At 37.8% G+C, this 144,179-nt stretch overlaps 2 protein-coding genes across 12 annotated transcripts; both read right to left on the minus strand.

Moving 5' to 3' along the window:
• Positions 1-15,751: 15,751 nt before the first annotated feature.
• Positions 15,752-90,781, minus strand: Znf280b (zinc finger protein 280B). 11 transcript variants are annotated; one of them, XR_011708395.1, is made up of 6 exons: positions 90,651-90,781; positions 89,817-89,874; positions 65,679-65,739; positions 40,530-40,576; positions 17,093-17,162; positions 15,752-16,177 (listed from the first exon to the last, which is right to left on the minus strand). XR_011708395.1 is itself a non-coding variant. In XM_071615693.1 (5 exons), the coding sequence occupies exon 5, from the start codon at positions 72,357-72,359 to the stop codon at positions 70,725-70,727; it is 1,635 nt and encodes a 544-aa protein (XP_071471794.1). In that variant the 5' UTR covers positions 72,360-72,423; positions 78,940-79,132; positions 83,987-84,044; positions 89,817-89,874; positions 90,651-90,781; the 3' UTR covers positions 67,599-70,724. The 11 variants fall into 11 exon arrangements, 6 of the variants coding, with proteins under 6 accessions (XP_071471794.1, XP_071471798.1, XP_071471802.1 ...); XR_011708396.1 differs by lacking the exon at positions 65,679-65,739; XR_011708397.1 differs by lacking the exons at positions 89,817-89,874; positions 90,651-90,781 and adding an exon at positions 71,864-71,944.
• A 5,104-nt stretch (positions 90,782-95,885) lies between these two features.
• On the minus strand, positions 95,886-97,397 carry Znf280a (zinc finger protein 280A). Its single transcript, XM_027923900.2, has one exon. The coding sequence runs from the start codon at positions 97,395-97,397 to the stop codon at positions 95,886-95,888; it is 1,512 nt and encodes a 503-aa protein (XP_027779701.2).
• Between the last annotated feature and the right edge of the window lie 46,782 nt (positions 97,398-144,179).

Below are 144,179 nucleotides of genomic sequence, written 5' to 3' on the forward strand. Positions count from 1 at the left end.
GGAAGAAATCTATGCTATCTCTTTTAAATAAACCCTACTTTATATGCTTGCCTGGACGTGCTTCTCTAGTGTTCAAACTTCAACATGTGAGAAAGCAGATCTTGTCACCGGCATATCACCTGGAGCCTAGAATTTGCAGCACATGCACACAACAGTACATTTCCCAAAGTCAACTTATATCGTTTGTTTCTAGTGGTACAGTACTAATAGTAAACACATCTTATATGAATGGTGCTGAGAACAGTGCCACAGATAATGAAACCAAAGATACTGGTGCAGAATCTTCAGACACAAAAGAAAAACTAAAGTCCATACTTCACAACACTGTAGTAAATTTTCTCAAGTGTGATTTTTCAACTATAATGCATAAATCAACAACTAATGTGCTTTTTTTTTCAGACCAGAAAAATGTTTGCCAAACTGTCATGAAGAAATGATATGTATCAGTTTGTATTATTCAATTTTAACATATAGTCACAATTATTTCATTTATTCTAATTTGCACCAAAGACAGGTTAGTAATGAGTGATTTTTAAGTAATATTGACACAATGTTTTTCGTTCATTTGTTTGTTTTGGAACTGGAGATTGAACTCAGGGGCACTCAACCACTGAGCCACATTTCCAGCCTTATTTTGTATCTTATTTGAAGACAGGGTCTCACTGAGTTGCTTAGGGCCTCACTAAATTGCTGAGACTAGCTTTGAACTCATGAAGCTTCTGGGATTGCAGGCATGTACTACTGTGCTGGCCAACACATTTTTTTTTCCTTTAAATAAAAGCTTCACATAATGATTGTACCCCCACTTTTTTGCAAAACAGCATAAAATCTGGGGCTGGGAATATAGCTCAATTGGTAGAGTTTTTGCCTCGAAGTTCCAAGGCCCTGGGTTCAATCCCCAGCACCACAAAAACAAATAAACAAACAACAACAACAACAAAAAACCAATATAAAATCTGCAATAAGTTATGCATTGAAACACAGACTTTTAGATTTTTATAATAATTTTGTGTATGTATTTTATGGTAGGAAGTTATAAAATAGACCATTTCTACATATATTTTGTGCATTCATGACAATATAACATTTTCTTAATTAAAAAAAAAAAAAAATATGTGGTGCTGTGGATCAAACCCAGTTCCTCACACATGCTAGGTAAGTGCCCTGTTGCTGAGCTGCAGCCCCAGACCACATTTTCTTACTTTTTAAAAAAAATATTTTAGTTCATACAGTTCGTGTGTGAAATTTTGTTAAAATTGTCACAAATCTTTAAAAACAATACTACACATAAAAGAGCCAACATAGTTCAAATCTGTATTGTTCAAGTGTCAATTATATGATCTCAGACCACTGTGAAACTAAATTAGAAATGGACATCGTATGATAAGCAGAAAAATTCAGAATATTTACACACTCAGCAAAACACATTTAAATAACACATGGGACAAAGAATAAGCCTTAATTGAAATGCAAAAAGATCTTAAACAGCCAGGCAAGGCAGCAATGCTTGTAATTCTAGAGACAGCCTACAAAATGGGAGAAGAACTTTGCCACCTGCTCATCAGATAGAGCATTAATCTCCAGGATCAAAGATTAAAGAACTCAAAAAACTTAACACCATAAAAACAAATAACTCAACTAATAATTTCACAATAAATGGGCTAAAGAACTGTACAGGCACTTTACAGAAGAAGAAATATGAATAATCTGTTTTCGATTTAACATTTGGTTCACATGTAATAGCAAACAACTTTTGAAGCTAATGTTTATAGACATTTGGCTGACTGAAATAGAATTCTTCCTGAAACTGAAGGGTTATAAAAAATAAGATCCCAACAAGACAGCTGGGGGTGGGGAGCAGTGTGGCTCCTGAGGAGGAAGAGGAAATTAGTCAAACATTAAACCTCCCAGTAACAGTGCGCCCTGAGGGAAAAGCAAACTTTCATCCCTTCCTAGGTTCATCCCCAGCATCTCCACCAGAAGCAAGCATCTTGCCCCTTCCCAACCACAATGGGTCCTGAAGGGAGGAGGCAAATACTGAAATCCTGGGCCCTGGACTTTTACCCTTCCCCATTGCAGATGAGTCCTAAAAGGAGAAAAGCAAATAGTAAAGATCTAGGTAACTATGGGACACAGAGGAAGGAAGATAAGCAGTGAAAAATGAGTTCTAAACTTTTCCCAGTGAGTTACAAACTTTTTACAACTGCCTTCCTGAATTCCTGAGTTAAAATTTTAACCTGCACAACTAGGTCCCTGACTGTCCAAACAGCACGTCCCAGTTTCCAATGTTTAATTCACCCTCACTGTAAACTACAAAACTCAGACGCCTTCTGTAACCCACAGACCATTTCTATACCCAGAAAATGAGCCTTCCCATTCCCGATTGATTGATTTCACTGGAGAATAAAAGGAAAGCTTGGGCTAGGGAAGTGGCTCAAGTGCTAGCGCGCTCGCCTGGCATGCGTGCGGCCCGGGTTCGATCCTCAGCACCACATACAAACAAAGATGTTGTGTCCACCGAAAACTGAAAAATAAATCTTTAAAAAAAAAAAAAAAAAAGAGATGAGAGTCAACCAAGAGTGGCTCTTAATAAAAAAAAAAAAAAAAAAAAAAAAAAAAAAAAAAAGGAAAGCTTGCTGACCTGAGGTTTGCTTCCCTTCTTCTACCTCTATCTTTGTAGGATTTGTGCTGTAAGGGTCCCGCGAAACGTCGGAGAAAGAGACCACCAAGTGACCACTCATGCAATTGGCAGAAGGGGGGATTTATTGAACCAGCATGCTGGGGCTCTGTGCCCACTCAAGAAGGGAAAGCAGCCCAGAGCCCCAAGCAGGGGCTGAGCACTGCTTAAGTACACTTTTTGGGGAGGGCGGAGGGCTTTGTATACATCAGAACAAATCATCATTAGGCGCGGGAAAATTGAACAACAACTCCTAAACCTGATTAGTTCATTCATTGGCGGGAACAGGTCAGGCTGGAGTGATAGGTCATTCCTAAGGAGGGGGTTACATTTAAACTGATTGGTCCAGGCCCTGCAATGCCTGCGTGCAACCACACAGACCCCTTCAGTTATTAAACAACCAGACAATCAGGGGAAATGTTTACTGGGCGGTTCTAAGCATTGTCTTAACAGCTAACTCAGACCTTGCAGCTTAGAAACTTTTACAACACCTGGTCTTTTACCCTTTAACTTTTACGCTTTAACTTCCATTTCTTTTACCCTTACAGTGCTTATAGAAACTACACTATCAGATTTTAAAAATATAATAGGATCTGTTTACAAGAGCTTTAGGCTAACAGAGAAATTGAGGAGATAGGTTTTTGTAGTTTCCGCCATTTCACAATTGATCCCTTTCTTCCAAGCTATCAAATTTGTGAGCAGGGAGTTGTCCAAAGTTTTCCTTTATTATCTTTCTAATGTCTATGGTCTCTGTAATGTTAATTTATTTTTCATTTATATTGGTCGTCCATTATGCCTCTTTTTTTTTTTTTTTTTTAATTTTTTAACTGGTGCTGGGGGTTGAACCCAGGGCCTTGTGCATGCTAGGCAAGCACTCTACCAACTGAGCTGTCTCCAGCCCTGTCTTCTCTCTTTTTTTGTGGTTAGCCTGGCTAGAAGTTTATTAATTTTGACACTTCAAAAACTCAATTTTCGGGGCTGGGGCTGTAGCTCAGTGGTAAAGCATCTGCCTAGCATGTGTGAGGCACTGGTTTGATCCTCAGCACTAAATAAAAATAAATAAATAAAACAAAGGTCCATCTACAACTAAAAATATATTTAAAAAAAAAAAAAAACACTCAATTTGTTGATTTTCTGAAATGATTTTCCTATTTTTATTATATGGATTTCTTCAATAATTGGTATTTTTGTTTCCTTCTATCTGCTTAACATTATCATGTACTTTTTCTCCAGTTTCTTTAGGAAGAAGCTTCGATTCTTGATTTTAGGTCTTCTTATTTTCTCTAATATTGCATGCAATGCTATCGACTTCTTTCTGAACATTGTTTTCACTGAATTTTGTGTGTGAGTGAGTGTGTGTGGTACTGGGGATCAAACCCAGGGTCTGTTCATGGGAGGCAAGCACTCTATCAACTGAGCTATATCCCCTGCCCATGCTTTTGAATTATGTACACTCCACAATAAATATTTTAATTTCATTTTGCTCAAAATATTTATAAATGCCCATAGAGTCTTCTTCTTTGACCCAGGTGTATATTATTAAATTTCCAAATATTTGGGGCTTCTTCAATTCTCTATTGTTGAATTCTAATTTAATTCCTTAGTGGGTCTGGTAGCACATTTTATATTATTTCTTTTCTCTTCAGTATATCAATGTATTTTGTAGCCAATACCGTGGTCTGCTTTGAGGAATGTTTCATGGGATCTTGAGAAGAAAGTGTATTGTCTCATTGTTAAATGAAGGATTACACAAATGTCAATTAGACTTGATTGATTGATATGCTTTTAATGAGTTCCAGGGCTCCCATGACAAAGTACCAGATTGGTTGACTTGAAATAACAGAACAAAATCAAAGTGTAAGCAGAACCATGCTCCCTCTGAAATCAGTAGGGAGAATTTTTTCTTGCCTTGTATTTTACATTACTTTGCTGTCAATCCCCGGCTTTCGTGATTTGGGACTTTAACACTTCATTCTGCCTCCTTCAGCATTTTGCATTCTCCCATTGTGGAACTGTTTTCTGTCATTAGAAAAATAGTCATATTGATCATACTGGAGTTGGGGTTCACCCAACTCCAGTATGACCCCCACCTTAATTTATTACCACAAGAATGACTTTATTTCCAGATAAGGTCCCATTTTGAAGTACTGAGCTGAGTATTATATTTTATCATACATTCCAAGGACACAATTGACCCATAACAGAACTGGTCTGCTCAATATATCCTTATTTATGTTATTCCTGCTGAATCTGTCAAATGGGTGTTGAAATCTTTCTAATGAAAGATCATATTGGTGAAAAATCATATTGGGATAAATTATTTATTTCTCGTTGCATTCCAATGTTTTATGTCAAGGATTTTTTTTTTTCCAGATTTTAAAAATGTTGCCTTATAGTTGTACATAACGGTGGAATTTGTTACCTATTCATACATGCATATGATATAACATAATTTAGCCAAATCATTCCCCAGTAGTTTCTGTTTACCTCCCTTCCTCCCTATCCCTCACCCCTGATCCTCCCTTCCTTTATTCTACTGATCTCCCTTCGACTATCATGAGGCCCACCCCACCTTTCTTTTTCTTTTTTTTTTTTCTCTAGCTTCCACCTACCAGAGCAAAACATTATAAGCCTTATCTCAATAATTTGATGTTCCATTATTAGATGTATACAAAGGGATTCTTATGGCTTCTTGGAGAACCGATCACAGGTCATTTCATAACACCTCTCTTTATCCCTAATAATCTCCTTGTCTGCTTAGTCTGAGATTAATTTAGTTACTCAGGCTTATTTTAAATATATATATTGTCATGCTGCATTTGTCTTCATATCTTTAATTTATTCTATTTAAATTGCATTTCTCAGGACATGTAACACATGGATATTAATATATTCACTCTTCTAGTCTCCATATTTTAATTAGTGTGTGTGTGTGTGTGTGTGTGTGTGTGTGTGTGTGTATTCTCATTCAGAGTGATTATCAATGGTTTTAGTGAGATCACAGATTCTCAGAGTTGAGACATACCATTTGGCACAACCAATCAAATTCCACTAGTGCTGGATCACTTGTCAGCCCCAGTCCCAAAGCTGATAAGAAATCCGGTGATGCTTTAGGGATACTAGATACCATTGCAACTATGAACCCTCAAAGTGCTGAAGATCTATGAGCTTCATACCTGTGGAGAGTGACAGGTTAGCCTGGAGTATCACATTTTTGCAACTCTCATGTAGAACTGGGTTAAATATCTTCAATGCTCCATGGGGCCAGATTCCCATTATATCTTTTTTTTATTGTTAGTTAACTAGTGTGAAAACAGCTTCCTCACAAAAGGCATACAAACACATGGCAAATACAAAAAAGACTGGAAGGTAATATATATGATTCTGGGTGGTTACTTAAAAAAATTGGTAACATCAACATTTTCCACTCTTCAATAATTTATTCCTTTTATAACAAAGGATTACTGAATAAATATAACTATATCTTGTGTATGATCTAAAATCCATTTCCCTAATAAAACAATTACATTATCAAAGAAAAATGCTATATAATCTATGATAAATGCAGATCAGAATATGTGGATCTTAAGAAATTAAAATTGGCTTGATAGATATCAAGAGAGTACTGGTGAAACTCTTGGCCTTCCAAATAGTTTGAAGAAGAGATAGGATTCTGTCATTTAATCATTAAATATTTTTTTAAAAATGTTTAACCAGTTGGGGATGGATTATTTCATATCACTTTAGATTGCCAGTACCTGAAAGCCAAATGCTCCTTTCCTCATTTCCTGCTTGGTGCTCTCTTTGCCTTCATTTTTCCAGGATGAAAACCTTCTAGAGCCCAGTCAGGCTTCTGTAACTCTCCAATGGGTACTAAAATGTCAGCTACAAAAATTTGTTCCTTGGGGATTTTTTCACAAAGTCACCTTTTCTGTCATAGGTAGTCCCAGTGTTCCCAACAAGAACTTAATCCCATGACACTTCCTCACTCTTCCCCCGTGGGTCCTGGATTCTGGTCATGCCATCACAGTCAACCTATTTGTTCATGGCTATGAGGATTCAGGAAAGTTGTACTTGGTGTAACTGATTTATTATGCTGGATGAGAGGGTGTGAATACATGTGTATTCCTTCCTAAAGTCAAACCAAAATTGTATTCAAAAAGGTCAAAAAGTGCTCACAACCAAAAACATCAGAAACAGAATAAAGAGTGACAGAGCTTTAAAGCCAGATCTCAGATTGACAATTTTTAGCAGACTTGGATCTTAGAAAATCCAATGCCCAGTGTGCACTAAGAATCATTCTGAAATTCCTGAGTGATTCTCAGTGGACTATAAATAGCAATGATGGGCCTGAGGTAAGCTGAAATCAGAATGAATAGAGTAAGTAGAGAAGCAATGGTCTCCATTTTTTCCCTGTCCATGGCATGACCCACCAGCTGCCCCCACTCCTATTTATTCTCTGCAGCAGGTATAACACAGCTGTGGAAGGGGATCCAGGCAGAGTCAGACCTCATAGTATCATAAGGAGACCTCTGTGTACCTCACAAATGCTGTCTCCTGTAACGACTTCTCTCTAGTGACCATACCCAATCAATCCCTTCTCTTAAGGCATTTGAGGCATTACTTGACAAATACACTGGTAAAAGGAACACCTTATAATTCTGAAGATGTAACACCACGGAGGCCCAGATTATTGTCTGTATTTTCCTATCTCTGCTACTCTTATCTTGATAATGAGTAAGAGGTTTTCTGTATTCTCTTTATGCCCAAAGACTCAATATCCCAAATTATCTTCAACCCTCTTCCTATCAGGAGAAGTGTTCTCTCATACCAACTGCTGGAGACACTACTTAACTGAGGAACAAAAAATATGGGGAATATTTATCCACTGACATGGATTCTGGTAGAAAGTCTTTATCTGGCACACAACACAGTGATGACAGATGACCACATGAGGAATGCTCTTGTATTATACATGCCCACTTAAAATGAGTAAATGTGGAAGTATAAAGATATGTTTGCCAATTTTTACTTTTCGTTGAAGTTTATGCATTTATTTTCATGAAATCCTCTTTAAGTGTGATATAATACACAATAACAAGTTTTAAAAATGAAAGTGAGCTGGGCGTGGTGGCACATGCCTGTAATCCCAGCAACTTGAGAGGCTGAGACAGAAGGATCACGAGTTCAAAGCCAGCCTCAGCAAAAGTAAGGTGCTAAGCAACTCAGTGAGACCCTGTCTCTAAATAAAATACAAAATAGGGCTGGGGATGTGGCTCAGTGATAAAGTACCCCTGAGTTCAATCCCTGGTACCAAGAAAAAAAAAAAAAAAGAAAGTGAAATGAACCTGAACTTAACTTCTCTTAACTACCAAGACTAGAGACTCAGAGTAAAATGGAATTAGGGATGATTTCCATTAGGGAAAAATGTTATGAAAGAATTTACCTGTGCTTTTGTTTCTGTTGTTGTTTTTTAAACAGTAGGAACAAAGTCATCCAGAGTGCATTAATAAAGCAATCAGGAAAGACAAAGATGGAGTCAAAGGAGAACAATGTCACTCTCACACTGCTCTGATGAGACTGAGGTCAAAGCTTGTACTCTTCTTCTTACCCCTCCAAGAATATCCAGTGTAGGTCCAGGCAGCAGGTGGAAAAGAAGGAAAGACACATCTGAAGATGGACTCCTTAGGAGGGTCAAAGAATAAGACAAGAATGTAGCCTTGGCTCTTTTTGAGGAATCCCTACAGGGAAAGTCAATTGCCCTGAGTGCCAAATTCCTGATGGCATTGAAGAGGCAGATATTTTGAAATATGAAGACCTCAAGCATTTCAATAGTTGAACAAAACCATGTTCTCATTTTTAAAAAATTAATAAAACTAACCGTTTCATTATTTGAGAAAGCACTTGAGGTAGTTCATGCATTTTGAATCTCCACGTACAAAAGACACAAAGTGGGATGGTAGTGCCAGAGTGAGCATGCGAGATTTAAGGCATGGTTATTTAATTCCTATCACTGGGAAAGTTTCTGGTGAGCTTGTAAGTGTTGATCACTGCTCTAAGTCTTCTAGAACCTAAACAAAGCTCTATAAACCATTACTAAAGATAAATAAGCACACTCAGACATATATGCTTGTGGATGGGTTCAAGTGAATTGGAGCTGGAGAAGACAAAGCATCATATCCCCTTGTCAGTTTCCTTATGCCATAACCTGTTCCCTGAGAGAGGAGGATATGGAGCAGCAGAGCCCATGCCATAGTGGAGTTACTCAAGAACATTGCCTCATGAGACCCAGCACTGGCCTGGCTCCCCCAGACCACTCATATCCTCATACTCTGCCTCTCAGAAAGGAGGGGCATGCATGCAAATCTGCTACCTTCACCCTTTCTTTGCTTCTCCTCACCATGCTCTGAACTGCACTAAACTCTAGATCCTTCTGTATCACTGGATAGCAGGGCTCAGCTCATTTCATAAAACTTCTCTGAGTATATTTTTTGAGTAAGGGCACAATGAGCCTGTTACCATTCCTAGGAAATGACACCAGCCCAGAGTTGTCTACATCCTTCCACTTCTGGTACACAGGGTAGTTCAAGACTGACATCCCAGGATTTCCCCTTTCTTTGTTGTGGGATGAGGGTGAGAACAGATTCCCAGAATGTCAAGAAGAGATCAATCACTCTTCCCATACACAAGTCTGAGTTTGGATTTATTCTCCTTCAAACTGTTCAAAGTAACTGAGTTAGGATGGGTCTTCTTGCCCAGCTCTGAAACGAGGCCTGCATAGCAGCACCAGTCAGGGGATTGATACTGGGGGCTATGGTCATTTATTTGCTTTTCTACAAAAAATATTGCTAGGGCTGAGGTTGTAGCTCAGTGGTAGAGCCCTTGCTTAGCATGTGTGAAGCACTGCGTTCAATTCTCAGCACCACATAAAAATAAATACATAAAACAAAGTACTATGTCCATCTGCCACAGTCTGGCTGGGCACAAATGCCGCTGTCTAGCTGGGCACACAATCACGAGCCACCACACAGCTTGTAGATTCAAACAGAAACTCTTTATTCCCGAACTCACACCAGCCGTCTACAATCATGTTCTGGGGAAATCCACGTTCTCTGCCCAAATCCACATCCACTGGGCTTCTGTCTCCCAAAAAATACTGTCTGAATCCCGTGAGAACTCAAGGGGAACTCAGGCAGCAGGATACGCCCTATTCCCAGCACGAATAATCTTAAACCTGGAACGCCCTAAACCCGATTATCCTAAACCGGGAACACCCTAATCCACCCTGGTCCTTGAGCAAGGTCACCTACATTCAATGTCACTGCAACATGGGGTACGCTGGCAAGGAAATTGTCATACCTACTTGGCTAATGGCTCCCAGCATCCATCTACAACTAAAAATATATTTAAACAAATATATTGCTAGCACAGACTTGGAACACATGGCCACCTCTTCTCTCCTTTAGATGGAATTAAGAGAAAGGAACATGAGGTTTTAAATCAGGAAAGGCAAACCAGAACAAATACCTTTCCAAGTACATCATTTGCTGACCCCAGGTAGCCTTACAAGTAAGATCCTGAGCCCCAAGAAGGCCAGCTTAGCAGGAACTGAGATTATGCATGGATTTCTGTATCTGTTAACTTGCACCCTTGTTTGCAAGTTTTGTGCCTATGACCAATTCTTTCCTTGCAGTTAGGCATGCATAAACAGGACCACTGGAGAAGGGGCTTCAATGTCACCAGGGATACCCAGTCCTCATTTAGGACCCTCATTTAGGTCCACAGAGGCTTTTCTTTCTTTGTACCCAGGACTGGGATTCTACAGAGAACTTCACATCCAGATCTCCAAAGACAGAGCCTAACAGAATTCCCAGACTTCATATGTGATCTCCTGCCACAAAGAAACACCATCATGAGCTCTTATAACTTGAGGCTTTCCACTGCTGCAGAGAAAGAGTCCAGCTTCATGCCATTCCAGACTACCCCCCAAGTCCTCCAAGAAAGTAGGCAAGGAGGGCCTCTGGTCTCCCTCCTTGGCTTCAGAGGTTTCCCAGAAGAACTGCCAGTATGTAAAAGCAGTAGACACAATAACACGGCAGATAGGAGTGATGAAGAATTATACACCCAACCCCAACATTCTAAGTTGCAAAAATGCAAGACTTATCTGGTGCCACATAATCAAGGTACTGTCTGATTCTGCCACTGGCTCCAGAGCTGGGTTTCCATGTGACTATTCAAGACGTAGACCTGGAGAGGGAAGTGGTGCTCCACTGCGTCAATAGTATTTTGGGGGGGGGGGGGGTTACTTTGAAGTCATCTGGTACTGCACTGCCATGCAACTTTTCTGCTAGCTCCTGTTGTCTGGTGCAAAGACTACGCCTGCATCTGATTTAAAGGACCACACCATGGGTGATCTTGATATGTGTTCCATGTGACAATGAGAAAAAAAAATTATTTTCTCATTGTTGAAGTATTCATTGTACAAGTGCCAATTAGGTCTGGTTGAATGACAGTGCTTTTTTAAAAAGTTTTTCTGGGCTTCCATGACAAAATACCAGATTGTTTGGCTTGAATAACAGAAATTTATTTTTTCACAGTTCTGGAGGCTGAAAGTCCAAAATCAAAGCAGGCTATCCCACCTCTGATATGTATTGGAAGGATTTTTCCTTGCCTTTTCCTGTGTTATGCTGCTGTGTTGGCAATCATGGCTTATAACTTCAGCATTTCACTCTCTGCCTCTCTTAGTACATGGCATTATCCCATTTTAGATCTGTCTCCTCTGTAAAAGCACCAGTCAGATTGGATAAGGGGTCCACCCTACTTCAATATGAATTCACCCTCACTCATGACATCTACCATGACTCCAATTTCAAATAAGTTTTCAAATTTGCATTCTGATATACTGGAGTTAGATCTCTGTGTTAACATATATTGGGGATTGGGGAACATAATTTGACCAACACCACAACTCTACAATTCCTTACTTATATTATTCCAGCTAGATTGGTCAAATATACATAAAGGGGTGTTGAACACTTCCATTGTAATAGTCTTTTAATTTAGTTCTCATTGAGGTTCATCCATTTTTGTCTCAAAAAAATTGATGCTTTGCTGTTAGGCATGTACACACAAAGGGTCCTGATGGGTTCTTTGAGAATCTGTCCCTGTATCATTATAAAATGCTTCACTTTTTCCCTAATCATCACCTTGTCTTCAGGACTGCTTAGACTAGAATCAATTTAGTTACCTCTACTCTTTGTGTAATCTGCATCAGCACGCTGGATCTCCTTCCATATTTTAATTTCAATCTATTATAATATGAGTGAGATTTTTAGAGACAACACCTCATTGAGTATTATTTTTATGCATTCTTCCAGCCCTGTCTTTTAATTAGTGTAGATAGATCGTTCCCATTTAAGGTAATTTTCAATATAGTTGAATGAATATCTACATGCTTATAATTGGTATTTATATACAATATATCCTTTACAGCTTTCTTTAAAAATTCCATTCCTCTTTTATTGCCTTCTCTGATTTATTTGAGCATACTACTTCAGTTTCTTATTTTAAAATAACAATTACAATTCTTTCTGTTTTTTGTTTATTTGTTTGTTTTTTTGTTTTGCTTTGGTAAACTGACCACCTTTGAGTCTTTCATTGACACACATGGTTCAAGGACTAATGGGGAACTAAAATTTCCTCCTTCCTATCTTTTGCAACAATGCTGTCATTCATTTCATCTTCCCATGCTCTATAATTGCCCAATTTATTGTTGTTATTTGTTTGAACACACTGATATCTTTACATCAAGTATTCTTACTTGATGAAAAGTAAAGACAGTGTATTTTTAAAAGCTTTTATTCCTTCTCTGATGATATTCCTTTTCCAATGTAGTTCTTAACTGAATATGACATTTTCCTTCTCTCCAAAGACTTTCTTATAAAGCAGGTCTACCAGTGGCAGATTTCTTTAATTTTGGCCTAAGAAGATCTTCACTTTTCCATCCCTTCTGAAACACAATTTCATGGGACACCGAATTCTAGGTGTGTAGAGGTATTCTTCTTTTAATATTGTAAAAACTTTAATCCATACTCTCTTCTTGCTTGCATCATTTATGATAAGTCTGATATAACTCTTATTGCTTCTTCTATACATGAAAGCATATTTTCTTTTTTTAATATTTATTTTTAAGTTTTAGGTGGACACAATATCTTTATTTTATATTTATGTGGTGCTGAGGATCGAACCCAGTGTCTCTTGCATGTTAGGCAAGCACTTTACCGCTGCCACAACTTCAGCCCCATGAAAGCATATTTTCTTATTTCAAATTTTCTCTTTTCTGGTTTTCAGCAGTTGAATATGACATACCTATGTGAAGATTTTTTGGACTGATTTTAGCATTTATCCTACTTAACTCCCCAAACTTCCTGTAACTGTTTTTTGTTGTTGTCTGTCCCTGATGTAGGACAATCCTTAACTGTGATTACCTGAAATATTTCTTATTTGCCTTTTTCCTCCTGCCCCTTCTACTATTTTTTTTTCTCTTATTCCCAATATACATACATTTTGTGTACTGTGTATATATTTTGTGATTGCCCCACTATTCTTGGATATTCTGTACTTTATTTTCCTTTGTCATTTGAAACTTTTCCATTGACATATTTTAAGCTCACTTATCATATTTTAAGCTCATCTATGTTTAGGGTACAGATGAGTCCCTTTGAGTCATTCCTCATTTACATAACAGTGTATTTGATTTCTACCTCCTCCTTTTGATTTTTTTTTTAGAACTTCCCTCTCACAGCTTACATTGGTAATCTTCTAGAGAGAACTTAACATCATTATTTTCAATTTTCTGTTTGAAAATTCCCAAACCGGTGTTATTTGTGACTCTGGTTCTGACACTTGCTTACTCTCAACCTACTTTTTTTTTTTTTCCTTGTCTTTACCATGCCTTAAAATTTGGGGTTGAAATCCATATATGAAGAAACAGGTTATAGAACGGAGTTGATTCAGCTTTAAGTGTGAGATTTTAAATAAATCTGTCCAGAAGCCTGGAAGTTTGTTTTGCTGTTACTGTAGGTGACTAAGGATTCATTTTCTCTAGTTGCTTTGTTTCTTTACTTTACTTCTCCCAAAGTTTTAGGTTTTCCTCAAGCACTCTTTTCTAAGCAGAGTTTGTATATTTCTGTCTCTCAGTTATGATTCACATTGTTATATTGAATCCCTGTTAATGTGGTGGTAAGAGGAAGGAGGAGTGAAGGGTTCCACATAATCTTATGATAAAATCTTGTATTTTTTAGTGCACCTCTTTTGCTAGTGTATGGGCTTGGGAAGTGTATTTAGCCCTGTTTTTACCCCTTACTGGAGTTGTACATGGGTAATTTTTCACTTTCTTTTCTGTTACTAATGACCAAAATGTTTTTAATTTTAATGAAATCCAATTTATCCCATTCTTTTTATTTTTCTGCTCAAGCATTTAGTGTCATATCAAACAATTCAAGGTCTCAATGTCTTACCCCTATTAATCCTTTTTTCAGAATCTTCTGTTTTAGTTTCGCTACTCAGGCTTTTGATCCACTTGCAGTTAAGTTTCATACACAGTATAAAGTAAAGACCTAACTTTATTTTTTTGCATGTGGGAATCCAGTTGTTATATTATTTGTTGAAGAGAGTGTTCTTTCCCTATTTCAATGGCTTGTTAAAAATTAGTTGTCTGGGGGCTAGGATTGTGGCTCAGTGGTAGAGCGCTCGTCTGGCACGTGCGAGGCCCTGGGTTCAATCCTCAGCACCACATAAAAATAAAATATTTAAAATATTTTGACAATTACAACTAAAAAATAAATATTAAAAAAAGTAGCTATCTGCAGATGTGGCCATTTAGTACTCAACTCTCAAATTTATCTCATTGCTTTCTGTGTCTATCCTTATGTTAGTACCAACTATTTGAATTAATGTAGCTCTACAGTAAATGTTGAAATTAGAAATTTTGTGTCCTCCAAATTTTTTTTCAAGATTACTATGGCTATTAATAGTCCCTTTGGATTCCATGTTAATTTCTCTCTCTCTCTCTTTCTTTCTTTCTTTCTTTTTTCTTTTTTTGGTACTCAGGATTGAACTGAGGAGCACTCAACCACTGAGCAACATCCCCAGCTCTTTTTTGTGTTTTATTTAGAGACAGGGTCTCACTGAGTTGCTTAGTGCCTCACTTTCTGCTGAGGCTGGCTTTGAACTCGAAATCCTCCTGCCTCAGCCTCCTGAGTTTCTGGTATTACAAGCACATGCCACCATGCCCAGCCTGGATTCCATGTTAATTTCTAGACTTCTCTTTACATAAAGAGTATGTTGAAATATTAAGAAACATTTTCTATCTCTGTAGAATAATTTTCTGTGATACTGACATTGTAATTGTATTACATATTTCCATTTACGAACACACATTCACTAACATTTACTAACGTTGTCTTTTCTTTCAGTAATAATTTCAGGAAATATACATAGTTTTCTTTTCCTAATTAAATTTATTCCTACATCTGTTATTATTTTAGATGTTATCATAAATAAAGTTCCTATCTTAAAGTCATTTTTTGCTGATATATATTGACAAAGTGATTTTGCCTTGATCTTCTACACTGCAACTTTGTCAAATTTAGTCACTTGTTCTGAGATGTCTAATGGAGTCTCTGGGAATTTTGATGCATGGTATCATGTCCTTTGTGAATAGAAATAATGCATGGTATCATGTCCTTTGTGAATAGAAATAATCTCATTGTCTCCCATCAGAATTGAATGCTTTTTAAAATGGTTCTTTTCTAATTGCTCCAACTAGAATTTTCATTCCAGTGATTAATAGCAATAAGGAAAGTAGATATCTTTGTTTTACTGCTGATTATGTAGAAAGTTTTCAGGACTCAATGCCACTAAAAATATATTCATACTTTCAAGTGATTAAAATACACTGGGTTTGATTCTCAGCATCACATATAAATAAATAAATAAATAGATAAATAAATAAAGTTTCATTGACAAATTTTTTAAAAAAAGATTAAATTGTGTATATTTAACCAGAAAAAAACTTTTAAGTCATATCAAATATAAGATCAATGCAGTCCAGCAGATGTAGATGCACAGAGGCCAAATATTTTCACAAAATTTAGAGATAAGTAAGGAATTACTTGGCTTTCAGAATAGACAGGAAGAATGACAAGACATCAACATTTAATTATATAGTGCATTTCAGCATGAACCTATTTGTAAGTGAACTATTTTGGATTGATTAGTCATAGTACACTACAAAGCCAAGGCTCTATTCATTCCCATTCCACTCTATTTTCTCCCTTCACCCAGTAAGGATCACATTCCAGCAGAAACTCAGTCTCTGTTGTTAATCAACCATCACTCCATACCAAGAAAGTTCCTTGAGAGTCATCCTTAACACACTCCAATGTACTCAGTCCATTCTGTGTTCTTCTAGCTCCTGTGGAGGTCCTGGTGGAGGATCTAGTAAGTTCCAAGGTAAAGGTAAGGTAAGGTTTCCTTATAGACATTTTTTTTTTTTTTTCAGTCAACTTCAGACACAAAAATCTGATTAAATACAATACAGATGACCTAAACAATTTTCTTTGCTAAGGAATGTCAATGACCAGTATATTAGCAACTATTACCTGACTCCAGATGGCATTTATGTAAGATGGCATCAGTTATAGACTGTATGGTAGTGAGAATTTCCCTCAGTAAATGCTTTTCTGGTTGATAAGAAATTTTGTACATGCCAACCAGAAGAAACTTGAGAATCCTTCCATGCAAAGATCATGTCTTTTGTGCAAGTGCCATCTGGGCTTTATTTTGTGTCCATTTCCTAGATCACTGTTTCATATTCAGCTTTCTCACATCACCATGGTGAATAAAAGCTCTGTGTAAATAGGAAGTGGCATGACATGATCCTTAAAAGTGTTTACATTCCTAAATGCAGATGGACTCAGGAGCAAATAAAAACTACATATTCTCAACTTATTGCATTACTAAACAAATATCTAAGTGCTGAGAAAGGCAAGACTTTCTTGCCTGTTTTCTCAAGCCATCCTGATGCTAGAATATGCTGGAAAGAGGATTAGGGGTTTTGTGAAGGAAACTCAACCCAGAGAAGAATTATGATAATCATCTACAGACTGCACAAAGAGCTATATCATTTTGGTGGTGTGGGTTTGTGTGCAGGAGGATTGGGAGATATCTATGAGTAAATCCTTGCGTAGTGATTCTCAATTTGTGTATATGTGTGTGTGTGTGTGTATTTCCCCAGACAATATGTTCCTACATGCATAGAAAAAAATTAACAAAAAAACCCCACAAAACAAACAAACAAAAACCATACCACTGCACACATTACATGAATCGATATACTCATTCAGTACTCACCATAGCAGAATCTGAGGTTTAGGTTTACATCCTTAAATAGAGATGATGCAGTGATGAATGACCCAGGTTCCTGACATTGTAAGAGAAAGAGGAAAATTTAAAGCCAGTCACTGGAGCCAGTGCTAATACTCTGGGCTACCGAACTTTTATCCATCACTCAGCCATAGAGGCCAGGGAGCCCTAGCACATGTGTATACCCCTGGGGGGAGTTACAGCTTTCAGATATTCCAAACACAGTCTATCATCATAAAGTGGCTTCAGTATTCACAAAACACTGGGTGGAGATGGGTACATTTAACAGCAGACATTGCTATAGCGCTAAGTGTGAAGCACACATAGCCCACATGGTTCTGAGCCCCACATACCTCCCAGATACTGAGAGTTGAGAGGGAACTAGTGGGACAGTTAAGGGCAACATCTGCCAGGGCTGGAGTCCCTCCTCAGTCTCTTACTTGTAACAGAAAAGAATCAGGGATATATCTATTATATTTAATAATATGCTCACCACACAACACACATACAAGGGACACTGACAAATAAGAACTCAAAGTATATCTTAGCTGTTAGCCCGGTGTCTATGACTCTTGCATTGTGTCCATGACTCTTGCTCAGCTGGGTTAAAGTGCTAGCACTCACCACATACTATGAACTGTTCCACTGTCAGGTGGCTAGTGTGAGTATGGTCAGCTACTAACACAATGGATATACATGTATTGTACAGAAAAAGACAATAGGAGGAAAAATATAATTAGTAGTATTTATAAATAGTGGGATTTCAATAATTTCAAATCTTTCTTCATAAATTATAAAAATGATCAGTTAACAATATATTCTACATCAAGTAAATGCTTTTGAACAGTTCAAAAGCAGCAGCATTGGGGCTCAGTGGTAGCACACTTACCTAGCATGTGTGAGGCACTGGGTTCAATTCTCAGCACCACATATGAATAAATAAAATAAAGGTCCATCAACAAATAAAAAAATATTTAAAAAAAAGAAGCACCATCAATATACTAACAGTTACTCTGTGTCCTCCTAGTTTCTTCTGAGGACTTATTGTAGTCACTTGCAAGTAACAGCAATGACAGGGAGAACCCACTGAATGTCCTGGTAAGGTCATTTGACTTCATCTGAGATAGAAGTGCTGCCTTCTTGTTTTTTTTTCTACATCAACTAAATTAATATATGAAAAAAAAATCTTATTTGTTCATGTTTTAATAACATGGCAATAAGAGGGTTTGTGTCTACAGGATTTCAATGTCCTTTATTTGTAACTATCTTTTATTCTTTGATAAAGGAAACCAGTCTCAGAAGATTGTTTTTCCTGCCTTTGCCAAAGTACATATCAAAGGTCTGGGATTTGATTGATCATACCCTCAATAAGAAATAGGAATTTATTTTTCACAGATCATCAGGCTGGAGTATCTAAGATCAAGGCACCAACATTTGGTATGGTGAGGGCATCAGGCCGAGTTTGCACAAAGCAGAAGGGATATAAGATGGGATAATACTTTTTTCTCCCTAATATTTTAGTTGTAGATGGACACAATATCTTTATTTATTTTTATGTGGTGCTGAGGATCGAACCCTGTGCCTCACATGTGTGAGGCAAGCACAAGGAGCTACAGCCCCAGCCCAAGATAGTACTCTATCATAGGAACAACTTTGAACCTGTGTCTGGTTGTGGGTGTTGACAGGTTGACACACACCCTCTTTACTTTTAGGACTTTTTTTTTGTTGTCCTTATTCTCAAATTCCTGGATTATAGTGCATTGGCAAGCTGGGATGGGGTGGTTCAAGAATACTGCCTCTGGGATTAATGTGTGCTCAAGCATCCTACAGAAGGGAGGCAGAAGTTTAATCTGAACTCATGTCAGCTTCCACATCTCACCCAAGGCTGATTATTTCAATGTGCTATTTGTGAGGCCTGTATCCAGCTGCCCCATGAGCCCTTCCATGTCCAGAAAGGAATGCTAGATGATATGTGGGAAGGGGCTATTCCAACCAAACAGTGCTGATCTATTTCTGCACTCCAGTGCCTGTGTACTGTTCCCTTTATTCAGACCTACCAGCAGGCCTCTCTGGTCAGTACTCTGGCCAGTCCATCCAATTGTCTGTGAAAACTCCAGTAGATGCCATTTACTTATGTGACTTTCACTCCTTGTCTCACTCGTTGCATCTCTTATAGACTAATGGGATTTAGACAGGTCATGGTACTTCTAAATTTGTGTTTGCCATCTCTAATGTTTTAGGAAATATATGGGGTTAGCACAAAGAATATTTCCCAAATACCTAAGGCTATCACAGGTATAAAACAGTCATGTATATGTGGAGTTGGTTGTCCTTATCTACCACAGAATCCAAGACAGTCTCAAACCCATGGAACTCACTCCCAATGTAGGAAAGGATTCATTGATTTCTTGGGAGTGGATGGAGTCCATCTTTATATTTGTGCTTATGTTTTTACACTGGAGAACACTATGATGGGTAGAGATTGAGAAAGCAAAAGTAAATGACATGACAGAAGAGAATAAGAGCAGGCAACAAAGGAAGGGAAGAGGGAAAGGAGTCAGTGTTGTATTCAGAACATCATGGGAATACTGATTGCCTCTAGGAAGAAGAGGATGACAGAGGCACCTGGCTGCAGTTACAGAATCTGAGGGCTGGGAAATGTAGAAGATCAGGAACCCACTTCCTCACTGCAGAGTTACAATCCAGGCCTTGGAGAGGAGTAGAGAGATGAGAGTCCTGAGATTGGGTGACAGAGTACTCAGCAGTAGCCAGTCCCTACTTCAGCTTTAACTCTCTCCTTTCCTTTCCCATGGCCACCTTATCACTACCACCATTCCTATGCACTCAGAAGATTCTCTTCAGTTTTCCAGAAGATTTAGAGAACACAGATACAAAGTGCATGTAATTCACTTTCTCTCACAACTCTTCTCTGTCCTCTGCCATTTTATTCATGAGCTCCTGTTTTTAGATCTTCTTTTTTCCCACTTTTGGTAGTTAATGAACAAGCTGATTTCACCTAGGCAGTTCATTCAGTCACTTTCCTATGGATAGGTTCTGAGAAATCTGTCCTTGTGTGATCACTTCACCCTGTGAGGGTTCACTGTTGCCTATGCAGTGCTTCATTGACCCACACAACATCTGGGGGCACATGACTACAGTCAACCCCTTAATGTCTATAAAATTTCACTGCTTTCCCTCTCCTTTATTACCATCGTCCTAGTTCCCCACCCACAGGCTACAATAATGAATTATACTGAGCAACCCTGTATAGCGAACCAGCAGCTGGGCTGGAGACAGAAGAGCTGGAACCCATGCTCCTGGAATGAAATGGGAAGAAGTCTGGTCTTCTCTGTGTAACACAAACATGTTCTTATTCTGGGTAGCTCCAGACACCAGTTTTGTCTTCCTTCCAAATGTCACAAACATCTCTTTTTCTGGAGTAACTGAAAGCAGCCAGGACTTTGGGGTTTTGAAGAGGAAAAGAAACAATGAGAGTATGGAGGGAGTATATGGAGGGTGAATCAGATAAGTACACATCTTCTCTGCTCCTTGCCTACATTTTCTGTTTGGTACATCGAGAAAACCAAGGAGAACACTGCACTGGTAGCTGATGTGTGTGTAAGCATGCAAGTGGAGAAGGAGAGTGGTAAAAATCCCTGTGTGCAAGTGAAGGAGGTACCAGGATATGCTCCAAGGGAATGGACACCATTGTATGACCTGCTTCTATTCCTGCCAGGCTGAGGCTCATATTGCTGCTTCAACTAGGAGAGGCTATAGCAGGTGGTAGGTCCAACATGCCCATGAATACAGAGGGTGCTACTCCATTTGTCCTTTGTGAAGATGCTACAAGTATTGTTCAAACTCTCATTCTTCAGGAAATACCTACTCTTGCTCAAATCAACAGGGATAATGGCTAGTGAATAACTAGTTGTGGGGAGACATTGCAAGGTGACCATGACTTCCATCCTTTTCAGGCATCCTGGGAAGAACATGAGGTGGAGAGAGGGAGCCAGGATGCCTCTTGTACAAGAAGATAGTCTTACTAAGTGTCAGCAGGAAAGCAAATTGGGGCGTGGTGGGCTAACACTAGAATCTTCAAGATCAGCTGGGATTTGGTCAAGTCCTGGGAACCCTCAAACCATGTAGATCCCTGTTGGGGACTGGGGTCACCTAATGCCAATATTTCTCTTTTAAATGGAGATTCTCGGGAAGAGTTTTTTTTCTGTGATTTTTTTTTTGAATACACATTTCAAATTCAAACAAAACCAACACTACTAGGGAATGCACATACATGGGATAAAGGAGCTAGATTGCAAGTTTCTTACATTTGTTTTTTGATTTTGGATAACATATACATACCTGATTTCATAACACTTTAAAAAATACAATCTATTCTAAAATGATGAAATCCATATGGACTCACAGTCAATGGATTATTTCAATTAAAATGAACAGAGACAAATTTAATGGGAATGTACACCAGGAAAATCAAAAGAGCAACCAACAAATTGTCTATATTTAATATGTTGGTTTACATGATGGATTCTAGGGAGTTCAGGGATACAGGGGCAGGGCCGTTTCATTCTCAGAACCATTCCCCGATGTCACCAGAACTTCTGTGCCTCAGGGGTCCCAAGTGTGTGGGACTGGATCTTACAAAGTCAGAGTCAGAAACTCCCCTTTCTTTCCTTTGCATCAGGTTCACTGTTTAGATGACTGGCTCCTGAAGGTGCCCAAGTGAATATCTAGGTGAATTAGTTCCTAGAGCATATTCACAGACAACTTGTACCTACAGATAACACCCACAGCAGAAGGTAGAAGAAAAGCTATGTACACTTTGGATGTGGGTACATAGGACCTGGGTGGTTATGGTCCAAAGTCACCATTCAGGGCCTAAGGAACCCTGTGCTCTGAACACACTTCACAGCCTGTGCCTACTCCCTTGTATCTCCTCAGTGAGCCACACCTGTTTGTGTTGCAGCTTTCTATTCCGACTCATTAGAGGAGAGTGACCTGCAATCTTGGGGATCAGAGGAGCTGGGGCTTTCCTAGAATGAGAAGCTCCAATCAGAGAAGAGGCACAAGGACAGAAGCTACATCCTACTCTTCCTCTCCATAGTTTCAATTAGATAGTTTATGTTTTTGTATGCATAATGGTTAATTTTTGTAAATAAGTTTGTTTTCAATGTTGGATATTTTAGTATTAAATGATAGTCACTTTCTGTCTAAAAAAATCATAGGAAAACAAAGGTAAAATTTGATGTATTTATTATAAAGCTGTCACCTTATTTACTACCATTACTCTCACTCTTTCACTCCTATATACCTCATTTTGTCTTAATTAAAAACAGTGGTATCAACATTTTTCATGTTAACTTTCAATTCATCACTTTTCACATCTCCTTATTTCAACTTTTCTCTAGGAATTTTGTTGACAGAAGTTTGTTCCTGTAAGAGGGACCTTGGAAACAAATTTAGCCAAGATCTTCCATGATCACTGGGATATTGAGGACTTTATACCTAAGTCTCATTAAGACTGAGAACTTTCATAGTGACCTTACTCATGTAAACCCTCTTCTCCTAAGATACCTGTGCATAGAATTGGCATCAATATTTTTCTGTCACCCAACTTTATATGAAATTTGTTTCTATGAATTTTTAAGAGCAACAGGATTCAGTAAAACTTTTCTTTGTTAACAGAGCTTTTTTCTATCGGGTCTGTGCAATCAATGCTCAAAAGAAAGACATCTCGCTTCCTGCCAATTCCTGGCTTTGTACTTCCCCCAATCTTCAGTGACTCTTCTGTTTCACCACCTCCTTTGTAGCTGTCCTTCTTTATTGTGATCCTGCACCTGTTTATTGCTCCTCCATAGCAGGCTTGTCTTAGAAAGGTACAACTGCTTCCATGTTCCCGAAATCCATAGTTATTTCCTTCAAACGGCTTCCATTTTCAGAACCCTGTAGTGGTTTCTTTCCTACTATGTACAGTTATTTTCTTCTTGAATTATTTATATTACTACTTCTTTTTTTTTTTTTTTTTAATATCAAACCCAGTGCCTTGCACATGCCAGGCAAATGCACTACCACTGAGCCACAGCCCCAGACCTATATTTCTTCTTTATATTGATCTGTTCCATTGTAAAATAATCAACTAGTAGTTTCTACTGGCTTATTTCTCTCACCAAATATTTTTGTCCTTTGATCCTTATCTTTTGAGTTATCTGATTTTGAGTTATTAATTTTTACTTTATTTCTGGGACTATTTTTGAAGTGATTTTTTTTAAGCTGTGAGAGCTAATATTTAGTTAGTGTGTGTGTTTGTGTCTCTTAAATCCTTATATCCACAAATATGCATGTGCATGTTCATGTGAAACCAGGCCTACAACTCTGTTGGCAAATGGGTTTTGCTCTTTTCAGGCATGATGTATGATGCCTTGTGTATGTCACAGGATCCCCAAAGCTTGTTCTTAAATTGTTACTCATGTTAATTTTACATATTTTGGAAATAAATTCTGAAAAAGTAATCTTCAGTTTTCATAACAGATTTTTATATATTGGGCCCACATATAAAAAGATGTCAGCCAGGGCTGGGGTTGTGGCTCAGTGGTATAGCATTTGCCTAGCATGTGTGAGGCACTGGTTTTGATCCTCAGTACTGCATTAAAAAAAATAAACAAATAAAATAAAGTTACTATGTCCACCTACAACTAAAAACATTAAAAAGAAAGATTTATGTCATCTGATGCTGAGAATAACATGCATCATAAAAAGAATACAATGCTATCATTTACAACAAGGTTTATGAACATATAGGACAGTATGCCAAAGGAAATAAGGGGACATAGAAAGAAATGCTACATGATCTAATTTTCATCAGAAATCTAAACCAGCTGAACTCCCAGGGGCAGATAGTGGTTACCATGGGTGTGGGCCTTGGAAAAATGGGGAGCTGCCGGCAAAAGGGTACAAAGTTTCAGTGATGCAAGATGAGGAAGTTCTGGAAATGGAATCTGCATTCTAGGAAATACCCTACATAGTTCCACTTATGCTTGAAACGCAAAAACATTGTCCTCAGAGTAATAAATTATTAACATTATGTCACATCATACATGTGCCCACAGTGACAGAAACTGTTTTCAAGTATATTAGTTGAATATCTACTTGCTAAAACTACATGCTATCATGATACAACCAGTAAATTTATGCAAAAGTTAGCTAGAAACACCATAGGATTTATCAAGCTATTGATGAAGTGTTGTACTATAAATGGATGACACCAAAAAAAATTATTTGTAAGGTGAAATCTGTGTTGTTCCTCGTGCATCTTTATCAATTACATTGTGCTGTATAAATAATAAAAAAAAGATCATGATTCATTATATGTAACTGTCCTTTTTCTGTGATTTTTTTCATAGGGCTGTTCAAATTTTCATTTTGCCTTTCAGTCTGTTCTGTGTTTCTGTAACAAAATAGCAAAAACTGGATTACCCATAAAGAAAAGGCATTTATTTTTCTTTTCTAGAGTCTGGGGAGGTGCTGGCAATTGATTAGACTTTTTGCTGTATTATCCCATGGCAAAAAGTGAGAGGGCAAGAGAAACCAACAAAGGGCTGAATTTGCCTTTATTAAAAAAAAAAAAAAAAAAATTCTCAAAATTAAAAACCCACTCCCACAAAAAAGAAGACAGACCTCATGACTGAATTACCTCTCAAAGATACCACTTATTAACTCTCTTACAATGAGGATTACAATTCCAACACAGGAAACTTGGAGGGCACATTCAAACCATTGCAGCCACTCAAAGTGTCAAGTCCTGCAGTGAGGTCACAATTTCTCAGCCTTACTGTCTTAACAACTCTAGTGAGCACACCTGCAAGTGCACTCAGCAGAGGGGTCTCATGTATAATACTACATAATGCCACAGGTTGGTTCTACCTGTTAATGGGCCCTAAATCGTTAGAACCTGTCTTACCTGAGGGATAAAATGTAGGATATTTCCTCCAAGGACAGCATGAACCCATGAACAAGGGCCATCCAGGGAAGGCTCCATTCAGCAGTGTGGAAAACTTCCTGTCCAAGTGAATGATCTATCTCCATGGTAGCCCCAGAGGTATAGATGGAAAGCAGGGGGAAGAGATGGTAAACTGCACAATGTAACTTTCATACCAGAGAGGTCAGAGAAATCCCAGTGTTTGACTGGATTATTTTTCTTTAGAAATGGAAACTTGAAGTAGAAATTATTGGGATTCATTGGAAAAAGACATTAGTGTTTTTATATATTTGGTTTGTGGCACTGGCAGAGCACACTACTGTGCACGCTGGGGTCTTATGGAATACAGTGCTCAGTCTGGGCTGAGGGAAGGGATAAGGTCTTTATCGTAAAACAATATTTTTTTTTTTTATACCTTCATTTGGTTTATTTATTTTTATGTGGTGCTGAGGATCAAACCTAATACCTCCATATGCTATGCAGGTGCCCTTAACACTGAGGCACAGCCCCAGCCCCTAAACAATATTTTTAACAACAAAGGGTTAACAGTCTAGAAGTTAAGAAAAATTAAAAACTTGAAGCTCCCAATTAAGTAAATGAAAATTAAAACAAATTAAATCTATGAAACAAATCAAAATAACTGGAAATAATAAACATCTGTCCATAATAACTTTGAATATAAGTGGTCTCAACCTCCACTTAAAAAATATAGACTGGCTCCAAAGTACATGTATGAAGACATGAATTGGTGGTGTCAACATACTTTATATACAACCAGAGATATGAAAAATTGCGCTGTATATGTGTAATAAGAATTATAATGCATTCTGCTGTCATTTATTTTTTTAAATCAATATATATATTAGAATGGATTAAAGAAGAAAACCCAATCACCGGCTGTTTGCAAGAGAGTCATCTTCAAGACAAAGATGTCTATGGAGTGAAAGTAAAAGGATACAAAGAGATATTCTGTGAAAATTGAGTCTGAAAACTAGCAGGAATAGCTATTCTCATGTATGACAAAGAAGATTTGTCATATAAGCAAAAATTAATCAGAAGAGACAAGGAAGTTCACTATATGATGTTAAAAAACAATAAAAGAAGATACAATTATCAATATTTATGCCCCAAATGTTAGTACACCTTATTATATAAAACACTTCTTGACTTTCAGTCTCAATATAAAAATATTGGGTGATTTCAATGTACCTTTTCAATAAGAGAAAGATCACCCAGACATAAAATCAATAAAGGCAATTTTGATCTAAATGATACCATAAATCAAATGGACCTAACAAACATCTGCATAATATGTCGCCCAACAACAGCTGTACACTCTCTTCTCAGCAATTAATGGAACACTTTCAAAAATAGACCACGTTTTAGGACATGAAGCAAGTCTTAGCAAATACAGTAAAACTGATACTATCCTATGCATCTTATCATATCATAATGGATTAAAATTAAAATCAACAACAAGAATACTTCCAGAAACCACATAAACACATGGAAAGCAAACTATACTCTTTTAAATTTAGGAGGGCTGGATCATAGAAGAAAATGAATGGAGAAAAAAATCCCTACAACTAAACAAGAACAGCAATACTACATACCAAAATCTCTGGAACATTATAGAAGTGGTACTAAGAGGAAAGTTTATGGCATTAAGTATTTTTTTTTTTTTTATTGTTGGTTGTTCAAAACATTACATAGTTCTTGATATATCATCTTTCACACTTTGCTTCAAGTGGGTTATGAACTCCCATTTTTAGCCCATATACAGATTGCAGAATCACATCAATTACACATCCATTGATTTACATATTGCCATACTAGTGACTGTCGTGTTCTGCTACCTTTCCTATCCTCTACTATCCCCCCTCCCCTATGGCATTAAGTATTCACATTAAAAAAAAAAAAAAAAGAAAAGAAAAACAGAAAGATCACAAAAGATCATAAATATACCATCTTATGCTTCATCTCAAGCCCTAGAAAAGTAAAAACAAACTAATTCCAAAACTAGTAGAAGATGGGAAATAATTGTGGAGTAGAATAGAAATTAATGAAATCGAGAAAAAAAAATAGAAGGGTCAATACAAAGAAGAGTTGGTTCTTTGAAAAGATAAACATGATTGATAAATTCCTAGCCAAACTACCCACTGGGCAAAGTTGTGCATACCTGTAGTGCTAGCAACTCAGAAGGCTGAGACAGGAGGATTGTTGAATTCAAAGCCACTCTAGCAACTTTATGAGACCAGTCTGAAAATAAAAATTTAAAAAGGTTTGGGGATGTGGCTCAGTGTTAAAGTGCCCCTGGTTAGATCCCCATTATAAAAAATTAAAAAATAAAAATAAAAAACAACCAGAACAAAAAATCAACAAAATTAGAGATGAGAAAGGGTATATCACCACAGACATTTCTGAAATTCAGAGTACAATTAGGGCATATTTTGAAAACTTACATTTCCATAAATCAGAAAATATAGAACACACTGACAAATTTCTAGACTCATATAACCTACCCAAATTGAACCAAGAGGATATAGAGAACCTAATAAGACCAATATCAATCAACAAGATTGAAGAAGTGATAAAAAGCCTCTCAACAAAGAAAAGCCAAGGACTAGATGGATTCTTAGCTGAGTTATACCAGACCTTTAATGAAGAACTAACACCAATCCTCCTGAAACTACTCCATGAAATAGAAAGGAAGGGAAGATTCCCAAACTCAGTCTATGAAACCAGTATCATCCTGGTATTAAAGATTTTTAAAGGTACATCAAGGAAGAAAACCTATAGATCAATATCTCTGATGAACCTGGATACAAAAATCCTTAATTAAATATTAGCAATATGCATTCAATAACCCACTAAGAAGACTTACATCATGATCAAGTTATATTCATCCTAGTGATCATGGTTGGTTCAACATACATAAATCAATAAATGTAATTCATCACGCAAACAGAATCCATGACAAAAATCACATGATCATCTTAATAGTTGCAGGAAAAAAAAAAAAAAAACAAAAAAACTTTGACAACATTCAGCAGCCATTCATGTTAAAAACCCTAGGAAAAAAAATAAAAAACAGGGATAGAAGCTTACCCTGTCATAAAGGCTATATGTGACAAACTCCAGCCAATATCATACTGAATGGAGAAAAAAGAAAGAAAGAATTTCTCTAAAATCAGGAATAAGACAAGATTGTCCACTATCACTACTCCTATTCAATATAGTCATTGAAAGTCTAGTCAGAGAAATCAGGCAAGAGAAAAAAATTAAAAGGATAAAAATAGTAAAAGAAGAAATCAAATAATCTGTTTGCTGACATGATTCTATACTTAGAAGACCCAAAATTCTCCATCAAAATCTTCTAGAGGATCCTGGAAGGAAGATGGCGGCGAGGGGAGTGCATTGCCCCCGTGTGCTGCTTCACTGTGTGGGAGTATGACAAGTCAGGACGGCTAAAGGATATCTTGTTAGGAATTTCCAGCAATAGTGGGGTGCTCCGGAACCTGGAGGAAGGATTTCCATCGCACGAGGATCAGCTACGGGGACTCAAACGCGAGAGGTTTGTCGCACAGAGGGTAACACTGCTTATTCAGCAAATCGCCCCGCAGCTAGAGTCTGCAGCGCGCACTGGGATAGAGACGCAGGGTTACAGCGCTGCAGTTTCTGCCAGCCGCGCAAGCACCGTACTCAGGGCTGAATTCTGGGTTCGAGACGGGGGAAGGAAGCGGTCCATCTCGGTTCTCCTCACCGGTCAGACCACAGAGGAGGCCAGCAGCCACCATGTTGGTAAACTGACGTCACCACCCCTGTATTCGACTGACCGCAGCTCATTCAGCCATAGAACAGGTAATTTCAGGCTGCAATTCGCCTGCGGCTTGCAGACAGATTGCTAGGGTTCAGCGCCTGGGTGCTTCTTAGAACCTGATCTTATCGGAGTGAACACCGAGCATGGGGCGGCCGAGTTCCGGCTCCCAGAACCGTCCCGGAACCGCCCTGGCCCAGGGCTGCTGAGCCTGCGGAGGCTGCTTCTTGGACCCTGCTCCTATCAGAGCATACAACAAGCACTAAGCAGCCGAATTCCGGCTCCCGGAACTGAGCCCGCGGGGACTGCTTCTTGGAGCTTACACTTATAGGAGCTTACACCGAGCACGGAGCGGCCGAGTTCCGGCTCCCGGAACTTCCCTGGCCCGGGGCTAGGAGCCCGCGGAAACTGCTTCTCGGTCCGGGTCCTGCTGAGGGCCGGTCAGGACTCACCCGGTGCTTTGGTTGCCCGGCAAGGGGAACGAAATGCTGCCATTCGCATAGGATACCAACATGGCAGAGATCTGATGTCTGCAGAAAGCGGCGGAGGAGGGAACTTCATCAATACCAGCGGTGACATAAGCAGTTGGTCTCCTGGTAGGGGGGGTGAGGCACAGTCACCCGAGTCTCCTCAATTTGTCGTCGAGCCAGAGGGGAGGAGCCGGGCCGCCGCCAGCGCCCGGAGCAGGCCCAGCGGCTCGCCAGCGTGGTGACCGCGTGACCCCAATTGGAGAGGGGGCGGAGCGGAGCCACCACCCGCACCCGCAAGGTGGGCAGACCCGCGACCCAGTGGTACATGGGCGTGGTAGGAGGGGCAGGGCAGAGCCGCCGTTCGCGCTTGCAAGGTAAACAGACCTGTGATAGCCTGGCGGGTCAGGCCCAGTGGCCTGCCAGTGTGGTACACACGTCACCCCAACTGGAGTAGGGGCAGAGCAGATCCTTCTCCCACGCCCTGATCAGGCCCTGCCGGTGTGGTGGTCACGTGACCCCAATTGGAGTGGGGGCGGAGCGGAACCGCCACCCGTGCCCGCAGGGTGAGCAGACCAGTGATCAACCTGCAGATCAGGCCCAGGGGTCCACAGGCGTGGTAGGAGGGGCAGGGCAGATCCGCCGCCCGCGCCTCCAAGGTAGGCAGACCTACAACAGACCGGCGGATCAGGCCCAGGAGCCTGCCGGCGTGGTACAAACACCACCCTAATTGGAGTAGTGGCAGAGCAGAGTCGCCGCCCGTGCCAGGAACAGGCCCAGCGTCCTGCAGGCGGGGTAGTCACGACACCCCAATTGGAGTAGGGGCAGAGCAGAGCCTCCACCCGTGCCCGAAAGGTGGGCAGATCTGCGACCGACCAGCGGGACAGGCCGAGTGGCCTGCCGGTACGACAGACACGTCACCCCATTTGGAGTAGGGGCAGAGTAGAGCCGCCGCCCGCGCCTGCAGGGTAGGCAAACCTGCAACCGACCGGCGGATCAGGCCCGGTGGCCTGCTGGCGTGGTACACTCGTCACCCCAATTGGAGTAGGGGCAGAACAGAGCCGCCGCCAGCTCCCAGAACAGGCCCAGTGACCTGCCGGCGTAGTAGCCACGACACCCCAATTGGAATAAGGAGAGAGCAGAGCCGCCGCCCGCACCTGCAGGAAAGATACGCAAGCAGTATGAAAAGACAAGGAAAGAAAGGACCACAAGCAATGCAGGTCAACGCAACTTTAGAAGAGGTAACAGCTGCAGCAGATGGAATGTCAGATAAAGAATTCAGGATATACATGCTTCAGATGATCTGGAGAATCAAGGAAGACATTAAACAGCAACATCAGACAATGAAAGATCACTTCGACAACGAATTACGCAAACAAATCCAGGAAGCAAAGGATCAACTATACAGGGAGATAGAGGTTATAAAAAACAAACAAACAGAAATCCTAGAAATGCAGGAAGCAATAAACCAACTTAAAAACTCAATGGAGAATACTACCAGCAGAGTAGAACACTTAGAAGATAGAACATCAGACAATGAAGACAAAGTATTTCAACTGGAAAAGAACATAGACAGCTCAGCAAGACTGTTAAGAAACCATGAGCAGAACATCCAAGAAATATGGGATAACATTAAGACACCAAACTTAAGAGTCATTGGGATACAGGAAGGTACAGAGCTCCAAACCAAAGGAATGAGAAGTCTATTCAATGAAATAATACAAGAAAACTTCCCAGACTTGAAGAATGAGACAGAATCCCAAATCCTAGAAGCCTACAGGATGCCAAATGTGCAAAATCATAAGAGATCCACACCTAGACACATTATAATGAAGATGCCCAACATACAGAATAAGGAGAGAATTTTAAAAGCTACAAGAGAAAGGAAGCAGATTACATTTAGGGGTAAGCCAATCAGGATAACAGCTGATCTTTCAACACAGACTCTGAAAGCTAGAAGATCCTGGAATAACATATTTCAAACACTGAAAGAAAATGGGTTCCAACCAAGAATTGTGTATCCAGCGAAATGAAGCTTCAGGATGGAGGATGAAATTAAAACCTTCCACGATAAACAAAAGTTTAAAGAATTCGCAGCTAGAAAACCATCTCTTCAAAACATCCTCGCCAAAGCATTACAGGAAGAGGAAATGGAAAATAACAATGAAAACCAACAGTGGGAGGTAGGACAGTAAAGGGGGGAGGGGAATAATCAAAGAGGAAAACAAACCATGTTTAGTAACAGAAATAAACAAATATGGCTGGAAGAACAACCCATATCTCAATAATAACCCTAAATGTTAATGGCTTAAACTCACCAATTAAGAGACACAGGCTAGTAGAATGGATCACAAAACAAGACCCAACAATATGCTGCCTACAGGAGACGCATTTGATAGGAAAAGACATACATAGGCTGAAGGTGAAAGGTTGGGAAAAATCATATCACTCATATGGACTTCGGAAACAAGCAGGAGTGTCCATACTCATATCAAATAAAATAGATTTCAAGCCAAAGTTAATCAAAAGAGATAAAGAGGGACACTACATACTGCTTAAGGGAACCATACACCAACAAGACATAACAATCATAAATATTTATGCCCCAAACAATGGTGCAGCTATGTTCGTCCAACAAACTCTTCTCAAGTTCAAGAGTCTAATAGACCACCATACCATAATCATGGGAGACTTCAACACACCTCTCTCGCCACTGGACAGATCTTCCAAACAAAAGTTGAATAAGGAAACTATAGAACTCAATAACACTATTAATAACCTAGACCTAATTGACATATATAGAGTATACCACCCAACATCAAGCAGTTACACTTTTTTCTCAGCAGCACATGGATCCTTCTCAAAAATAGATCATATATTATGTCACAGGGCAACTCTTAGACAATATAAAGGAGTAGAGATAATACCATGCATCTTATCAGATCATAATGGAATGAAACTGTAAATCAACGATAAAAGAAGGAAGGAAAAAGCATACATCACTTGGAGAATGAACAATAGGTTACTGAATGATCAATGGGTTATAGAAGACATCAAGAAGGAAATTAAAAAGTTCTTAGAGATAAATGAAAACACAGACACAACATATCGGAATCTATGGGACACATTGAAAGCAGTTCTAAGAGGAAAATTCATTGCTTGGAGTTCATTCCTTAAAAAAAGAAAAAAAAACAACAAATAAATGATCTCATACTTCATCTCAAAATCCTTGAAAAAGAAGAGCAAAACAACAGCAAAAGAAGTAGAAGGCAAGAAATAATTAAAATCAGAGCTGAAATTAATGAAATCAAAACAAAAGAAACAATTGAAAAAATTGACAAAACTAAAAGTTGGTTCTTTGAAAAAATAAACAAAATCCACAGACCCTTAGCGATGCTAGCGAAGAGAAGAAGAGAGAGAACTCAAATTACTAGCATACGGGATGAAAAAGGCAATATCACAACAGACACTTCAGAAATACAGAAGATAATCAAAAACTATTTTGAATCCTTATACTCCAACAAATTAGAAGATAGTGAAGGCATAGATAAATTTCTTAAGTCATATGATCTGCCCAGATTGAGTCAGGAGGATATAGAAAACCTAAACAGACCAATATCAATTGAGGAAATAGAAGAAACCATAAAAAGACTACCAACTAAGAAAAGCCCAGGTCCGGATGGGTATACAGCAGAATTTTACAAAACCTTTAAAGAAGAACTAATACCAATACTTTTCAAGCTACTTCAGGAAATAGAAAAGGAGGGAGAACTTCCAAATTCATTCTATGAGGCCAACATCACCCTGATCCCGAAACCAGACAAAGACACTTCAAAGAAAGAAAACTGCAGACCAATATCTCTAATGAACCTAGATGCAAAAATCCTCAATAAAATTCTGGCGAATCGGATACAAAAACATATCAAAAAAATTGTACACCATGATCAAGTAGGATTCATCCCTGGGATGCAAGGCTGGTTCAATATACGGAAATCAATAAATGTTATTCACCACATCAATAGACTTAAAAATAAGAACCATATGATCATCTCGATAGATGCGGAAAAAGCATTCGACAAAGTACAGCATCCCTTTATGTTCAAAACTCTAGAAAAACTAGGGATAACAGGAACATACCTCAATATTGTAAAAGCAATCTATGCTAAGCCCCAGGCTAGCATCATTCTGAATGGAGAAAAACTGAAGGCATTCCCTCTAAAATCTGGAACAAGACAGGGATGCCCTCTCTCTCCACTTCTGTTCAACATAGTTCTCGAAACACTGGCCAGAGCAATTAGACAGATGAAAGAAATTAAAGGCATAAAAATAGGAAAAGAAGAACTTAAATTATCACTATTTGCAGATGATATGATTCTATACCTAGCAGACCCAAAAGGCTCTACAAAGAAACTATTAGAGCTAATAAATGAATTCAGCAAAGTGGCAGGATATAAAATCAACACGCATAAATCAAAGGCATTCCTGTATATCAGCGACAAATCCTCTGAAATGGAAATGAGGACAACCACTCCATTCAAAATATCTTCAAAAAAAATAAAATACTTGGGAATCAACCTAACAAAAGAGGTGAAAGACTTATACAATGAAAACTACAGAACCCTAAAGAGAGAAATAGAAGATCTTAGAAGATGGAAAAATATACCCTGTTCATGGATAGGCAGAACTAACATCATCAAAATGGCGATATTACCAAAAGTTCTCTATAGGTTTAATGCAATGCCAACCAAAATCCCAACGGCATTTCTTGTAGAAATAGAGAAAGCAATCATGAAATTCATATGGAAAAATAAAAGACCCAGAATAGCAAAAACAATGCTAAGCAGGAAGTGTGAATCAGGCGGTATAGCGATACCAGACTTCAAACTATACTACAGAGCAATAGTAACAAAAACAGCATGGTACTGGTACCAAAACAGGCGGGTGGACCAATGGTACAGAATAGAGGACACAGAAACCAATCCACAAAACTACAACTATCTTATATTTGATAAAGGGGCTAAAAGCATGCAATGGAGGAAGGATAGCATCTTCAACAAATGGTGCTGGGAAAACTGGAAATCCATATGCAACAAAATGAAACTGAATCCCTTTCTCTCGCCATGCACAAAAGTGAATTCAAAATGGATCAAGGAGCTTGATATCAAATCAGAGACGCGCCGTCTGATAGAAGAAAAAGTTGGCTATGATATACAGTCGGTGGGGTCGGGCTCCAAATTCCTCAATAGGACACCCATAGCACAAAAGTTAATAACTAGAATCAACAAATGGGACTTACTCAAACTAAAAAGTTTTTTCTCAGCAAAAGAAACAATAAGAGAGGTAAATAGGGAGCCTACACCCTGGGAACAAATCTTTACTCCTCACACTTCAGATAGAGCCCTAATATCCAGAGTATACAAAGAACTCAAAAAATTAGACAATAAGAGAACAAACAACCCAATCAACAAATTGGCCAAGGACCTGAACAGACACTTCTCAGAGGAGGACATACAGTCAATCAACAAGTACATGAAAAACTGCTCAACATCTCTAGCTGTCAGAGAAATGCTAATCAAAACCACCCTAAGATACCATCTCACTCCAGTAAGATTGGCAGCCATTAGGAAGTCAAACAACAACAAGTGCTGGCGAGGATGTGGGGAAAAGGGTACACTTGTACATTGCTGGTGGGACTGCAGATTGGTGCAGCCAATTTGGAAAGCAGTATGGAGATTTCTTGGAAAGCTGGGAATGGAGCCACCATTTGACCCAGCTATTCCCCTTCTTGGTCTATTCCCTAAAGACCTAAAAAGAGCATGCTACAGGGACACTGCTACATCGATGTTCATAGCAGCACAATTCACAATAGCAAGACTGTGGAACCAACCTAGATGCCCTTCAATAGACGAATGGATAAAAAAAATGTGGCATTTATACACAATGGAGTATTACTCTGCATTAAAAAATGACAAAATCATAGAATTTACAGGGAAATGGATGGCATTAGAGCAGATTATGCTAAGTGAAGCTAGCCAATCCCTAAAAAACAAATGCCAAATGTCTTCTTTGATATAAGGAGAGTAACTAAGAACAGTGTAGGGACGAAGAGCAGGAGAAGAAGATTAACATTTAACAGGGATGAGAGGTGGGAGGGAAGGGGAGAGAGAAGGGAAATTGCATGGTAATGGAAGGAGACCCTCAGGGTTATACAGTGGAGGAGGTAGAGAGAGAGGAGGGGAGGGGAGGGGAGAGGTGGGGAGGGGGGAGGGTGGAGGATGGGAAAGGCAGCGGAGCACAACAGACACTAGTATGGCAATTTGTAAATCAATGGATGTGTAACTGATGTGATTCTGCAATCTGTGTATGGGGTGAAGGTGGGAGTTCATAACCCACTTGAATCAAAGTGTGGAATATGATATGTCAAGAAATTTGTAATGTTTTGAACAACCCACAATAAAAAATTAAAAAAAAAAAATCTTCTAGAGCTGATAAACTCAGCAAACTAGCAGGATACATGATCAATAAAGGAAAATAAAAAGCTTTCCTATATTCCAATAATGAATTTACTGAGAAACAAATCAGGAAAACATCCAGTTACAGCAGCTTAAAAAAAAAAAACACCTTAAGAATAAATCTAACAAAGGAATTCAGGTGAAAGACCACTACAGTGAAAATTATAGACAACTGAAAAAAGAAATTAAAGATAACCTTAAAAGATGGAAAGACTTCCCATGTTCCTGAATAGGTAGACTTGATATTGTCAAAATGGCCATAGTACCAAAATCAATATACAGATTTAATGCAATCCCCATCAACATTCCAATGAGAGAGGCTGGGGTTGTGGCTCAGCCTAGTATGTGTAAAGAACTGGGTTGATCCTCAACACCACATAAAAATAAATAAATAAAATAAAGATATTTTAAAAATTCCAATGACATTCTTCACAGAACTAAACAAACAAACAAACAAAAATCAGCCCTAAAATTCCTGTGGAAGAAAAGACCCAGAATACCAAAAATAATATTGAGCCATATGAAACATGAGGGTTGGGGTTGTGGCTCAGTGGTAAAGCACTCATTAGCATGTGTGAGGTACTAGGTTTGATTCTCAGCACAACATAAACATAAATAAATAAATAAATAAAATAAAGGTATTGTATTTGCCTACAACTAAAAAAATAAATGATACAGGAACCGGGTGCAGTGGTGCATGCTTGAAATCCCAGTGGCTTTTAGGCTGAGGCAAGAGGAACATGAGTTCAAAGCTAGTTTCAACAAAAGCAAGGTGCTAAGCAGCTCAGTGAGACCCTGTCTTTAAATGAAAATACAAAATAGGGCTGGGGATGTGGTTCAGTGGTCGAGTGCCCCTGAGTTCAATCCCTGGTACTGAAAAAAAAAGAAAGAAAGATGCAGGAAGCATTATAAGACCAAATGTCAAATTATACTATAGAGCTATAGTTACAAAACTAGCATGGTATTGACATAAAAACAGATGTGAAGACCAGTAGAACAGAACAGAAAACTCAGAGACAAACATACGGACACAGTTAGCTGATCCTTGACAAAAGTGCCAAGAACATGAGTTGGAAGAAAGATAGAATTTTTAACAAATAATGTTGAGACAACTGAATATCCATGTGCAGAAAAATGAAACTAGATCCCTACTCTTACCCTGAACAAAAATCAACTCAAAGTGGAACAAAAACCTAGACATTAGATCAGAAACACTGCAACTGCTAGAAGATAGGGTCAATCCTCCAATATACAGGCAATGACTCCCTTAATAAGGGATTCTTTCGAATTAAAAGGCTTCTGCACAGCAAAGGAAACAAGAGCATGTAGAGACCACCCACAGAATGGGAGAAAATCTTGCCAGCTACTTTTTTGTTGTTGCTGTTCTTATGCAGTGCTGAGGATCAAACAGTGTTTCACACATGCCAGGCAAGTGCTCCAACACTGAGCCACAGCCACAGGCTTTGCCAGCTATTTTTCCAACAGTAGATTGAAAACCAGAATATATAAAGAACTCAAAAAGTTTAACACAAAATAAATAAATAAATTGAATTAAATAAAAATAAAAAACCCAAGCAATAAATGGAAAAAAGAACTAAACAGACGTTTTTCAAAAGAAGAAATTCAAGCAGCCAAAAAAATATACTAAAAAAATGTTCAAAATCCTAATCAGTCAGGGAAATGCAACTCAAAACTAGAGATTTCCTCTCACTTCAGTTAAAATGGAAATCATCAAAAATATAAGTAATAATAAATCCTGGTGAGGATGTGAAGAAAAAAGTATACTTATACAATGTTGGCGTGGCTGCACATTAGTACAATCACTTTGGAAATCGAAATGGATATTCCTCAAAAGACTACTAATGAATCAACAATATGACCAAACTATCTTAAACTCTTTGGTATTTATCTAAAAATACAAAATCATCACATTATAATTATACATGCATGTCAATGTTTATATAAGCACAATTCACAACAGCCAAGATATAAAATCATCCTAGTTGTCCCCCAATAGATAATTGGATAAAGAAAATGTGGTAATATACACAATGGAGTTTTATTGTGGTCATAAAGAAAAATAAAATCATGTCATTTGCTGGTAAATGAATAGAGCTGGAGAACATCTTGCTGAGTGAAATAAACCATACTCAGAAAGTTAAGGGTTGCATGTTTTCTCTTATATATGGAAGCTAGAGAGAAATAAGGAATTAAAATAAGTTGGGATCTCATAAATAAGAGAAAGAACAATGGAGTAGTGAAAAGGGAATGAGGGGGGGACAGGAAAGGGAAGTAATACTGATAAAATTAACCAAACTATGGCATGTGCATGTATGAATATATCACAACGATTTCCACTTTTATGTGTAAGTATAATGCGCCAATTAAAATAAATCAATAAAAATGAAATACAATTTTTAAAAGACTATGAAATTAAAAAAATTATTAGAAAAGCAATGAAACTAAAATCTGATTCTTTGAGAGGATCAATACAATTGAGAAACTTTACCCAGGCTTTCCAAGCTAAAAAAGAGAGAACAAATTTAAATTACTCAAATAAATGAAAGAGAGGCCAGAATTACTGACCCCATGGATATTGAAAGCATAAAAAAGGATATGATTCTTTTCCTCTATGCTACTAATCCTTGAAATTATTGTTCCAGCTCTTACATGGCCAATCCATGCCCATACTTAGGTTATATGTCACCTAGCCTTTAATAAGTTTAAGAAAAGACATAATACAAACTACTTTATTCCACAGTTTGATAAACAGATGAAATGTGTAATTCCTTAAAAGGCTTAATATTCTAAAGCTCACAGAGGAAATAATCTGAATTACCTATATTTATTAAATAAACTGAATCAATATTAATAACATTCCAAGGCCATATGGTTTCATTGGTGAAACCTTCCAAATTCTTATTAATCAAAATATCTGTTAACCATATCATGCAATATCTATGCTGTTAAGCATTTATCCAATTGAGATGAAAAATTATATCCACACAAAAATTTTTTCAAGAATAGGCACAGCAGCCTTACCTAGTCACCCAAACTGGAAGCAAACATGATGCCCCTCAAGAGATGAATGGATAGGCATCTTTTAGTTCATTTGTACAGTAGAATATTTAAAAAAGTGAGTTCTCATGTGATGACAAAGACACAAAGAAACCTTAAATAAATACTGATTAGTGAAACAAGTTAATGTGAAAAAGCTACATGATCTATGATTCCAATTAGATGACATTCTGGAAAAGACAAAACTGTAGGTACGGCTTTTAGGCAAAGAGAAAGCAATTAATTAGTAAAGAATGAGAAATTTTTAGTGAACATGACAATATGAATATTTTGAAATCAGAAATATATACATACAGATGGGAAACTTAATGTAACTATGGATTTAAGATAAAAATAATATATCAATTTGTGTTCACTAATTACAGCAAAAGGCCAGGCATGGTGGTGCAAGCCTGTAATCCCAGTGAATTGGCAGGCTGTGGCAAAAGGGTACAAGTTCAAGGTCAGCCTGGGTAACTTTACAAGATGCTCTCTCAAAATAAAAAAAATAAAAAGGACTGAAGATACAGCTTAATGGTAGAGCTCTTGTCTAGCACGTATGAAGCCCTCAGTTTAATCCCCAGTACCAGAAAAAAATTTAGCAAGTGTACCTAATTAATGAAAGATGCTAGTAAAGGAGGTAACCTTGTGACCATGGTGTAAGGAAGGAACATGGGAACGAGGTGTATTATTGATCCAATTTTTATATCAATTGAAACCTCTTCTAGATTAAAAAATTTACTAACTTAATGGCAATAATCTGGCATCATAGTTTCAGAGAAAAGATCTAAAGCACTAATGTTCAGAAATCAGGTAATTTTAGAATACTAGTTGGAAATGTCGTCTACCATTAAATGAAACACACTTGATTTTTAATGCACTTTCTAAAATTCTGTGGTTGTAGCACTATCAATTGACTAGGTAAATTAAAAATTTCACATTAAAAAAAAACTGCTAAACCTCTTCATAGTTTTCTTTTACTGAATAACCTACAATTATTATTCTTGACTCAAACTAATTATTGAATTTCTATAGTACCTTCAGATGAATCATACTGGTTGCACCCAGAGGTAAGGCAGAACTAGAATTTTTAAGGTAGAGGAACTTTATCAAACGGATTAATCCGCTGATGAGGTTATATCCCTTATGATCCAATCACTTACCAAAAGCCCCACCCCTGGACATTCAGGCATTGGGGATCATGTTTTCAACACATGAGCTTTCAGGGGATATTCCAGATTCAAACCATAACAGGCACCTATAGAAAACATAAAGCTCTTCGTGGATGATATATCTGTCGAGTCAACTTCTGAGTGAAAAAATTTAAAACTCTTAATCTAAAGAGGAAATTTTACTTCAGAAGATAGTCCCCCTAATATACAATGTACAACCTGACACTGCCAATTTTCTATGCCTTTTTGAATAAGGAATTCAATTGGTAAGACTCTATCTCCTTCTACTAAGTAAACACTCTAAAACCTATAATGTACATGATTCATTTTATTTTTCATATTTGATATCAACTGGGAAAAGAATTCACAAAAGCAACATTTCTATTTTATACAAAGAAAGGTGATTTTACCTTACTGGGCCAGGTCTTTGCCTCCTCCTTAAGAAGTTCCTCTTCATCTGGGAAAATTAGAAGAACACAGAATAATTGTAAGCTCATCTGTGGTGCTGCTCATTAACTACTCCAGGAACTTTGCTTGATACGGACAAAGGACTAGACTAAATGATGTTGGTGATCAATAAGTATGGACTGAGCTGCTGCTGGACCATTCTCCTTAATGGAAAAAGAAAGGCAAAGAGAATAGCAGGAGGGAAATGACAAAACAGTCTTTGGCTTTTCAGGTAATTGCCTAAAGCAACATGAAATAATTCATCTCTAACTGGATATAAACTAAAATCTTATGATTAAATGACAGAGTCCCATCACTTCTTCAGACCATTTATATGTAGAATTGCCACTACTTTTTTATTTTTATTTATTTATTTTTATTTTTTATTCTAATTTGTTAAATGACAGCAGAATGTATTATAATTCATATTACACATATAAAGCACATTTTTTCATATCTCTGGTTGTATACAAAGTATGTTCACACCATTCCTGTTTTTATACAAGTGTTTAGGGTAATGATGTCCATCTCATTCCACCATCTTTTTTACCCCCTTGCCCCTTCCCCTCTCCTCCCTCCCCTTTACCCTATCTAGAGTTTGTCTAATCTTCCCATGCTCCCCTTCCCAACTCTACTATGAATCAGCCTCCTTATATCAGAGAAAACATTTGGCATTTGGTTTTGGGGGATTGGCTAACTTCACTTAGCATTATATTCTCCAACTCCATCCATTTACCTGCAAATGCCATGATTTTATTCTCTTTTATTGCTCAGTAATATTCCATGTGTATATATATCACATTTTCTTTATCCATTCATCTACTGAAGGGCATCTAGGTTATTTTTTATTATTATTAGTTGTTCAAAACATAGCTCTTGACATATCATATTTCATACATTTGATTCAAGTGGGTTATGAACTCCCATTTTTACCCCGTATACAGATTGCAGAATCACATCGGTTATACATCCACGTTTTTACATACTGCCATACTAGTGTCTGTTATATTCTGCTGCCTTTCCTATCCTCCACTATTCCCCCTCCGCTCCCTTCCCCTCCCATCTTCTCTCTCTACCCCATCTACTGTAATTCATTTCTCTCCCTTGTTTTTTTTTCCCTTTCCCCTCACTTCCTCTTATATGTAATTTTGTATAACGATGAGGGTTTCCTTCCATTTCCATGCAATTTCCCTTCTCTCTCCCTTTCCCTCCCACCTCTCGTCCCTGTTCAATGTTAATCTTCTTCTCATGCTTTTCCCCACTACTCTGTTCTTAGTTGCTCTCCTTATATCAAAGAAGACATTTGGCATTTGTTTTTTAGGGATTGGCTAGCTTCACTTAGCATAATCTGCTCTAGTGCCATCCATTTCCCTGCAAATGCCATGATTTGTCATTTTTTGCCACTACTTTTTTTAACATCTACCAAGCCTATTTCAACCTCCATAGATCCACTTGCTGATTCTGCATTTGTAATTCATTATATAGAATTTTCCTCTAGATGATATACACATTTTATTAGGGGAATGGATTTAATATCAGCCACAAGATAAAAATGTATTTCATTACTGATCCCTTGTTGTAAAAATAATAAATTATTCATGAGTGGAAAGTACTGACATTATTACTTTTAAAAAATAACCACTACAAATCATGTATTGTACCTTCTAGTCTTCCTTATCTATTCCATGTGTTTGTATGCATTGTGTGAAGAGGCTGTGTATTTTCATACCAGCCAACCCAACAGTGGGATAAGGCATAATGGATATCTGGCCCAATGGAGCGCTGAATCTCTATAACTCAGCTCTGTATGAGAGTTGCAAAAAGACTGATACTCCAGGATAACCTGGCACTGTCCACAGGTTATGGAACTCATAGGATTTCAGCACTTCTAGGGTTTATAATTATACTGGCATCAAATATTCTCAAAGGCTCCCACTACCTGTTATCAACTTTTGGACTGGTACTGAGGAGTGACCCAGCACTAAGAGTTTGACTGGTTGACCCCAAAGGTGCGTCCCAACTCTGACAATCTATGAAATGACTTAAAAGCATCAGGGCTTCAAAATGCTTTCCACATGACTATGATAAAGTCTATGATACAGTATACTTGCCCTGGAGTATGTGACCTCTGACACTGCCTTATAATGTGGGGTTATGTAGAGGATTTCTACAGGTGAGGATAATTTCAGACACACAGATAACATATGTCCCTTGTATAGTGACTAGTGATCCCAAGACAGGTCTCAGGGTATCTAAGTGAGTCCTGGGATTCTATGTGTTTGGGATTTATTTAATTTGAGAATTTATCAAGCACTAAATTAAAAAGTACAAATTTTCCCCCATTTCAACTGCTAAATGGTATTGGTATTCATCTATACAATATTAAAAAAAATTTAAACTATGGGATTTGGTTTATATTCATTAATTGTTAAATGTTACATCCAAAAGGATATTAAACTTCAGTGGTTACCACATTACATAATAGCATATTTTGGAATAGATACCAGAGGACAGTTTGGCTATGTTCCTGAGGACTCTGGGATTATCAGCCCTGGGGTCAGTTGCCTAATGCTGCCTGGTATCCTGTACCTCAGGCTCACAGGTAACAAATATTATACTTATAATATAAACAAATTATAAGTCAATGAAGGCACCATCCTGACAAAAAGTACACGATACAAGTATGTGGAAATCTATAAGCTTAGGAATATAAAGTAGACTTCATAAAATAAAGATGTCTACAATACCATTATTCTTTTACAAATCATCTAATCAATATCAAAATTCTAAAAGTATTTTGAAATGCTTCCTGAATTAATCTCTTTGGAACAGACTAACAAGCAAATTCCTGAAAATTTACTGTTCCATGCGATTCTTACAAACACCCCCTTTACACCCTTTGAACCTACTGAATTGTCTCCTTGTGACTGTGGACCTAATGGTATATGTGGGTCATTAGTTTTTTTTAGAATGTACTATGAAGGTTCTGACATGTTTGTACTGCCCATAGACCAGGATTCTTTGTGGCACTAAAAAGCTACATAATTAACATACACAATATCATAGAATCCCAGAATCTGAGAATTGGATCATTCATGCACTAATAGAGACAGTGACTTGGTCAGTGGCAGAAAATAGCTGGACTCTGAGGTCTCTGGATCATGAGAGCTGTGTACCATTCTTCCAAGAGGGGACCTGTAGGACTGCCTGGTGGTACTTGCACAAGATGCTCAGTAAGAAAAATTCAAAGAAGTCCTGGCCTGGAGGCTAGGCCCTTTGCTCACTGATGGGAACTAATTAGCTCTGTTCCTTCTGGCCTGAGCTGGGACCATTGTCTGTGATTTTTCTCAGGGTTCCTCCAAGGAATAAAGCAAACCTTAATCTCAGTCTAGTGTGAGCTGAGCTCCAGCACCAAGATTCAGAGGGTAGGAAATAAAAAGGGAAGTCAGGAGCAGCCCAGCCCCACTGTGTCCACCATAGCCTGGATGGACCCTTCTCCTCTTCCTGCTCCTTTCTCACTATACAGGTAAGAAAAAGCCTCAAAAAAATGGGGTAGCCTGCTGCCTGATTCTGTCTTTTCTGGTTCAGAATCATAAGAAATTTCATTCTGGTTCATACTCACTTACCTCTGGTATCTTTGTCTGTAGGTTCCTTCTCCCACTGAAGCCAGATTTAAAATAGGCAGTCAGCGTAGATAGATAAATTAGGCCAGATTAAAGAAATCAGTTTTGGGTCTGGAAGGTTGAAGACTGAGCTATGGGAGACAGAAATGATAATGTTCCCAGAGCCAGCCTACACTGAGCCTCCTAAAGAATTTTAATAAAACAACTCCTGAGCAGAGAGGGAACTGCTAATTAATTCGCCCTAGGCCCCCTTTCCTCCCCATCATTCCACTCTGGCCCCTCCAGCCCACCTGTTTCCTATTCCCCCACCCCCCACCGCCGATCCCAATCACATATACAAAATGAGGGGAAATGAACAAGGAAGAAGAATGCAAAAGAACAAAGAGAACCTAGATGTATAAAAGTGATGTGACTTTCTCATCCCACAGACTCCACCTTTTGGGTTCTACTTACTATCCTTTAAATAAAGCTTACTTTCTACTCCATGTTTGCCTCAGTGAGCTTCTGTGGTATTATACTTCAACATTCAGGGAAGCAGGACTTCATCAAGGTAACCATCAACCAGTGTTATCACCATCTGATCCTGACTCAGCTGCCTTTCCTCTTTCTATCTCCCAGAACATCTGGCAGACTCACTTGCACCCTGAGCAGTGAACTCATGGTTGGTTACTTCATGACAAGCTGGTGCCAGCAGAAGTGAAAGAGCCCTCCTCATTATCCCCTGAACTGCAAACTCAAGTAAGCACCAGAGCTCCAGGATCCCAAGCTGTTCCTCTGGACTGAAGGATGCACTGGCCAATACAGGACTTTTGCTCATCTCTGGGTTCCAACATGGGGAAGAGGCTAATTATCACTGTGTAATCTGGTCCAATAGTGCTCCTCATAGTACCAGAGATTGGACAAAACCCTTATCCTGACTGTTCAGGATCCTAGAGTATGATTTTTCAAATTTTAAATTAACTTTCATATACACTACCTATATATAGTAGAAGTTTCTGGGTCACAAAGAATGCCCTCCCAATTTTCCAACAATGATTCCAATGTTCTTCAAGGTTTCTAAAGTCTCACACAAACTAAAAGCAAACAAAGAAAACTCATGCCAAAGAAACTGCCTGGGGATCCATATTAAGCAGTGAGATGCTTTTATAATCCGAGGCTAAAGAGCTGGTTGTCTTTCTGGAAGAAAGAAAACAACTTTTTTCTTTTGGTCACTTTCCACTTCCCCATCTGACCCATCTCTTCCCTGTTTTTGCCCATGACCAACATGTGCTCAGGCTTTGGCTTCTGCTGTCATTTGTGCTCCTACAAGTTCTGATTCTCTTAACTGGGTCAACCTTTATGGGGTTGGTGAAAATAAAACCATTTCAATGCAAACAGAACACTAGGCTGCAGAAACTGTAACAACAGCTAGAGACTGGGAGAAGACAGGAGAGGAGAGGTTCAACACGTGTGACACAAGAGACTCCGGTTCTCTCTGCCCAGCTGCCTCAACATTCCCTACATCTGGCCCAGGCTTTGTGGATCATTCCTTGAGCTCTTAAACCTTAGGGAAACTGAGTTCTCTTAGAAAACACCCACCCAACACCAGTCAAACACTGATAATCCCCCAAATTCCACTCCTCTCTAAGGGTTTCAGCTGTGATCTTTCATTCCCTGCCAGGTGGAAGCAGGCGTAGTTCAAATTGCCCAGCTGGGATAGTGACACTGGGTTCAGTGACAAGCTGAGTCTCCATACCCACCCAGTGTCAACAAGACTAAGCAAGCATAAACAATATGTGCCAGAGGGGAGAAACCAGTATTCCTAGTCCCCCTTTTCCAGGTTTTTGGCAGGAGCCAGGGGGAGTTTAACTTCAATCCCCACCCTTAACAATGGGGGTTGAATGATACAAGGCAGAAATAGTTAAATTAAAATAATTTACCCTGAGGAGGCATCAATACTGAGCCCTTATATGATGAAATACAACCCAACTTAGTGTAAAAATGACTAAAAGCTTAACTTCAGAGTACAGATACTCCTCACCTTATGATGGGTTTATGTCCCAGTAAACCCATCATAAGTAGAAAATACTTTTTAAGTCAAAAATGCATTTAATAGCCAGGTATGATGGTGGACACCTGTAATACCAGTGGCTTCAGAAGCAGAGGCTGGAGGATCATGTGTTTAAAGCCAGCCTCAGCAACTTAGCAAGGCCCTAAGCAACTCAGTGAGACCCTATCTCTAAATAAAATATAAAAAGGGATGGGGGACGTGGCTCAGGGGAGATCCTTGGACCTCTTTATTATCTCCTAAACTCACTGGTGACTGTAGGGCCTTGGTTCCCACTTGGTATTAACAGTACTAGATAGGGACTGAAAGGCAAGATAGTTGGTAGTTGTTCCTCCTCCCCACCCTGATGTCAAGGCAGTCCAATTAAGTTCAGGGAGGAGCTGAGCTACTGTCATACAGAAACAAAGTAGTTCCATTCAGCTCTAGAATGCCCTCTCCTTACTGTCAGTTGGATCCATCAGAAAGCTTATCTTATACCTAAGCCAACAAATCATGTGAAACACTATATACAGCTTTCCCCAAGATGTCAGTAGACCAAAGCAGTGAGTCAGGACACCATTCTGCCGGAACCAATGGGAAGCTGAACCCCATGTCCTATGATACACCTAATAGAAGGGTCCCTTGATAAAAAGAAGATTAAATAGGAGCCATACTCTCATAATATATACAATATTGAGATATAATAAAAAAGTAAATTATAGAATTGAAAAATACAATAAATAAATTTATCAAAATCTCCAGAAGGACTCAAGAAATGGTAACACTGAAACTGAAACCCAGGCAATTAAGAGAAGATATTTAACACCTGAAACCAACTCCCATGGTTCACATTTAATGCTTTTCTCATTGGTCTGAGTTAGAAGTTACAGAAGGTACTTCTTCCCACGGGGCAAACTCAAAGATCCTAACACCCCAGCCCCCCTGATGATGGAGCTGTTCCTTGGGTTAAGGACCTATTTATTATATGATGGTGCTGGTGGTGTTAAACATCTCATATTCATATAGTACCAAATAACCATACACCCTTTACCCAGAGAGATAAGGAAGACATAAAAGGACAAGCCCAGAATCCAGCAGCTATGCCTGGAAATTTCTGGAAAGTCCATACCATGGCCTCAATCTCTCTACTACTCTCCCTCCTCACTTTCTGCCCAGGTTCATGAAGATTTTAGTTATCAGCCTTGGGAACAACCCTTCTGCTAATCTTATTCATAACATGTGGTTTGGTTTGGTTTTAGGATTCAGTTCTCTGGCTTTGGTGACTCAGAATCCCTCAATGTCCATGTTTCCAGGAAGAACAGTCATTTTCACCTGTGACTCTAGAACTGAAATGGTCATCAATGATTCAATGAAAGTTTGGTCAAGCCACCAGGACAATAATTGATAATACAAACAACAAACATTTCTGAATGCCTGCCCAGTTCCCAGGCTACCTCCTTGCTGCAAAGCTGCCAAGACTCTCTTGAAGGCCCAGCCTAATAACAAGGTTGAATATTATTACATGCTATATCACAGAGGCACCAAGCACAGTGAGAGACAAAGATGAAGAATCAATGATATAAATATGCATCTGACTAAGCTTGGCTACAAACATAATCTTGTGATATGGGGATCACATGACCAAGACACTGTGTTCTCAGGCAGCCACATGTCTATTATCCATAGAGAGAAAGGTGAAGGGAAGGATCTGAATTGGCTCTACTTTGAATCCTAAAGTAGAGGTCATCTGTGTATGACCTGGGAACAAATGGTACACAAAAAGCAGAATTCAATTATTTTATGTTCCAAAAAGAATAGTAACAGTTGGGTCATATTTAAGAACTGATGTCAAACACATTTCATTCAGAAAAAACAAAAATAAAAAAAGCATCTCCAATGATTGTTGTCACATAAAAGTAAGGGAAGAAACATTCCTTTTTTTTTTTTTTTTTAATAATACTAGAGCTTATTTTCTTAGGTCTTATTTTAAAGTAATGTAAACATATAACATAGCATTTTAAAAATTATAGAATATTTGGGAATGAATCTTCTCTAATGCCTTGTGTTTTATTTAAAGTGTCCCTGAAAGAAGGTATGTATATTGAAGTCTAATCTTCAGTACCTCAGAATGTGACCGTACTTAAAAACAGTGACATTGCAAATGTAATTAGTAGAGGTGAGGCCATACTGGGGTAGGCTGACTTCCTGATCCCATATGCCCTGTGTCCTTGTAAGAAGGTAGATGCTATGGTTTGAATCTGAAATGCCTGCCCCTCCCCCAAAGCTCATGAAAGCATGGTACCCAGTGCAGCAAGGTTCAGAGATGGAGATTTTAGGAAATAAATAGATCATGGGAACTGTAATCCCATTGGTGGATTAATTCCTTTGTTGAATGGATGAATCCATTCATAATTTGAATGGACTACTGAGTGGTAACTATTGGCAGGTAGGGCACGGCTGGAGGAAGTAGATCACTGGGGATGTGCCTATGGGGACCTGCTTTTCTCTGGCTCCTTATCTGCTCAGGCACACACATTCTCCCCCACCCTACCTCCAAGATGCCATGCGATGACCAGCCACCATGCCCTTTCAATATGATGTTCTGCATCACCTCAGGCCCAGAGCAATGGAGCCCCAGTATCTCTAAAACAGCCCTAAATTATCTTTTCCTCCTTTAAAGTTGTTCTTCCAGGTATTTTGGTCAGAGCAACGCAAAGCTAATTAACATGACAGCCATGAGAAGACAGACACAAAAGGAATGTCACATGAAAATGGAGACATTTAAGAGATTGGACTTCTGCAGCTGCAGGCCAATTAGCACACAAAATTGTCCACAAACAACCAGAGGTCAGGAAGAGGAGGCAAGAAAGGATTTCCTGATAGGTTTCAGAGAAAACATAGCAGAAGAGAAGGAGGAGGGTATGCCCCAAGTGACCCACCTCTTCCAACTAGGCTTCATCTTCAAAAGTTTCCATAACCTCCCAATTGTGCCACTAGCTGGGGACCAAGCATTAAACACATGAGCCTTAGAAGGACATCCCACATCTAAACTATAACATGCCACCTCTGGCTCTCAAAGGCTTATGTCCATCTCACAATCCAAACTGTATTCAGTCCCCATATCCCCATATCTTTTAACAGATCTGGCAATTTGCAAAAGTCTAATTCAAAAGTCTCCTCTGAGACTCAAGGCAAACTCTTAGCTGTGAGCCCTTGTAAAAATTAAAAAATGAATATAAATTTCCAACCTTCAGTAGAACAAGGAAAATATTCCTATTCTAAAGAAGAATGGGGAAAATAACAAGGAAGAATCAGACCAAAGCAAGACCCGGCAGTGCAAACATAAATCCTGTAGGTTCTGTCTGATTTCCAGCAGTGTGATGTGAGCGCCAAAGGGCATAGACAGCCCTAACCACACAGCTCTGCTTGTTGCAGCCCACATGGCCACTCTTTTGAACTGGCTCTGCTCACTGCCAGTAGCTTCCTCAAAAGATGAGATAAGCCACTGTCCTAGCTTCTCTAACTTCCCAGGGTCACCATTGCAGCTTCAGCTTTGCTTTCAGTTTCAGCTTCACTTTCACTACTTCAAGTATCTCCCTCAGGGTCTGATGGGATCTTGAACCTTTCACACATTGCCTGGCCTCCGATGTCTTCCTTTGAAACCTAGTTGGAAGCCTCAGTGACTCTATAACTCTTGCTTTTTTCCTGCCTGTAAAACCAGTACCATGCGTGACACCAAGGTCTGCTGCCAGAGGGAGCAATATCCAGGCCCACTGGGACCCAAAGCTGCACCAACCTCCAAGTGCTTGAATAAAGGAACATGATGAAACAAATCCTGGGGAAGCAACTTCCTAGGCTGCCCTGGGTAAACAGGGTAACCCAGCACTCTTCCCTATAAGTCTTTCAAATAAATTTATACTTTCACACCCTTGAGCCTGTGATGGGTGAAGTCTGGCCAATTCCTGAGGCATCTTCAAAGCATCTTTCCTATTGTCCTGATACAAAGTCCTTGGCTTCTTTTTTCACAATTATGATCATATTTGAGTTCATATTTCTACCTTTCATAAACTGCTATTATCACTTAAGAGAAATATAAGGCATTTTAAGGGGCTAATCTTTTCAGCAACCATACCTCTGATGGCCCCAACTTTATGCGGGCTTCTCTTCTGGCCAGACTGCAAATTTTTCCAATCTCTTCTTTCTGTTTACAATTCTCATTGTAAATCTAGGTAAGAGCTGACAGCAATACCCATGCCATTGCCTGAATGCTGAACTGCCTTGATATTTCCTCCACCAGATTTATTAGTCCATCACCGTTAAATTCATCCTCACAAAGTCTCGTGGCATAGTCAAAATGTAGACAAGAATGTAACATAAATGGCTTCTAGTCTAATTCCCTAGAGTCCTCATTTCCCCCTGAAACTTCAGGAACACAGCTTTTACTCTTGGCATTCCTAATAGCATTATGGTATTCTAAGCTCCCACCAGAATTGACAATTGTGCTCTGTTAACAACATTCTAAGCTTTCTCTATCCTGATACTCCAATTTTTTTCCAAACTCTTCCAATAAACCAATTCCAAAGGTTTTTGAACCACAATGTCAGATATAGTCACAGTAACAATTTCACTCTTGGTACCAATTTTGTATTTAAGCTTTTCTTCACTGTGAGAAAATACCTGGGAAATTCAACTTAGAAGACAAAAAAATTTATTTTGGTTTACCATTTCAGAGATATTAGTCTATGGTCACTTGACTCCATTGTTTCAGGATATCATTGGTGTGGAAGAATATCATTTTGCAAAGCACATAGTAGAGCAAAGAAGCTCACTTCATGATAACCAAGAAGCATAAAGAAAAAGAAGGTTCAAGGACAAGATATACCCTTAAAAGGTATGCCCCCAGTGACCCACCTCTTCCAACTAAGTCCCACCTTCTTCTAAAGTTTCCATTACTTCCCAACTGTGCCACCAGTGGGGTACAAAACCTTCAAAACATGAGACTTTGGGGAACATATAGCAAAGCTCTAAGAAACTAATACACCAAAAAAATCAACACAATTATATTTCTGAATTTGTGTGCATTTTTTTCAGTTTGGCCCTCAATAATCCACAATTATAATCATATTTGTGCCCTTATTTCAGCCTTTTATAAACTGCTATTGTCACTTAAAATTAACAGAATGTATTACTGATTCAAAACTATATAAATATATATTCAAAACTATATAAATATATAATCTTAACATATTGGTTAAAATTATAAGTAGTAATACAAAATTCTAGCTTTCAGCTAACTATGGTTGTTCACTGGTACTAAGCTATAAAGATGTGAACATATGAAGATCACCTTGTTATCAATAAAACACTTCTGGACACTTTTGTAGATTTTGTCAGTTTTGAAGGAGATACATGGAAATTTCAATGGAAAATGTGAGTACATTAGGCCTGATAGTTAATTCACAAAATGAAGAATAGGAAGTTAGTTTGCTAGACATGTTTGTAGAGAGCAGAATAAATTGAGGCATGAGAAATAATTCATAACCAAACCCACACCAGTGTATCAAGTCTGTGTTAGAAGAACGTTTCTCCGAATTTTATGTACACATGGATCTTCTGGGGATCTTGTAAAATGTAGATTCTGAATCAGAGTCTGGAGTGGGGCCTGAAATTCTGCGTTTCTGAAAGGTGTCCCCCCATTTAAAAAAAAAAAATCAATGTATATGCTTTATCATCATGAAATTCTTAAGAATGATGTAAAATATGAGGGAAGTCATTTGTACATAGTAACCAAAAAGAAATCACACTTAGAATTAAAGATTTTTGAGTATAGAATCTACCAGCCCATACAGGGACACTCTCAGAGATGACAACTGAGTCTGATAGTGGGACAGATGATAATGGGAGAAGATCCACTTTAAGAAACAAAAGAAGGGGATCCAAGATGATGGCCACAGGGAGGCAGCATTCTGTGTCGCTCTGTGACCAGGGAGTCAAGTAGTAAGAATACTGCTTTTCTGAAAGTGATATTCCTGCTCCCAAACAGGAATCATGGTCACCATGCCTGTCCAGGGCTCCAGGCCTTAGTGTTAGAATAGGTATCCCAACTACTCACCCATGTAGGACTACCGAATACCCATGCAGGTCCAATGGGTATCTGTGCAGGACCAGCAGCATCAGCACCCATGTAGAGAACTCTCAGCCACCCATCCAAGCAGAAATCATGGACGCCACTCCCACACAAGACACTCAGTAGTCCCACATACAGGAACTCCGGCTGCCACTGCCATGTGGACCCCCATCTACCAACGTGGGACTCCCCCAGTCGCTGCCATCTTGGGACCTTGCAGTATGGGATATAGTCCCCTAGGCACAGCAGCATGTCTCCACCCGAGAACTTTATACAAGCTCTGAAGTCAGCCAATAGCCATACACCGCACGCCACAGAGCTCATCTCTGAAATCATCATCCTGCCATTGCCCAGGTACCCAACCTGACACCCCATCACTGAAAGCAGGCATCTCCATCTTGGGTCACATTCACCAACCATCTTCAGTGAGGGCAACTCCCAGGTCAGAACTCTGGCTGGCCAGGTACCCAGTTTCTAACTACCCCTCTCCCCAGCAGCCACTAGCCTGGCACAGTGACACCCTGGTTACCTTCACCATCCTGAGGGCAGATACCAGCTAACAACAGATGACCTCACCTATTGGATGAGAAGGGAAGCAGGAAAGATACAGATCTCCAACCAAAACAATCCCTTTTTCTTCCTTCAATATTTTCTTTTTCCTTTCACTCTATATTCTCCTTCCTTCACATTCCCAACATATGTGAAACCAAACACTTTGCATGAATTAGGTCTTTGAGGACTGGGACATCTGAAAAGTATACTACAGTTGTGTTGTATATTCTTTTTGTTTGTTTGTTTGTTTTCCCTTTCCCCCCAGTTTCTAGTTTTTAACCTTTATTTTTCTTAATATATATGTGTGTTTGTTTTATGTACTCTGTCTTCCTACTTACTTATCTACCCAAAATTACTTCCTCTCTCTTCTCTTGCTACTAAATCTTCCTTCTTTAGATTTCTCTTTCACACTTCCTAAGATAAAATCACTCTATATACTCACCTCCTACCTCTCCTCAGCATATCATCCTACTCGTCATCCCAGTTCTTTGTCCACCATCAGAAACTATAAACACTTTTACAAACCTACTGAGTATATTGTAGATAATAATTGCATTCACCATTTCTGTACATTGTGACCAAACTGTCTTAATAGCAAACATTTGTTTTTAGGGAGTATATTATTTATATTGGGATCTGTTAACATTGTCCTTCACCTCAAAAGAGAGGTACTGGATTCCTACTGGGGCAATATAAGCCTATAGGGTAAAAACAGTAAATGCCTCAGATCCACAGTGCTAGAAGAGAAGATACTCAAGCAATATAAAAAGACAAGAAAAGAAAGTACCCCAAACAAATCAAGATTCCACATTATTAGACTCCATTGCCAGTACAACAGAAGAAATGACAGAGAAGGAGTTCAGGATGTTCGTAATTGAAATGTTCTGCAAACTAAAGGATGATGTAAGAGAGCAAATACAGGCAGCAAAAGATCATTTTGACAAGAAGCTACATAAACGAATACAGGAAGCAATATATATACAGGAAGCAAAAGATTACTTCAATAGGGAGATAGAGGTTCTTAAAAAAAAAAAAAAGAAATCCTTGAAATGAAAGAAATAATAAACCAAATTAAAAGTTCAATTGAAAGCATCACACAAACAGATTAGGTCACTTGGAAGATAGGACCTCAGAAAATGAAGACAAAATATATAATCTTGAAAAGAAAGTAGACCACATAATGAAAATGATAATAAACCATGAGCAGAACATTCAAGAAATATGGGATAGCATAAAAAGACCAAATTTAAGGATTATTGGAATAGAACAGGAAGGCATAGAGTTCTAAACCAAAGGAATGAACAATCTATTCAATTAAATAATATCAGAAAAATTTCGAAACGTGAAGAATAAATTGGAAAACCAAAGTCAAAAGGCTTACAGGATGCCAAATGTACAAAATCACAACAGAGCAACACCAAGGCACATTATAATGAAAATGCCTAATATACAAAATAAGGAGAGAATATTAAAAGTCATGAGAGAAAGAAGTCAGATTACATACAGGGGGAAACCAATTAGATTATGTGCAGATTTTTCAACCCAGACCTAGAAGAAAGCTAGAAGATTCTGGAGCAACATATACCAAGCTCTGAAAGAAAATGGATGCCAACCAAGAATCTTATATCCAGCAAAACTAACCTTTAGATTTGATGATGAAATAAAAACTTTCCATGATAAACAAAAAAGTTAAAAGAATTTACAACTCGAAAGCCTACACTACAGAACATCCTTGGCAAAATATTCCATGAACGGGAATTGAAAAACAACAATGAGAATCAGCAAAGAGAGGTATTACACTAAAGAAAAAGCTAATCAAAGGAGAAACCAAGTCAAGTTAAATAACAAAAATGGCTGGGAATACAAATCAAGTCTCAATAATAACCCTGAATGATAGTGGCCTAAACTCACCAATCAAAAGTCATAGACTGGCAGACTGGATTAAAAAAAGACCCAACAATATGCTGGCTCCAAGAGACTCATATCAGGAAAAGACATTCACATACTGAAGATGAAAGATTGAGAAAAATCATACCATTCACATGGACTGCAGAAGCAAGGAGGGGTTCCCATCCTCATATCAAATAAAGTAGACTTCAAGCCAAAATTAATCAAAAGGGATAAAGATGGACATTATATACTGCTCAAGGGAACCATACAATAACAAGACATAACAACCATAAATATATATGCCCCAAACAATGGAGCATCTATGTTCATCAAAAAAATTCTTCTCAGTCAGATAGATCACAACATAATAATTCTGGGTGACTTTAACACACCTCTTTCACCATTGAATATATCTTCCAAACAAAATCTAAACGAAGAAACTACAGAACTCAATGATACAATCAATAACTTAGACATAACTGACATATATAGAATATTTCATCCTTCAATGAAGGAATACACATTCTTCTCAGCAGCATATGGATCCTTTTCTAAAATAGATTATATATTATGCCACAAAGCATCTCTTAGCAAATATAAAAAAGTAGAGCTATTACCCTGCATTCTATCAGATCTTTTACCCTGCATAATCAGAAATTTCTGATAGAACAAAATTAGAAATCAATAATAAAATAAAAAATAAAAGCTGTTCCAACATCTGGAAACTAAATAACATGCTACTAAATGAACAATGGGTTGTAAAAGACATCAAGGAAGAGATTTAAAAAAGTTTAGAGGCAAATGAGAACACAGATACAATGTTCGAAATCTCTAGGATACTATGAAGGCAGTACTAAGAGCAAAGTTTATAGCACAGAGTTCATTCCTTAAAAGCATAAAAGTCAACAAATAAATGACTTAACCTTACATCTCAAAGCCCTAGAAAAAGAAGAATAAATCAACACCAAGAGCAGTAGAAGACAGGAAATAATTAAAATCAGAGCTGGAATCAATAAAATTGAAACAAAAGAAACAACTGACAAAACAGAAAGTTGGTTCTTTGAAAAAATAAATGAAATTGACAAATCCTTAGCCATATTAATGAAGAGAAGAACACAGAAAACTCAAATTATTAACATACATGATGAAAAAGGAAATATCACAACAGATACTACAGAAATACAAAATATAATTAGAAATTGTTTTGAAAATTTGTACTCCAATAAAACAGTAAATATCAAAGGCATTGACAAATTTCTAGAGTGATATGATTTGCCCAAATTGAATCAGGATAATATACACAATTTAAACAGACCAGTTTCAAGCGACAAAATAGAAGATGCCATCAGAAGCCTACCAATCAAGAAAAGCCCAGGACCAAATGGATACACAGCCGAGTTCCACAAGACCGTTAAAGAAGAACTAATACCAATACTCTTTAATTTCTTTCAGGAAATAGAAAAAGAGGCAGCACTTCCAAACTTATTCTATGAGGCCAATATCACCTGATTCCAAAACCAGGCAAAGACACATCAAAGAAAGAAAACTTCAGACCAATATCTCTAATGAACAAAATGCAAAATATCTCAATAAAATTCTGACAAATCGAATACAAAACCATATCAAAAAGATAATGCACATGATCAAGTGGGGTTCATCTCAGGGATGCAAGGTTGGTTCAACATATGGAAATCAATAAATGTAATTCATCACATCAATAGACTTAAAGAACCATACAATCATCTCAATAGATGCAGAAAAAAGCATTTGAAAAAATACAGCACCCCTTCATGTTCAAACACTAGAAAAACTAGGGATAACAGGAACTATCTCAGTATCATAAAAGCTATGCTAAGCTCCAGGACAATATCATTTTAACTGGTGAAAAGTTGAAAGTATTCCCTTTAAAAACTGGAACAAGACAGGGATGGCCTCTTTCACCAATTCCATTTAACATAGTTTTTGAAACACTGGCCAGACCAATTAGACAGACCAAAGAAATTAAAGGGATACAGATAGGATAGAAGAACACAAATTAGTACTATTTGCCAACGATATGATTCTACACCTAGAAGACCCAAAACATTCCACCAGAAAACTTCTAGAACTAGTAAATGAATTCAGCAAAGTAGCCGAGTATAAAATCAACACCCATAAATCCTGTATATCAGTGACAAATCTTCTGAAAGGGAAACTAGGAAAACTACCAATAGTTTACAATAGCAATAAATAAATAAATAAAAATACTTGGGAATCAACCTAACAAAATAGGTGAAAGACCTCTACAACAAAAACTATACAACATTAAAGAAAGAAATTAAAGAAAACCTTAGAAGATGGAAAGATCTACCTTGTTCTTGGATAGGCAGAATTAATATTCTCAAAATATTATATAGATTTAATGCAATTCCAATCAAAATCCCAATGACATTACTCATAGAAATAAAAAAAGCAGTCATGAAATTCATCTGGAAAAATAAGAGACCCAGAATTGCTAAAGCAATCCTTAGCAAGAACAGTGAAGTGGGTGGCATCACTATACCAGACCTTAAACTATACTACAGAGCAACAGTAACAAAAACAGCATGGTATTAGCACCAAAACAGACTGCTAGACCAATGATACAGAATAGAGGATACAGAGACTAACCCACTTAATTACAGTTATCTTATAATTAATTATACAAAGGCGCCAAAAAGCCAAAAACATACATTGGAGAAAAGACAGCCTTTTCATCAAATGGTGCTGGGAAAACTGGAAATCCATATGCAACAAAATGAAATTAAACCCCTATCTCTCACCATGCACAAAACTCAACTTACAGTGGCTCAAGTACCTAGGAATTAATAGAAGAAAAGTGGCACAAATCTTCATCATATCAGATCAGGCCCCTACTTCCTTAATAAGACTCTTAATAGCACAAAAATTAAAATCAAGAATTAATAAATGGGATAGATTCAAACTAATAAGCTTCTTCTCAGCAAATGAAACAATCAGTGAGGTGAACAGAGAGCATACATCTTGGAAGCAAATCTTTACCCTTCACACATCAGATAGAGCACTAATCTCTAGAATATATAAAGAACTCAAAGAGCTAAACACCAAAAAAACAAATAACTCAATCAATAAATGGGCCAAGGACCTGAACAGACACTTTGCAAAAAAGAATATGCAATGAATCAACAAATATATGAAAAATGTTCAACATCTCTAGCAATTAGAGAAATGCACATCAAAACGACTCTAAGATTTCATCTCACTCCTCTCAGAATGTCAGCTATTAAGAACACAGAGAACAGTAAGTGTTGGTGAGGATGTTGGGGGAAAAGGCACACTCGCACATTGCTGGTGGGACTGCAAACTATTGCAGCCAATGTGGAAAGCAGTATGGAGATTCCTTGAAATACTGGGAATGGAACCACCTTTTGACCCAGCTATCCCACTCCTCAGTGCATACCTAAAGTACTTAAAAACAGTATACTACAGGGACACAGCTACATCAATGTTTATTGCAGCATAATTCACAGTACCTAAACTGTAGAACCAACCTAGATGCCCTTTTATAGATGAATGAATAAAGAAATGGTATATATACACAATGGAATATTACTCAGCATTAAAACAGAATAAAATCATGGCATTTGCAGGTAAATGGATGGAGTTGGAGAATATAATGCTAAGTTATCCAATCCCAAAAATCCAAATGCAAAATATTTTCTCTATTATAAGGAAGTTGATTCATAGTAGGGTTGGGAGAGGGAGCATGGGAAGATTAGACAAACTCTAAATAGGGCAAAGGGTAGGAAGGTGAAGGAAGTGCGGTATGGGGTAGAAATAAGGGAGGAATGAGATGGACTTCATTACCCTAAGTACATGTATGAAGTCACGAATGGTATGAATATATTCTGTATATAATCAGAGATATGAAAAACTGTGCTTTATATATGTAATATGAATTATAATGCATTCTGCTGTCATATATAACAAATTAGAATTAAAAAAATAAAAAAGAAAAGCAAAAGAAAAATGAAAGCAAACACCAATAAAAAACTTATCTTGAACCTCATGCCTAATCTTGCCCCATCTCCATATTAGATTCTCCTCTACATGATCCCCCTCACATTATATACCATCATGGTGACCTAGAAAGGGATTAATTCCTTTATGCAACTCAGGGCATGTCCTGGAGTTAGTGCAGAGGTAATTCACAGACTAATCACATGCCTGTAAGATGTGGTACCTAGAAAGGAAAAGAAAGGGACAGTTTTGCCCATGTGGTCCCACCATGTATATTCCTCTGCCTTTCACCCTGAGTTCATATTGGTTCATGTCCTATGGACGTTAGGAGCTAGACAAGAAGACACAGGTCAAGTGTTTCACATTTTACAAAGCTCCAACTCTGAGAATATCACCTTTCTAATGTCCCTGCAACTGGTCAACCTAGGCCATGCTCCTCTGGGAGATAGTAATCTGAAACTCAGTTGTCTCTGGATAGTAGAAAGCAGAGAAAAAAGGGAAAAAAAAAAAAAAGCTCATTGTAGTCTTCCCTTCCCATAGTGAGTAACATAATAGAGAAGGTTCAAAAAGTGAAATCAATGGCACCACTTTCCACAATCACCTGGTGCCCTTTCTTCACCTGTTCTTCCTCAGATGAGAACCAAACTCAGAGGCTGAGTACAAGCACCTCCTCTCCTTTAGCCACACATTCCAGGCTGGGGAGGCCTCCTGTTCCCATACCAACAGAACTGCTTTCCAGGCCACCTCTGGGGCACTGCTGAGATTCTCCATCTCACTGGGTCCTGATCACAGAGATGCTGTTTCAGTCACCCTTTTCCTCTGTGTGATTGGAGGTGGCATCAGAATAAGCCTAACTCTTGTCTCAGGGTGAACTCTTCCCATCACAACACAGTCCAGCTATTGAGAGTCCTCAACACACTCTCCTTATTTCCCCATCTTGGGTTCTTCTCAGTTCCTACCTAGGTTACTCTGTCATTACCCATTAAAGTATAATATACTTAGTCCAAGAGCCACCTCAATTTTCAAATAGTACACCCCAATTAGTTTCAAAGGGCAGAAATGTCTAGGGAGAAAATAAGGTTCAATAAAAGTAAATGTGTAATACCTTTCAGGAGTCATGCAGAATGGAAGAAAAAAAGTCCCTAAGCTTAAAACACCTCACACCAGTTAGAGTAGCTATTATCAAAAAGACAAAAAAAGAGTCAATATTGAAAAGAATGTGGAAAAAAGGAACTCTAATACACTGAGAGTTGGTATACTTTTGAAAAATAATAGAAATTCTTCAAGATAATTAGAAATAGAACTGCTATTAGGACCCAGCAATTCCTCTACTGAGTATATATTCAATGGAAATAAAGTACATAGGTCAAAAAATTACCTGCATTCACATGTTTATTATACCACTATTCACAATAGCTAACATAAGGAATGAACCATTCATCTACAGATGAATGGATAAAGAAAATGTGGCATATATACAAATGAAATATTAAACCACCATAAAAAAGAATTTCTGTCATTCCCAGCAACATGGATGGAACTGGAGAAAATCAGGTTAATAAGTGTAGTAAGTCAGGCAAAAACAGTATGTTCTCAGTTACATGCGGGAGCTAAAAAGTGACCAGAGGCTGGAAATGGAGAGGGAGAGAGCAGGATGGGAAGAGTATGATTAACCAGTGCAAAATGCAGTTGTACATGAGGGATAACTTCCAACATTTATACCCAACTGGATGGCTACAGTTGACAAAAATTAACTGAATATTTTAAAAGAGCTAGAGGATTGATTGATTGATTGATTCATACATACATACATACATACATACATACCAGGGATTGAATCCAGAAGCCCCTAACCACTGAGTCCCATCTCCAGCCCTTTTTAATTTTTGAGACAGGGTATAAGTTGCTCAGGACCTTGCTAAATTGTTGAGGCTGGCTTTGAACTTGCAATCCTCTGCCTCGGTCTCCTGAGCCACTGGAAATATAGATATATACCACCATGCCTGGCCAATAGAGAGGATTTTGAATGTTTCTAACACAGAGAAGTGTCTGGGGTGATAGATATGCCAATCACCTTAACCTGATCATTGCACACTGTATACAGGTATTGAAATGTCACACTTATCCTATAAGCATATGCAATTACTACATATTAACTAAAAATTCATTTTTAAAACATGACTTCTTATAGCACCAAACTGACATAATTATAGCAATAGACCTAAAGGAGTGAGAATTTCTGTCTCTCCAGGACCCCCTAATTCCAGCAAAGCCTTTTGATGGACCCAGCTGAATAACAGGTCCTTTTCAACCTACAGATTCAAATCCATTTCAACTCAACATTTACTGTTTCTTAATTAACTTCCCTTAAAATACATACGTTACTTTTTGGTTTTGAAATTTTCATTCTCTTATAAGGACACCTGGATATAGTTGCCAAGTCTCTTTTCATCTTTATCAAAACTCTATCTACATTTCTGTGTTTTTAAATGTTTCCTTGATTATTCAGGTTTCAGTAAATACATGCTTCTTATATTTTCCTAACAATAATGTTCCTTAACTGTAACAGGACTTTTCATGCCATAGTAGAAATTTCCTATATTCCCCTACTTTAATTACAGTCTGTCTCCTCTGACAATTCTGACACTCTGCCCTATCTCTTCTAGATATTATAATGTTCCTTCTACCACTGGCTTAAGGTCTCCTGAGATGTGTTGCTGTCTTCTCTGTCCACTTATAACTCACTTTACATACTTGGGCCTCCAAGAAGTGGTCTTTTTTACCAAAGTAAGAGGCTCAGGAGTCCTGACCCTGGGGATCAGCAATGAATGAGCTAGCAGAAGTGGAAGCCGCTGAACAAGCTGGACACCTCTGATGCAAAAAGCTTCAAGGGAAGAAAGGGCTCCACTTATGCCAGTTCCTCCCATTCCATGGGAACAAAATGATCTACCAGTCTGGTACAAACTCCTCTTGGAGGAATGTCCATAAATCAACATACACAGGACTTTAACAGGAGTCCCTACATTCTCTGATTTACCCTGCCTATCCTAAGCTCTCCTCATACTCAGATGGAAAAGATCACTGAGCTGTTTTCTCCTCCAGGTACCAAGTACAAATGTATTAGTGTGATATCTACTTCTCTCCTTCAAGATCAAGCCTTTCCTCCTTCCACTTTCCAGGAGTGTTAGCTGCTGGTGGCTCATAGCAGACTCTCTTTCTCTCTTTCTCCAGGAATTCCCCCAGAATGAAATGAAATGAACTGCCCAAAAGTAGACCCTTTACATGAAAGATATGCTTACTGCAGGAGTACAACAGACACCTTGCCACAACTTGCAATAAGTCTAAAGAACCCTTCCATCCCAGCTCCACATGGGGCCAGCTGAGATTGCCACCCTGATGCCATTGTCAATCACTTTCTCCCTCTTTGTAATCTTCTTCCTTTCCTTTCCTTATAGAGCATTCCCAATAAAACTCCTTCAGGGAAATCTCCAACTCTGACACTATTTTCTGAGGAGTCCAACATATGAGAGTTATACACTACATAGCTATTGATCTGGTGAAATCATACTTTTCCTAGGTATAGCCACATCCTGAGACTAAAAACATCAAGCAACCTCTGACTCAGACCTAGAGGGAAAATATTATGCACACATCATGATATACTCAACCAACTTAGTAGCTATCACAGTAGGGTTGTTTGAGGGGTTTTGTTTTTAGTTCTGAGGTTTGAACACAGTGGCTCACACATGCTAGGCAAAAGCTCTACAACAGATCTACATCCTCAGCCCTATCCATGTATTTTAATTGCCTATTTTCCTATTAAGACATGACTATATATCCTGAGTATGGCATAGCATAATAACTGGTTCGCTAGATTGAATTATCAGCTCCAAACATAACTACCTGTATCCATATAACTTTGTAGTTCCTCCTATAGGAATATATTCACCATCCCACTTTACTTTGTGCTTGACCATGTTTGGATAATGGGATATTAAGAGGGCCTGAAGCTGAAGCCTGAAACATTCTGGCACCCTTTGGTTTGCCCTCTTTTGCTATTTCCAATACTAAGTAAAACCCTGTCCACAGAGTAGTTTCTGGCCCTTCAGGTGGGCTTCAAAATGAATACATATTTAAATAATAAATATTAAGCAACAATATAAAAATATTTTAAGAAAAAAGGAAAGAAATGAATATTTAAAACCATCAAGTACTGCATAAATGTTTTGCTTTTTGTTTCATTTTCTTTTGCTTTCCAGTTTGTCTTATATCACCCAAGGAGTACCTATCTTTTTTTACCACAAAATATTTGAGAAATATTAACAATCATTTAATCTAATCTAAAATCTTCATTTTTTAAAAAATAACTATCTTGGGCTCAAACTTTCATCCATCCATCTATTAAAAAAAAAAAAAAGGATGGTACTGTTGAGAGAGAATATATTTGGTGAAATGTCACCAATTTAGACTGAAAAAATCAGACAATACAAAATGAAAAAGGTCTTTAAACCTTAACCTCCTTTTATGAGCAGGAAACAGGCTGAGAAAACTATTCAGCTATAACATGTGCAACCGTTCATTAAAAAAACTAGCACTTGTGGAACCAACCCAGATGCCCTTCAATAGATGAATGGATAAAAAAAAATGTGGCATTTATACACCATGGAGTATTACGCAGCACTAAAAAATGACAAAATCATGGAATTTGTAGGGAAATGGATGGCACTAGAGCAGATTATGCTAAGTGAAGCTAGCCAATCCCTAAAAAACAAATGCCAAATGTCTTCTTTGATATAATGAGAGCAACTAAGAACAGAGCAGGGAAGAAGAGCAGGAGGAAAAGATTAACATTAAACAGAGACATGAGGTGGGAGGGAAAGGGAGAGAAAAGGGAAATTGCATGGAAATGGAAGGAGACCCTCATTGTTATACAAAATTACATATAAGAGGCTGTGAGGGGAATGGGAAAATAAACAAGGAGAGAAATGAATTACAGTAGATGGGGTAGAGAGAGAAGATGGGAGGGGAGGGGAGGGGGGATAGTAGAGGATAGGAAAGGTAGCAGAATACAACAGTCACTAATATGGCATTATGTAAAAATGTGGATGTGTAACCGATGTGATTCTGCAATCTGTATTTGGGGTAAAAACGGGAGTTCATAACCCACTTGAATCTAATGTATGAAATATGATATGTCAAGAGCTTTGTAATGTTTTGAACAACCAATAAAAAAATTAATTAAAAAAAAAAAAAAACTAGCACTTGTAGAACAAAGAATTGAGAGGTCTAAGCCAAGAGCTAAGATAATTTTCAGGCACTAAATGTTTTTTAATGACCTTCTAACATGTGCCTTGTCAAGATTCCAGAATTGCTACAGACTGGTAACTCTTTTTTAAATATACTTTTAGTTGTAGTTGGACACAATACCTATATTTTATTTATTTATTTTTATGTGGTGCTGAGGATCAAACCTAGAACCTCGCACATGCTAGGCAAGTGCTCTATCGCTGAGCCACAACCCCAGCCTCAGGCACTGGTAACTCTTATGTGACTCTCTTTTTGTCTCTTCAGTTCACAGAACCTCAAATTGTACTTGAGGTACTGCACAAAAGGAATACTACCCAGAAAGCCAGATCCACATCCACACCTGATTTTGATAATGAGATTCTGGACTTCAAGTTAACGCTATAGTGGATAAAACTTTTAGAGGTCTTAGAAAGTGAGTATATTTTGCACATAGGAGATATATAATCTAGGACCAGAGGATTTACCCTTGATGGCTCTAAATTATGTACACAAATTCTTTTAATACTTTTCCCTTCAAAAGCAGAACTTAATTACCTGCCTTACCTGACTTAGTGCTTCACTTTTTTTAAATATTTTTTTTAAGTTGTAGGTGGGCACAATAACCTTTATTTTACTTTTATGTGGTGCTGAGGATCGATCGCAGTGCCTCACACATGCTAGGTGAGCCAAAACCCCAGCCCTAGTGATTCACTTTTAATGAATAGAATACTCTAGAAGTGACAGTGTTGTTTCTGAAGCTAGGTCATAAAAAACTTTGTAGCCTCTTTGCTCCCTCTCTTAAATCACTTACTCTAGAAGCCAACTAACAATATTTTAAGAACACTCAGGTAAACCCAGTAGAGAGGCCCTCATGGAGGAATTAAGACCTTCTACTAACATCCAGGAAGAAACTAGAATCACCTGTCAATAGCCATCTTGAAATCAAACCTGAACAGACAGTATGTTTCCTTTCCTGATGTTTTCAAGTAGCACACAATATTACTCATCAAAAAGATATGGAAAAAATAGAACTGGGAGAGGTGGCACACACTTTATCTCACCAACTTGGGAGACAGAAGCAAGAGGATTACTGGAACACAGGAGTTCAACATCAGCGCAGGCAACATAGCAAGACCTTGTCTCAAAAAAAGGAAGGAAGAAAGGAAATAAATTGTATCAAGGCTTTGATATATGTGACCACATAGGCATGTGTAAGTGTGTTCCTGCTACACTTGCTCTCTCTCACATGTCCCTAAGACATTTTGTCATTTTCTGGACATCAGTCTCTTTCCACTGCTTTGGACTACTTATCACTATATATAATTGATATAATCAAAGAATTATAGCCCTATCACACTGATACCAAAAGCCCTTCTAATGTACTAGCCTGCTTGCAGGAATAAAGGATAAATTTTAACTCATAATCTAGAGCAGAGGTCAACAAACTTCTCCCTGTAAAACAGCAAGTAGTAATTATTTTAGGCTTTGGAGGGTGCATATGGTTTCTCTAGCGCTCTCATTTTCCACCCAGTGTCCTAACAATGCTTTAAAAAATCTATATTCTAAAAGGCCATACTTTGCTAATACTTACCCTAAGAGTCTCTGTGTCTTGGTAGCAATCCTATCAACACTGGCAAATGTTCATTTCAATCCTATAAGCAGAAAGAAAAGAGTCTAACAGGGCTACCCACTGAAATAAAATCCACTCTAATTAAATTTTTTTTTTGTTTTTTTTAAAGCAAAAGAACTAAATTATATAACATCTTGAAGACCAAAGAAATAATCACTATCAGATTAAATAACTCAATTGCATTTAGTATTTATCATCCTTTTTCAGAGATATTATAAGAGTACAATAGATACTTTGCCATTCTAAAATATACACATAAATTCTAAAATATACATATAAATTTATAACATAAATTTAATTATAAAATATACACATAAATTTATAACGTTGCTTTCTCATTCTCTAGTAAAAATTTTGTGTTGCCACAACTCCTACTGCCATTACTTTTGATAACTGAGTAATACTGTTTATGGTGAGTATATATTTAACTTACTTTGATCTTTGGCTTGGTTTTTAAGTTCTATAACTTGGATTTAGTCTCAAATGAATATTTTCATATTTTTACCTCTTATACGCATTCATTTGGGGAAAAAGGCTTTCGTTTTTCTTTTTCCACATTTTTAAAATTGGTGCATTATAATTGTACATATTAATGGGATTTGTTGTTATATATTCATATATGTACACAATATAACAATAAAATTTAGCAATATCACTTGGGGGAAAAGGTTTCTATAATAAAACTAATTTTACCAAAGAAATAAAAAATATTTAATAATCTATGTAATTTGAAAACAATGGTAATAAGTATGCACGCCAGTGTGTACACATAAACACACACATACCCCAACACTCCAAGAAAAATTGAATTATTGGTAAAAATAAAAATTAAACCACTTATGTAGCTCTGTGGTAGACTGCTTATTCAGCAAGCACAGGCCCTAGGTCATTCCTAGCACCACAAAAATTAAAATAAAAATGAATAAAACTGCTTATCTGCAAATTTTTAAAGTTTTTAATTAACTTACCCACCAAATATATTAAGAATGAAAATCTTTAAATATGCATCAAAATATTTGAGATTTAGGAAAAACCATAAACAGAGAAAGAAGTCTTAAATTCTTTCCTTATTTAAGTAAAAATAAAAGTTTTAAAATAATGTCATAGAAAACAACAATCCAGGGGCTAGAGATGTGGCTCAAGTGATAGCACACTCGCCTAGCATGCATGAGGCAGTGGGTTCAATTCTCAGCACCACATAAAAATAAAATATTGTGTCCACCTAAAACTAAAAAATAAATATTAAAAAAAAAGAACAATCCAAAAGTAAGCAGAAAGGATATAAATAATAAGGGCAAAACTGGAGAATAACAAAAATAAAACTAGTTGGGATAGTAAGGCAAATTGAAGGTTGCTTCTTGGGAAAAAGTAAATAAGAAACACTGATAAAACTACAAGCTGGGCATAGTGGTGGCACACCTGTAACCCCAGCATCTCGGGAGGCTGACAAATAAGGATCATAAATTTAAAGCCAGCCTCAGCAACTTAGCAAGGTTCTGAGCAACTTAGTGAGACCCTGTCTCAAAATAAAAATGGCTGGATATGGCTCAGAGGTTAAGAGCCCCTGCGTTCAATCACTAGTACCAGGAAAAAAATAAAAACAAAAAACTGTGACAATCTGAGAGGAAGAGGAAATGTACTTAATTTAATATAAATGAAAATAGAAATAGGGCTGTAAGTAATAGAAATAATATTCTACCAAGTAGGCTACTTCTGCTTTAAAAACAAAATGTTTTCTATAAGGGAAGTTGAAAAAGTAAATGACTGAAATGTTGAAAACTACCCAATAAAACAAGTCTTTAAAGAGTCTAAAAATGAAAACAAGATTTTAAAATATACTCATTACTTTTAATAGTATAAAATTTTTCATTAAAACCAAGATCAAGAAACCCATTAACTCCATCATACACATTATTTAGAAGTGCTGACTCAAGAAATATGACAACACCACAACTGGCAGGAAGTACCAAATAAAAATCAAACAAAGCTAAAAACATGTTATTGGTGAAAAGACAATATAGCAAAAAACATTCTTTCACAAATCATTTTATTATTATAATTGCTATTTTACTTACAATATTTGGCAACATTAATAAAATAATAAATTCCATCTGCAAGAACAAGCAAGCAAAATAGACAAGGAAATTCATACAAGAATAATAATAAAATAGTAATCTGGACAGATATTAAATATATTTGTAAACAAAACAAAGTGACATTGCCTTAAAAAATATAAAGCTATCAATAGAAAAACAAAGAAAGCTCCCTTTGACTCAATTCACTATATTAACTTTCTTTTGGTTGCAGGCACAGAAATTGACTCAAGCTAGCTCAACTCTAAAAGAGAAGCAAAGCCCTTAATGATTCCTTCCCAGCTTTTTTGTGAAAATCTAGGAAATTTAATTGTATTAGAAAGGGAAGAAAGAAGTGGGGGGAGGGAGGTAAAGTGCCTTTAAGGAGAAAGAATAAGGTTAAAAAAAATGTGGGGGAGATTTCAAGTTGTTCTAAGAACCAAAGGAAGTGTTGAACAGTTCAGTGAGGTAGCAAGCCATGCAGGCCTAGGGGAAAGCGTTCTAAGAGAATAGCATGTGCAGCCTGTAAATCAGGAAAAAATATGATTTGCTTAAGGAATAACAAGGCCATTATATCAAAATAGCATATCAATTAGGGAAATGGTAGAGCTGTATCACAGAACGAAAGAGGGAGGAGGTAGGCAGGGGCCACACCACTGGAACCTGTAGTTGGCAATAACTGACAATTTGTACTCCTTAGGAGCATGCTTTAGTGAAACAGCAAACAACAGTTCACAGTGCCACTAACAGTAAGCAATCACTAAAATTTACAACTAAAACATTTTTTACTTTTACCATAGAAACACAATACACAAAAGTCTGCAGATTTAAACAGTAAGAATTTCCACCAGAACAAGTGGGACAGTCATACACATACACATACACACATATTTTCTTATATCTAAAGAAAGGGTTCAGGGTAAAATTTTCGTAACATGCCTTGGCCCAAGCAAACTAACTGAAAAGACCCAGCAAACCGTTCAAGGTGTGAATGAATTAATCAAATAAGCAAGCATGGAGCAATTAAACACAACAAAATCTACTAACAACCTCTTTTAATTATTTTTAGTCCTTTTTCCCCCAATTCTAATACTATGACCTGAAGATTACCTCTTCCCAGCTTTTTGTGAAAGTTAGAACATTTAATTAGATTGAGGAGAGACTAAAGGAGTAGGGGAGGAATGAAAAAGACTTTTCCAGACCTATGTCTACAGCCAGGATGCTAGTAGATTCCTTGATTGATGAACAGAGGCTGCTGGGTACATGCGATGAGGGTAGTGAATAAGAGAGAGATGACCCTAGAACAAGCCCTGGGAGACAGACAACCCTGGGAACTCACAGCAGCTCAGGCTGCTGATGTTTAGGAACCAATGCTCAGAAAGTACTTCACAGTTTTATGAAACAGCCTTTGGGGAGGGCAAATGGAAAAAGTTCCTCCCTAGTATAGTTAGAGATTAAATAGGAGGATCTATCAGATAAGGACAGACAATACATTTGGGCCATTTTAACTAACTAGAACAAATTTAAAAATGATAAAAAAGAGATTCATTAGTGTAATCAGTTAGGAAATTATAAATACACACACACAAAAAAAACCCTAACTGTAATATACTCACTTCCAAGACAAGACACAAAACTGCAAGCTTAATATACTCAATTATGGTAAGTTACACATGTGCTGAAAAATATAAGGTCCCATATGGGTTTAATTTTAATCAGTCACCCTGGGCTATTTTGGTGCACTGTACCTAGTGTTCTTGGACAAGCCCCATTCCAGCTTAACAGTGGAAGAACTAAATTTAGCTCAGCCCATTAACTGGACAGTCATCATTTGTATGGCCCCTTTCAGCAGAAACTATGGGTCCAGTACAGTTCAAACTTCAGATACCAGTGCTTCTTTTCCTCGGGAATTGTAACATGCTTTATTGCTGTGGCTTATTAGGACAAGGAGAATTCATTCTTCACTAACCTCTAGCCAGAATGAAAAATTCTCCTTTGGATCACTCAACAGGAAATTAACTGGGGCCAGTTCCCATTCTAATTACTGTTGTGGCTTCATATGAAGCTAAAGATACTGAGCAGCTGTTTAATATATGCAGGAGTCCTTCACCAAATGCAGACATTTTTCAAGAATGATTTTGCTTCCTTGGATGTTCTTCTATTAGGCAAAGACATTCTCAGGCTGTGTTCCTTCTGTCTTGGCTCCAAGACTAGAATGTGCCTATCCCTCAACTGGGATAAGGGGTCAAATACTTTCTTTTGCCTAACCTATACCTAAGTCTTCACCTCCATCCATGCTACAGCTTCTCCTTCAACATCACACTAAGGCTTTCAAAACCAGGTTATTTTACACTCACACTGTACAGGCACTTCTAAGAGTTCATGAATAAAGGGACCAAGCCATAACAAAGTCATTCCAGTCTGATTAGAGTTAACAGTGAAATGTGTAAGTAATATACAGAAAAAGTTTAAAAATAAAATACTTCAAAACCTCTACAAATTCTGTATATAGAAGAAAGATCTCTCCAGCTTAGGAGTTACATAAAATACTGACAAAATAAATAGGCTTCCACTTTTTTTTTTTCCCCACTCAAACATCATATACAAGCACCTTTCATGTGTTGAACCAGATAGTTAACATAAAAACCAGGTAATATATTATATAACAGCTCGAAATTCAGGGAGTGGGAATGTGGTGCATGGCTCAGTGGTAGAGCAATTGCTCAGCATGTACTAGGTCCTGGTTCATCCCCATCACCACAAAAAGAATGAAAGAAAAAAATTTTAAAACCCTATGCATGAACTTAAATCTCAATTCATTAGTTTCACTATTTTTGGTGCTACTGAATAATGTATGGTTTATATTTTTTGTTTTCATGGGGTTTTTTTCTTCTATTCAAACTGAAATATTTGCTTTTGGTTTCCCAAAATAGAATCAATGAGGTTTTTTGGAAATTCTATTTTTAGATTTGGGAGGAGATGGTTCAGAATCAGTTGTACTCAGAATAATAGACGCTACATTCACTGATTCTGGTTGACCAGGTTCCAGTGACACTTGAATAACAATTTTTGTTTCAGGAGGCAATCCTTCTAGTTGCTTAGGCTTCTTAAACATTTGATGACATTGGGTCTTGTGCTCCATTTTCTCCTTGAAAGTTAAAAACTGTAGCCGACATTTAGAACACTGGTGAACACCCCTTTCCCAGTGCCTCCTATAATGACACATATATGGTGTTGCAGTTTTGAAAATTTTGAGACAAAAAGGACAAAGTAGATTCTTAGTGTTTTCATGGTATGTTCTAAAATGTGTTTCCACATCAGCAAAGGCTGATGATCTGTAACTGCAAATCTGGCACACATAGGGCATTTCCCCAGGCTTATGATTGTCCTTCATGTGTTCTAAAAGAATCTGATCTGTTTTAAATGACAACTCACAAATTTTACAGACAGCAGAGGGCTCCTGTGGAGTGTGTACACTTTCGATGTGACGTTGTAGTTGGAAGGGAGTGGGAAACTGCCGGTGGCAATGCTGGCAGGTAGTGTGGGTTTCCCAGCTGTCACCCCTCTGCTTCTCAAGTTCCAAATGGTGCTTCATATGATTCATAAACTTAACATTTTTTAGAACTTTCAAGCAGCTGGGGCATTTAAAGGTTGTGTGAGTTTTCTGTTCTGGCTGCCCATCTCCTTGATGTTGTCCATAGTAAAAGTCACTAAGTAATAGAATCAAATTCCCTTTCTTGGGATCAAAGGTCTTATTTTGACTTGCTAGATCTGAAAATTCTGTTTTTGCCAACCCATTTTCCCTATCAGGATTTATAGTTATAGGCTTTAAATGGAGACTGTCCTTTGGAAAAGCTGTGGGAAAAGATAATACATTCTGAACATGGCTTACTGAGGTATGGACATCATTGGGTGTACTCTGCTGAGGATTATTATTATTAAAAACACCTGGAGGGGACAAAGTTAAAGAATATCCTCCTGTGATTCCATCACTGAGTTTAGGATTTTTGGGATTTATGCTAATTACTTCAGAATTGGAACACCGCTTTGATATACAAGTACTTTCATTCATACCTCCTTCTGAAAGTGCTGCTTTCACTGGATGATGCAATGAACTTGTGAGGGTAACCACAGGAGAACATGATTCTGAAGAGCTACTAGGCACAACTTTTGGTGAATTACTTTTATCATCAGGCTTAGACAAAGGCTCAATAATAATAGGACTATCTGTTGATCTTGATTCAGATTGAGATACTGGCAACATAGTCACTGTTTCTGATGAAGGGGTCACATGACTTATAGGCTGCAAGTTACGAGCAGTATCTTTTCTTCGGCGACCATACTTTTTTCTCCATGAACATGAACCTGGGGTAACTCTGTTCAAAATATTTGAAACAACTGGTTTTGAATTTGAAGACACCCCAACAAAGATCAGTTCAGCATCTTCATTTACATGTTCCACTCCAACAAAGATCAGCTCCGCATCTTCATCATCTATTTGTTTGGTTTCTTTTATGTTCTGTGGTTCTGGATCCTGTTCTTCCTCACATAACACACATGGTTGTTCCATTTTCTATTTTTTTATTCTTGAAGGTAGCCCCAAGTCCCAGTGCTTCCTTTGTATAAACAGCCACCTAAGTACAAACACAGTAAGTTCAGAAAAATGCATTATTTAATTCTCTAAAATTCTGAGGTAGTTATTAGCCATCCTCATTTTACAGACAAGAACACTGACACTCAAGGAAGAAAAATGGCAACTTAAAACTGATGTACGATAAAGTCTAGAGTATCACAGTTTCATAGCTTTGCCCCACGCTAATAGTAACCTCTTCCAATCAAAATCATTAAAAATAATATAATAAAATAGGGGCTGGGGTAGTGGCTCAGTGGTAGAGCAACTGCCTTGCATGTGTGAGGCACTGGGTTTGATTCTCAGCACCACATTTAAACAAATAAATAAATAAATGTCCATCAATAATATAATAAAATGTATTTTTACTTTCACAAGTGTTTTTTCAGTATCTTGAATACAAAAATTTTTATTCCTTAGACTTAAGATAATAGCTATTTTTAAAAGCACCAACTATTCCAAGATAGTTTGTTTCACAGTAGAATTAAAGGAAAACATATTAAATATATATCAATTGATTCATCTAGACTAATTCCTAAATCATTATATAGACAAGAGGTATCAAATTTAGAGAGTAAGAGTATCTACACATAGCCAACAAATAACATAATGTAATGTCAATACTTAGCATGTGTCAGACAGGCAAATCAGGAATAAATTCTCTTGATAATCTCATCTCAGTTAATGGCCTAATACATTCACTGATATCTACTAAATTTCTCTCTCCAGTTCTGACTTCCCCACTGAACTTAAGTACAACACTGCTCCTTCAAATCCACCTCAGTTTGTTTTCCATATGGAAGGAAGAATGATTCTGTTAAACCACATGAAATTTTTTTCATCACTGCTCAGCTCAAAACCTTCCAAGGGCTTTCTGATCCACAAAGAGTTAAAAGGTCAAGTACTTCCAATGTCTAGAAGATCATGCTTCCAACCCCAGATATATTTTCATACTCCTTTTCCCTCACCCACTTCACTCTACCATACTAATTTCCTCACTACCTCATGAACACACTAAACCTTGCTTACAACATTTGTATTTCTAATATGATGTTCATTCATCAAGATACCGGCACGGATGGCTACTCTTCAACTTCAGGGCTCTCTGTTCCAAGCACCATTCTCAGAGAGGTTTCAAATATTTCAAACTATAACCTCTTAACTCATACTCAAATTACTTCCCTCCTCCACTCCCCTCTTTTACTGGGATTGAACTCAGGGACATTCTACCACTGAGCTACACCCCCAGTCCTTTTTTATTTGCCTTTTGAGATAGGTTCTCATTAAATCACTGAAGCTGGCCTCAGCCTCCCAAGTCACTGGGATTACAACTGTGAGCCACAGCACCTGGCTCACTTCCCTTCTCTTTCACCATCAAGTCCTACCTTCACTTAACATAATACAAACTTAACTTCTTTATCTTGATTCCTTCTTTTTCCCAGTAGCAAAACCACAAAGGATAGAGACTGGATCTTTTGTTGACTGTGGAATACCCAGCACAAATGCTTGGTTTGTTAAATGAACCAACAAATAGTAACTCTCATAAGATCTTCTATTTATAAGATCTTAAAATTGATATAAAAAAGTCTCTTATAAAAAGACTGTGCTCCAATAATTCCACATTTTCTACGAATTTACTGAGAAACTTCAATTCAGAAATTCTGTAGGCTAATAAACAACTGAAAGCAGCTAGCTTTTTCAAATAGATATAGATTTTTTTAAAATCAAAACCAAGTTTAAAAAAAAGTAAAATTATATGGAGTCAGGGCTGGGGATGTGGCTCAAGCAATAGCGCGCTCGCCTGGCATGCGTGCGGCCCGGGTTCGATCCTCAGCACCACATACAAAGATGTTGTGTCCGCCAAAAACTAAAAAAAAAAATAAATATTAAAAAATTATCTCTTAAAAAAAAATTATATGGAGTCCCACTATATACTGACATGACATATATAAATAATAACTGTCTCTATATTACCTGAGATATACTTAAATATCTTCTATTTCATTTTTCCTTTTATAGATCATGACTCACAAAATCAATTAAGATTCATCAATGGGTCACAACTAAGTGGTCTGAGAAACATTGATCTAAAGCAAGCAAAACATAGGCATGGTTCGCAGCTCACTGGACTTTAAGACTCGGTGTTGTTGTTATTTTGCAGTACTAGAATTGAAGCCAGGCCTTGCATATTCTAGGCAAGTGATCTACTACTGCATAGCTCACTGATTCTGAAAACATGTCAAGATGCATTGTGGCCTCTTCAAATCAGCATAACCCAATCTATAAAAATTAAACTGGCATCTAAAATATGAGACACATGATACATTAATTTTAATGAGAATACCAGTACCTAACTTTGGAACATACAGATATTATCTATTCCTATAAACACATACATCACCTTGCAAGTCAACTAAAGAATACAATTAAGCATAACAAAAATTATTCATTTTTTTTTCCCTCACTTATTCCACTTACTTTAATTTATTTGCCCAACACTGGTAAGATACTGTGGCAGACAGTGGTGAATGCATGAAGCTTATTATCCGGTGTGTCATGAATAGTATAATTTACAACCTGAAAAATTAAGTCTATATATAATGTCACATATATATATGGCAGATTTGAACACTGCTCTTTGGAATCAGCTAAAATAGGTTTGTCTATACTACTTTCAATTACCTAACTCCAGGATGGTGCCACTTAGCCCAGAGTTTTTCAACCTATGCACTTAAGATTTTGGACCAGATAATTCTTTATATAGAGGAATTCTGGGTGCATAGCAGGATGTTGGCAGCATTTTTGGTCTCTACCCACTAGATATCGGTACTAATTCCCCAGTGTGGCAGTCAAAACTGGCCCTAGACATTACTAAATGTCCTGGGAGAGAACTCCTACCCAAATCCAGTCTTTTTCTCAGTGTCACTTCTACGTTTCTAGAATTGACTTCTACCATGAGATGTTATGCCTTACCATCCACAAACAAAACAACAAAAAAACCTTCAAGTCAAAATTATTAATATTCTAATAATTTGACAACTAATATGTTTATCAGATTATCTGAAGATAGAATTTAAAGCCAAAAAAACTTATGTTATATGGAGGATATGCAGAGAGCCCTAAATGCATGATTCCTGAATTCTAGTTCTGTGTTCTCTCCAAAAGAAATGATTTAAAGCATGCCTATTTCTGATGGTAATATTACTTACATCCTCAAAATTCATTAAAAAGTGTTTCACTGGATTCACTTTTTCACTGAAAAATAATAATAATAAAACACCTGTTCAAACCTTCCCCATCTCCATCAAATTAGTAATAATATCTTATAAGTGATTAGATCATTGCTCACTATAACCACATTATTTCCATACTTATTAATGTCTCCATCCATGCTCTAGCCTTACTTCTAAGTTTAGGATCCACAGATTACTACATATTTGTACACCTGTTTCAGACCTCACAAACTTCTACCATGAGATGGTATGCCTTACCATCATCTTCTCTTTGTACTTCAAATTATATATACTTGCCACCACTGGATGGATCTTAAACATCAATGTAATTATACTGTTTCTCTCCTCCTAATTGTTAAATGAGTCTTTCAATTCTAGAGACTATATTTTAGATTATGCTATGGATTAAATTGTGTCCCTCAGAATTTTTAGGTTGAAACCATAACCTCCAAGATGATGGCTCTTGAAGATGTTGCCTTTTCAAGGTAATTAGGTTTAGATGAGGTCATGAGGGTGGGATCCCCATAATGGAATTAATGCCTTTATAAGAAGTGACACCATAGTTTTGTTTCCCCTATTCCCGATCCCCACCTATATAAGAAGAAGTCAGTTATCTACCAGCCAGGAAGAGCACTTGCTCTAAGATGCCTCAGCCTCCAAAACTGAAAAATAAATTCCTGTTGTTTAAAAAGAAATTAAGGGCTGGGGATATGACTCAAGCGGTAGCGCGCTCGCCTGGCATGCGTACGGCCCGGGTTCGATCCTCAGCACCACATACAAACAAAGATGTTGTGTCCGCCGAAAAACTAAAAAATAAATATTTAAAATTCTCTCTCTCTAAAAAAAAAATTTTAAAATAAAAATAAATTAAACTGGGGCTGGGGATGTGGCTCAAGCAGTAGCGTGCTCGCCTGGCATGCTCGGAGTGCTGGGTTCGATACTCAGTACCACATAAAAATAAAATAAAGATATCGTGTCCACAGAAAACTAAAAAATAAATATTAAAAAAAAAAAGAAAGAAATTAAACTGGATTCCAATAATACTGACTTTCACTCAGCTGATCCCAGTTAGGTTTTTGGCTATTGTCCATACTGTCAACCCAAAGATGAAAAATGAAAAGTAGAACAAAAATCAGGAATAAAGCTAGTTAAGTATATGACTGAGTGCACAACAAGAACAGTATCAGACGATGCTATTCTTAGAAAACTCATTATTTCTTCTCCTCTAGGTATCTAGAGCCCCTTCTTCACAAATACCCCAAAATGGATGAATGTATAAACCCTTATTTTCAAATTGACCAGAATCTTGACATAATAGGGTAGGAGGTTGGACAAGCCAAGAACTACTAGACCTGAGGGTCTGTCTCAAAAATCAACTCCCATCTCCACCAACAAAGTCATTAAAGGCCATAATAGGAATAAAGGAAAATTTCTTTCCAAAGACAGCTAAGGGTCAGCGGATAACAATCCACCTTCAAGGTTATTTTTGTGCATCCAAACAATGGTCTTTTCTAGTGGGATTTTGGCCTAACAGTCCTTCTTGAGTAATTTCTGAGATTAGATCTTAGGTCATTAGGACTCCTCTAGCACCTGCCCTACTATCTTTCCTTGCCTATCACTCTCTTCAACCATCACTGTTCCTCTAAACTCCTCCTCAAATTCTCTCTACATAAATCCACAACACTCTTGTCCCTAACACCCAATAACTTCACATATTTGCTGCCTTAGAATATAATACCCATCAAACACAAACCCATGGAGGAAACTGAGTGCTTCATCAGATTCTTAAAGACTGCATGAAATATTTACATTTCATCCTAGGAGAACTAAATAAAAAAAAAAAAAAAAATTTTTTCAGGTTGGGGATGTAGCCTGCCCAGTGGTAGAGCTAACAAGGCCCTAGTTTTGATTCCCAACAGCCCCAAAAATAATAAAAATAAGTTTTCATAAATATTTATAATAAATACTTTACATAAATAAGCTAAAGTTGTATAAAACAGGGTCAATACTAGCCTGGAAACTATGAAGTGTGTAACTATTAAACCAAGGTTGCTCCTTGTTAAAGGATAAGACAATTTTTATACACTGGACTAGAGAGAAAAATTAAAAATTCATAGGTCCATGCCACTATTGCTATTCTTGCTACCTCTTCCATTCTTCTGCCTTTAATCCACTCCAATCCAATCACAGTAGTTTCCTTACTGCTCCTTCAGACATTCTTGCCCCATGGCTTGAATGGATAGACATTCTATCTCCTTCAAGTCCATGTTCAAATTTACCTTCTCCATAAGACTTACCTGACCACCCTACCTAAAATGACAATACAATTAACTTCCTCCTTCTACTTCCAGTCCTGTAATCCTACTCAACTATTTTTCTCCTAATCCCATAATATCACCTTCTCACCAGAGAATTTATGCATTTTACTATCTTTCATTCACCACTGAATTATCAGTTTTTTGTTGCAGTAGTTTCTGGTTTGGGATTTTTTTTCCGGTTTTGGCCTGTTTTTGTTCACAAATCTCTCTCCAATACCTAGAGTAGTATCTGGCATGTAATAAGTATTCAAACATTCATTAAAGAAAAGATTATCTAGAAGTTAGAAAAAAAAACTCAGCCAAGAAAGATGGACTGAGGGAAAGAATAAGAAATGTTCAAAATTGGAAGGCAGTTAATTTTCTTCAAGTCAGGGCACCACAGACATGCACTGTGACAAGAAATATGAGCTCTGTAATCTGGGGATTTAGAAGAATGCCTATAGCCACATCTCGTCATGAAATTAATAGTTTCAGGAAGCCTTCTCCCAGAACAGTATTCTTACAGAGTCCTTCATGGGATCTCCTCTGAAGCAGTGGAGCGAATTAGACTTTCTCCTTCCAAGAACAGAACCCTGGTCAGAAGAAACTACAAAAGAAGATAATGAGCAGGTTGGCAATTCAACCTAAAAAGTGACCTGTTAGTTCAAAGGTAAGTTTTTTTTTTTTTTTTTTTTTTTTTTTTTTTATTAAACTGAGTATTTGGAAAGGGTCTGGAATTATCAGGTGAGAATACTTACATAAATGTTGATGAACAACAACAACAACAAAAAAGTGAACTAAAAAAAAAAAGACAAGGTCTATTTGCTCAATGCACAGCAATAGGATGAGGTCAGTAGAAATGGCAGAATAAGGATCTACAAGTAGTTGCTCCTTTATCAAAATCAAGTTTTTCAGATCCTGGACAGTTCCTGGAAACAAAGAAAAGGCTTGCAAAGGGGCTGCATTGTGGCTCAACAGTAGAGTGCTCACCTAGCACGTGCGAGGCTCTGGGTTCGATCTTCAGCATCACGTATAAAATAAAGGCACTGTGTCCAATTACAACTAAAAACTAAATATTAAAAAAAAAAAAAAAAAAGAAAAGAAAAAGCTTGCAAAAATCAGAGGACTCCGGAAATGTGGAAAATGTTTCCTCAAAAAGTTGGTGTTTCATTTCTTCAGAAAGCTGAAGAATTGAAAAAAAAAAAAATGGGGGGGCGGGGCGAGAAAAAACAAAGGAAGAAGAGGAAAAGAAAGAAAAAAATTTTAAAAATGTTACAAACACAGAATTATCATATGACCATGTAAGCAAGCTACATATACAAAAGAACAGAAAACATGTATTCAGATAAGTGTATGTAAACTCATATGTAAAGCAGCTATTCATAAGAACCAATAGGTGAAAACAATGCAAATATCCATTAATGGATGAATGCATAAGCAAATGACATATAGCACACAACAGAAAATTATTTGGCCATAAAGGAAACAAAATACTAATACATGTTATTAAACTGAATAAACCATAAAAACATTCGAAGTGAAAAAAGTTAGACACCAAGGTTACATCTGATCTCATTTATAGGAAATGTCCAGACTAGATAAATCCATGAAGACTAAACAGAAATTGGTGACTACCAGGGAATAGAGGGGAAATGAGAAGAAATTGCTTAATGAATGAGTGATTTTAGTTTGGAATGAAAGAACTGTGCTAGAAATAGAGACAGCAGATGTTCCACATCATAAATACTCTAAATGCCACTAAATTTTTCAAGGTAAAATTATTCTGTGGCTATCACTTCAATGAATTATTTTAAAAAATACTATTTAAAAATAGTATACTATTAGCAACCATATTAAAATAATCATAAAGGAATACTTTGAATAATTCTAAGCCAACAAATAGATAAATTCTACACAATATAACCTATATAATGGACTCCAAAAAAAACAGAAAATATAACATACCTAAAACAAGAGATCAAGTTAGTAATTAAAAAAAAAAAAAAAAAAAAATCCCAAATAAAAGGCCAAGATGAAATAGCAAAGGTGAATTCTACCAAATATTTTGTTTCCAGTGCAGGGGACTGAGCTCAGCTTGGCAGGCACTCCACCTCTGAGCTACAACCCCATTCTCTATCAAATGTTTAAAAAAGATTAACATCAATTACTCATAAACTTTTCCAGAATTAAAAAGCTTTCCATTTCATTCAATGAAGCAGTACTACTCTGATACCTAAATGAGAAAAAGAAATCACACCACAAAAAAATTCTATAGACTATATACCCTTTTATAAATACAGAAGCAAAAATACTTAACAAAATCCTACCAAAGTCCAACACTATATAATAAGCATTATACACCACGATCAAGTATAAGTTAAAGAATGCAAGTATGGTCCATACTATGAAAATAGAACAAATATCATTTTAATAATAATAAAAAGAAAATGTCCAGGCACGATGGTGTATGTCTGTAATTCCAGTGATTCTGGAGGCTGAGGTAGGAGGATCAAAAGTTCAAGGACAACCTAAACAACTTAACAAGGCCCTAAGCAATTTACTAAGACCGTGCCTGAAAATAAAATAAAAAATAAAAAGGGCTGGAGATTTAGCTTAGCGGCAAAGCCATTCTGGGTTCAACTCCCAGTACCAAAAACAAGAAAAGGAAAAGAATAAAATGCCAGGCACAGTGGCATTAATCTTAGCAACTTGGAAAGCTAAGGCCTCCCAATCAAAAGTCTGAGGTCAGCTGGGACAACTTAGCAAGACGGTTGAAAATCTAAAAAACAAAAAACAAACAAACAAAAAAAAGGTCTGGGTATGTAGCTCTATTGGGGAGCACTCATGAGTTCAATCCCCAGTAACAATAACAGAAAAATAAAAATAAACTACTAATAAAGAACAAAAAATCACACCTATCTGCAGAAAGGAAAAAAAAAAAATTTGAGAAAATCTAACACTTTTTCATGATTTTTAACAAGAAAAACATTTAATTATGACAGAAAAGAATGTTCTCAACCAGACTAAGGTGAAATTTTTTTTCAGAAAAGAACTTTCTCAACCAGACTAAGGTGATTTTTTTTTTTTCTGGGGGAAAAAAAATTCCTACAGCTGGCATTATATTTAATGGTAAAAAGACTGAAGCCTCCCAGGAGAAGCCTGGCATTATATTTAATGGCAAAAAGACTGAAGCCTCCCAAGAAGAAGACAAGAGTATTCACTTTCACAACTTCAATTCAACATTGTATTGGAGGTTCTACATTCAATGGCAATCAAGAAAAAAAAAAAGTGACATAACAATAAGATTGGTTAGGAAGACATAAATCTACAAAACAAGTTTTCAAACTAATAAAGAGGTTAATCAAGGTTGTAGAACACAAGATCAATATAAAAAATAAATTTCTGGATTCTAGTAACAAACACTGAAAATGAAATTAAGTAATTCCATTTGAACTAGCATCAAAAAGAACAAAATAGGGATAAATTTAGCAAAAGAAATGCAAGATTTTTATAGAAAAAAGCACTGAAATCTTCTGAGTACATTGTTGAAAAATAAAGAATACCTAAATAAATGGAAAGACATTCTGTGTTCATGAATTGAACACAAAATTGATGAAAATCCCAGCTCACTTTTTCTCAGAAACTGAAAATCATTTGGAAATGCAAGGGATCCAGAATATACAAAACAATCTTGTAAAATGATGAAGGTGGAAGACTCACACTTCATAAATTTAAACACAACAAATATCTGCAATCAACAGCATGGAAATGGCATAAGGGCAGAAACCTAAATAAATGTTATAGAATTCAGAGTTCAGCATAAAACCTAAATAGTCCCTGAAGACAGGTGTGGTGGTGCATACCTGTAATCCCAGCTACTCGAGAAGAGGCTGAGGAAGGAGGTAATAAATTCAAGACTAGCCTTGACAACTTAGCAAGACTCTGTTTCAAAAATAAAATAAAATAAAAAGAGCTGGGGAGGTGCTCAATGGTAGAGGATCTCTGGGTTCAATCCCTAGCACCACCACAAAAAAAAAAAAAAAAATCACCGATTTTGAATTAGAATTCCAAAACAATTCGATTGGGGGAACAGAATAGTTTTTTCAAAAAACTGGTGAAAGAGCCACATGCAAAAGAATGAAGCCAGACCCCTGCTTCGCACTATTTAAAAAAAAAAAAAGAATCACAGACCTAAATGGAAGAGCTATAACTACATAATCTTTTAAATAAATAAATAATATCAAACAGGTTCTTAGACATGACATTAAAAATACAATTGACAAAAGACAGACCACCAAATTTTAAAACTTTAAACTTCTATGTTTCAAAAGATAACACCATGAAAGTAAAAAGACAATCTATAGAAAATACATTTGTGACTCACATATGTGATAAGAGACTTGTATTTACATATATAAAGTCCTCTGATAATGGAAGACTAAAAAGAAACCCCAGTTGGGCACTGTGGCACACACCTGTAATCCCAGAGACTGGGGATACTGAAGCATAAGGATAGCAAGCAAGTTCAAAGCCTGACTCAGCAACTTAGCACACCCATCTGAAAATAAAAACAAAGAAAGGACTGGGGATGTAGCTCGGTGATAAAGCATCCCTGCATTCAATCCCCAGTACCAAAAAGAAAAAGGAAACCCAAAATAAAAATGGGCAAAGAAATTAAAAGATATTTCTCCAAAGATGATATAAAAATGCCCAAAGCATATATGAAAAAGTGTTAAACATCACTAATCAGAGAAATACAAATTATCACCTCACATCTATTAGGATGGCTACTAACAATAAAAATTTAAAAATCAGAAAATAACAAGGAAGTGGAGAATCTGGTTCCTCAGGCAGGATCGTTGGATGATAAAATGGTACAACTTTATGGAAAACATACAACCTCCTAAAAAATTTAAAAAAAGAACTACCACATTATCTGGCAATCCAACTTCTAGGCAAATATCCAAAAGAACTGAAAGAAGGGTCTTAAAGAGATATTAACACATACATATACATAGCAGGACTATGTACAATAGCCAAGAGGCAAAAGCAAGCCCAATGCCCATCAACAAACAAATGAACAAAATGTGTTATACAGGTACAGTGGAATATTACTCAACCATAAAAAGGAAGGAAATCTGGTTGCATACTACAACATGGATGAATCTTGAAGATGTTATGCTAAATAAAATAAGCAAGTCAAAAAACACAAATACTGTATGATTCTACTTATATGAGACAATTAAAATAGTCAAATTCATATAAACAAAAAGTAAGATGGTGGTTAGCAAGGGCTGGAGAAGACAGGAAAAAGAGAAGTCTGTTTGTTAATGGGTATAGTTTTCAGTCTTGCAAGATGAAAAAGTCCTAAAGATCTATTACACACCAATGTAAATACAATGAATTGTACACTTAAAAATGATTAGGAGGATAAATTTCTATGTGTTTTTTACCGTGTTTAAAAAAAAAAAAAAAACAGGCAAAGGTATGAATAGATATGTTAACAAAGACAAATAAACAGCCAATTAAAACATCATGAACTATTTCTTAACATTATTAATCATTATGAAAATCACAATGAAATATTACTTCACTAGGTTGGCTATAATCAAGAAGAGGAACTAACAAGTATTGCAAAGAACATCAAACTGGAAGAATCATATGTTGTTGGTAGCAATATAAAATGGTTAACTACTTTGCAAAACAATTTAGCAGTTGTTCAAAAAATATAGTTACCACATGAGTCACCAATTTTATTCCTAGGTATACCTAGAAGAACAAAAACATTCAGTTCACACTAAAACTTTGTACACAAATGTTCAGAGCAGCTTTATTCATAATAGCCACAAAGTGCAAACAATTCAAATGTACACTCATCAGTGGATAAACAAATTGTGATATAACCATACAATGAATATTATTCAGCCATAAAAACAAATGATACAGGTATAACATGGATATAACCTGAAAATATGCTAAATGAATATTTCCAAAGATGACAAGACACAAATACATAATACTATATGATTCCACTCACATAAAATGTCTAGAGCAGGCAAACCCACGGAGAGAAATAAACTCGTGCTTACTCTATACTAAGAAAAAAAAAAAAAAAATAGAATGAAGATTACAGTAGGTTGAAAATAGTCCCCAAAATATCAAATTCTAATCCCAGAAAACTATATTACCTTATTTGCAAAAAGGGTCTTTCAAGATAAGACCAATGATCTTGAGATGAAGGAATTCATCTGGATTGTACAAGTGGCCCCTAAATGCCATGTTTCTTTATAAGAGAAGCAGAGAGAGATTTCACAGGAGATTTCACTAGGCGATATGAGGATGGAGGCAGAAACTGAAGTAACATCGTTTCAAGCAAAAGAACGTCATGTTCACAAACTAGAAGAGGCAAAGAATGACTTCTCTGTCAGAGTGTCCAAGGTGAGGACAGCCTTGCCAATATCCATCTTTGAGTGGGTGGTGTGGCGGGGGAAGAGGTTATTGAAGATTGAAACCAGGGGCATTTTACCACTGAGCTATATCTCCAGTCTTTTTTATTTTTTGAGACAGGGTCTCACTATGTTGTTGAGGCTGGCCTAAGCTCACAGCCCTCCTGCCTCGGCCTCCCAAACTGCTGGGATTATAGGAATGAGCCACCACACCTGACCCATCTTGACTAAGGTGCAATGAAACTGGTTTTGGACTTCTTGTCTCCAGAACTAAAGAAGAATAAATTTTTGTTAGTAATTTTCTTATAACATACAAAAGAAAGTAATAAAAGAAGTGACTACTTAATAATGGTCTTTTAGATTGAAAAAATGTTTTAGAATTAGATACTGTTGATGGCTGACCTCTATACAGTGAATCTTACAGGACATTATCCCTTGATTAAAGGAAAACATGTCTAGCAATAAACTGGTGTGACCCCACCACCCAACAACTGATAGTAAATTTTCAAAGCTCCCACGAAGACCCCATTCATAACATAGGTAATTAAGATTATAGTAATGATGCACGCCAATCTAGCCAACAAATATACTTAAGCTAGTATCAAGTAGTGTCGATTCATAAATCTGTATTCCACCTGGAATAGTTATATTTCGCAGAGTAAACAACCTATTATAAAGGACTTGGAGGACCAAATTAGTTATAAGTAGGGTTACCATATATCTTGGTTTAACCTTTTTTGTACATATTTTAATAATCCCATTTTTCATTCATTTTTAAAAAGTACATCAGTTTAGATAATAAATTCAACTTAGTTATAGAGATTCTGGAGATTGTAAAATTCATGAAAGCACATTCCACACAGATGCCAGATGGGCCCTGTCATGAATCCCTATGTATCTTTTAGCTCTCTACTACTGGGAAGCCCCCATGCGGAAAAAAACTAGTAAGACTTCTTGGGAGTATCCACATTTTTTTCCCCCCAAACTTACATAATACCGTTAGGAAGTCAAAAGTTGAAAGTTATTATTTTTTGACATACTGAACTGATCTTAAGGCAATACTCCTGCTTTAGAATTCCCAGATCAAAACACAGAAAGGAGGGAGAGATGGGGAATTTTTTTATTTTTTTCTTAAAGAATTTAGGAAGAAATTGTTACTCTATGGAAGGAGATAATAATGGATTCTGTGTGTGGTTAAGCACATAAAGTCAGGGACTGGAGACGCAGCTCTGTGGTAGATGGCTTGCCTATCATGTGTAACGCTCTGGGTTCAATCTTTAGTACTGAGAAAAAAAAAACTGACATAATGTCAGGTTTCTGTTCTCGCGACTAAAAGGCTCAGGGGTCACTCTAGTTAAACTGGGCTAACTGGGCTGTATGAAATAACCACACAAGAGACACAAATACCTTTTTCTTTGGGGTCGCTGTGACGGCTCCTCTGAAAGAGAGAGAGAGCACGCGCTGACCCCTTTTATTGAGAAGCTATTTAAATGAGGCAAGGGGTCAGGTTTCAGGGGGCTGAGTTTATCTTTATGATGTCCACTGTCAGCAGGTTGACTGACACCTGGGTAGGCCACACCCAAGGGCACAGTAAGAGGAGGGGACACACACAAGGCACTTCCATGGAAGATTCTATCCTAAACAGGGCAAGGGGTTATATTACAAAGGAACAGGTGAGCATAGCTTCACCCATGGGGCTGTAGCAAGACACACCCATTTCTGTGACTGAGCGCCTCAGCACCCAGCTGGGGAGTGTATCTCAGTCACCGTTAAGGTTGGCCTCCCACAACATAAGTTTGGTAATGTTTGATGTTCATTGCTTTATGGTGAAACATCATTATAAAATGTATTGAATCAGTAGAATTAAAACATATTCCTGTCTAAAAGACTGAGAAACAGAAATAATACAAAGAATGATATAAAGCATTTGTAGTTTTGATAAGTCTCTTGACCAAAGAGAAAAGGTGGAGGGAAGAATCAAGGTGGTGTTTAAGAGGAATCGAAGTACATCATTCATTCAACTAAAATTTGGTGAGCTGATTAACAGTCAAGAGCTAGTATAAAAATATATCAGTGATCCAAACAAAAACCCTCTCTTCAGGGAGCTAATTTTCTGTTAGAATTAATCAGTAAATAATAATTTTTTAAAAAAAGATGGTTATCTATATGCTAGTGAGAAAAAGTAGGAAATGAAGGCAGGTTGATATTTATAGGACATGGTTATGAGTATTTGAGAAACAGTATTCTAGAAAAGGAAAACAACACAAAGGCCAAGAAGGAGCATACTTAACACATGTTAAGAACTGGTCAAGAAGATAACAGGCAAGCCAATGATAAGGGAGACAAGTTAAGAGAAGAGGCTTTTTAAATGTGCATTTGTGGTCAATAACAATTATAGGAACTCAGATCATATGGGCCATTCTAAGTTCTCTGGCTTTTACTGAGTGTGATGAGAGACTGCTGAGATTTTTAATGGTGTGACTTTCATTTCAACAGGATTGTTCTGGCTGCTGTATGGAGAAAAGACTTTAGAGAATAACAGTGGAAGCAGAACACAAGAAGCTGCTGAAATAAAACAGACAAAAGATAATAACAGTAACAGGATGCAGAAATAAAGATACTAAGGAGTCAAGATTCTAGATAAAATCTTGAAGGGTCACAGATTTGTCTGATAGACTGCACATGAGATATGAAAGACAGGACGTATAAGTGATGATGTTGTGCCAGCAAATCTATGAGCAGAATTCAGAGAGATATGGAGAAGACATCCAAATTTTGGAATCTTCAATCTGTAGCATTATCTAAAACACAAGTCTGATGACATAACCCAGGGGAAGAGTCTAAAATCCAAATCCTGAAGTATTCCATTTTTAGAGGTCATAAAGAAAGAACAGCAAAGGAGATCAAGAAGCAGTTAATAACCAACTGGATAGGAGATGAATCAAAAATGTGAAGCATCCAGAATTCAAATAAAAAAAATTTTTAACAGGGATGAGAGGTGGGAGGGAAAGGGAGAGAGAAGGGAAATTGCATGGTAATGGAAGGAGACCCTCAGGGTTATACAGTGGAGGGGGTAGAGAGAGAGGAGGGGAGGGGAGGGGAGAGGTGGGGAGGGGGGAGGGTGGAGGATGGGAAAGGCAGCGGAGCACAACAGACACTAGTATGGCAATATGTAAATCAATGGATGTGTAACTGATGTGATTCTGCAATCTGTGTATGGGGTGAAGGTGGGAGTTCATAACCCACTTGAATCAAAGTGTGGAATATGATATGTCAAGAAATTTGTAATGTTTTGAACAACCCACAATAAAAAATTAAAAATAAAAAAAAAATAAATAAAATAAAATACCTTTAAACATTAAAAAAAATAAATAAAAATAAAAAAAATTTTTAGGAAGGAGGAAATGAATCTCTCTGATAAATGCTGCAGGTAGATCAAATAAATCAACTAAAACTAACCACTGGATTAAGCAATGTGGAATTCATTGATGACCTACACAAGAGTGGGTTAAAGAGAGAACTGGAGGGCCAGATTCTGTGACACGCCTGTAATCCCAGCTGCTCTGAAGGCTGACAGTTCAAAGCTAGCCTCTGCAAAAGCGAGTCACTAAGCAACTCAGTGAGACCCTGTCTCTAAAATACAAAATAACATTGGGGATATGGCTGGTGTCAAGCACCCCTTAATTCAATCCCCTCGCGGTACCACCGCCCCCCTGCCCAAAAAAGATTGGGAGAATAGAAAATACAGACAACCTGAAATTTTCCTAAAAAGGAAAATTTACTTTCTTATGGACAAGCAAATATGAAATAAATAAAGGGGAACACAGCATCAAACAACAGATTCCCAAGGAGAAGTGACAGAAAAATCAGTATGTTTGCTACTAAAATTATCCAAAGCAACAGAAAACTTAACCCAAGATAAAGAGGAGACTTGTTGGAACAATATGCTGAATAAATAAGTGCACAAGTCTTTGTTTCACCCATTGTAACAAAATGCCAGAAACCATATGGAGAACAACTGGAATGGTGGATAAACAGGTACAAGAGCCAGCCTCTCTCATGGCCCCAGGTGAATCCCACCTCCTAGTATTCACACTGTTCTGCAGCCCTTTCCCACAATGTAAAAGGTTGGCCTGTGCAGAAAACACTCAAAGAAGAAATGATGGAGCTGGGGATGTGGCTCAAGCGGTAGCACGCTCGCCTGGCAAGCGTGCAGCCCGGGTTCGATCCTCAGCACCACATACAAACAAAGATGTTGTGTCCGCTGAAAACTAAAAAATAAATATTAAAAAAATTCTCTAAAAAAAAAAAGAAGAAATGATGATATGTCTCTTCAGATATTAAGTTATAAAAAAGACACTGCTTCATCTTAGGTACAAGCTCTCCCAAATTAACTCACTCTAAGGGAAGCCAACTGGTATGACATAAGCAGCCCCACGGACAGGTCCAATGAGTAACTGAGGCCTCTTGCCAAGTAAGAGATTTGAAGCAGTTCATCCAATTCTAGTCAAGCCTTCAGAGACTGCCAATCTAGTCAAAAGTTTGACTGTAGCCTCATGAGAGCCTAAGCCAGAATTGCCAGCTGCCAGCTAAGCCACTTTTGGATTCCAAACATTCAGAAATTATGATGTAATAAAAATGTGTTATTTTAAGCAACTAGGTTTTGAGATGGTTTGTTAAAATAGATAACTAGCTAATACAATGGTTCTGAGTTGTATTCACAAATCTGCGGACACAGAATTTACCTATTATCTTGCCTACTGACATGGAAAAAATTCTGTTAACCTCCCCTGTCAAGTCACATACAATTTACCTAATGAAATACAGTCTTTAAGAAAAAGAGTATAAGTGAGTTTGGTGGCACATGCCTATAATCCCAGCTAGTTGGGAAGTTGAGGTAGGAGAATCACAAGTTCCTGGCCAGAGTTAAACCCTAACTCAATATAAAAATAAAAAGAATGGGCAATGTAGCTCAGGGATAGAACAACCCTATTCAATCCCCAGTACAATTTTTAAAAAAATTAAAAAGTATAGTAATGAACAAGTTAACTCCACTTTAACAAAAAATTTTCCCTAAATGACCCATTTTAATGCATTAGCTGAAATCTTAGGGTATGTGTACCAATCCATGTTAGCCTCACAACTTAAGTCAGCCTTACATAGCTCTAACTCTCTATGGTGCTTACTTTTTCAAGAAATGAAGTGAAAGAATGCTGCAGCCACCACATTCTCCTTTGTTTAAGAAAGCAATTTAGAGGGCTCCAGAATATTTAAATTAACAATCGCCTGAATTTATCATATACATTCAGATTCCCTCAAGAAACTCTAAACAGTAAGTTTTAGCACAGGAGAGAATGAAAAGGAAAATTTAATTGAGAAAAGAAACAACCTTGGTCCTTATGATACAGACTTCTCTCTTACCTCAAATGTACACTGAAACTTTTTAAGAACTTGAATCGTCCAAGGAGAAGGTCACATCCTTAAGGCAACCAGAGAGAAGGATTAGGGTTACTTGCATGTTTCAAGGATATTTAATATCCTGTTGCCTACCTAAGATTGCCATTTAGATGTTTATTAACCATCTCATATCTAATCGGAAAAGAGAATTCAATTACTTTCCCCCAAATCTACTCCTCCTGTCTATCTTAACACCCCACCTGTAAACTGCCCAAATTAATAATGGCTCACTGGGATTCAGTGGGCTGCATTAGCGTCCAGAAGGCCCACAGTAAACAAACAAGAAAAATAAAGAGGCACTGCGATATAGCAACGAGTACAATAAACGGAATTTTAAAAAGGTTTAGACACTCTAAGGGTTCAGGGCCTGCAGATATACAGAATGGGGGTGGGGCTGGAATTACAAACTGGTTTATGATTTTTAAACACCAAAATTAGGCGCCACAAGAGACCACTGCGGGGCAGGGGAGAAAAGGCAAGGCAGGAGGAGGGTGTACAGGCCCCTTCCTCAGGAGGCCTCGCTGGGCCCGGCACCAGGGGGGAGTTCCGCGGGGTAAGGAGAGACCGACTGAAAGAGGCGCCTAGTCAAGTTAAGGAATGGAATGTGTGAGGTGGCGTGGGGCCCACTGGGTCCCCAGCCCCTCACGCCTTTTGGAAGACGTCGGCACTGAAAAGGCCTCTTGGGCGGCGCAAGGCCACCGAACGCGGTGTCCGAACCTGGGGGGGGCTGCAGCGGTGGATTCTCCCTCCGGTCTGCCCTCAGGGAACGCTCGAGCCGCGCTACTCCACCATCCTTACCGGCGCTGATCAGTGGCGTCCCCGCGAAGCCGGCCAAGAAACAGCCCCGAACACGCTCCCTGGGCAAAACCCGCAGCCACACCACCTACTCAGGCCCCAGGGGCCGCCACCGCCGCCAACGCCACAGACGTCTTCACACGCGCGCCCAGTGATTGGCTGCCAGGTGCGGCGAGCTCGGTCGGCTTGGCTCCAGGCGCTACAATGTGATTGGTCACGAAGTGCGGGTTCTGCGCATGCGCGCACTCTGGTGCCCCTGGTGGCTAATGGGCACGTAAGGTCGGGCTGAGGAGTATCAGGCCAAGGTTATGGCTGTATCCCTGAAGTTCCGGGATCTTGGAACATCGAGGTTCTAAAGCCAGCCAAAGCTCAGCGCTGGGGTTGGGCTCACGGTGCACTCAGAGATCGTTTGCCCTCATTGTCATTATTCCAGGTGTGGTGCCTTTTCTATAAAAGCACTGGCTAACTGTCCCATGCATAAGAAACTTGACCAAGCAACTGAATCTCGAACCTCATGCTCTTGAAGTTGTATCCGGAGCTAACCTGCCAACTGTGTTGATATAGCTTACAGTGACCTAAAAAGAGATTTTACTATTTTTTTCTAACTGAATGAAAAACAACAAACAATATCATTTTGTGGCATGTGAAAATTATATAAAATTGGGGCTGGGGAGGTGGCTCAAGCGGTAGCGCGCTCTCCTGGCATGCGTGCGGCCCGGGTTCGATCCTCAGCACCACATACAAACAAAGATGTTGTGTCCGCGGAAAACTAATAATAATAATAATAATAATAATAAATTTAGAAAAAAAAGAAAATTATATAAAATCAAAATTTCAAGTTTTATAGGAATACAACATACCTATACCCTCCAGGTATTGTCTGTTTCCTAATAAGACAGAAAAATTTATTAATTGTCAGAGATTATATCAAATATTTACTATCTGATCCTTTAGCAAAACAAGTTTGATGCTGGATACAGTGGATGGTGCACACCTTGTAATCCCAGCAACCCAGGGGGCTGAGGCAGGAGGATGGAAAGTTCAAGGCCAGCCTAGGCAACTTAATGAGACACCTCCCTCCCCTGTTTCAAAAAAATAAAAAGGGCTGGAGATGTAGTACAGTGGAAGCTGTACTTTTGGATTCAATCCCCAGTATTAAGTGGGGGTGGAGTAGTTTGCCCAATCTTTTTTGCAGGTTTTTATCAGTTCTGCTACAAGTTTATCTATTTCAGTAATTTTTGGGTGTGTATGTATGTTTTTGATTTTTTTTTTTTTGAGAGAGAGAGAGAGAATATTTTATTTTTTTGTTGATGGACACAACACAATGCCTTTATTTTTATGTGGTGCTGAGAATCGAACCCGGCCCCGCCCATGCTAGGCGAGCGCTCTATCGCTGAGCCACAATCCCAGCCTTGTTTTTGATTTGTTGTTGTTGTTGTTTAATTGGGGAGTGAACCCAGGGATACTCTACCACTGAGCTACATCCTCAGCCCTTCTTAGTTTTTATTTTGAGACAGGATCTAAGTTGCTGAGGCTAGCCTCTCAGTAATCTTTTTTTAAAGGTTTTGGTTTTATTTATATGTTACCTTCTCCATTTATTTCTTCCACTCTTATTATTTCCTTCCATCCTGTCTCTACAAGGATGTGTTGCTCCTCTTTATAATTTTTTTTTTTTTTTTTTTTTAGGTAAATGCCTAACTCATTTGTTTGCAAAATCTCTTTTATTTTCCTAGTATGTAGTGCTGTAAATTTACCTTTACTAATTTAACTGTGTCCCACAATTTTGGTATCATAATATATTAATTTTCCTTCAATTCCAAGGAAGTCCTAATTTCCTTAGTGATTCTCACTTTTTTAACCTAGGAGGTTATAGAGTAAAGTGTTAATTATTTTAAAAATCTACAGGATTTTAAAATACTATTCCTTTATCTGTTCAGTAGAGTATACCATAGTCAAAATGAAGAGATCATAGATGTAGAAGAGATATTTACAATGTCTAAGATGTATGAATGTGAAATTATCTTTTGACTGCACAATAATGCCAGTATTGATCAATAAAAACTATTATCTAAACTCTGGGCTTCACATTTCACTAATTTTTGTTTTTGTTTTTTTTTTTACTAATACCCTTTTTCTCTTTCTGATTCCCATCCAGGACAATGAATTGCACTTAGTCATCCTGTTTCTTTATCTTTTCCAGGTCTGAGACAGTTTCTTTAACTTTCCTTATTTTTGAAGATCTTGACAACTTTAAGGAGTAAAGGTGAGATACTTTTCAGAATGTATCTCAGTTTGGGTTTGATGCTTTTCTTGTGGTTACACTGGGTTTTTAGAAGAATATGAAAGACATGATGTGCCCTTCTCACCAAATCTTAGGGATACATGCCATCAATGGGACTTGTTGGTTTCTCCTTGGTAAAGTTGCTTTCTTTCCCCTTCATACACTATTCTTTGGAAATTCTGGCTAACTGGCCCAGGCATAAGAAACTTGACCAAGCAACTGAACCTTGAACCTCATGCTTTTGAAGTTGCATCCGGAGCTAGCCTGCCAACTGTGTTGATATAGCTTACAGTGAACTAAGCCATTAAATCCTGCCTATGCCCAGAACAGGGCATGAGGTCTCCTTGAGGGAAGAGTACATAAATTACTTGAAGTTCTATTGTAAAAATGATTCTTTTAATTTTAAATTAATCAAAAATAAATATTTTTTAAATTCAATGCCTCAGTCATAGTTGCCACATTTCTATAGCTCAGTAGCCACATGTAGCATATTGGCAAGAGCAGATGCAGAACATTTCCATCATTACAGAAAGTTCTACAGACAGCAGACTTAAATCATTCATTTCTCAAACTTTCTTCTTTCTAAATATAACCATTCTTCAGTGTTCATGGGAAATTGTTTCCAGAACTCCACGCAGATGCCAAAATCTGTGGATGCTCAAGTCACTTATATAAAATGATGTAATATGTGCTTATAACCTAAAAAAAAAAAAAAAGCTCCTGAATACTTCATATTATCTCTAAATTTTTTATAATACATATTGCTATGTAAATACTATATTGTTTAGGGAATGATGGTGAAGAAGAAAGTCTCTATGTGTTAAATACAGATGCAATTTTTTTTAATATTTATTTCTTTTAGTTGTACACAATACCTTTGTTTTTATTTATTTATTTTTATGTGGTGCTAAGGATCGAACTCAGGGCCTCGCACCTTCTAGGCGAGTGCTCTCTACCACTGAACCACAACCCCAGCCCCATACAGATGCATTTTTTTTCCAATATTTTCAATCCAAGGTTGATTGGATCCATGGGTTCAGAATCCACATGTACAGAGGGCCAACTGTACATGTATTTAGAGATAAGTGTCTATGAATTGCTTTAGTTCCATCTCATAAATTTTGTGATTGTATTCAACATTATTGAGTTCAACATTTTCCCTTTTCCACTGAGATTTCTTAGAGGAGCTCTGGGCTATTTATATTGAGGACCAGGACCAAGGTAAAATAAGCAAGGATCCCAGAGCACAACATTAAGGAGTCACTCACTCACAGGTTCCTAGAACCTGTCACTTTTGCCCATTAGGCTCCTTGTTTGCTTCAACCTAGTCCTAGTTCAATTTAGCTGTATTGTCAAATTTCCAGATTTTAGGAGTTTTATAATGATCTTTCTGTCATTAATTTTTAGCTCAATCTCTCTACAGTCCGTGGTAGCTACAAAAAGCCCTACAACTAATATCATAATTAATGGGAAAGTATTGTATCTGAATTTGAGAACAGGGCAAGGATGTCCATGATAACCACTTCAGTACACAAAGACCCTGGAACAGTAAGACAATTTAGAACTCTAAAGCTGAAGAAGTAAACACAGATACACAGACTTACGCAAAGTTACAATAATTAAGACAGGGTAGCATTAGCACAGAGAGAAAACTGAACAAATGGAATAGGACAGTCCAGAAACATACATGCAGTCACCTGATTTACACAAAATATTCCACTGCAACAAAGTGGGAAAGAAGTGGTTTTGAGTAAATGCTTTTGTTGATTTAGATATGCTTCTGAAAAATATTAACCTTGATCCTATGTTTTATCACATCATAATAATTCATTTGAGATTGCTCATAACTACATGTTAAAGGCTAAAGAGATAAATTTCTAAAAGAAAACCTAGGAGGAATATCTTTATGTCCTTGCTAGATAGTAATTTCCTTAATATACAGGAAAGGCAAATCCTGATATACATATTATATCTTTGAAACCAACATACAGATCAAGATATGGAATATGTGTAGTGTTCTAGCAGTTTACTTATACCTTCCCAATTGAAAAACAGAACAGTTTTTAAAAGGTAAGAGAGAATAATTCTTGAAGAATATCTAAGTTATAAACCACATGAAAAATATATTTTCAAGATCATTACTCATCAAGATGCAAATTGAAGCTACAATGTGATACTACAACTTCAAGAAATGGGCAATAGTTAAAAAGACTGAAAGGACCAAATGTTGGATCTGTACCAATGGAATTATCAGTATTGATGATGGTAATACAAATTGTTTCATTCACTTTTTAAAGTATTTGACCATATTTACACTAAAAAAAGCTGAATATGTGCAATTCCAGCACTATATCGAAAACAAATAACTACCCATGTCTTCCAGAAAATATACACAAGCTCATAGAAGCTTTATTCAAAATAGTTGAAGAATCAACCACAAAGTCCTTTGACTATAAAGTGGATATATAAGACTGTGTCAATTTTATTTAATGGAATTCTACCCAGAAATGAAAAACAGCATGCTACTATTATATATAGCAAGCATGCATTTCACTTTTCAAAAATAAGCCAAAGGCAAGAATTTATTGTATGAATCCATTTATTTAAAATTCGTAAGTAGAAAAAACTATAATGGTAGAGGTCAGAGTGGTGGTTACTTTTGTAGAGAGGTTTGAGTGGGAAAGGGCATGAAGATTTCTGAGATACTTCTTGACAGTAAGAAGGTAAAGATGTCACGGTAAAACCTGACAGTCGATCACATTACTGGTTAGCATCAGCCACAATGTACAGCCTCAGATCTACCTTTCACAATTCCTGAAAGTGGGTAGAATATGTTTTTAGCCAGAATCCTGGCTGTAGGTACAAAATATCCAGTGTTTACTGACTTCCTCTTTTTAGTTTTCAAAGATGACAGGCAAGGATCAGTGCTGCTCACAATAATGAATGTTTGTACTTCTTCATGGGTGAGTTGAAGTCTGAATAATAACCTTTGTTCCAGGAGGCAATCCCTCCAGTGGTACTGGCTTTTTAAATGTTTGATGATTCTTGGTTTTGTGCTCTATTTCCTCCTTCGAAGTCAAAAACTGTAGCCGGCACTTGGAACATGAAAAGAGGTTCTTCTTGTTCCAGTGCTTCCAACAATGATTCATGTATGGATTTGCCATTTTAAAAACTTTGAGACAAAATAGACAAAGCAAATTCTTAGTGTTTTCATGGTATGTTCTAAAATGTGTTTCCACATCAGCAAAGACTGATGATCTGTAACTGCAAATCTGGCACACATAGGGCATTTCCCCAGGCTTATGATTGTCCTTCATGTGTTCTAAGAGAATCTGATCTGTTTCAAATGACAACTCACAAATTTTACAGACAGCAGAGGGCTCCTGAAAAGTGTGTACACTGTTAATATGATGTTGTAGTTGGAAGGGAGTGGGAAACTGCCGGTGGCAATGCTGGCAGGTAGTGTGGGTTTCCCAGCTGTCACCCCTCTGCTTCTCAAGTTCCAAATGATGCTTCATGTGATTCATAAACTTAACATTTTTTAGAACTTTCAAGCAGCTAAAACATTGAAAGGTTGTGTGAGTTTTCTGTTCTGGCTGCCCATCCCCTTGATGTTGTCCATAGTAAAAGTCACTAAGTAACATGATTAAATTTCCTTTCTTGGGATCAAAGGTCTTGTTTTGACTTGCAAGGCTGGAAAAGCCTGTTTTTATCAGTCCTTCAGAGTTATTTCCTGGGCCTGGATCTCTAAGAACAAAAGGTACCTTTTCATTAGCAGGAGGCCAAGGAGAGGATGTTCTATTCTGAACGTGACTTGATAAGAAGTGAGTACTTTTTGAGGGTGTACTTATGTCTTTTGTAGGAGAGATATCAGAAGAGGACATAGTTGATGAATGTGTACTTGGGATTTTATTCCTGAGTTTAGACCTTTTTGGATTTCTGCTGTCTATATCTGAAGTAGAAGTTCTCTTTGAATCACAAGAACTTTCAACCTTGCCTCCTATAGAAAGTGCAACTTTCTCTAGACACTGAGTTCTTGAATGGAACAAATCTGATGAATGGGGAGGAACAACTTGTGGTGAGCTCATTCTATAATCAGGTTTAGAGGAACACTCAACAGTAATAGGAATATCTATTGAACTCTGTTCAGACTGAGCAACTGGTGTGATTGCTGTGGCCATAGGGGTCACATGCATTGCAGATTGAAACATTTGTGCAGGATCTTGACTGAGATGGCCTTTCTTTCTTCTTGAATATGAGCCTGGGGTGACTCTGTTCAAAATGTTTGAAATAACTGGTTTTGAGTTTGAAATCATCCTGACAAAGAGAATTTCAGCATCTTCATTTGCATGTTCCATCCCAATAAAAATCAACTCAGCGTCATTATCTTTGTCTATCTGATTGGATTCTCTCTCATGTTTCTTCAGTGGTTTTGGTTCTTGTTCCTCACGAAAGAAGTGATCCGACATTTTGTAATTGCTTTTTGATTGAAGCAAGTGGTGCATTCAGTTTTCAGAGCTGTCTTTTTATAAATTGCTACCTAAGTGCAATCATGTAAAAACATTATTTTAAAATACATCATTTTACCTTATTTTATTCTCCTTTAAACACTGAAGTAACTATTAATATCACTACAATATTTTACATATAATAAAACAAGTTTGAACTATTTGGGGAGTTGAAGGTAACTGGGGTCGAACTCACGGCCTCCTGCATGCTAGGCAAGCACTCCACTACTGAACTACATCCCCAGCCTTTTGTGAGAAAGAGTCTCACTGAATTGCCCAGGTGGACTTCAAGCTTGCCATTCTCTTGCCTTACACTCCTGAGTAGCTGGGATTGCATAGTGCATCATCACACTCAATGTGAAATAAAGCTTATAATTAACCTTAACAAAATTGACTCTCAAACACCTGCTACTCCTGTAATATTCCATTCTTCCCAGTGGTCATCCCTAGATATACTGAGGAGAGTGGTTCTAGGACCACCATCACATACTCCCATCCGGTATACCAAAATCCTCAAATTCCTTACATAAAAAAACTAGCATTTTCATATAACCCATCACATTTTCCTGTATAATTTAAATCATCTCTATATCACATATAAAACCCAATACAATGTAAATGCTATGTAAACAATTGCTGTACTGCATTGATTAGAGAGTAACAACAAGAAAAAGGTCTGTACATGTTCAGTGTAGATGAATTTTTTTCAAATATTTTCAATTGTTGGTTGGTTGAATCCAAAGATGCAGAAGCAGTGGATACAGAGGTTTGAGGTTAAGCCAGTTTCTCAGACCACAAACTTTTGGAGTCATCCTTTGCCAGGCTTTTCCTCATACCCAACCACCAATCAATTAGCAAACTCTGCTCTGTCTTCTAAAAGTATCTAGAGTCTGCCATTCCCTTCCATCTCCATGTCACCTTCCCTATAGAAAACATCATGTTTTCTCCCTTGATTATTACAGAATTTTCTGTCTTAACCCTTTTGTCAGACTGAGGATATACTTCAGTGGTAAAGCACTTGTCTAGCATGCCTAAAGGGTTAAGACAGAAAATTCCTAGCACAAATAAACAAAACCTTTATCATAACTCTTCATGGTCATCCCAGTACTCCTGTTAAAAATACAGGAAATGAGCCAGGCAGTGGCTCACTTCTATAATCCCAGTGACTGGGGAGGCTGAGCAGAAGAATGGCAAATTTGAGGACAGCCTCAGCAACTTAGCAAGACCCTGTCTCAAAAAAAAAAAAAAAAAAAAAAAAAATTCATATATAACTAAAAAGAACAAATAAAAAATAAAAAGGGTTGATGACAGGAAAAAAAAAGAGATGATAGACATAATTACTAATTACTGATTACTTCCTTAATGTGAACATGTTATCAAAACTTTTTTTCTCTTTTCCTCTTTTCTCTCTCTCTTTTTTTAGAGGTACTGGGATCAAACCCAGGGGTACTTTGTCACTGGGCACCATCACCAGGTTTTTACAGTTTATTTTGAAACAGGGTCTCACTAAGTTTCACAGGCTGACCTCAAACTTGCAATCCTCCTGCCTCAGCTTCTTGAGTTGCTGAAATTACAAATATGTGTTCTACCATGTATTGAAATATTACTTCGTTCCCCATAAACATTAAAATCACAGGTTGAACATCGTTAATCTAAAAATCTAGAATGTTCCAAAATCAGAATCTTTTCACCAAACTGATGCCACAGGTGGAAATTTTCACATCTTACCTTATGTAACAAGTCAGTATACAGGTACACCAAAAGTATTATATAAAACTGTCTGCCAGCTATATGTTATAAGGTATAAATGAAACAAATGTTTTTTTTTTATACTTGCATCCCATCTCTAAGATGTCTCATTATGTATATGCAAATATTCCAAAATAAAAAAAAAAAAAAATTAGAAATCCAAAATGCTTCCGGTTCTAAGCATCTATTTTTTTTTTTTTTTCTGGTCCTAGGAATTTTATAAGAGATCTTCAATCTGTATTATCGGTCAATTAAAAACTTCTTGAATTGGGCTAAGGCTGTATGTAGCTCAGTAGCAAAGCTCTTGCCTAGCATGTGTGAGGCACTGGGTTTGCTCCTTAGTGCCACATAAAAATAAACAAAATAAAGGCATTCTTTCCATCTACAACTACAAAAAAGATTTTTTTAAAACATCTTAGATTAAAAATAAAGATGCTAAGTATATTATATGTAGAAAAAAATCTTAAAGGATGTACATATATATATCATATTGCATGCATATACAATACACACACACACACACACACACACACAGTTGGAATCGATTCTTTTCTTTGTCAGTCTCCAGAGAGTTTTCATTTCACACATAGGAAACACCTATCATCTGAAAATATCCAGTAGAATGCAGGACCATCTACCTTTGCTTACTCTGGTTCTCATCTTTTCTACCCCTCACTTACTCCACTACAGCCACATGAGTATGAAATATGCCAAGGCCTTTACTTTCTCAGAATTTTTGTTGTTCTCCCTGCCTTGGGTGTTTTCACCCCAGATTACCCTTATCTATGTTTCTAGCCTGCCTCAGGTACAGGGCTCCTCAGCAAGGATTCCCTAACATCACTATCAAAAATCACAAATTCCCTAAACTCATGTGCCCTGTTCTCCCCCCAGTGCTTTTTTCTTTTCTTTTTTTAATATTTATTTAGTTTTCGGCAGACACAACATCTTTGTTTGCATGTGGTGCTGAGGATCGAACCCAGGCGGCACGCCTGCCAGGCGAGCATGCTACCGCTTGAGCCACATCCCCAGCCCCCCAGTGCTTTTTTCAACTTAACATTTATTACTGCCTACCTTGCAACATATAAGGATTGAACCCAAGAATGCTTAATCATTGAGCCACATCTCCTTCCCTTTTTATTTTTATTTTCAGACAGAATTTTGCTAAATTGATAAGGCTGACTTTGAACTCAAAACCCTCCTGTATAAACTTCCTGAGCCACTGGAAATACAGGCGCGTGCCACCATGCTGGCTTTTTTTATTTTGTTGAAATGCAGTCATGGTTATTTGCTGAGTACTTCTATTATTGCTTTTCCCCGGGCCCAAGTCCAGTGGTTACAACAGAGACTGTGTAATTTACAGTGCCTAAATCCATCCTTAGTTTTAGAAAAACAAAATGAAGTATACTAAATTTTGTAGCTTACCAGTTCCTAAGGTTGTACGTCCAGATATTTCAGTACGGCTCAATATTTCCTGCTCTGGGCCACAAGGAATATTGAAGCTGGAGTGTCGGTGTTTCTACCTCATGGAAAAAACTGTCCAGAGATCCCTGTGTATCTGCAACTCACTGCTTGCTCTTCAAAGTCCTTTCTGAGGGCTGGCGGGAAGGAAAACTTCACCTCTTTAAAGTCTTTTATAGTCCAACCGTAACACCTAAACTGGGCTCCAGTCACATGACTGGACCGGTTTATCCTGATTGGATGTTCAGCTGTGGTTCAGTGATTGCCAAAACCTTTCCTCCAGATTGCTATTCGAAAGTATGGCTGCCTCTCAGTTTGTCTCCAGTAGTAGTGGGAGCCTTCCCTCCTCTCTGTTGTTTAAAGAACCACCACCTTCTCTCAAGTTTACCCAGGCCCTGAGCTATTAGGGGTTCCCAGGGTGGGTAGTCCACATAATTGTCCCAACAGAACTGAAGCCAAGGTAGAGGAGTTAAAAGAACCGAAGTCTTCCCAGGGGCAGGATGTGCTCACAAATAAATCCCTCTAGCTGCTGAAATCTACAACCTGTCCTTGTCCAAGGAACAACAGGGGCAAGTTTCACTTTACATCCTCTGGGTGGTCTACCTTTGGAAGATTGGATCCAGTGGGATTTCTGAGTGCTCAAGCAAGATCCTCACTGTGCTTCAACAGCTTTCTGCAGGTAACAACTCACTCCCTTTTTGAATCCATTAACAGGGTTAGAAGATCATCCCTCCCCCCACCTGCCCCTCCCTTAAAACTTTATTGATTAAATCTCAGACCTTCCCTTCCAGTTGACTTACAACTGCCCTTGCTATGCAGATCCTGGGGGAAGGGAGGACAAGAGTCCCTTGACAGGCAAGAAATATTTGTAAATTTCCACCCATTCTGATGCCAACAAGTGATCAAATTTAATCAGAAAACCAGTTTGCAAATTAAGATGTTCTAAAATGCCATCACCTGAAATAACTTTAAAAGTACATTACTGAGCTAGGCAAGGTAGTGTGCATTTGTATTCCTAGCTACTAGGGAAGCTGAGACCAGAGGATCTGTTGAGCCTAGGAGTTAGAGACCAACTTGGGGAAAAGGCAAGATCTCAACTCAAAAACAGAAAACAAAACAACAACAACAGCATTAACACCCCTCAAACCTGCAGCATGGACTAGGACTCAGTGTAATGGTTAGTACAGTGTCCATCCTTTCCATCTTGGCCTCCCTCTGAGCTAACCTGAGTATCAGCCCTTCCTGATGGCTAGGAGCTGGGGAGGGGCTACAGGCACAGATGGCCCTGGGCGGCCAGGTCCTCTACTCTGAAAGAGCACATTACTGCAGCAGGATGTGCCCTGATATGGGGCAGAAGTCTCTGTGCCTCATCCTCTGGGGCTCAGCCATACTCTGTACCTCCTGCTCTGGGAGGTCTGGGCCAAACTGGCAAGGAGAGATAGTACTGATGTCCTTGCTCTGGACAGCTGTCAGTTTTGCACATGCTGTTCTTGTTAACTCTTAGAGACCTTAAAAAATGTTTACTGCAATGTGAATAATTTAATATCTGGTTATAAAAAACAAAAAACAAAACACAAACTTTATTGGCAAAATTGACAAATGAAGCCCAAATTGGTATTAAACTGTGAAATACCAAGTGCCCTTCTTACCCCTTTTCAAGGACTGTTACACAAGTTCCTTATTTCTGGAATGTTCTTCACCAAAACATACTCTTGGCTTTTCTCTTAAATCCTCAAGTACTTGTGGCAAAGCTATTTTTCAATGAAGGCCACCCTGACCACTGTTGGATATGGAAAATGACAAACCCCCAAGTAGTATGGACTGGGAAGAGAAAAGCATACATTAATGGCATTGATCCTTTCCCAGTGCTTTCTCTTCCAGTGACAAAACAATCCCTGGAAAGGGAGCCAAATCATTGATCCTTCCCCAAATAAATCCTTTCTCAGTGACAGTTCAATGGGACCCTGAAGAGATAATCACTGAATGCTGACCCTAGACCCTCCATTCTTCTCCAAATAAAAATATTGCCCAGTAAAAACAACTCTAAAAGATAATTAGTACATTCACTGGCGTGAACAAGTTGGGTAAGGGTGATTGGTTAGTACAAGAGGGGAATTCGTTTGAATTGATTGGTTTAAGCCACGAGGGGTGCATGTGCTGAACTATATGGTTTCCCAACATGTTATCAACCACCATAAACTTCTGGGAGGGTCATCTGGCATCCCAGGTATTTTTCCTGTCTCATGCTGATTGGTGGTTGCTAGGGGATTGCTATGGGTCCCCACCTAGCCTGACTGAGTCAAGGACACCTGGCACAGCAGATCTCTCCTGTTATTTGTAGATAAACAACTCAGCAGGGTGGGTATGTGCCTAGGAGTGCTCTGTGGGTTTTTCCAAGGTCAAGGGTCATGCCCCCTTCCTAGGACAGGCTTTGCTCTGAGGTAGAGGCTGGTTTTTCAGTATGAATAAAGGCTTTGGCTGATCTATGAAGTTTGGGTCCTTCCTGGTCTTTTTGTGCTAACAACCACCATATTTCAAATGGCCCATTTACCCTTCCCCAGAATCCCCTATCCCCCTTCCCCTGCTATATTTTTGTGTTTTCGACAATTCTCATCCTTCTTTACTAAAGTAGGTAATTACTCCCTTTTTGAATCCATTAACAGGATTAGAAGATCATCCCTCCCCCCACCAGCCCCTCCCTTCTCAGGCCTTCCCTTCCAGTTGATTTACAACTGCCCTTGCTAAAACTAAGGATGGATTTAGGCACTGTAAATTACACAGTGCCTAAATAATAGTTTGCTTACTGGCTACCTCTCTGGCTGGAACTTAAATCCCATAAAGGGATGAACTGTTTCATTCACTGACATTAAGTACCTGGAATTTAGGAGCCATTCAAGAATATTTGTTGCCAGGCTTGGTGGTGCAACCTATAATCCCTGCTACTCAGGGAGACCAATGTAGAGGGATCACAAGTTCAAGAACAGTCTAGAAAATTTAGGGAGCCTTTGTCTTAAAAGAAAAAAAAAAATGGGGAGTGGGGATTGAGGAATATAGCCCAGAGCAAAGTTCCCTTTGGTTCAATCCCCAGAATGAAAAAACAGCCTCTATCTCAGAGCAAAGCCTGTCCAAGGAAGGGGGCATGACCCTTGTCCTTAGAAAGACTCAAAGAGCACTCCTAGGCACATACCCACCCTGCTGAGTTGTTTTTCTACAAATAATAAGAGGTATCTGCAGCACCAGGTGTCCCTGACTAAGTCAGGCTAGGTGAGGACCCATAGCAACCCCCTATCAACCGTCAGCATGAGACAGGGAAAATACCTGGGATGCCAGATGACCCTCCCAGTAGTTTATGGTGGTTGATAACTTGTTGGGAAACCAGCACATACTCCCCTCATGTTTTAAACCAATCAGTTCAAACGAATCCCCCTCTTGTACTAACCAATTACCCTTACCCAGCTTGTTCCCACTAGTGAATGTGCTAATCATGTTTTAGAGTTGTTTTATGATTTTCCCACAGTGTGTGATTTGCTAAGAGATGCTATGATGTATGTGAAGTCCCTGTCTTCCCCAAGGAGTGTATAAAACTGCTGCAAACCCTGGGCTTAGGGCATCTCAGTGTCACCAGTTGCTGTGTGTGCTCAGAGGATGGAGCTAGCTCGCAATAAACACCTCTTTGCTGCTTACATAGATCTTGGTCTCTGGTGATCTTTTGGGGGTCCCAAATTCGAGCATAACAAGTACAGTACTGAATAAGGAGGAGGGGAGATGTTTAATAAATTAAATAAATGTGAATGAGTTGGAGATTCAAAAGAAAATTAAAAGACTAAAGATTAAAAAATGGAGGGATGAAATAAGGTTAGTCAATGGGTACTAAGTTATACTTAAATAGGAGAAAGAAATAAGTTCTGTTTTTGTATTGCATGATAAGGTGATTATAGGTGTTGATAATGTATGATATTTAAAAAAAAAAAAAAGCAAGGAGAAAGGATTGTGAATGTTTTTACCACTATAAAATAATAAACGGTGGAACTAACACAGATGCCCTTCAATAGATGAATGGATAAAAAAAAAATGTGGCATTTATACACAATGGAGTATTACACAGCACTAAAAAATGACAAAATCATGGAATTTGCAGGGAAATGGATGGCATTAGAGCAAATTATGCTAAGTGAAGCTAGCCAATCCCTAAAAAACAAATGCCAAATGTTTTCTTTGATATAATGAGAGCAACTAAGAACAGAGCAGGGAGGAAGAGCAGGAGGAAAAGATTAACATTAAACAGAGACATGAGGTGGGAGGGAAAGGTAGAGAAAGGGAAATTGCATGGAAATGGAAGGAGACCCTCATTGTTATACAAAATTACATATAAGAGGTTATGAGGGGAATGGGGAAAAAAAAGGATAGAAATGAATTATAGTAGATGGGGTAGAGAGAGAAGATGGGAGGGGAGGGGAGGGGGGATAGTAGAGGATAGGAAAGGTAGCAGAAAACAACAGTTACTAATATGGCATTATGTAAAAATGTGGATGTGTAACCGATGTGATTCTGCAATCTGTATTTGGGGTAAAAATGGGAGTTCATAACCCACTTGAATCTAATGTATGAAATATGATATGTCAAGAGCTTTGTAATGTTTTGAACAACCAATAAAAACAATAATAATAATAATAAATGTTTGAGGAGATAGGTATGCTTACCCTGATTTGAGCTTTATATAATACGCACATGGCACATGGTACCCCATAATATGTGTAATTTTTATGGGTCGATTAAAAAATAATTTAAAAATGGAAACAAATACACACAAAGAATAAATAATTGTTTTCTTAATTTTAAAGATATAAATTCTCAAAGGATGTTAAGCAAAATGATGAGGTCAGATTGTTCCAAGTAGGAAATCAACCAGATCCTTCTGTCATTTGCAATTCACTGAGATATATGCTGTAAAAGTCCAGGAACCTGAATAATGGAAAGAAAGGCCTCCCATCTGATTTGCGTGATAATACCTTCTGTTATCACAGCAATAGTTAGGAGTCTCAGCTGCCAAAACTCCTTACTTGGCTATTCCTTGGCAAACAGGATTGTCCTTTTGCTGTGAGGGGCAAAATTGCAACATATGCAGTCGAGGGGGAGAAATAAAGAATGTCCACGTACTTCTGCCCTTTTCAATGCTTTATTTACTCAAACCACTCAATACAATTTTACTCTATAGTTTCTTAATCAAGAAAACGACAAACCTTAATGCTAGGCACTGCAATAGACATAATCAATTCACAGCAACCAATTCTAGATTAATTAATTCACGGCAAACAATTCTAGATTAATTCTAAGCACTGCAAACACACTTAATCATGACAGGCTAATGACAGGCATTCCCTCTGTGTGCTAAGTTTTAAAGTCTTAAGGCTAGGCTTTAAGTCCAGCAGATGCACACTCACTTAGACCGCAGTGATCAGGTCCAGAACCAAGGCTTCTCCAGGCATGGAGTGGACAGCCGGTTGAGGAGAGAGTAGTATGGAGAAGTTTCGGCTCTCACCAAGGTCCAGCTGAGGCAGTAGAGTTTGAGAGCAGTGAGGATCACACAGAGAATCAGGAAAATGAAGACAAAAGATATGATGTCAGTCTAGGTCCTCATCAAGCTCTTCAGCTCGAGTGCATCCTTGTTTTGGCTGGCTGAATCCCTATTCATTAGCTCTATTATTTTTACTAAATTTGGGGACTTTTGACCTCCCCACACACTCTTTCAATCCTTATAACCGGATTTCCCCATCACATCATTTACCCTCGGATCAGAAACATCTGGTCTAGTGGTCTCCACCCTGAGCTTCTCGCCTTTAGGCAGCCTTCCAGAGGCTTCACTCTATTTATCAGGGTGAGGGAAAATGACTTGTTTATGTCTGAGGGCCATACTGGAGAGCTCCTGCTCTCCAGTGTGTGCCTGCTGAGATTGCAGGTTTCAAAATGGAGTTTTTAAAATGGAGTTGCTTAGGCTCAGGCCTAAGGCCATCCTCATTCCTTTCTTCAGGACTGATCTTTGCTCCTCCCTTGTTTCAGAAACAGAGCTTCCCCCAATGCCCAATCATAGGAAGATTCCAGAAGTATCAGTGGGAGTTAGAGGCTGTCTCAGATTAAATCCAGCCCTTTCTCTGAAACAATAGGTAGTGCAAATCATGCTTGGAAGAAAATGGTAAAATTAATGGACAATGTTTCCCCCTCATCTTAATTCCATTTTCACAGCTTTAAAGTCCAAAAATTACACTTCATCTAGCTATTCTGACCAAGATATTCTAACCAACTAAGTAAGCATTAGCATTAAGTAAATTTAAATCAGATAATGTGGACATAAATTTACAAAAGGAGGCATATTTTTTCTAGTAAATTAAATACTTACATTGACTTGTAAAATGTATCCTTTTCTGGCACTTAGTTATAATGTATCTAAAGGTTATAGAAGGTGGTGAAACATCTTCATAGTTAATTTTCCATAAGTCTCTTTAGGGGTGCCACTGCCTTGGGGAAGCTCCCACTGGCAAATGCTCTATAGGTCTCTTTCAAACCAGCTCTGCTTTCCAGTCAAGTAATTCTCATGATTAAATTAAAATTTATCTTAATTATAATATGTTGATCAAATACTTAAATGCTTGAATCATTTATTCATCAAGAAACAGAATAAGAAATAAATCGAGAGTCAGAAATGGATGCAGGTTAGTGATAGAACATTGTTTATACTGCTTCACTGTGTTTTTGGAAAAAATAGAAAACTGAATATAAATTTTGAGGGATGTGCTGAGAGGTGTCCAATCAAGTTGGAATTTCTATTTTTGAGATGGTTATGTGAAAAAAAAAGGAAGGAAAGAGAAAAGAAGGGTGAAAATGGGAAGAATTTTCCAGCCAGAATTAGCTCAGAGACACAGGCATTGCTTGAACTGTAACAAAGAAAGGAGAGACAAAGAAAGGAGCCAGGTGTGGCTCTAACTAAAGGACTAGGGGAGGGGGAAAGATGAGGTCAGTGATATGGGGCCGGAACATTGCAGATCAGAATTTGTTGGTCAAGGTGAATATTCTGGCCAGCTGCAGTGGACACACCTGTAATCCCAAAGAGGTTGAGAGAGGTTGAAGCAGGAGGATCACAAGTTCAAGACCAGCCTCAGCAACTTTGTGAGCCCCTCAACAACTTAATGAGACCCTGTCTCAAGATATAACACTAAAAAGAACAGAGGGTGTAACTCAGTGGTAAAGTGTCCCAGGGTTCAATTCCCATTTTTTTTTTTTTTTCAAGGGTAAAGATTCTGGGCTTTATGTTGAATAAGATGGAAGCTAACAGGACAGTCTTTGAATGAAGAAGTAACAGAATAGGTTTTCTATTTTAGTTGTCATCAAATTTGGAAAATCTTCTGCCATTATGTCTTTTTTTTAGGAGTAGGGGGTATGGGGGATTGAACTCAGAGGCACTGGATCATTGAGCCACATCCCCAGTCCTATTTTGTATTTTATTTAGAGACTGGGTCTCACTAAGTTACTTAGCATCTTACCATTACTGAGGCTGTCCTCCTGCCTCAGCCTCCCAGGCGATTGGGATTTCAGGTGTGTACCACTGTGCCTGGCTTGCCATTATAGCTTTGAAAATTTGTTTCTTTTATCTCTTGCTATGGTTTGAACGTGACCATAAAATTTCATATATCAGAAACTTAATCCTGCAAATTATGTTCAGGGTATTTGAGAGATAGGAAATGATTGGGTTGTTCAGGTTCTGCCCTCATGAAAAGATTAATCTAGTCACGGGTTTATGGATTAAGGGGATAATGAATTAATGTTTTATTGTGGGAGTGGCTTTGTTTTAAAAGTGAGCTCTTTCCGGCTTCCTTAATCAATTTATGATACTCTGTCTGCCTTGATTCAGCAAGAAGGCCCTCACCAGAAGCTGAGCAGATGCCAGCACCATGTTCTTAGACTACTAGCCTCTAGAAGTTTAAGAAATCAATTTTATTTGCAAAGTAACTGTGGTATTCAGTTATAACAACAGACTAAGATATCCCCTCAGTTATAGACTGAATGTTTGTGTCCCTCCAAAATTCTTATGATGTAGACCTAACATCCAGTGTGGCTATATCTGAAAAAAAAGAACCTTTACAAGCTAATATTAAATAAGGTTATAAGTGAGCACTGGTCCTGTAGGAATAATATCCTTATAAGAACTGACATTAGACAGCTCATTCTCTGTGTTCCCAGGAAATGACATTAAATGGGTTTAATGACAAGGTGGTCGTTTGGAAGCCAGGAAGAAGGTCCTTGTAAAGAGAGAGAGAAGAGGGGGGAGAGAGAGAGGAGAGGGGGAAGAGAGAGAGAGAGGGGAGGGGGGAGAGAGAGGGGAGGGGGAAGAGAGAGGGGAGGGAGGGAGAGGGAGGGGGAGGGGAAGGGAGAGGGAGAGGGAAGGGGAGGGAGAGGGAGAGGGAAGGGGAGGGAGAGGGAGAGGGAGAGGGAAGGGGAGGGAGAGGGAGGGAGGGGAGGGAGGGGGAGGGAAGGGAAGGGAAGAGGAGGGAGGGGGAGGGAGGGGGAGTAAGAGACTGAACAGGGTATTGATATTTATGGGCTTAACACAGGATGAGGAGGAGCAAGGCAAGTGGGCTGTTACTTCTTCATTGGCTCAGAGTTTGCGCCACTTCAGGGATTGGAGGTGCACCATTCAAAGTTTGTGCCATTCACAGGGATTGGAGGTGAGTGTTTGCACGCCATTCAGTGCTTCACGGACCTGAGCTCCCGGAAGAGAAGCACTCTGGGCTCCATCTTTACCAACAGTCCTCACCAGAAAGTAAATCATCTAAAACCTTAATTTTTGACTTCCAGACATCAGAATCATGAGAAATAAATTTCTATTGCTTAAGCCACCCAGTCTAGCCAGTGGTGATGCAAAAGTGTAATCCCAGGAATTTAGGAGACTGAAAGCAGGAGGATTGCAGGTTGAGGCCAGCCTCAGTAATTTATCGAGGCCGTAAGTAATTTAGTGAGACCCTATCTCAAAATAGAAACTAAAAAGGGCTGGGATATGACTCAGTGGTTAAGCGTCCCTGTATTCAATCCCCAGTACAAAAAAAAAAAAAAAAAAAAGCCACACAGTCTATGGTGTTTTGTTATAGAAACTGAGAGGGCTCATCTGCCTGTACTTCTCCCTCTAATCTCACACACTATTGAGCTTCTTGGAGTTACATAACACTTCCCAATGCTCTTTTTTCAGTTTTTTTGTTTGTTTGTTTTTGTTTTTTTAAATAAATACTTGGGTAGGATCCAAAAGATGGAAAAGCTGATTTGGGTCTGGGAAAATGTAGACCGACTCTGAGGGATTAAAATGCTAATGCCTTCAGAGCACTTGCCCCTCCTCCTCCACCCTTACAAAGGTTACCTGCCTATAGGAAACTGTTTCTCCCAAAAGGTTGTTAATGAATCCATGATTTAATGACAAGAACAGTTAACCTAACTAACCAGGGGAAAGTACTTGGGAGCCAGGCAGATGGAAACAAGGCTATCTAGACAATACACAGCTACTCCTCACCATTTAAAGCAGTGATTTATTTAAGTGCTTTAGTTGGCAAAATCATGACTAATAAGTTCAAAATCTAGTGGAAAATGGAGATTCAGAGAAAAACAGTGAACATAGCACTTGTTATAAAATTGTAAAGCATTTTATCACTTTCCTTGAGCACAAGAGCACACACACAGTAAATGTGAAACCTGAAGGGCAGCAAGTCCCACAATAAGCCACCTTGTCACTTTTACCTGCTGTGGTATTGCCCCATCATTGTTCAAAAACAAGCCACCAAGGAAGATTTTCAGATAAAATCAATTACATTAGTTTATGTAAGGCAGATTATCTTTCTCCTTAAAAATCAATCCACCTGAATTAAAACTTAATGTTTTAATTTTTTGTATTTTTGTATTTTCTTGTGATATTTTTCACAAGTCCTTATATCTCCTTTAGCAACTATATTGCCAGAAATTATTAGATATTACAGAAATAGATTATAGGGCTACATCAGTGAAAACATTCATAATCCCTACCTTCTGGAGTTTATGAACTAGCAGGACAGAATTAACCTGTTCTTAAAAAAAAAAAAAAAAAAAAAAAAAAAAACAGTTGGTCAAAGATGCAAAGACTCCAGTGAAAACTTTAAAAAGCCACTCTTCAGAAAAAGCAGATGGGTCACCAACAAATAAGAGATTTTAGCACATTTGTAGTTTTAGCATATATAAAAGAGGTGAAGCAAATGAAATAAAGTAAATATTATGCTAAATGCAAAATGAAATAAGCCAATCCCAAAGACTCAAGTTGAATGTTTTCTTTGATATGGGGATGCAAATTCACAGTTGGGGAAGGCCTGGGGAAGAATAGAGGTACTTTGGATCAGACAGAGGGGAGTGAAGGTGGGGGGTATACAAGTAGGAGAGATAGTAGAATGAATCTGACATTATTGCCCTATGTGCATATCTGATTATACTACAGGTGTAAATATATCATGTACAACCAGAAGAATGAGAAGTTATACTCCATTTATGTATAATGTTTCAAAATGCATTCTACTGTCATGTATAACTAATTTGAACAAATAAAAACAAAGAAAGAGGTGAAAAAAAAAGAAATAATTTTGAAGAGTCCCCCCACCCCCCAAAAAACCACATGATTTATTAAAGATAATGTTCTGGTTGAGGTGTCACTTACTCAGTGGCAGAACACTTGCCTAGTATGCCTGAGGCACTGGGCTTGATCCCCAGCAACCACACACACAAACACACACATACACACACACACACACACAGTTCATCCAGAGACATAGAACTGGGTTCAGTTACAGAGCTGGGGCCTTCAAGGAAACTGAGGCAGCCTGAAGACACCCCCACCCCTCAAGTCTTCTGATCAAGACAAAGATTTCAGACATGTTTTTCAGAGTAACAGGCATGTGTTTATTGAAGGGATAGAAAAAGAAAAAAGAGGACACCCTTGAAAGAGAGAGAGTGGGTCTTCTCAGAAAGGAGAGAGATAGTGTGCCTCTCCTGCATTCCAGTTTTATTGGGGACCCTAGAGAAGTTTTCAGAGAGTCCCACCCAGGTCCACCTCTTGACTTTTGATGGACAGCAGGATGACATCAGACTATCAAGTTCCCACTGCCATGGCAACCTAGATCAGTTTGACTCATTCTGACTGGTTCTAATCGGATTCTTCACCATAAATTCTTAGAGATTTTATGGGATCTGGTCTGTGAAAAAGACAAAAAGTCTTCTTCTTCAGGTAACTTGGGTTTCTCTTATTGACATTATTTCAGGGGCTTTTCTCTTGCAGATAACAGGTAGTTTGCTGAGAAATATGACATATCCTGTCCACTCGAGCCAGGCAGTGTTGCAGGTAAATTTCTTCTTGGAAAAGAAGGCCTTCAGGGGTCAGCCCAGTGGGCCCATTTTATAGAATTATTCCCTTAATTTTGTGTTCCTATCATCTACATCTGCCTGTGAAAGACCTAAGCAATTTCATTCTGCTTGGGATCTTATTTTGCTCTTAAACTTAACCTCTGACTTATTGTAATCCTAAAGTCAAGAAAAAATCTACAGAAAAGCTCTGTGGAAACAGTCCAGTTCTCAGTCCAGTTCTTGGAAAAGCCGCAGATAGGCCAAGATAACCACATATCTGAAATTCCAGATGGCTTCCACCTAGGTGTGGTGACCAATATCTAAACTAGAAGCCCTGCAGTTTGGCACATACTCCCCTTGCAACATCCTCACGTTTAAACCAATCAGTTTAAATGAATCCCCCTCTTGTAGTGACCAATCCCTCCTACCCAACTTGTTCCCGCCAGTGAATGTGCTAATCATGTTTTAGAATTGTTATTTGATTTTCCCGCGGTGTGTGATGATTTGCTAGGAGATGCTATGATGTATGTGGGGGTCCCTGCCTTCTCCAAAGAATGTATAAAACTGCTGCAAAACCTGGGCTCGGGGCCTCTTAGCGTCACCTGTTGCTGTGTGTGTGCGTAGGACCGAGCTAGCCCGCAATAAACACCTCTTTGCTGCTTACATCGATCTTGGGTTTCTGGTGGTCTTTTGGGGGTCCCAAATTCGAGCATAACACCTGTACCCTATCAGCAATGGCATATGCCCGTAATCCTAACCACTCAGGAAACTGAAAGAATCCGAAATTGAGACCTGTCTGAGTCATTTAGCAAGACCCTATCTCAAAATAAAATAAAAGGTCTGGGGTTGTAGCGCAATGCTAGAGCAACCCTGGACTCAATCAGTCCCCAATACCACAAAGAAAAGGGGAGTGGGTAGGGGGAACATGAACATAGGAGTAGAGGGAAAAGTTCACCACAAAATGCTAAGCATGTATAGGCACAACATTTTGCAAAGGTGTTCCTAAAGAAATGTGAACTCCAGGAGCTGTGGGTGTACTCAAAGACAGAGCTCGACCTAGTACTGCTTAAAGTTCCTAGGTTAGATATAATGACAAAACAAATAAGCAAACAAAACCCAAAAAACTGCAGCTACAAGGAGATGGAATGAATTGTATAATTACCTATACCTTGAGAGAGCTGGCAGGCTGCCAGCCCATCTGTTTCAGTTCTCTTTCAGGCTTTGCCACTGGATGAATAGACAGCAGCCTGTAATTGTTCCTTTGGAGACCTCGCTCAGAATCACTAGGCCATTTTCAGATGCAAATCTCCATCTGTGGCTAAGCCTCTTGCTATTCTCTACATTTCTATAGTCCCCTTTGGTGACCCAGTGGTAACTGCTAATGGAATACTCATGGAAACCAGAGAACATCTAAGGTTTGCAAGAAACCTGGAATTCCCTTTATAGCTTAGGGACTAGAATTAGAGAGTAGGGGGTTAGCAATTATGGTGGAATGTGATGGACATCATTATCCAAAGTACATGTATGAAGACATGAGTTGGTGTGAACTTACTTTATATACAACCAGAAGTATGAAAAATTGTGCTTTATATGTGTAATAAGAATTGTAATGCACTCCGTTGTCATGTATTTAAAAAATAAAATCAATAAAAAAATAAATTTAGACTAATCTAAAAGAAAGAAATTTCCTAAATTGGGACATTAATGTCCAAGCAGTAGACATTAGGAATTAAGAATATTAGAGAATAAGGCAAGGAATTCATATTATTGTTATCATAGCAGGGTACCCGATATAATCCCCTCTAAGGTAAACAGGATTTCCTTTCTACCCCACCCAGTTTCTTCTGCTTTGTTTAGGGTGAGCAGCATAGACAAGGATTTTGTCCATGCCACCCCTTTCCCCATCCTTTATAAAATATATGCTAATCTTACTTTTGAATTTATTAAAAATTGGCTTACTGTGGGGGCAGGGAGCTTGGAATTTTTGAAGGACTGTACAGCATGATAGAGATCAAGGAAATCCAGTTAAGAACTGATGTTGCAGAGACCAGAGACAAATAGGCTTTCAAACAGTGAATTTTGGAGTATTTCTATTGCTGTTCAGTAATCTTTTCTTCTGTAATATCTAACTTTCTGTTAATCCTATCCAGTGTGTTCTTCCACTCAAACATTGTAGTTTTCATCTGTAGGAAATTTGATTTGAGACTTTTTTTTACATTTTTCATGTCTCTACTTCACATTCTCAACTTTTTATTAACATATGAAGTAGAGTTATAATAATTATTTGGATGTCCTTGTATATTAATCCTATCATGTGGGCATGTTTCAATTTATTGATGTGTTTTTTAGTTGTTGATAAACCTTTATTTTATTTATTTATATGCAGTGCTGAGAATCGAACACAGTGCTGAACACATGCCAGGCAAGTGTACCACCGCTTAGCCACAGCCCCAACCCCTCAATTTATTGATTTTTCTCCTTATTATAGATTATATTTCTGTTTCTTTGCCTGCCTGATATATATATATATAGATATATATATATATATATATATATATATATATATATATATAAATTTTATTTTTTTGGGGGGTGTGTGGTGGCTAGGGTACCAGGGATTGAATCCAGAAATGCTTAGCCACAACCGTGCCCAGCTGCCTTATAAATTTTTTTTTTTTTTAGTTACCAGGTAATATAAATTTTATATTATTGGGTTTATATGTTTTTATATTTATTTAAATATAATTGAGCTTTGCCAGACATGACAGCTCATGCCTGTAATCCCAATGACTCAGAAGACTGAGGCAGGAGGATCACAAGTTTGAGGTCAGGCTTAACAATTTAGTGGGACTTTTGAAGCCAGATTTAAAGTTAGGTAGTCAGTGTAGTTAGGTAAATCGGGTCTAATATCATATCGAGTGAAATCTAAAATGGAGGCCATGCTGATAATGATTCTGGGAAATGCAGGACAACTCATGGAATGTTAATGAAGTCCCAGAAAGGCCCTAGGCCAAAGTCCACCCCAAAGAAATATTAATGGAACCTAGGAAACAGCCCCCAACAGATTTGGAGATAGCCCATCCTAAAGAAGTGATAATGAAGTCCTTCCTGCCCAGATTACTTGTTTGGTCCACCTGTGTCCCAACCCTTCCCCCTTACATTCCATCACCAATACTATAAAAAGGGGAGACAACCGCGATTCCACCTCTTGGGTCCCCATCTTCCTTCAGGAGAAGTCTTTCTGCTGTCCTTTAATAAACTTCTAATTTCTACTCTGACCTTGCCTCGGCATGCTTCTCTGGTGTTATTCTTCAACATTGGGGAAGCAAGGACTTGTCACCGGTCAACGAGGTAACACTTTCAGCAATTTATCAAGACCCTGTCACAAAACAAAAAATAATAAGAACTGGGAATTTAGTTCAGTGGTAAAGCTACAATCCCTGGATTCAATTCCTAATTAATACATATGAAATATATATATCTCAGGTATTTTGCTGCTGTGACTAAAGGATCTGACCAGCACAATTAAGGGGAAAACTTTATTTTAGGGCTCAAGGTTTCAGAGGTCTTAGTTCATAGATGGCCGGCTTCATTCCTTGGGCTCTAGGTAAGGCTGAATATAATGGCAGAGTGTGTGGCAGAGGGAAGCAGCTCACATCATGTTGATCAAGAAGGTGAAAGCGAGTTCTTCACTTTCCAGATACATAATATCATAGTATGAACTGGGTACAGTGTTTATTCCTATAATCCCAGTGACTCTGGAGACTGAAGCAGGAAGATTGCAAGTTCAAGGTCATCCACCTCAACTTCCTGAGACCCTGTCTCCAAAAAAATGTTGTGGGGGCTGGGAGGTAGGGATGTAACTCAGTGGTTGAGCACCCTTGTGTTGAGTCCCAGTATCATTAAAAACAAACAAAAAAGCCAACCAATTAACCAAACAATAAAACCCCCATTATAACCTAGGACATCTTATATTTTTCTTGTTATAGACCTGGAATTGGCCATGTCACCAAGGAGTCATGGTTTCTTTTAGTGAGTGATATGGCATTTCACATCCCAAAATTGTCTTGTTAAAATTCCAATGACTTTTTTTTTTTTTTTTTTTACACAAAGAAAAACATCCTAAAACTTGATGGAACCACAAAAATCCCTGAAGCAATCTTGATTGAAAAGGACTATATTGAGGACTGAGGATGTAGTTCAGTGGTAGGGTGCTTGCCTAAATGTGCAAGGCTCTGGGTTTGATAACCAGCACTGGAAAAAAAAAAAGAAAAAACATTAAAAACATCATACTATATATATATATATATATATATATATATATATATATATATATACATACACACACATACATACATATACATGTATGTATATGTATATATATTTTGTACCAGGGATTGAACCCAGGGATGTTTAACCATTGAGCCACATCCCCATCCCTTTATTACATTTTATTTAGACACAGGGTCTCACTGAGGTACTTAGGGCCTAAGTTGCTGAAGCTGGCTTTGAACTCATGATCCTTCTAACTCAGCTTCATGAGCCACTGGGATTACAGACATGTACCCCCATGCTCAGCCTTGCTACTTGATTTTAAAATACACTACAAAGCTATAGTAATCAAAAACAGCATGGGCTTGAAGTTTTCTTTTCTTGATATGTCTTTTTCTATTTTTGGTATCAGGGTGATACTGGTTCCATAGAATGGATTTGGCGGTGATCCTTCCTTATCCATTTCATGGAATAATTTGAGAAGGATTGATATTAGTTCTTCTTTAAAGGTCTGGTAGAACTTGGCTAAGAATCCCTTCAGTCCTGGACTTTTCTTTGCAAAGGGCTTTTTTAAAAAAAAAAAAAAAAAAAAGAGAGAGAGAGAATTTTTTTTTTTAATATTTATTTTTTAGGGTTTTTGCTGTGGACACAACATCTTTGTTTGTATGTGGTGCTGAGGATCGAACACAGGCCGCATGCATGCCAGGCGAGCACGCTACCACTTGAGCCACATCCCCAGCCCCTGCAAAGGGGGTTTTGATGGCTACTTCAATTTCATTACTTGATATTGATTGTTTATGTGTTCTGTATCTGTATGATCAAATTAGGTCACAGGAGAAGAATCACATGATTATTGCAATAGATGCAGAAAAAGCAGCTGACAAATTCAACACCATTCATGTCTAAAATACTAGAGAAACTAGGATTAGAAGGAACTTGGCTCAATATTATAAGGACTATATATGACAAATTGAAGACTAACATCATGCTGAAAAGAGAAAAACTGAAAACATTTCCTCTAAAAACAGGAATAAGACAATTATATCCACTCTCACTACCTCTATACAACATAGACCTTGAAACTCTAGCCAAAGCAACCAAGCAAGAGAAGGAAAATAAAGGGATACAAATAGGAAGAGAAGAGCTCAAATTATCTCTATTTGCTGATGACAGGAACCTATATTTAGAAGTCCCAAAAAATTCCACCAGAAGACTTCTAGGGCTAATAAACAATTTTATTAAAGTAGCAGGATACAAGATCAACACACATAAATCAGTTGCTTTCTTATACTCCAACAACAAACTTCCTGAAAAAAAAAATAGGAAAACTATTTCATTCACAAAAACCTCAGAGGGAAATAAAACTTTGGGAATCAATATAACAAAACATGTCAACGACCTCTATAGTGAAAGATTGTAGAACACTGGAGAAAGAAATTGAAAACATTAGAAGGTAGAATGGGGCTGGGGATGTGGCTCAAGCAGTAACGCGCTCGCCTGGCATGCGCTCACCTGGCATGCACGGGGCACTGGGTTCGATCCTCAGCACCAAATAAAAATAAAATAAAGATGTTGTGTCCACTGAAAACTGAAAAATAAACGTTAAAAAATTCTCTCTCTCTCTCTCTCTCTCTCTCTCTCTCTCTCTCTCTCTCTCTTTCTTCTATCTTAAAAAAGATAGAATGACTTCCCATGTTTTCAGAGAGGCAGAATCAATATTATTAAAATGGCATACTACCAAAAGCATTATACAGATTCAATGCAACTCCCATCAAATTACAAATGACATTCTTCACAGAACTACAAAAAGCAATTCTTAAATTCATTTGAAAAAATAAGATAACTAGAAGAGCCAAAGCAATCCTTAGGAAAAAGAGTGATGTTAAAGAAATAATAATATCAGATTTCAAAATAGAATACAGAGCTATAGTAACAAAAGCAGCTTGATACAGGCATGAAGACAATGGAATAGAAGACACAGAAAAAAATCCACTTAAGTGCAGTTATCTGATACTAGAAAAAAGTGCCAAAACATTTGTTGGAGAAAAGATAGCTTTTTTAACAAAGGGTGGTGGAAAACTGGAAATTTATATGTAGAAGAAGAAAACTATCTTTCACCCTACACAAAAGTCAACTTAAAGTGGACCAAACACTTAGGAATTAGACCAAACTTCTGCAACTGTTAGAAGAAAATGTAGGCCCAACATGCCAATATGTTGGCACATGAAAAAACTAAAACTCCTAAAGCACAAGAAATAAAATAAAAAATCCATAAGTCTGATGATATCTCATTAAAAAGCTTCTGCACAGCAAAGGAAATTATTAAGGATATAAAGAGAGAGGCTACAGAAAGGGAGAAGATCTTTGCCACCTGCTCCTCAGATAGGGCATTAATATCCAAAATATATATATTTAAAAAAAAAACCTCAAAAAACTTGGTACCAAAATAAGAGAAGAAGGAGGAGGAGGAGGAGGAGGAGGCAGCCAATTAATAAATGGGCAAAATAACTAAATAGAGGGGCTGGGGTTGTGGCTCAGCGGTAGAGCACTCCCCTCACACGTGCAAGGCCCTGGGTTCGATCCTCAGCACCACATAAAATAAATAAATAAATAAAATAAAGTTATTGTGTCCAACTACAACTACAATAATAATAATAATAATAATAATATATATATATATATATAGAACTAAACACAAACTTCTCAAAAGAAATACAATTGGCCAAAAATATATGAAAAAATGTTAACATCTCTAGCAATAAGGAAAATGCAAATAATAAACACATTGAGATTTCATTGCATTCTAGTCAGAATGGCAATTATCAAGAATACAGAAAATAATAAGTGTTGACAAGGATGTGGGGGAAAAGGTACACTCAGACATTTTGGTGGGATTGCAAATTAGTGCAATCATTCTGGAAAGCAGGATGGAGATTTCTCAAAAAACTAAAATTAGAATCATCTTATGACCCAGATATCCCACTCCTTGGTATATACCCAAAAGTCTAAAATCAGATAGTGTAGTGATATAGCCACATCAATGTTTATAGCAGCACAATTCACAATAACAAGCTATGGAACCTACTAAGGTGCCCTTCAACAGATGAATGGATCAAGAAAATGTAATATATATATATATATATATATATATATATATATATATATATATATATAAAACACACACACATACATACATACATACATACATACAGTGGAGTATTACTCAATCATTAAAGAAGAATAAAATTATGGCATTTGTTGGTAAATAGATGGAACTGGAGAACATCATGTTCAGTGAAATAAGCCAGGCTTAGAAAGCCAAAGGTCCAATGTTTTCTCTGATATGCAGAAGCTAGTCTAAAATAAGTGGGGGAGGAGAGAAAGAGAGAGGGAGAGAAAGGAAAAGGGAAAAAAAGATTTCATCAAAATAGAAGAAATATCAGTGGACTAGATGAAGAGGACTGATGAGGAGGGAGAAGGGATGGGATAAGTGAAGAACAGAGGGATGAATCTGACCTATCTTCCATATGTACATATATGAATAAACCACAGTGAATCTCAACATCATGTACATTTACAATATACTATCTAAAATAAATAAGCAAATGAAAGCAAATAGCAGAAAGATCAGTAAAAGATTAGTAAAGTAGAAGGAAAAAAACAGAGGGAGGGAGGGAGGAGGAGAGGGAAAGTGGGAAGTGATAAGAACTAAATTAGAGAAAGTTATATTCCCTATTTTTAAAATTATGTCAAAATGAATCTTCATGTTATATATAATTAAAAAGAAACAATAGAAAAAATAAAATTGAGATATTTTTTTAAAGAAAAACAGCATGGTTCTGGCTCAAAACATATACATATACCTATGGAACAGAATAGGTATATGGAGGACATTATATTTAGTGAAATAAGCCAGACACTTTAAGATACCTACTGTCTTTTAGATTCACATGTGGAATCTCAAAAAGTTGAACTCATGGAAACAGAGAGTAGAATAGTGGTTACTGGGGACTAGAAAGGTAGGGAACAAATAGGTGCTGTTTAAAGGATACAAAGTTTCAATTAGATAAGTAGAATAAATTCTTGAGATTTATTGCACAGCATGGTATTTAGGATCAATAATATGATATAGTATACTTAAAATTACTGAGAGTAATTTTTTATTTGTTCTATTTAGTCATACATGACAGTAGAATGCGTTTTGATGTATCATACCTAGGGTAATAATGTTTGATTTATACTAATACCTTTCCTACCTCCACATCCCCTCTCCTCCCCTCCCTTCATTCCCCTCTACTTAAAGTAACCCTATTCTTCCCTAGCTCACCCCTTATTGTGAATTAGCATCCACACATCAGAGAAAACATTTGGCCTTTGGTGTTTTGAGATTGGCTTATTTCACTTAACATGTTATTCTCTGGCCCCATCTATTTTCTGGCAAATGCCATAATTTGAGAGAGTAGTTTTTAAATGTTATCACAAAGATGTTAAGTATGCAAGACGATGGATTTGATAATTACCTTTATTGATTTGTTAATTAGCTTGATTTACTCTTTCCACAAGGTACACATTTACCAAAACAGGTTGCACACCATAAATATGTACAATTTGACATTTGCCGATTTAAAAAATTTTTCAAAAAATTATTATTATTTTTTTATGTACCAGGAATTGAACCCAGAGGTGCTTAGCCATTCAGCTACATCATTTTCCTTTTTTTGCTAAGTTGATTGGGCCTTGCTAAGTTAATGATGCTTGTCTCAAACTTCTAATTCTCCTGCCACAGGCTTCCCAAATTGCCGAGATTACAAGCATGTGCCACCATGCCCAGCTTCAGTTAAATTTAAAGTGAATAAAAAAATACTAGATCTAGGCCCTAAGTGGGCTCAATTGTTATTGCTTCAGTGAAAAAGAGCTAGAAAATATATTTCCAATTCAAAGATAGTGTCATGGGTCATTGATGGGACATTCTTTATCTTCCTTTATTTTATATTTATGTTTAAATCCCATCATTCTTCTTGTAAGAAAGTGCCAAAATCTGTCCTAAGTCTAACTTTCTTGTAAGTTAGTGATAAGGTTGGGACAGGATTCTTAAACTCAAAATCCTGTTAAGTCCAAACAGCAGACACATTCGCAATGAGTGGATTAGTCAAAGGAGAAAGGAGCCTTTGGCAAATGGAAGTGCTCAGGGGCCATTTAAAATGGTATCAGATACTTTTTAGTTTGATTTGACTTCTACCTTCTGGCAATGCTGGTGTTGTCAATCTATTTTCCAAGCAACAATGAACATTTGAATCTCCATGTTGTTTCCCAATTTTAAAGTGCTAAAAAGTAAACATTTTCTGTTTTAAAATACAGTGAAGCCAAATAAAGTGCATTTCTGTTTATTTGGCTTGTAAGTTGCCAGTTAGCCACCTTTGATTTAATCAGAGATGAATTTTATAATGAACTAGTTTCCAAAATTCTAATTAGTGGCACATGCAGAATGAAGTGGTCCCTTGTTATAGTTAGAGCTTCGTCCTGGGGTTTCATAAATTGACTTCCAGGCCACTCACGTATAATCAAATCAAGCCTTTATTGAAGCACATTGGTGGTGACTGACCAGAACATAAAGCTGTTCCCCTGATCAGCCCTGAACAATTGCAAGGGTTCTCCTTATAAGCCTGAAAACCGCAAAAGGGATGTTTGGGGGTCTAGCCAATGCAAGCAAGCCAGGTTACAGAAGCGGGAGAGAGCAGTCAGGTAGCAGGTAGCTTAGCCAATCATAATTAGCCCAGTTACCCCCAGTTACAGAAATGCAGCCCCGTTACCTTCATTACAGAAACAATGCCACATTAGGTAGTTCCGTGTTCTTAAAGGTTTCTATAGCAAAAGGAAAAAGAACATCTTGCCCTGGTCATGGCCCTTCTACTTGGCATGGTTGTTTTACAAAATGGAATCACAAAACAAAATGGAGGGCTGGGGATGTGGCTCAAGAGGTAGCGTGCTCACCTGGCATGTGTGCAGCCCGGGTTAGATCCTCAGCACCACATACAAACAAAGATGTTGTTTCCACTGAAAACTAAAAAATAAATATTAAAATTCTCTCTCGCTCTCTCTCTTTAAAATAAAAAAAAAAAAAATGAGTCACTTTTGCTTTTACTATTACACTCTGACCATATACAGAATTATCTCTAGTGATTGTAGCAGCTCTAAGAGTTAGTATAAATACCATCCCTCCCCACCATGCTCATAACTGCTTTAATGTAGTTATCCCCTAGATCTGAAGGTTCTGCATCCACAGATTCCACCAACTGTGGATTGAAAATATTTTAAAAATGCCTTTGCGTCTGTATTTTAAAAATTCCTATGTCTTTTCTTGTCATTTTCCCCCCAAATACTGCAGTATATGGTTGAGGATGTAGAGTGCTTGTCTAGAATTTATTAGGCCCCAAATTTAATCCCCAGCACTTCAAAAATAAGCATGCAAACAAACAACAATAATAATAATAAAAAACCCAGCATAATGACTACTTATAGTATTTACATTATATTAGGTATTATAAGTAATATAGAGAGATGATTTAATGTATATAGGATGATTTATGTGGGTTATATGCAAATATTAGGTTTTATATAAGGAACTTGAGCATTTTGGGATTTTGGTATACTTGTGGAGTGGGTGTGCTTGTAGAACCAATACCCTAAGGTTCCAGGAGAGACAACTGTGTATTGTTTTTGCACCATATCTAAGCTAAGAGGTTTAACATGGCTTTTATCCTGTTATATTAGAATTACTCAAGGAGCTTTTAGAAACATCAGTGTTCAGCTCACTCTATTATAGGCCAAGTAGATTATAATTTAGAGTAATCCCTTTCCAGATCCCGAATGACCATTGTACCCTAAGAAAAGTCCACAGAGATCGGCCTGTCAACATGAGGATTCTCCCAGGTATCATGCCAGGCTCAGGAAATTAGGGTTCCCTTCCTTGCTACCCTGGAAGTTTTATGGCCAAAAGAGCCACATGAAGTGGTCAAGTATACTGTCTTTTTTGTTGTTGTTTGTTAAAATTTTAAATTTATTTTAATTAACTATACATGACAGTAGAATGAATGCATTTATGTACTTTGATATATTATACATAGATAGGGTATAATTTCTCATTTTTCTGATTGTACATGTTGTAGAATCACATTGGTCAAGTAGTTGTATATGTACATAAGGTAATAATGTCTGTTTTACTATACTTCCTATCCCCATATCCTCTCCCTCCCCTCTCTTCACTCTTCTCTAACTAATCTAAGGTAACTCCATTCTTCCCTAGTGATCCCCCCACATCACCCCTTGATGTGAATTAGCATCCACATATCAGAGAAAACATTCAGCCTTTGTTTTTTTGGAATTGGCTTATTTCACTTAGCATGATATTCTCCAACTCCATCCATTTAACTGCAAATGACATAATTTTATTCTCTCTCTCTCTCTCTCTCTCTCTCTCTCTCTCTCTCTCTCTTTATGGTTCTGGGGATCAAACCCAGGGCCTTGTGCATGTGAGGCAAGCAGGCAAGCACAACTGAGCTATATCCCCAGCCACTTATTCTCTTTTAATGCTGAGTAATATTTTATTGTGTATATATACCACAGTTTCTTTATCCATTCATCTACTAAAGAGCCTCTAGATTTGTTCTACAGTTTAGCTATTGTGAATTGTGCTGCAATAAACATTGATGTGGCTGTGTCCCTGTAGTATGCTGTTTTAAGTCTTTTGGGTATAGACTGAGGAGTGGGATAGCTGGGTCAAAAGGTGGTTCTATTCCCAGTTTTTCAAGGAATCTCCATACTGCTTTCTATATTGGCTGTATCATTTTGCAGTCCCACCAGCAATGTGTGAGTGTGCCTTTTCCCCCCACATCCTTGTCAACACTTACTGTTATTTCTGTTCTTAATAGCTGGATTCTGACTAGAGTCAAATGAAATCTTAGAGTCATTTTGATTTATATTTCTCTATTAGCTAGAGATATTGAACATTTTTTCATATATTTATTGATCAATTGTATTTCTTCTTCTGTGAAGTGTCTGTTCAGTGCCTTAGCCTATTTATTAATTGGGTTATTTATTTATTTTTGGTGTTAAGTTTTTTGAGTACTTTATATCTCCTAGAGATTAATGCTTTATTGGAGGTGCATGCGATAAAGATTTTCTCCCCATCTGTAGGCTCTCTATTCATACTATTGATTGTTTCTTTTGCTAAGGAGAAGCTTTTTTTTTTTTTTTAATAATATTTTTTAGTTGTTGATGGACCTTTATTTTATTTACTTATTTATATGTGGTGCTGAGAATTGAACCCAGTGCCTCACACATGCAAGCCAAGGGCTACAACTCCAACCCTAAGAAGAAGCTTATTAATTTGAATCCATCTCATTTATTGATTCTTGATTTTACTTCTTGTGCTTTAGAGGTCTTATTAAGGAAGTCATGTCCTAGGCCAACTTTTTTTTTTTTTTTTAAGTAGGCACAAAGTCTCTGTTCTAGTGCCTAAGTCTTTGATCCACATTAAGTCGAGTTTCATGAGAAATAGAGGCTTAACTTCATTTTGTTGCATGTGGTTTTCCATTTTTTCCCCAGCACCATTTGTTGAATAGGCTATCTTTTCTCCTGGGAATGTTTTTGGCACCTTTGTCTGGTATGATATAAGTGTATTTATGTAGGTTAGTCTCTGTGTCTTCTATTCTGTACCATTGGTCTATGTGTCTGTTTTGGTGCCAATACCATGCCATTTTTGTTATTATAGCTCTGTAGTATAGTTTAAGGTCTGGTATTGTGATGCCTCCTGCTTTACTTTTCTTGCTAAGGATTGCTTTGGCTATTTTTGGTCTCTTATTTTTCCAAATGAATTTCAAGATTGCTTTTTCTATTTTGATGAGGTATGATGTCAGAATTTTAATAGTAAGTTCATTCAAATTGAATAATGTCTTTGGCAGTATGGACATTTTGACAATATTCATTCTGCCTATCCAGGAGCATGGGCAATCCTTTTATGTTCTAAGGACTTCTTCAACTTCTTTAATGTTCTGTAGTGTTTTTGTTTGTTTGTTTGTTTGTTTTGTAGAAGTGATTCACCTTTTTTTGTTAGATTGATTTTCAAGTATTTTATTTTATTTTTTTGACCACTTAGAAGACAGAACCTCAGGCAATGAAGACAAAAAATATAATCTTGGAAAATAGATTTGACTATGCAGATAAGATGATAATAAACCATGGATGGAACATCCAAGAGTTATGGGATAACATGAAAAGCCCAAATGTAAGAGTTATTGAAATAGATGAAAGAGAAAAGATACAAACCAAAGAAATGCACAATCTTTTTAATGATATAATATCAGAAAATTTCCTAACCTAAAGAATGAAATGGAAAATCAAATACAAGAGGATTACAGGACCCCCAAATGTACAAAATTACATCAGGCCCACACCAAGACACAGTATAATGAGAATGACTAACACAGAGAATGAAGATAAAATCTTAAAGGCTGTGAGAGAAAAAAAAAATTAAATTACATATAGGGGGAACCAATTCAGATCTCAACTGATTTCTCAACCCAGACCCTCAAAGATAGGAGGTCCTGGAATAATACATTTCAAGCTCTGAAAGAAAATGGATGTCAACCAAGAATTTTATATCCAGCAAAATTAAGTTTCAATTTGAAGATGAAATAAGAGCATTCCATGATAAACAAAAATTAAAAGAATTCACATCTAGAAAGCCTGTACTACAGAACATTCTCAACAAAATATTCCATGAAGATGAAGTAAAACAAACAAACAAACAAAAGTGAAAACCAGCAAAGGGAAGAACTACACTAAAAGAATAGTCAACCAAAGGAGAAAATAAGTCAAATTAAAAACCAGAAATAAATCAAAATGACAGGGAATATAAATATTTCAATAATAACCTTGAATGTTAATGACCTAAATTTATCTATCAAAAATACAGACTGGCAGATTGGATTAAAAAACAAGACCCAACACTATGCTGTCTCCAAGAGACTCACCTCATAGGCAAAGACATCCACAGACAAAGGTGAAAGGATGAGAAAAAAACATATCACTCATATGAATTGCATAAACAAGCAGGAATTTCCATCTTCATTTCAGATAAAATGGACTTCAAGCCAAAGTTAATCAGAAGGGACAAAGAAGGACATTTAATACCACTTAAGAAAATTATATATCAGCAAGACATAACAATTGTAAATATTTATGGCCCAAATAATGGAGCATATATGTACATCAATCAAGCCCTTCTCAATTTCAAGAATCAAATAGATCACAACACAATAATTATGGGTGACTTTAACATACCTCTCTCACTACTGGACAGATCTTCCAAACAAAAACTAAATAAATAAATTATAGAACTAAATAATACAATCAATAATTTATTTTTAATTAGTTTTTAAATTTATATATGACAGTGGAATGTATTACAATTCATATTACACATATAGATCACAAATTTTTCATATCTCTGGTTGTATACAAAGTATATTCACACCAATTTGTGTCTTCATATGTGTACTTTGGATAGTGATGTCCATCACATTCCACCATCATTTATAATCAATAATTGAGTCTTAACAGGTATATATAAAATTTTTCACCCCTAAATGAGCAAATATACTTTCTTCTTGGCAGCACATGACTCCTTCTCTAATATAGACCTTATCTTATGCCACAAAGCAACTCTTAGTAAATACAAATAAACAGAGATAATACCCTGCATTCTATCAGATCACAATGGAATAAAATTAGAAATCAGTGATAAAATAAAAACTAGAAACTAATCTAACAAATAGAGACTAAATAATATACGATTAAATGATGAATGGATAGTAGAAGAAATCAAGGATGAAATAAAAAAAAATTCTTAGAGGTAATGAGAATACCGACACAACATATCAAAATCTCTGGGATACTATGAAGGCAGTACTAAGAGGAAAGTTTACTGCTTTGAGCTCATTTATTAAAAGCATATAGAGTCATGCCCTGCATGGTGGTACAAACCTGTAATCCCAGCAGCTTGGGAGGCTGAGACAGGAGAATCCCAAATTCAAAGCCAGACTCAGCAAAAAGTGAGGCACTAAACAACTCAATGAGACCCTGTCTCTAAATAAAATACAAAATAGGCCTGGAGATGTGGCTCAGTGGTTGAGTGCTCCTGAGTTCAATCCCTGGTAACCCTCTCCCCACCCTCCAAAAAAAAAAAAAAAAAGCAGAGTCAACAAATAAATGACTTAACATTACATCTCAAAGCCCTAGAAAAAGAAGAACAAATCAACACCAAAAGTAGTAGAAGACAGGAAATAAATGAAATCAGAGCTGAAATCAATGAAACTGAAATGAAAGAAACAATCAAAAAACTGATAAAACACAAAGTTAGTTCTTTGAAAAAATAAATAAAATAGATAAACCCCTAACCATGCTCATAAAGAGTAAATTCAATTAGTAAAATATATTATGAAGAAGAAAATATCACAATGGACATTTCTGAAATATAGAAGATAATTAAAAACTATTTTGAAAATTTATACTCCAATAAAATAAAAAATATCAAAGATATTGCCAAATTTCTAAAGACATATGACCTATCCAAACTGAATGAGGAGGTCATACACGATTTAAACAGATCAATTTCAAGTAATAAAGTAGAAAATGCCATCAAAAACCTACCAAGCAAGAAAAGCCCAGGTTCAGAGGGATTCTCAGCCAAGTTCTATAAGACCTTCAAAGAAGAATTAACAATACTCCTTAAAGTATTCCATGCAATAGAAAAGGAGATAATCCTTTCAAACTCATTCTGTGAGGCTAATATCACCCTCATTCCAAAACCAGACAAAGACACATCAAGAAAAGAAAACTTCAGACCAAAAACCCTGATGAACATAGATGCAAAATTTCTCAATAAAATTATAGTGAAGCACATACAAAATTGTGCACCATGATAGTGCACCATGATCAAGTGGGGTTCATCCCAGGGATACAGGGTTGGTTCAATACTTGGAAATCAATAAATGTGATTCATCATATCAATATATTTAAAAACAAGCATCATATGATTATCTCAATAGATGTAGAAAAAGCATTTGGGAAAATACAACACCCCTTCATGTTCAAAACACTAGAAAAACTAGGGATATTAGGAACATACCTCAACACTGTAAAAGCTGTATATGCTAAACCCAAGGCCAGCATCATTCTAAAAGGAGAAAAATTGAAAACATTCCCTCTAAAAACTGGAACAAGACAAGGATGCCCTCTTTCACCACTTTTATTCAACTCTAGCCAGAGTAATTAGAAGAAAGAAATTAAAGGGATACAAATAGGTAAAGAAGAACTCAAACTATCACTATTTGCTGATGATATGATTCTATATCTAGAAGATCCAAAAAATTCCACCAGAAAACTTCTAGAACTAATAAATGAATTCAGCAAAGTAACAGGACATAAAATCAACACCTATAAATCAAAAACACACTTCTATACATCAGAGATGAATCCACTGAAATTAGACTGTTTTGACCCCAACATTGTGTCTGGAATCCATGGCTGCAAAAAAGGTCATTTGGATTATCTACCAACATGGATAATTTTTGAGAGCCACAGTTTAGTCAGAATGATGCCTAGCATTTTACTAGAGGGAATGGTTGAAAGGTGAACCTGCTCTGGGATTAGGGTGGCTCCGGGATTAGAGTGGATCCTGCTGGGATTAGGGTGGATCCTGCTGCCTCTGTCACCCGCTACTTTGGAGTTCCTGTTGAGTTCTCACAGGGTTCTGAGAGAATTGGTGCGCGGAGCCCGGTGGAGGCAGTGTGTTCCCTGCAAGTGTGTGTAGAGTGCCGGTGAGAGTTCGGGAATAAAGGTTGCTGTTTGAACCTACAAGGCTGTGTGGCAGCTTGGTTATTTTGTGCCAAGCCAGACTGCGGCAGATGATTGTAACTGTCTATGATATTGTAAAAACTCTGTACTCAAAAGATAAGGCCACATGAATGGGGAACTGGTGTGTCCTCACATGCAGATAAAAACTATGTGAAAAGTGAACTTGACTTGTTGACATGACTCTTAAGAGATATGCATTTGTTTCTGAGGCCACTAATCAAGGTGACCAGCCTCTGTCACTTCTTTTATTTCCATGGGAAATCTGGTTTTAAAATTGAGTTTGAAATTGTTATTTTCCCTTATTCTTCCCTTGGGAGAGCTTTTGACTTCAAGCTGTTTCTTCTCTCAATTCTGTTAAGTTCCTGGTTTAAAAAACCAGAGAAGAATGATCTCCTATCTTAAATGCAAAAGTGTGACAGAGAGGAATCAGTAACATGCAAATTTCTAGGAAGTTCTTAGATGATAAATTATGGTCACCTATGTTTAAAAGATATGGAGATGTTAAGAAACTTTCCCAGAGTCATCTACTAAGTAGTATCCAGGATTTGAACCTAGATAATATGACTGTAGACCTTGAATTCTTAATACCTCAAGTGCATCTCTCTTTCAGAAAATCTCAAGTGCCTATTAATCATTAGGCATGCCAAGTTCTGGAACACAGAGGTAAACGGTAACTACATCCTTGAATTGTTGTGACTAGTAAATTAAGTAATGCATGCAAAAGTTTTTGTGTCTGTAATGATTCCTGTCTCCTGGTATTCACACTTTTGCAAAGTGCCCTCCAACAGTGAGCCAGGGGTACTAGTATGATATTGTGGAATGATGGTGTGTGATTTCCAAGAGTAGGTTAAACATGATATTCTGTATTGCTCTCTTGAGTTGTTTGCTCTGCCGGCTACTGCCATGTCATAAGAACACTTGAATAGCCCTAGGAAAAGGTCCATGTATTGAGGCTTGAGGTCTTGTGTCAGAAGCAATATGGAACTGAAGCCTCTTGCCAACAGTCAAGTTGCAAAAGAATCTGTTAGGTCAGTGGCGGCGACTTGGTGGTGACTTAGTGGCAACTTAGAACAAAGCAGCCCGCACCGGAAAAGAACATCAATCAGATGCCGGTGGAAACGCCTGTCAATCAGCCAGATCTCCTGACTAACGCCTGTCAATCAGCAGGACCCCCCTGGCCAATCCTGGAGTTCAGCCAACTCCCCTGACCAACTTCAAGGGGGCAAGGGACCCTAGAAACACCTTTTCCTGTCCCAAGCCCTTCCCTTCCTGCTGTAAGCCCCATAAAAGTCCAGTCCGGTCGAGCTTCCAAGCGGTTTCTCCTCAGACCCTTCCCCTGTCCCCTCTGTGGGTTTGATTGAGTTCCGCCCAGGAGTGATATCTCAATAAAGCTTCCCCCGCCTGATCTGACAGAATCTTCTAGACTTTTAAAATTCTTCAGATGAGTAAGCCAATATTTTGAGAGTAACCTCATGGAGACCCTTGAGTTAGAACCACCTGGTTAAATCTAAAACTATAAAATAATGACTTATTGTTGTTTTAAGCCACTATGTTTTGGAATAATTTTTAAATGTAATTATAGATAACTACATTTTCCTATTGAATTAAGATAGCTTTCAAGGGTAAATGTGCCCATCAAGGTCTACAGTTTCAGAGATTCAGTCCCACGTTGGCAGACTTCACTGCTCTGGGCCCAGGTTGAGGCAGGCAGAAGAAGGGTGGAGGAAAGCTACTCAGCTCATGACAGCCAGGAAACAAAGAGAAAAAGCAGGGACTCCAGGGACAAAATGAATGATGCCAGTAAATATCATGCATTAATTTTCAAGGGCTACTGTTATATAATACCATAGACTGGGTATCTTAAACAACAAAAAGTGATTTTATCATAATTCTGGAGGTTAGAATTTAAGGTCAACGTATTGCAATGGCTTCTTCTGAGGCCTTGGCTTGTGTATGGGCATCTCCTTGCTGTGTTCTTACATGATCTTTCTTCTTGTGTCCTAATTTCCTCTTCTTACAAAGGATAACAGTCATATTGGATTAGGGCTCACCTATAGGACCTCATTTTGCATTAATCACCTTTTTAAAGGTCCTATCTGTAAATAAAATCACATTTTGAGACTACTGTGGGGTTACAGCTTAACATCTGAACATGTTGGGTAGGCATTGTTTAGCCTTTCACACATCTTTACCAGCATTGAATGTAGAGTATTTAGCTGGAAAAAATTCAATAATATAAGCTATGTGTGACTGGCCTAATTATTTACTTTAAGATTTAAGCACTTCTTTTACCATAATAAATCACATTTCCTTAAGAAGAATGAATTCTTGGGGCTGGGGATGTGGCTCAAGCGGTAGCACACTCGCTTGGCATGCGTGCGGCCAGGGTTCGATACTCAGACCACATACAAACAAGTTGTGTCCGACGAAAACTGAAAAATAAATATTAAAAACTCTCTCTCTTAAAAAAAAAGAAGAATGAATTCTTATACATCTAGCTTGATCAAAAAGGAGTCTGCCTGCTTCCAATGCTTAATTTTATTCATTTTCAGAGAATAAAAGAAAAGATGAATGAGTACATTTGAGAATAACCTCATGGAGACCCTTGAGTTAGAACCACCTGGTTAAATCTAAAACTATGAAATAATGACTTATTGTTGTTTTAAGTCACTATGTTTTGGAATATTTTTTTAAAGTAATAATAGATAACTACAATTTCCTACTGAATCAAACTGGCTCATGTTGCAATGAATGAGCAAAAGTACTTTCTAGTGTTGAATGCTGCTAAAGAGTGAACTGTAAATCATTTCTGTCTAGTCAGGATCACCATCATCTAAGTGAGACACTCAACATTCAAAATACTGAGCAGTGCTATCACACATGGTACCTTGGTATCTGAGAGAGTACTTAATATGATGATCATTCAAAAAGGTGTGTTCATCAGCTTTCATCACTGTAACCAAAATACCTGAAAAGAAGAATTTAGAGGAGGAAAAGTTTATTTTGGGTCTACAATTTCAGAGGTTCAGTCCCTGGTTGGCAGACTTCATTGCTCTGGGCCCAGGTTGAGGCAGAACACCATGGCAGAAGGGGGTGGTGGAGGAAAGCTACTCAGCTCATGATAGCCAGGAAGCAAAGAGAAAAAGCAGGGGCTCCAGGGACAAAATATAAAACCCAAAGGCATTCCTCCAGTGATCTACTTCCTCTATCCACACCCTATCTACTTAGAGTTAACACCCAGTACTGTAGTTCTGACAAATTATCAAAAGGATTAATCCTTTGATTAGTTTACAGTTTTCATAATACAACCATGAGCTTTTGGTGAATACCTCATATCCAAACCATAACAGATGGCATATAGGATCTGAACAGCCAAGATTACTTGAAAAAACTTCTATATACTTTTTCTCTTAAGTCTTGTTCTTCATCAGTGAAGCAGGTGAGCTCTTGGAATTAAATAAGTTAATCTTGAATGTGTCTCTCCAAAATTTATGTTGGAACTTAAAAACCCAATGTGATAGTATTAAGAGGCTGGGCATTTTAGACATTATTAGGCCATGAAGGCTCTGTTCTCAAGGATAGAACAATGCTCTTTGCCCAAAGTTTTAGCCCTTTTTTCCATTTCTTTTTGGCATGTGAGAACATAGTAACAAGGCATTATCTTGGAAGCAGAGATAAGCCTTTACCAGACACCAGATCTGCTTCTGTTACAATTTTAGACTTCTTAGCCACCAGAACCATGACAAAGAAATTTCTGTTCTTTGTAAATTACCCAGTCTTAGGTATTTTGTTATAGCAACAAAAATGGACTAAGAGTGAGCTATAATTTCGGGTTCTCTTCTAATTCCTTAGACCCTGCTGCATGAATTGCATTTCAAAAAGTTGACATAGGAAGGTCCCAGGAAATGAAAATATGTGTGAGGTAACCTCATGTGTATGCATGGAAGGCAGTCTAAGAAGAATCACAATTACACTCCATGGTGTAATATGATCCATTCCTGAGTTTCTTGTATCTTTCTAAGTACTAGGAAGGAGGCATTCATATTACCTTACGTTCTAGGTACCCCCAGCATCTGCCACAGGATCTAGCACATATAAAATGGTTAACAAGTCTTTGTTTATCTGTTGTATTAGGATACTTTCCCATCCTGATTCATATTTCTACTTCCTTTGGGTTATTACCAACTATATAGAAAACCAGCTACAAAGCATAGGCTTCTTATCCAGTGAGCATATTTGACAGGTAATAGCAAAGATATGAAAATCAGAATTCATTTTTATCCTAATCTGTTTTGGCTCCTTTAAACACTATGTGGGAATACTTCTCTATCCCTCAGTTAAAGTTAACAGAGTTGACCTAGGAGTAAGAAAGAAGCAAGTATAGCTTATGAATCTTTACCCAGGAGTAAAGTGATAAAAGTATTAGGCCCATCTCTTCAAGAGAAGGTATAAAACTGAATATCTTTGGGATACAATAAAGCTACAAAGTTGTAAGGGCCTTGAGAAGAAGGCAAATGCAGATGTATGACAGATAGACAAGGATTCCCTTGCATATCTCACATGAAACCTGGCTGCTATGGTCTGAATTTGTTGTGTTCCCTCTCTAACTGATCTGATTATGGTGTTTAGAGGTAGATTTGGTGCTGCAGTCTGGCTGGGCATAATTCAGGAGCCACTTGTCAAAAGAAACAAACTTTATTTTTAGAACCACACACGCCAAACAAAACCGCTCCTCAAGAAAAACCCTCAGAGCCCAACTGCCACCACCAGCTTCTCACAAGTCTCTCTCTCCACCACAAGCCTCTCCACCTCCCACAATCCTCCTGCTCTTGAGGCCGATTGGCTGGGTCGCATGGGTGGAGCCAAAAAAGTCCCCCAATGAGCAGCTCTGTGGTCTGAAAGGGCAGGGAAACAGCCCAATGAGCATCACCACAGAGGAGCCAATCAGCTAGATGTTGCTGGGGCGCTGTGAGCAAATCATCAGCTGGCAGTCTGAAAGTTTGCTGGGGCCCCTTTGGCTGTGGCTCTCAACATCTCCCCCTCTCTGTTTAAACAACAAGCATGTGGCTTAGGGACCATGCCTGCCTTAGGTTGTCCAATAGTACATATGGTTCTTACCCGTTATCGGATGAGCTGACCTCAAGGCGTCAGCCTCCTGTCTTAGGTTGGTACCATTGTAATTGGATCTTACCCATCACTGACTACCGGTCCAGTATACAGCCACACCTGTGGAGAGGTCTTTGTACCAGCAGGGGGGGTGAGGTTCTTTGCCTCACCTCTGTTGGCCCCCAAATTTTAGCTGAACGATCATGACAGGCAGAAGGGAGGAAGATACACCAAGCCAATTGATGGCTCCTTTTGGAAAAATTGTACCACCGATGACATCATCAGCAAAAATATCCCAACACTACCACAAGTTGCTACACCAACAGATAGTTCACAATGCATACAGGTGAGTTCACAATGCATACAAGTGATATATAGTCCAGGCAAGTTCTGCAAGCAGTTCAGTGATGGCTATTGCAGAAGCTGTAGATTGATTTTATCTTTGTCTTCACCGGCACTGGGATGAAGATAGGAATTCTGGCAATAATGGCTAAAGAAAAAATTATGTAACATTCCAGAAGGCACTAAAAGAAAACAATTTTCTTAACAATTTACATTATCTTGAACAGAATTATTAAATATAATGAGAAGGAAAGGTGAAAGTAAACAAACAGATCTGTTAACCTCCTTTTTTGTTCACATATTAAAACAATCCTCAACAGTTGTTTACCCAATTTAAATTAAACCATTTAAATCACGTGAATAAAAAAAAATATTTGGATCCATTTTTTCATGAGCGCTCATCATATATGATATATGGACGTATGTACATTCAAACATATAACACAAAACACAAGTGTGCACACATAATATAATACATACAACACATAACATAATAGTAAAGGCCTTACAACTTTTTACAGGTGAAATCTCCATTGCAATGTTTAAAAACTCTATAGTCAAAAAATAGAACTGATCAGCAAAACATTAACCTAGGTCTGTATGAGCTCAAAAAACAAAATAGAACTTCATGATGTGGGAAAGGGCAATAATAAAATAGATATTGAAAAAAGCATCCTGGTTCTGTCGCAGATGTAAGGATAGCCAAACTGGAGTTTTGGATATCAGCTGTTATGGATTTGAGCCAAATCATCTTCTTTTTGGTCTGTAGAAATCGCTTTAGTTAATCTCTCTGGAATCCAAATCGGCTGCTGTTCTCCCTGTGGAAACACATAAACAGACCTCCGACTCCAGGCAATCACTAGGTCAGGACCTTAGTTAATCTCTCTGGAATCCAAATCAGCTGCTGTTCTCCCTGTGGAAACACACAAACAGACCCCTGACTCCAGACAATTACTGGGTCAGGACCTTTCCATTGTCCTGTTAGAATATCCTTCCAAAGTACCTTGGGCTTATGCACATTTTTTGGACACATATGCCTTTCCGCAGCACCAAGTCCTGATGAATCCAAATTTAAAAAGTTTAGAGTAAAAAGGGTTATTTTAAGTTTATCTTTGGGAATATATACCCCTTCCCAATTCCTTCTTTTTGCTTTAATAAGTACATTTTAATAGTTTGATGAGCTCTTTCAACTATGCCTTGTCCCTGTGGATTGTATGGGATTCCTATTATATGAGTAATGCCAAATGATGAGAAAAATTGTTTAAAAGAGGTAGAAGTATAACCAGGGACATTATCTGTTTTGGAACGCCCACAGTGGCAAAATTTTGTAAGCAATGAGCTATAACATCTTTAGTTTTTTCTCCGGCATGAAGGGAGCCCATCAAAAATCCGGAAGAAGTATCAACTGTAACATGCAAATATTTTAATTTTCCAAATTCTGGCAAGTGTGTGACATCCATCTGCCAAATATGGTTAGGTATCAATCCTCTAGGATTGACTCCAAGATTAACTTGTGGTAAAAAGGTCACACAATTTTGACATTGTTTTATTATTTGTCTAGCTTGTTCCTTAGTTATTTTAAAACACTTTTGTAAAGTATTAGCATTGACATGGAACCTTTTATGAAAATTTATAGCTTCTTCTAGTGTAGAGAAAATATGTATGTCATGTGTAGTTTTATCTGCTAAATCATTGCCCAAACTAAGGGCTCCAGGCAATCCTGTATGTGCCCTGATATGTCCTATAAAGAATGGATCTTTTCTGTCCCAGATTAGACTTTGCATAGTGGAAATCAAAGAGAAAACAGTAGAGGAAGGGGAAATCCTACCAGCATCTTCAAGGGATACTATAGCATTAACTATATACTGACTATCAGAAAATAAATTAAATACAGAATCTTTAAACATCACAAAAGCTTTTAATACTGCATTAAGCTCTACCTTTTGAGCTGATTGTTTGGGTACTAAAAATGTAAAAGTTTGATCAGGGGTAACTATTGCTGCTGTACCATTATTTGATCCATCCGTGAATATATTTGGAGCATTCATGATAGGTGTTTTTCTTGTCATTTTTGGAAAAATTACAGGATGCGATGACCAAAAAGACAATAAAGGATTAGATGGTAAGTGGTTATCAAATGAAACATTAGATTTGCACATGATTATTGCCCAAGTATTTAACTCATTAGCTAACTCATCAATTTGATTCATAGTATATGGAGTAATAATTTTATTGGGAGAAATTCCAAACACTCCCTTTGCTGCTTTTATCCCTTTGAGTATTAATTGTCCTACAGCCTCAGGATACCTAGTAAGAATAGTGTTAGGAGAATAAGATAAATGTATCCATAATAATGGACCTTCTTGCCAAAATACTCCTGTAGGAATATTTTTTGTTGGTCGTACAATAAATAATAAAGGCAAACTTATATCAATTCTATCCAAATGCATATTTTCCATATATGTTTCAATGATTTTTAATGCCTTTCTTGCTTCAGGCGTTAACATGCGGGGTGAATTTGGATCTGATGGACCTTTTAGGATATCAAATAAATGTCCCAACTCTCCTGTTGGTATACCTAGATAAGGCCTTATCCAATTTATGTCTCCTAATAACTTTTGAAAGTCGTTAAGTGATTTGAGTTGATCTACTTGTATTTGAATTTTTGTTGGACGTACCATGGTTTGGTGAAGGCAATCCCCCACTCACTGTCTTGACAGGGTCACAGTGAGAAAAAGTGTTGGCAAAGCAGCTCTCCCACTGTCTTGACAGGGTCACAGTGAGGATGAATGCTGGCAAAGCCACGCTGGTTGGTGGGAAACGAAAACCATGAGACCCTTTTTTATGTAATTGGGACTTTTCATTTTCATGCTTATGTTTCTGATAGGAGGCATGAGTATGTTAAATGCCAAACAAATTAAATTTCAGATGGCTAGAACAGAACAGGTAGTTCATGTCTTGGAGGCTGTTCTACTACCCCTCAGCATATCAAGGACAAAGTAGAAGGCTGTTCTTCTATCTCAGTACATTGTGGACAAACCTGATAATGGACAATAATCATCCTTTGGAAGGTCATGAGAATTTTAGGCACCACATTGATTATATCAACTAGAACCCAAGCCTATATTTCCGGCCTCTTAGAAAACCTAATCAGTATGCTTATTTCACAAAGTTCACCACATGTAGTCTCATTTTTACATTTAGGAAAGTTAAAACATATAAAGATATATTTTTCTCTTTTTATAAATCCTTTCTTACTTTACATAGGGATATATGATGAGCATAGTTAATATTGTTGGAAAGTGGATTGATGTTTAGAACTTACTTTCTATTGAGAAAGATTATAAAGATATGAGAACTAGTGCACCTTGACTGAGAAACAAAGAAACTCTTTGAGAAAGCAGCTCAACCAGTTTTATGAGAATATATTTAGGAATTAATTAAAACAGCTTTATAAGACACAGTTTTAGAATAATGTTAGAAATATTATTTTATTTAGATTCTTAAGTTTAGAAATTCTTAAGTTTTTAGTTGTATAGGTTTCTGATATGTTTTAAGAATGATTCATAAACTTTAGGATATTTTAAATATAAGATTTAAAGGGACTTTTTTAGATGGGAATTTTAGATTAGAAATAAAGTACAAGTGTACTTTAGGTTAATGATTGGTTAGGAGACTTAGAGTCTGGTTACGTAGTTTGGCATTAGTTAATAAGAAAATAGCATATCTTGGGAAAAATAGTAAATCTTGGGAAAATCTGAAAAATGTAAATTAGTGACGTATTTTATTAATGATTCTGTACTTTTAATAATTATATAACTGAAGGACATATCCTGGAAAAATGTAAATTAATGTTACATTTTTTGTACCCCCAATCATGGTTAAGGAAATGTCATGTCTTGGCAAAGTTTTAAATTATATAATCAATGACGTATTCTGAATCTATAATGATGAGAAAAATTGTAATAAAAGATGACCCAGAGAAAGCTGCATTAGCTCTCTCTCTGGAGATTGCTCGAACGGACCGACTCCTGTCTCATCTTTTCGCTGACGCCACTCATCCTTCAGGACTCCCTGGACCTCTCTAGGGCAGGACCCCGGCAATGGTTGAGGATAATAGAACTCCTAAATAATTAATTGGAAAATTTAATTGTACTTTATCTATTGCTATCTCTAGATCATAATTTTTTAATAAGTTTGTAAGTGTGGCATAACATTCTAGCAATGTGTTTTTATCTTTGTGTGCTAATAATACATCATCCATATAGTGAAATATTTGTAGTTTAGGATTTTGATTTCTAAGTGGCTGGATTACTTTGTTAACATAAATTTGACATATAGTTGGGCTGTTAGCCATCCCTTGAGGGAGTACTTTCCATTCATATCTCTGATCAGGACCTTCATGATTCAGTGCAGGGATAGTAAATGCAAAACGTGGACTATCCTCAGGATGAATTGGAATTGAAAAAAAAAAACAATCTTTAATATCTATAACTAAAACATACCAAGTTTTTGGCAAAGCAGACAATTGAGGAATCCCCGATTGAGCAGGTCCCATAATAACCATCTCATTATTAATGGCTCTTAAATCTTGCAACAATCTCCATTTACCAGATTTCTTTTTGATGACAAAAATGGGAGAATTATGGGGAGATACAGAAGGTTGTATATGTCCTTCCGCTAATTGTTGTTTGACCAGGTCATGGGCTGCTTGTATCTTTTCTTTAGTCAGGGGCCACTGAGGAACCCATACTGGTCTTTCTGATTTCCAAGTAATTTTTATTGTCTCAGTGGCCCTTTCTGAAAATCCAACCCATGTCTGTCTGTTCCTTGATCTATTTGTATTGGTGCTGCTATACCTTGTTCTTGTTTTTCTAATCTTTTTCCTTTCCTAAAACCTTGTCTAGTCGTAATAGTGGGTGCATTTTGGTTGATGTTATTTGTTAATGTCAAACCTAATTGATCTAGGACATCTCGTCCCCATAAATTTACGGGAAGATGATCCAATACACATGGCTGTATAGTTCCTTCACATCCTTCAGGATCCTTCCAATCTAATACCATTGCACTTCTATGGGGATTAGTCGCCACTCCTAGTCCTCGAAGCGTTTGAGTGGCTTGTTGTAATGGCCAATGTTTTGGCCATTCTTCACTAGAGATGATGCTAAGGTCTGCACCTGTATCCAGTAGCCCATTAAATTCATGTCCTTGAATATTTAGTTTTAGCATGGGGCGAGAATCTAAATTTAAAGAAAGCATAGCCCAATCTACACCTGTGGAGCCTAATCCCTTGGAACCTCTTTCTACAGCACGACTGGAAAATTTATCATGTAGGCTTGGTATTATTATTAACTGTGCTATTCTATCTCCTGGTGAAATTACTGATATACCCTTTGGAGAACTGGCTATAATTTTTATTTCACCTTCATAATTGGGATCAATTACCCCAGGACTTAGCATAAGTCCTTTTAGAGTAGAAGAGCTGCGTCCCAATAATAAGCCTACTGTTCCTTTGGGAAGAGGTCCTTTTACCCCTGTGGGAATGATTTGAACTCCCATCTCTGGAGTTAGCACTGATCTGGTGGAGGCGCAGATGTCCAACCCTGCGCTCCCTCTGGTTTGTCTGATGAGGGATCTGATGGACAATGTGTCCTGGGCACTATCCTGATGGGGTTGTGGGTCCCTCCAGTGCTCTGTATATTTGTGGTTTTGGGCCCCGGAGCATTGGGCCCCCCTGTCCATTTTTTGGCAATGGAGTCCGATGCCTTTCTCCATGATATCGTGGATAAACACCTGGTCCTTGTTCATTTTTTGATAATGGAGTACCCTCTATGGTGGTCTGAGAATGGCATTCATTAGCCCAATGTCTCCCTCTACGGCATCGTGGGCAAATACCCAGTATTCTACTCCTTTGATACCTAGTTTTGTTAAACCCTCCTCCTATGGGGCAATTCCTTTTAAAATGTCCTGTTTGTTCATAATTGTAGCATGTTCTTGGCCTGGCATCTAATGCCTGTTTTACTGCAGCTGCCACAATTTGCCCTTGTTTATTAATGTCTCTGGCATCTAAAGCCTGTTTTACTGCAGCTGCCACGACTTGCTCTTGTTAATTAATGTCTCTACATAATTTAATATATGTGTTTAAATCTTCATGTTTCCATGGTCTAATGATATCTCTGCACCAATGATTCGCTTGGTCATAAGCCAGTTGTTTTATTAATGGCATTGCTTGTTCTGTATTCCCAAAAACTCTGGTAGCTGTTTGAATAAGCCTATCTACAAATTCAGCGTAAGATTCATTAGCTCCTTATATTACCTTAGATAATTGACCTTGTAAACCTCCATGTCCTTGTAAAGTCTTCCATGCCCTGACCGCCTCTACAGCAATTTGTGCATATACGCCAGGATTATATGCAATTTGTTGTTGCTTATCCTCATAAGGTCCCTTTCCTAACAACATATCTAGATTTCTCTGAGGATAACCAGCTGCTGCATTTCACCTAGCCGTCTCCTTGCAAAATTCCTCATTGGCAACCTTCCATAACAGGTATTGACCTCCATTTAGCACAGCTTTACACATATTAGCCCAATCTGCTGGTGTCATGTTCAAGTTGTTAATGGATTCGACCAAGCTTACAGTGAAGGGTGCTTGAGGACCATAGATTGTTACAGCCTCTTTTAGCTGCTTCACTATTTTGAAATTTAAAGCATGGTGAATTCGCTGCCCTCCTACCTCAAATACAGGGCATGTTAATACTTGAGATCCTGTCTCAGGATCCGAACTATCAACTGCGGGGGTTGAGGGCCTCCCAGCATACGGAGGTGGCCTTGTTAGTTGGACATTTACGTCCTCTGGTGATAGAAAGGTGTTAGTAGCAGTCTCCTTTTGTAACTTTCCCCCTGATGGCTTTTTTTGCTCTAAGCTTTGTTCCTCTATCTTTGTCTGAACTGAAGGCTTTGGACTAAGCAAATCAGATATGAACGTCCACAATGGCAATGTGCCTACTGGCAGAGTCCCTGGGCTGTTCTTTTCTGTTCTTTTTAAATCTTCCCAATGATGGTTCCATTGTGATATATTTAACAACTCCTCCTTAAAAAGCCATGGGCTACATTTTTGTATTGTATCAATGTATGCCCTGACTGTTCTTGATTTTACTGAGATGCCTCCTTCCTCTAACAATTTACTTAACACTCTTTCAGTTTGTTTTTTACTAATTTCTGATCCCATATTTCTACTATAATACAACCCAACAAGATAACTCCAAACAAAACCGAGACAGAATGAAATAAAAAGGGAACAACAAAAAGTCATTATAGCCTTTCTATCCTCCTGACATGTGCATCGTCCTTTCTCCCTATCTGTTCCTCAGACATAAATAGTTTTTCCTCAGATGTGAGCGGTTTTTCTTCTGTCTCACTCATCCCTAGGGATAGGCAACTTAAAACAAAAGTGAAGCAAAACAAAAGAGGAATCTTAAAATGGCTACCCATCCTCTCGCCCTGCCCTCAGGGGCGAGCAGTTTACCTTATCACTTACCCTCAGTCGCTCCCTGTGTGAGCCACCAAATGCCGCAGTCTGGCTGGGCACAATTCAGGAGCCACTTGTCAAAAGAAACGAACTTTATTTTTAGAACCACACATGCCAAACAAAACCGCTCCTCAGGAAAAACCCTCAGAGCCCAACTGCCACCACCGGCTTCTCACAAGTCTCTCTCTCCACCACAAGCCTCTCCACCTCCCACAATCCTCCTGCTCTTGAGGCCGATTGGCTGGGTCGCATGGGTGGAGCCAAAAAAGTCCCCCAATGAGCAGCTCCATGGTCTGAAAGGGCAGGGAAACAGCCCAATGAGCATCACCGCAGAGGAGCCAATCAGCTAGATGTTGCTGGGGCCGCTGTGAGCCAATCATCAGCTGGCAGTCTGAAAGTTTGCTGGGGCCCCTTCGGCTGTGACTCTCAACAATTTGGGGGCAGGTGATTAGAATTATATAAGTTCAACAGGTGGAGCTCTCATGATTTAATACTGGTGACTTTATAAGAAGAGGCAGAGAGACCAGAGGGTACACATGCATGTTTCCTGTCTCTTCCCATGTGATGCCCTGTGCTTCCTTGGGAATCTGTTACCAAGAAGGCCATCACCAGATGTGGCTTCTCAACCTTGGGCCAGAACAGTAAGGCAAATAAAGAAACCTCCTTTCTGGAGTACCAGTCTGGAGTATTTATTAGCAACAGAAAATGGACTAATACACCAGCTCTTGCACAGTGTTTTAGTCAGCTTTTTTGGTGCTGCGATTGAAAGACCTGACTAGCACAATTGTAGAGGAAGGACAGTTTATTTGAAGACTCATGGTTTCAGATGTCTTAGTCCACAGAAGGCTGGCTCCATTCCTCAGGGCTCCAGGTGAGGCAGGGCATTAGGATGGAAGAGTGTGGCAGAGGGAAACAGCTCACATGATGATCCGAAAGCAGAGAGAGAGGGTGACTCCTCTCTCCAGATACAAAATGTATACCACATAGCTACATCCCCAATTAGCCACTTCCTCCAGCCATACCCCACTGTCTCCAGTTACCACTCAGTTAATCCCATCAGGGATCAATCCACTGAGAAAGCTAAGACTCTCGCAACACAATCATTTCTCCTCTGAACCTTCTTGCTTTGTCTGACACGTGAGCTTTTGGGGAACACCTCATATCCAAACCATAATATACAATATTCCCAGAGTCTTGATTTTCCTTTAATACACTTTCAAGGAACTAGGTTTCAGTTTCAAATTTCTTGGGATTAGGAGAAATTCATTGAAGAAAATTTCCAACAAAAGTTCTGTGAGCAATCACTTTTTCTCTGACCTGCTAAGGTTCTGACTCTTACATTAAATTTTACTTATCTAAATATAAAGTAAACTTTTCCTCTTCTTCCTGAATGTAATCCAGCTATGAAGCACTGTTCAATATATAAATGGTCAAGTTATTTTGAAGAGATCTAAAGGAAAAAACTGATAAATAAGAGGTGAAATTATTTTGGGGATAATAAAGCTCACTTAATTGCCTGAATCAGCAATCTCTTGTGAGGACTCCTGGGTTGATTCCTCAAACTTATGTTCTCTCTGATATAGTGGATATATCTGAATCAAAATTCAGCTCATTCTGTTAAGCCTCTCTTTGCTTATCCAATTTATCTTTTTAAGTTTCAGGGTTCAAGACACAAGATTGTCAATTAGATATAAAATTGGACAGATGATGAAAATTTGCCTCTAACAACTTCATGTCAGATAAAGAATCTGGGCTATCTCACTAGGACAATGTGCCCTCAGTAGCAGTAATAGTAATAGAAGAAGTTGATGATTAATTTGGTTTCCTCAAAATAATTTGAATGTTGGGTTAATTTAGCAGTCCTTTCTGGCATTTGAAAATTGTTGAGGTCTCCCTGACTCCTTTCCCTAAGGATATTTGACCTTTTATTTCTGTTTAGACATTAGGCCTTTTTTCTCATCATCTCCACACAGGTC

This window comes from Marmota flaviventris, chromosome 1 (genome assembly GCF_047511675.1).
Source record: "Marmota flaviventris isolate mMarFla1 chromosome 1, mMarFla1.hap1, whole genome shotgun sequence".
Lineage (NCBI taxonomy): Eukaryota > Metazoa > Chordata > Mammalia > Rodentia > Sciuridae > Marmota > Marmota flaviventris.

Bases quoted from the DNA above. Each gene is read 5' to 3' on its own strand.
- Znf280b (XM_071615690.1), bottom strand. From the start codon at position 72,359: ATGGAACAACCATGTGTGTTATGTGAGGAAGAACAGGATCCAGAACCA.
- Znf280a (XM_027923900.2), bottom strand. From the start codon at position 97,397: ATGTCGGATCACTTCTTTCGTGAGGAACAAGAACCAAAACCACTGAAG.